General features: G+C 39.6%; 2 protein-coding genes across 3 annotated transcripts; one reads left to right on the top strand and one right to left on the bottom strand.

Moving 5' to 3' along the window:
• Window positions 1–38,935: 38,935 nt before the first annotated feature.
• LRRC8C (leucine rich repeat containing 8 VRAC subunit C) lies at window positions 38,936–115,165 on the bottom strand. 2 transcript variants are annotated; one of them, XM_088791311.1, is made up of 4 exons: window positions 115,027–115,161; window positions 105,969–106,092; window positions 72,267–72,408; window positions 38,936–45,489 (listed from the first exon to the last, which is right to left on the bottom strand). In XM_088791311.1, exons 3-4 carry the CDS (start codon window positions 72,402–72,404, stop codon window positions 43,216–43,218), a joined length of 2,412 nt encoding a protein of 803 aa, XP_088647437.1. In that variant the 5' UTR covers window positions 72,405–72,408; window positions 105,969–106,092; window positions 115,027–115,161; the 3' UTR covers window positions 38,936–43,215. The 2 variants fall into 2 exon arrangements, with proteins under 2 accessions (XP_088647437.1, XP_019608841.1); XM_019753282.3 differs by lacking the exon at window positions 105,969–106,092 and having other exon boundaries at window positions 115,027–115,165.
• LOC141572321 (uncharacterized) lies at window positions 115,138–120,012 on the top strand. The gene is made up of 2 exons (XM_074337060.2): window positions 115,138–115,685; window positions 116,154–120,012. Exons 1-2 carry the CDS (start codon window positions 115,138–115,140, stop codon window positions 116,254–116,256), a joined length of 651 nt encoding a protein of 216 aa, XP_074193161.2. The 3' UTR covers window positions 116,257–120,012.
• The last annotated feature ends 7,525 nt before the right edge of the window (window positions 120,013–127,537 follow it).

Raw genomic sequence — 127,537 nt, 5'->3', positions numbered from 1 at the left:
TATGATTGGCTTAGTCATGCTTCATGTTTCTGGGCTGGGCATATGGCTTCCCTGAATAAAAATATGGACTCTAACAGAGAGGAAGAAAAGGGAAATGGCTATTGGGAGGCAACTAATGACATATACACAACTGGAATGTTTGGGTTGAACATCAATAAAAATATCCTTTACTTATTAATTGTTAAACTAACATGAATTGAGAACATATGCGAATATAAACTATAATTTTATTTTTTATTGGGGAAGAGGAACAAGACTTTTATTGGGGAACAGTGTGTACTTCCAGGATTTTTTTCAAGCCAAGTTGTTGTCCTTTCAATCTTAGTTGTGGAGGGTGCAGCTCAGCTCCAGGTCCAGTTGCCCGTTGCTGGTTGCAGGGGGTGCAGCCCACCATCCCTGCGGGAGTCGAACCGGCAACCTTGTCATTGTGAGGATGCACTCCAACCAACTGAGTCATCCAGGAGCTCAGCGGCAGCTCAGCTCAAGGTGCCATGTTCAATCTTAGTTGCAGGGGCTGCAGCCCACCATCCCTTGAGGGTATCAAACCGGCAACTTTGTGGTTGAGAGCCCATACTCCAACCAACTGAGCCATCTGGCCACCTGGGAGCTGAGCGGCAGCTCCTTGACTTCATTCTAATTGCAGAGGGTGCAGTTTGCTGGCCCATGTGGGAATCGAACCGGCAGCCCCATTGCCTGAAGCTCACGCTCTAACCAACTGAGCCACCGGTCTGCTCCTAAACTATCATTTATTAAGCCAATACTCTGTGCCAGGAACTTGTGCTAGATGTTAGATACCATACATAATCTGTAAGTCTAGCCCTGTAAAATAGATATTATCATTATTTTCAGAGAGATTAGTTTACCTCTCCATTAGGGAAATAAGTAGTTCTACTCTGACTTCTATTAGAGTCTTTGCCGTTCTTGAACTTCAAATCAATTAAATCATCTAGAATGTTCTCTTTTGTTTCTGACTTCTCATGCTCAATATTAGGTCTGTGATTCATTTGTGTTGTTAAGGGGGTGAGTAATTCTTTTTTTTTTATTGCTGTGTATTATTCCACTGTGTGAAAATATCACAATTTGTTTATCCATTGTACCATAGATTGATATTTGGGTTGTTTTCAGTTTGGAGATATTATGAATAAAACTGCTATTAACATTCTTATATGTGTCTTTTGATGGATAGCATTCCTTTGTTGGGTTTACATGCAGGAGTAGAAGAGGGTACTTTTAGCTTTAATAGTTACTTTCTAAAATATTTCCAAAGTGGTTGTACCAAGGTATACTCCCATCAGCAATCTATCAGAGATCCATCTGCCAACGTTTGGTTTTGTTATATAGAAAATGGTTAAGAGCTTACCAAAAGGTAGAATTGGGAAGGACAAAGGGGATTATTAATGCTGGGGGAAAGTGAAACAGGTTGAAATTTTAAGCCTGTAGTCAGGATAGGCTTTTTTTTTTTTTCTTTTTGAGAAGGTGACATTCAAGCAAAGTCATGAAGAAGGTTCGGGACTGAGCAATGCAGGCATATGAGGAAAGTGTTCCAGGCAGATGGAAGAGCAAGTGCAAAGGCTGATAATGGTGTGTTCAAGTCAAAGTAACAGGTCAGTGTGGAAGATGTAGAGTGAGTGAGGGGGAAAGCAATAATGATAACTTGAGAGAGGCAAGTTGTAATGCAGTGTCTCAGGTCCCGCTCCCTGCACCAGAACGCAGGATATGATGAGGCCAAAAAGGAACAACAACAGAGCCATGAATAGAGGTTTCATGCCACTATATTCTCGATGGCAGCTGGTCGAGACGTAAAAGCAAACATCTGCCAGTACGCCAACGAGGGGTCTTCCTGTACTAGTCTCGCTGGCGGCCCGGAAGTAAACATCCGCCAGTTCACTACATGGTGACATGTTCCCAAGCAAACACTCAAGCAGTCCATCAAATCAGGGATGGAAGGCAATTCCCCATAGCCCACATTTATTCGCCAGGGCTGTGCGTTGGCCTCACAATGTGTGCCTTCCCCACAGGGCAAGGGCTCCAAGTCCTCCCTAACCTGGGGGTGAGGGACGACCTTGACCTCACCTGCATCCTCCACCAAGGACTCAGCAAGCATTTCCTCCTGGGACCACAAGTCCCCCACCGGGCTGCCCCAGCTAGCACTTCCCAGCCCAAACGGCCGCAATGACCTTCGCTCCCTCCAGCCTATGCTGGTTGGCGAACTGTCCACATCTTCCCACCCCTCCACGGGGGTCCAACTCCTGAGAACAGTGGCCAACAAGCACCACACACTGTGTGGGGGCCACATGTCCTCCTGCCCAGAGTCAAACATCATTCCTACCTGGCTGGAATCTTGCTTGCCGTACCAGGTGTCCGAGTGGGTGGTGGCCCCAGTGTAAGCTGTCCACAACTCTAGGAGTCCACGGCAGCAGCAGACCACCAAAAGGAAGGCGATGCCTTCTATGGCCAAGAGAGTGGTGTGCCATCTGGAGGCTTGAGTCTCCCAGGCAGACTGCGCCTCCCATTCCCGGTGCCGCTCCTCATGGGCCTCCCGAAGCACTACAGTCTTGTGTAATGCAGGGTCTCAGCTCCTGCTCCCCGCACCAGAACGCAGGATATGATGAGGCCAAAAAGGAACAACAAAGGAACCATGGATAGGGGTTTCATGCCACTATATTCTCAATGGCGGCTTGTCGAGACACAAAAGCAAACATCTGCCAGTACCCCAACGAGGGGTCTTCCTGCACCCCAGTCTCACTGACGGCCCGGTGAGACACAGGAAATAGGATCCACACGATCTGCAATCCGCCATCTGTGCTTGCTAACCCCACTTGTTAGCCACAATCCACTATCTGCTTCTCTGCCAACCAACCAACCCCACTACCGTAGCCACGGCAGTTATATTAGTGGCTAATGGCTAACCAGTAACAGCTGATGGCCACCCAGCCACAGCAGATGGCCATCTGATTACAGCTGATGGCCATCTAATAACCAAGCCAGCACCTTTCCATGTGAGGCCGAGGAGCCTGGAAACTGCTCTCTGGGACTCTGTCCGCACACGAGTAGAGCCAGAGCATGTAGGGTCTTTTAGGACATGGGAGGACTGGCTTTTACTGAGTGAAATGGGGAGCCACAGCAAGGCTTTGAGCAGGTGAGTGACATAATTCAACTTACATTTTAAAGAGGTCATTCTGGTTGCTGGGTGGAGAATAAATGGTAGGGTGGGAGCAAGAAGACCAGCTAATAAACTATTGCTGAAGGTGACGGTTGCTTGGACCAGGGTGGTGACAGTGGACATGCTGAGTCTGGTTAGATTCTGGATAGATTTTGAAGGTACAGTCATCACTATTATTGACATCACCAGCTTTATTATAGGCAATGCTATGGTAATAATAAGAGTTACCGTTTTTGACCTCCTACTATAAAGCTCGAAGATATGAAGCAACCTCCCAAAGACACACATTATATAAAGGGTAGACCAGGGCTTCAATCTTAGCTCTAGCAGATTTCAAAGCTGGTGCTCTTAAAACTGCTCTATCCCCAGGTTCTGGTTTCCTTTTGACCCAGCCCAGTTCCTTGCACATAATAGGCAATCAATATCTTTATTTTGAACTAATGATACCACTTACTTGTTCCTGAACTTGCTGAGATTAAAGTATGTGTTTGCTTCTGAGATTTAAAAAAATATTATTTTATTTTTATATTTACTTTTTGGTATATAGTTCTGTGAGTTTTAACACACGCATAGATTTGTGTGACCACTACCACAATCAGGATATAAAATATTTCCACTACTCCCCACCCCCAAGAAAAATCTCCTGTTGTACCTTTGTAGTCAAACTCTTCCCCAAACCCCAAATCCTGGCAACAACTGATCTGTTCTTCATCAATGGGGGACCTCGGAAGATTCTTAAATAGAGAACACAGAAGATAACAATGCACGTCTGGAAGACGGATTTGCTACAGAAGTTGGAGGCTGAGAATCCAGGAAACAGACTATTGCAGCACAACTAAGGATGGGGTGATAAGGCCAGAGCTAGGGCAGGGGCAACAGAGAAAACTATTGAGAAGAGAAATTGATAGCACCCGGTGGCTAGAAAGATTTGGGGGTGATGGAGGGAAGAATTAGGCTCTAAAGATTTTCTTATTGTGGTTTCCTTTCTGTGTCATCTCACAGGGCTGACTGGCCACTGCAGAGTCCCTGAGCCCTCAAAGCCTGTTATCACATCAGCCATGGCCACTAGAGGGCTTCCCCACCTCTCCTGGAACCCAGACTGCTTCACACCTAGTGAGGGCAGCACTACCGTTTAAAATCCAAGTCAGGCTAGTGCCTGGAACCTTCATGGGAGCTTGGGTTTAGAACAATTGATCTTCATTGATGCAGAACCTTGGAAGGTCTCCCACTTGATTGACAACAGCTGGAAACAGGACCTAAGATGTAACAACAAATTACAGAGTACAGACATGGGTGCCCAGGCGGCCTGGGGAACAAGAATGCTGGAGGAGAAACAGCTGCCTGCAAAACATCAGTAGCAGCTGTGAGCTGGTTCTGGTCCCAGGGCACGGAGGTTGCAGAGATTGCAGACATCATTTCCCAGCTTGCAGTGGGTCACTCAGTTGGGCCAGAAATTGTTTGTTTCTCCTCAATCCCAGGTTTGAAATGGAAAGTAGATGCACCTACTCAGCTGAACCTCACCTTGTCCTCTGGCCAGAGCAAGTGTGTGTGTGTGCATGTGTGTAAATGTGTGTATGTGTGTGTATGCATATAAGTAGTGTGTGTACATGGATGTGTGCATGTGTGTGTACATGTATGAATGCATATGTGTATGAGCATGAGTGTGTATATGAGTAGTGTATGAGTGTGCAAATATGTGAGTGTGTATGGGGAGTGCATGTGTGTACACACGTGGGTGCATATGTGTGAGTATGTGTACATGTATGTATGCTTGTGAGACTGTGGCACGTATGAGTAGGCTTCCATATGTCTGTGTGTGCCTGCTCTGTAGGGGGAATGTTAATGTTTGTTGCTTGGCCTTGACCCAAAAGAGAAACAAATAATGAGATGAACGGAAGTGAACTGGAGTCTCTGTTTCTACGCTAATTAGCCCCCATCAGTTTTGACAGAGAGAAGATACAATTGACACAAATGAGCAAAGGATGAAAATCCCAGGGACCTGGGCTGTGCACAGCTGATGGGAAGCCACTCAGTAGTGCCCTTGGGTAGGAAAAGCCATCTCAGTAACCCAGGTGCCTGGATCAGGTACGTGGCTCATTCCTGCCCTTGGACAAAAACCCGTGCATCATTGCATCTGGCCAGCATCTCGTTTGGGCTGGTCTTGTCTTACTAAAGGCCACTTCACTTTTTGATGGGCTGACGGTTACCTACCTCACCCTCCCTGGGGCAGTTTTCTTGTTCTATTTGTTAGGCTGGCCCCCGTCCACATTTCTCAGACGTGTGGTCACAGCCCTCTTTCTCAGCAGCTGCTCAGACGGACCTGGCTTGGAACTGTGTCTGTGCTTAGTCATGTTGCTCTGTCCTTAGGCTCTCCTTTTGCTACCTGTGAATAGTTGGAAGTAGAATGGTGAAGGCAGCAGCACAGACTATTTGGTGGCTTGGTGAGAGGGAGCTGCTCCTTAATGTCTAGACCTGCACATGTATTGCTGTGTGAACCAGTGGGAAAAGTGGTGGGAGAAAGTGATATTAGAGACACCTCAGGCAGGCCTTCCCCCATCAGCAATAGCTGGGGTCCCTGTCTCTGGGTTCCTCACAGGCCCAACTCACATGGGCTCCAAAGACACGGGTTCAGTTGAGGGAACGAGTGTCCCCAAAATTGCAAAGTCTATGCCCTGCCCTCAGAGAACAGGGTCATTTGTGGCCTCTCACAATTCTCTGTGACCACTTCCCGGGGCACTATGCCCTTCAAACAGCATGGCTCTGAGAACTCTATAAACTTCTACATACACAGCAAGTTCTTCTTATGCTTGTATACTTGACTGTGTGTGTGTGTGTGTGTGTGTGTGTGTGTGTGTGTGTGTATGGGTGGGGGGGTTCTTCATCATTTCACTCACAGCCTATAAGTCTAAAGAGCAGAAATTTCTTAGGAAATGATGTTCAAACACTTGTGGTTTGTTGATAGTCTTTAAATATTCCCTGTTCTTGTTTGTCCCTTCAGGATACTAGTGGCCCAGTCCCAGTTTTCTTTCTACTGTGGCTCTTCCTTTATAGTTGGCTACACTAAAGAGCAGTGGGAGTTCTCAGACCTTAGTAAAAAGAACAAAAGAAGTCTCTTGAGGACTTGTTTTAAATGCAGATTTCTCAGGTCCCACTCAGATCTACAGAATCAGAATGGTAGTGAAGCACAGGAATTTGCAATTACCGAGCCCTCTGCTGCCCTCCTCTATCCCTCCCACCCCAAGATCCCAAGTCGTGTGGTCCACAGAACATGTAATATAAAACATGGTGCTGAAGGATCCTTGGGTCCTTTTTTTTTTTTTTTTTTTTCAGTTAGGTTTTGAGAGTTCTTATATATTTTAGACTCAGGCCTTTGTTGGATCTGTGATTTGTGAATATTTTCTCCCAGTCTGTAATTTGTCTTTTTATCATTTTTACAAGGTTTTTTTATAGAGCAAAAGTTTCAGTTTTGATGAGGTCCAATTTACAGTTTTTTCCTTTTATGTATCATGCTTTTGGTATCAAGTCTAAGAACTCGGCTTAGTCTTAGGTCACAGATATTTTCCTATGTCCTTTTCTAGAATTTTATAGTTTTATGTTTACATGTAGCCCACGAGCCATTTAGAGTTAATTTTTTTTTCCAGTAAAATCTTTACTTTATTTTTGACACCTCAAATGAATCACATAAAAGGAAACTATGGGCACTTTTTAAAATCCAATTACTACTACTACTAATAATAATAATAACAATAACATAACCTCATCTTGTGTTATTTTTTAAAGATATGTATTAAAAATATAGTTAACATACAGTATTATATTAGTTTCAGGGGTACACCATAGTTATTTAACATACCTAAAGAAGTGATCACCATGATAAGTCCAACAACCATGTGACACTGTACTATGCTGTCACAGTATTATTGACTATATTCCCTATGCTGTACATTACATCTCCATGACTCACTTGTTTTATACCTGGAAATTTGAACCTCTTATTCCCCTTCCCCTTTGCCCCTCCTTTAAATTTATTAATTACAGTTGACATTCAATATTATTTTATATTAATTTCAGGTGTACGTACAGTGGTGAGATATTTATATAATTTAAGAAGTGATTCCCCTGACTAGTCTAGTATCCACCTGGCACTATAAATAGTTATTATCATATCATTGACTATATTCCCTATACTTTACATTCCCAAGACTATTTTGTAACTACCAATTTGTACTTCTTAATCACTTCACCTTTTTCACCGTGGCTCCCAACCCTCCCCTCTATTACTTCAACAAATCTAGTACCTATCTGACACCATACATAGTTATTACAATATTATTGACTATATTCCTTATACTATACCTTACATCCCCATAACTACTTTGTAAAAACCAATTTGTACTTCTTAATCCTTTCCTCTTTTTTCACCCACACCCCCAAGCCTGGGGCGGGCTGGACTCTGATAATTTTCCAAGAAAGAGTGAAAAGTGGGAGGGGCTGGCTGCTCCTGGAGAAAGTGCCTCTGGTGGTGTGCAGGTTGGGTGGGGTGGGGTCCCAGTGAGTGAGCAGTGTGGAGCAGCAGGGCTCAGCAGGCCAATCAGAATCAGGTATGGCCGGAGGGGATGGGTTCAATACAGGAAAGATGGCACCTGCCTGCTGGATGCACAGAAGATGGATCCCTCTCCAGGAAAATGCTGACTGTCTTTCAGTCCTCCCCTCAGAAGACACACACCTCAGTCTGCCTCCCTTATATGTCTCTAGGCCCATTGAGTCACTGTCTCTCCACTGGAGCCCAAGGTTAGTGCCTGTGAGTGAGGGAGTCTGTGCAAAGGCATTTCTAGAGGACGTTTGGGTTTGGCCCACCCAAATGTTTGGAACCTCCACTGTTTTTCACAGCCAGATGTTGTGGGGGCTCCTCTTCTCAGCATCAGTACTCTGAGCTGGGGAGGCTGGTGTGGGGGTCCGGGGCCCTTTACTCCTCCAGGGGGAACCAAGGAGGCTGAAATATCCCTCCTGATTCTCGACTGCCACACACAGGTGTGGGGCCCATTATGCATCTCCACCCCTTCTACCAGTCTGGACATGGCTTCTTCTTTATAGTTTTAGTTATAGGACTTCTATTCAGCTAGACTTCAGATGGTTCTCCAGGTTGATTGACCTATAATTTAGTTGTAATTTTAATGTGCTCATGGAAGAAAGCAGGCACAGTGTTTATCTATTCCACCATCCTGGATATCTCTAGAGTTAATTTTTATATTAGGTGTGAGGTTTAGGACCAATTATTGCAGCACCATTGAAAAGCTATTTCTCCTCCATTGGATTGCTTTTACTCCATTGTCAAAAATTAATTGGGCATATTTGTGTGGCATATTTAATTGGGCATATTTGCAGTTATATATTATGCTTTAATATTGGGAAGAGTCATTCTTCCCAATTATGGTTTTTCAAAATTGTTTTGGCTCTCCTAGAGCCTTTCCTTTTCCACACAAATTTTTCAATAAGTTTGTCTAGGTCATCAAAGAAAGTTGCTGAGGTATTTTTCTTAAATAGAAATTACATTAATATGGATAAGTTTTAAGAAAAGGCTATTTTTTTTCTTTCCTTGCAGCAGAATTTTTTTTGGAGAAAGGTTTAATCAAAGCAGCTCTAAAGTTTAGCTTGTTAAAGGTTTCCCACCTGGGATATATTTTTACTTCCAGCCAAAACAACCTCTTTTCTGGTTACATGGAAGAAACTCTATGTAGAAAATTTGGGCAGCTGTAGTTGGTGCAAGATTTGCTAAAAAAAACTTTGTTCCATCACAGAATCCTGGAATCTATCAGACTCAGTGCTTTAAATTGGCTCCTTTAGGACCCATTGTACCTTTTGGGATCTATACTCTATTTTTAGGAAAATAAAATAGAAGTGTTTTAAGAGAAATACGTTGAACTTGTTGAGCCTGTGAGCACCAAATATTTCCTGCAGTAAAATTGATTCTCATTTCAACTTTGCAGAGAAGGAAGATTTAATGAACTTGGGGGGGACTATTGAAAATACGCCTCTCACCAGCACATCAGGAGTCATTCTGAGGGCGGGGGAAGAAGTGGTGGTGGTGAAAAAAGGATGGTTTAGTGGAAGGCCTTTAAATTCCTCACTGCTCTTCAGTCTCCTTTTGCATTTATTTCATTTTTCAAATCAGTTCAGAAACCAGCTCTCAACATGAAAGCCTCCTGTGTTTTACTCCTTTTCTTCAGTGTCACCACTTCCTCCTACTCACGTCCTTTAGTTCTCCAATCTGCTGTCTTGTTTTAACTCAGTGACCTGGATATTTGGCATGTTAACCTTCATTTCAGTTAACACCAGATGAAGTGAACTTGGTTTCACTTCTGTCCTCATCCAAAGTTGGCCCTCAACTAGTTAAAAAAAATCTCTGAATTCATTCTTGGCCAGTCTAAGCTGTCTGTGCCCCTTTAGTGATCCGATTTATACTGGCTTTTGTGATGGGCATCATATCCTCATAGCTGTACACATTGTTAAAGAAGCATTTGATAAGAGGGCCTACTTACCTGGAGTTTGCCTTCAGTACATGAAAATCCTGACGACTGATGACAGTTTTGTGTATACCCAGATGCTTTATAATTTATTTAACTCTGAATTTTATAGAGAATCAGAAGATTTGTTGAGAGGGACTAACCCCACATGTGGAATGAGAATTGTATCCAGTTAACTAAACAGTTAATTGTATCAATTAACATTTAAAAGTTGTATCTACACAATAAGCTTCAAGTAGCGTTCTGTGTGTTGTTGCTTTAAATGCCTCCGTATTAAGGAATTAGTGACACCCTTAGTCACATCTGGCTAAAGAAATGACATTACCCAAGCTCAAAGAAGACCTCTTCCACAACTTCTCCCCTCATTATTTTTATTCTGTACTGCTTACCCACTCTCTCATACGTCTTCTGCCATGTCACATTGAAATGGTTGCTTCTAGATGAAAACTGTAGCTGATGTGGTCATCAAATCCATGTCCCCCAAGAGCTCGCTCCTGAGAGGCAAATCCAGGGCCTGAGGGTTGGAACCTAAGGACAATGAGGATGGAGAGTTGCTGGTTGCTGAGCTAACCTAGCAGCAATATAGTCTCGTCTTAGACCATGAGAACACCCAGTTAGGTGTCTTGCTTAGAGATTACAGAAGCTTTTAGGGCAGGACTCAGGGCTGTAGAAACAATTAACACCCACAGGATTAAGGCATCCACTGTCTGTTCTTCCCTAAATTCACTCCCATCACCAAAGCAAACATCAGCCATACCCCTTCTCCCCCAATAAAACAGCTCCTCTTAGCCACCCCCACCTCCTCCACCCTCTCCCCCTACTTGCTAGAGGAAGAAGGGATCTCCTGTGGTGTGCACAGAGAGTGCTAAGTTGCCCAGGTACACTATTCTGTCCTTCTTTGTCCCAAGCTCCTCCTCTTAGTTGCAGAGAGTTCTCAGTTCACAGGGGGCTTGCTGTTTTCACTGTTTGTTCCTTGCAGAAACTGGCCCAGCTGCTATTTGGAGGATGGTACCTCCCACTGAGATTTGCATAGATCCTGTCCCTATAGGCTGCTGGGATGAGAGTGGTTTACAAATCCCTGGCTGCTTTGTAGGAAGGGAGAAACTTCTAAGACTGAGTATAACCTAAAACAGGTTTTCCTCTGAAATCACCGACACTTCCTGCATTGCAGTAACAAACATCCTCCTACCTGATGCCGGATATGGGTTTGGCTGTTTAACACCTTCAGGCTCACTCACTTGGGAGGTGGAGCTGGCAGAGTGAGAGTGGGGGGTACTACCTTTTTATGTAGGCTCCAAGTACAGAACACTTCGTACAAATCCCTTCCTGCTCCTATAATCTTGGCAGTACAGAGCCACCACTGTTCCTCTTTGCTGAGCCCTGCCTGAGCTCAGCACCTCTTTTGCCCTCACTAATTTCCCTCTTCCTTTCAAAATCCAGCTGCCTGTTGAGGCTTCTCTTCCTGCATTTAGAGCCATCGAATCAGCTGGCAATTTACTTTCAATCAGTGCCAGATTCATATCTCCTCTTTCCTCTTTACCATTTGTTTTGTGCTGAGTAATAGTCCTTTAAATATGAAGGTATAACCCAGCAGTTCAAGAGAGCATTTGTTCAAAGGTAAGACTTACATCGCAGGCAAGTCCAAATGCCTGGGACCCAGGGAGAGTCTTTTGTGCTCAGTCTTATGCCTAGTGTCAAGTTCTTCAGTTGTCAGTGTGAAATCTAGATTTCTAGAAGCTCTTTGTCATTTAAGTCCAGCCAGGAATTAATTTCCCTGCCAACTGCCTATAAGGGCAATCCAGAATGTTAGGGGTGGGGAAAGGGGGGTGCAGGGCTGCACCAGGGGGTTCTGTCCTTAAGACCTGAGCTACACCAGTTTGGAGAGACTGCCTGATAATGTTTGAAAAACTGTAGGCCAGTAACAAGATCATGTTTGTGGTTTGTGAGGCTGGCTGAGTTGAGCAGAAGTGAAATCGGGGAGATGAAAAGCGAACAGGTGAAGGTAAAAAGTGAGAGACTGAAGGAGGGGCAGATGCGCTGAGGGTCATTTGTGGCTCATCCATCCAGACTTTCCCCTCGTGCCCAGCCGGGACTGCTTTGCTGGACAGGGGATGTGTTCTTAAATATGACTAATGTTAGTAATCTGTTGGCCTTTCCTCTATTCTGAGAAAGACTCTCCTGGTGGGATGGGGGCGGGGCTGGGGAACCGTGGACTGTCAGCATTGCCCTGCTCCATGACAAAAATTATCGATGGCTGCTTTTACACTAGAAAAGCAGAGTTGAATAGTTGTAACCGAAACCATGTGGTCCACAAAGCCTAAAATATCACCTTTCCTGAAACCATTTGCCAGCCCCTAGTCTAGTAGAAATGGTTGATCTCATTTAAGATAGATGGGTGATTTTGTTCCCTATCATCTCATCTGTATGTGGCTTCTTTTCCTCTTTACCAATTTTGATCTGCCTTTACAATTTAACATGTATTCTTTGTAATAAAAAATTCAGAACAAAAGAGACGCCTGCTGCCTACTGTCATTTGCCGACATATATCTTCTGTCCTCATGTAGTATCTCTTCCACATTTGTTTTCTTTATAATAAAGATCATTTATTAGAAACAAAAATTAATAGTTTTTTAGTTCATTAACACTTTCTTTTCTTTTCCAGTTTTATTGAGATGTAATTGACATATAACATTGAATTGGCTTTAGGCATACAACACAATGGTTTGAGATTTTATATATATATATATATATATATATATATATATATATATATATATCCACAATAAGTTTAGTTAATATCCATCACCTCTTCCACATGTGTTCTTTTATTGCCTTTAAAATTTTTATGAGATGCATTGCACTCTCAGCTTCCTTTCGTAGGTTATATTCTTTCTTGAATATAACAGTTCTTTATGATTCTCTAAGATAATAACTCACCAAATGGCTCTCTTTGCAGTCATAATAATTCCTTTCTTCAGGATCACTTCCACTTGTTATCAGAATTTTGTTTTTGAAAGTTACTTATCTCTCATGATTGGATCATTCAATTATGCCAGTGAGCTTTCCATTTTTTCCAGAAATTTCCGTTATCTTAAGAGTTTTGAGAGCATGTCAGAAGCAGTTGAGATGTCCTTCCTCAACAATTTTGGACTCTCAGATGAGAATCTACTCCACTTCCACCCCCAGTTTGCTCATGTGGGCAAACCATGTCTTTGGCTTCTTTGGCCCTTTGAGCTAACCAAGATTCAATGCTGTTTGAACACTGGGAGTTCTTACAGGGAGGAAAATATGTCCACAGTTGCGCTGACCCCATATTGATTCAATTCCAGTGGAAAATAGCAGAAGGCTAGGACCCTGGCCCACAGATGTCCTGTATAATGGCTCCTTTCTTTCACGGTGATTTTACAAACAAACAAACAAACAAATCTGATCATGTGATTGCATCACTCCACCAATGTTCTCCAACCGTATTTATAATAATATCCAAATTCCATATTGTGGCTCAAATGGTCTGATTCCTGCCCCTCTCTCCAACCTCATCTCATATACTTATGCTAATATTTACTTCTTGAAGGCAGAAAACTTTTCCTGTGTCAGGCTGCATCTGTCATGTTAAGAACAGTACTTGGCATATACTTTAATAATTATTCATTGAATAAACGACTCCAGACTTGACTTCCAAAGAATACTAAATTCATACAATGGAACCTGTCATCACTAAATTCTTAAGAATAATCCCCTTTTAGAAATTCCACCCCCATATCCCCATCATGCTTTGGGGATGAAAAGCATTAGTTTGATTAATAAGACGATAGCTGAAGAAGTGAAGAACAATGTCATGTCCAGTTCAAACTCCTTGAGGGAATTTGGTTGGGAGAATGGAATTACCCAAGTTGGACTCTACCCAGCACACTAAGCTTAAGTTATTGGGTAAGAGTACATTAGAAAAGTGAATTTTGGCAGCTGACAAAATATTCTCTTTATGTGGAAGTAAGTGGCCTTGGATTTAGTTTCTTTTATAGGCTGGCTTACTTTGGCAGGGGCAGAAGATGATACTTTGAAGGAGCCAGAATTTTGGAACGACAGCAGCAGTACCAGGAAACCTGTGGGTGATTGTAGAGCATCCATTTCTCAGCATCCATTAGAGTAGGCATGTGATGGACCAAATCTGCTTTTTGTTTTGCCAGTGTTTAGTCTCTTCATTTGGAGACTCACCCAGGACTGTAGCTGACTGTATTCCAAGATTCATGGCTTTGGCACCTGAATCAGATACTTATGGACCAAAAAAAAAATAAAATTATTCTTCTTTCTCTTTTTTACCTCCCCCATTTAACTGTCCCAAATCATTAGTGAATGAGTCAAATGTTTAATATTTTTTTCCACAGAGACTGACGTTGGAAACGCCAATACAGCCCATCATGCTGTTTCTCAACTAGTTCATCGTGACATTCTGGGATTTTGAAAAGACATTGTTTTCGTGTCAAGTCGTCCTAGGGTAGCTCATACCCCTTTGTTCCTTTTTTACAAGATAGATAAAGGACAGGATGATAACACAGCAGGATGAAAGGGATAGAGTAGCTGGATGAAGGATGCTTGCATGAACATTGGGAGTGAAGGGTGCAGATGGAGCTGAGGGTAAATGACAGGGAGTGATAAAAGGCCTCAATGTCTGAATAGCCCCAAATCCTAGCACATCTCTAGAACTGGAAAAGAATTAAAGTACTAGAGGCCTTCTTTTAATGCATTTACATTCTCTGCTAATATGGTCATAAATAATAACCTTTGTTTGCCAATCATGGTGTGATTTGGAGGAGACCACCCAAAATTACCTCCCCTTACCAGCCTGGTCTGGTGCCTACAAGCTCTCTTCACATCCTTTCTTTGCATAAAATCCTCATTGCTCCAAGACCTTGAGAAAATGCTGGTATTTCTCCTGGGAGTGGTGGGAGAGGCGGGCAGGCAGAAGCCACTATGAAAGCTCTGGAAAGGCACGAATGGCAATAAAAGACAACTCTTTGTGGGAGCCAGTGAAGTGAGCCAGTAAAGCAGTGGCAACACATGTGAGTTACACAATGGCTATTGCTTCACTTCTCCCTTTCAGATCTCACACAAGAATATCTTATGGCAATTTTAAAGGAAATGAACAGGGAAGGGAATTCTGGGAAATGCAGTTTGGTCTCGCCAAGTTGACACATATCAAGCTACCATTCTAGGTCAGCTGATTCCTGTGGCCTTTCGACACCACACTGCCCTTCTCTAAATGGCATTTTAAGTTACTTGTTCAACCTTTAAACTCATGAAAGGCATTCTTCTGTGTTTGACTTGATTTAAGTATTGATACCACAGACCACCAGCAGGGCTGGCTAGTGTCTAGGAGGCAACGTGGAGGAGAAAGACTAGGAGGCTAGCATCTTCTAGAGGAGATCCAACAATAGATTAAATTTGAGCCGCAAAGGGAAAGGGTCTCATCCTTGGGGTGTATATAATAGGGGTCAGACATTTTGTTTTTCATGTACTCCTAGACCTCCAAAACCTCCTTCGCACGTAGCCAGCCTCAAGGTACAGTTATGCAGTTTCTGTCCTGCACAAAGATGTCCAACCAAGAGGGACGGATGAGAATGTGCTGACATATAGTTCTGCTTCTCTTACCATGCTCAGAGGTGCTTCAGTCTTGAGGAAAGAAAACTATGCCATTTAGGAAGTCTGTTTTTATGTTCCTGTATGCTCATGAATTCTCTTCTCTCACCCCTTTCTCTCCTCGCTGGAACTTGATCATTCTTCCCTTTTAAAAGTTTGCAGCATGGAGTAATACAAATCATAACAGTTAACACGCATTGCATACTTGGCATGTGTCAGCCATTGTGCTGAGCCCTTTCCATGGGTTATTTATCCAATAATATTTACTTAGGACTGATTATATATTAGGAAATGTTCCATGTGCTGGGGATATAGGATAAAGCAGACAAAAATCTCTGTCTTCGTGGAATTTATATTCCAAAGGGAGAGAAAGAGAATTTTATATGTACAATATATGATGTAGAGAGGATGATAAATCCATTGTAGAAATATAAAATGAGGAAGGGTGCCAGGAAGTACTGGTGAGGGTTGAGAGGGGGAGGGTGTGGCTATTTTTAAATAGGGTGGATTACACTGGTAACTGAGCCAAAGGATGTATCTGTAAGACAGATAAGATTGTTATCATCATTTCACAGATGAAGAAACTGAGGCTTAGACTATAAAAACTTTTTCTCAAAATAGATCTCTTAGCTATTCATATGCTAGCGTCTGTCTCTCCCAGAAATACTTGCTGTAACTTTCTTCCTAGCTGCAATGTTCAAAGCACTTGTACACAGTAATTAATTGTAACACCAAGGGATACACCAAAGGTGTGAGGAAAAGGGAAGATGACACTGCTCGTAGCTCATACACTCAGTTGGTTTGCTTACCTGATCTCCATCTTGCGCTAGAACAAGCCTCCTCAAGATGCTAAGCAGGGTTTTGTGGTTGTAGAACAGACTTAACAAAAAGAGAGAGAAGAAAATACTTAGTCAATTTTGAAAAATAGACTTTATCTTTAGAGCAGTTTTAGGTTCACAGGAAAACTGAGCAGAAAGTACAGAGTTCCCACATACCTTCTGCTCCACACATGCACAACCTCCCCAACTATTGACATTTGGTTAGACTTTTTATTTACAAGGTTAACTTCTCCATCCTGCTCCTTTCTCGTGAATTAAATATGGACTGCAGATGCAAATAATATTGCTCATGGATGCTGAGTTCCCCACGCACACCTGAGCTGGCCCACCTGTCAGGGGCTTGCCATTTTCCTTTTTATAAATGGAGGACCCAGTGCCTGCAGAGGAGGTCAGAAGGACATTTGGGAAACACAGACAGACAGATGGTCAGGTTCCTGAGTGCTTGCAGGGTCATGAGCTGCTGCAGGTCTGAGGCCATCCCTGCCTAGCAGCCCTGTCAACTAAAGCAACCTTCTGTCCACCAAGGTTATAAATACTTCTCTAGGAATTTCTCAGCCCTGGATTTCCCATTTTGCTTTTTAGTTTCTCATCCTGAGTTGGCTCATCTTGCCCTCCAGTCTTGCCTAAAAATTCCTTATTTAACATTGAACCTTCAATAAATTCTCATTTGCCATGGTGTGCTGAGTCACAGTTTGTCACTCCTCACTGACTCTGAGCTGCCTTTTAAGCTGGAGGGCTTGCCCTGTGGCTAAGAGGAAGCAGTGTCCAGCCAGACACCCACACCCTACGGGCAGAGCCTCTTCTGAGAAGCAGCCTGGGTGGAAGTGTGTCATTGGCTGGGGGTGAGGCACTGCGGGATGGGCAGTGACATCAAGCACAATCTTGCCAGGTTTGAGGGGAGTTCATGCTTGATCTTGACTGTCGAAGGAAAAGGAAATGAAGTCATTGATGAGCTTTCTTTACTTGAGATTCAGGGGCTGAGGTTACACCTGGGTTTGTCTTATTTGGGAGAAGAAAGAGTGAGAGCATGCTGTTTCTCTCATTTTATATCCAGGAATGAGAGGGTATAACGTACTAGCATCTGCCTTTTTGAAGAGGCTGGGGAGGTTAGGAAGCCCATCTGCCTCCAAACAAAGGTTTGCCTTCCTCCCCACAAAGCTTGCTCTGGGAAGGAGCCTAAGGGAGCAGCCCCTCCCAAGGCAGCACGGATGCGTGGCGAATTTTGCTTCCTGCTCAGGACACCCAGGGCCACACTATGACTTTCATGGGCTGTGGTTGTTTTTTTCCTTTATGGGTACCTGTCACGCAGGGTGTCATGTGGGGTCTCAGCTCCTGCTCCCCACATAAGAACGCAGGACATGGTGAGGCCAAAAAGGAACACCCACGGAGCCATAGGTAGGGGAGTCATACCACTGTAGTTTCACTGGAGGCTGGGTGGGAGACACAGGACGCAGGAGCTACAGTATCCACAACCTGTCGTCCACTTCGTTCTGCCAACCAATCTCACTTGCTAACTGCAACCCGCTCTTGCTAGCTCAGCCTCCACCCGCTTATTGGTCCCCATTTTCTGCTAGTGTAGCCACGGCAGTTATATTAGTGGCCAATGGCTTACTGGTTACAGCTGACGGCCAACTAGCCACAGCTGATGGCCATCCAATGACAGTTGATGGCCATTTACTACCCAAATGAGCACCTCTCCATGTGAGGGCGAGAGACTGGAAACTGCACTCCTGGCTCTGTCCCCATAGTCCCTTTCTCCATAAAATAAATAAGTAAATAAAAAGTATATTTTATGACTGTGTTGATAATAAAGATGAATATAATCCAGGCTGGAATCATTATTATGTAAGCATTATTACATTCATTTTTCTTCTGATTTTAAAAGACTGGACTCACCAGCGCAGCCGCGGCAGTTATATCAGGGGCTAATTGGCTAACTGGTAACAGCTGATGGTCAATTAGCCACAGTAGATGGCGGCCATCTACTACCTGAGTCAGCACCTTTCCACGTGAGGCCGAGAGCCTGGACACTGCTCTCTGGGATGCTGTCCCCACAGTGGGCCTCTAAAACTATCATGAACCTTAGGCCCTCCATGCCTAGTGGATAAACTGGACCTGAGTTCAGGGCTCTCCTCACTTTCAGGATGGACCTGGGCCAAGGGGAGAGCACAGAGGACACCCCAGCTCCCCTAACCCCCTCTGCCTGACTGAGAAGCTCTAGCAGGGACTGGGCTAAGAGAACCGCACAGAATGGCTGCCTGCCTTCTTGTACAGACAGAGGGCATGCTGCAGAAGCAGGATGGTCACTCAGGCGGCAGGCTCACCTAAAAGGACTTATTTCACATGACGTGCCCTTAGGCTAAGTCATTCAAGCAGGAGCAGACACTAGTCATTTCCCCAGGCAAAGGCAGAGAAAGCACTCTGTGAAAACTCAATGTCACAGGTAATCAACCAGTGTCCAAAAAACAATAGAAGTTGGGAGTGATCATGTAAATTATTCATATTCATTCATTCATTCAACAAATATTTACTGAACATCGACTCTGGTCAGCACTAGGCCTTGGGGGATACAGACACATTCTGGCTTTCATGGAATTTACATAAATATTATATACTATACATTTGAATTCTCCAAGGTATCTGTTTATAGCCATTGATAAGTTAGGACAAGGGGAAGGGGGGAAAACAATTAATCTGTTAGAAGTCTTGTCACCTCTTACCTGCCAGCAGCCTGCCCTGGTTACGTCACTTGATCCTCTTAACCATCCTATGAAGCGTGAATCACTATTTCTCTTTTATAGATGAGGAAATGGAGGCTCACAGAGGTTAAGAAATATGTCCGTCATCACACACTTCCCAAGTGTGGGCTGGAAAGCAGTTCTCACTCATTCCAAAGCCTGTGACCTTTCCACCTCCCTACTCTGTCTCACTAGTTATGATTTATGTGAAACAGATATTTGATTGACAAATAGTAATCCTAGGCTGTCTTTACCATGCAAAGCTAACTGTATCCCCGTTTTGAAAAGGTGAGGGTAAATTAGCTCGGAATAAACCGAGTTAGGAAGGATCAGAAAAGAGCCTATATTAGGAATGTATGGAGGGCAGAACCTTCTTAGTCTACGTGGGGTGGTGGTGTGTAAAAGTGTGGAGTTGAGGTCCCAGATGCCTGGGGAAGACCACCATAGTCAGGTAGGGAAAGGAGGGGTTGCCTAAGTTTGGGGAGATGTGTGTTTTCATTTAATGAACGAAACTCTAAAGTAAGGTATCTGTTAAGGTATGCCCAGACCTTTGGTGAAGATATGTGCAGTGGTGATTCTGAGCAGCAAGTCTCATGTGTGATTGCCTCACCCAGACCCAGACAGCAACTGGGCACAGGGGCTGGGAGAGCATTAGGAGTCTGCTGGGCAGGACAGTTCCACAAACAGAAGTCAAGTTTCAAGGAGCAAACCTAGCTGGGGTCAAACTCCTGGGATGTCCGGACAGAAATGTTAGGTGAGCTGAGTCTCCTTCAGGCAGGCACCAGGATCTGAACATACACAGGTCAGAAGCAGGCGGTTAGCTGTCGGGACCCGATGCAGCAATGAATGCCAGTCCTGCAGCACTAACACTTTGCTCTTGACTTGTTTTTGCCACATGCTAAGGTGTGTGTGTGTGTGTGTGTGTGTGTGTGTGTGTGCACGCATGCGTACATCAGCTGGGTTCCAAGCAGTCATAGGAGCCAGGAATCTAGCAGCTTCTGGATGAACCCTGCTGCCCCCAGAGGCAGGGTTAGACTTACGGTGTTGACCTCTCAGAAATGTGAAATTGCTCATTCATTTTCCACTGCCTCTGACATAGCAGCATCTACTGATCGCAAATAGTTAAAATGTACTAAAAAGAAATATAAGTAGTTATGATTCTTCACAGGCCTCCTAATACTGTCTTTGTTTTTCCTTATATGTATACTGAGACTCACATATAACCCAGTCCTGCCCCACACAGGCTTGTCACACAATAGTAACTTGAACAGAATAATCTGCTGCCATCATCTATCTATCTGTCCAACGACTAACCTGTTTCCACTTCTAAGCCCAAACCCCATTATCCATCCAAGGCACTTTAGAAATGAAAAATTATTTTTTCTTCTTTCCCCTCTAACTATCTGTGCAAACCAGGAGGAGAAGGAGGGGATGTCATTGTTAATTAATAAAGCTTCCAAGTGCCGAAACAGAAATCATTACTGCCACCAAACACAATTGGAAGTGAAATATATGAGCAGAATTGCCTAGACCAGTCCTCAGCGAATCCCAGAAGAGCATCAAGGGAGATTCCAGAGCAGCGAAATCCTCCTGCTGCGATTCTAAGGTAGGCGAAGTGACTAATGGGAGAAGGAATGTCTGTGAGCCTCCACGCCACCCAGAGAAGGAGCAACGCCATGAGATACTGGGACTCTCATTCCCCAGGGGAAATACCAGAGAGAGAATGATACAGTGGTTCCCCGCCTCCCACCACCAGGTCTCTCTTTTCATGGTTTCAGTTACCTCTGGTCAACCTCAGTCTGAAAACATCAAATGGGAATTCCTGAAATAAACAGTTCATAAGTTTTAAATTGCAGATGCTGTTCTCAGCATGATGAAATTTTGCGCTGTCCTGCTTCATCTGGCCTGGGACGTGAATCACCCCTTTGTCCAGTGTTTCCAGGCCATATATGCTGCCTGTCATTAGTCACTTAGTAGCTGTCTCAGTCATCACATAGTTATGAGAGAGAGAGAGAGAGAGAGAGAGAGAGAGAGAGAGAGAGAGAGAGACTATATTCACTAACTTTTATTATTGTCTATTGTTATAATTGTTCTATTTTACTATTAGTTATTGTTGTTAATCTGTTACTGTATCTAATTTATAAATTAAACTTTATTATACTTACGGGTATGTATAGGAAAAAACATAGTATATATAGGGTTTGATACTATCTGTGGTTTGAGGCATCCAGTGGGGTCGTGAAATGTCTCCTCCACAGATAAGAGGGGACTACTGTACCGGACATTTGACCAGACTACACAGAGATGTACCAGACCCCTGGAAGCCAGATCCCTGAGGCTGACATGGGAGTCTTTGGATGGGGTACAGTTGTCCCAGGCTGTATAGTCACTCTCTATTCCTCCGTCCTTCCCTCTCTTCATTCCTTGTATCCTCCATTCCTCCCTTCCATCTTCATAGTAAATAGCATATAGAGAACATAATTTAATGTTTTAGTTAATAATGAAATTATTAGTTAATAATGAAATTATTATAAGTAAAACAAATCTGGAATTTTAGAGTCACCATTAGAAATTATTTTCATTAGAAAAAAATGACATACATTGGTATAGAAGTTTGCAGACTTGTCTGAACTGGTAAAGAAAAGCCCTGATAAATATCTTGAAAGTTGATTATGAGCAATTCTCAATTTAGAGTCACTTTCTTGAGATTTCCCATTTTCTCCTAAAAATCAAAGGCAGAAGAATTACTGATTAGCTGAAGTTTCTGGTTGTTTGGTTTCTGGTTGAAGCTTTCCTTGCATTCTCCTCTCTTCTTTTCCAGATACATCTGGGTTAAAATATTAGGAAGAATCTAACAGATTCTTTCTAATAGAAAATTCTTCCTAGAAAATTTAGATAGAACCTAACAGATTCTTCCTAAAAGAATCTAACAGATTCTTCCTAATAGGAAACTCCTTCTATTTATATAAACCATCCACATATCTGGCTGCCAGATCCTCTTCATATACATAATTATCTCTGGCTGAAAGCATTTTATCTTGATTAATTAAAGCACTTCTGCTGCTACCAACAGCAGGGAAGAGTTTCTGGAAAGGACTCCAAAGTCACTTAGCCTCTTTAAAAGCTCTACTGTCCACAGGTCTAGACTAGCAAATGCCTGCCACCACTTTAATTATTTTATCTAGTGTAGCAGAAGTGTGGCATTTACATACTGCCAATTATTTCTGTTACAGTTGAACACTACCAACATAATTAACAAGCTCAACTTAAAAAAAAATGCTTTTCTACTTTAAATGTCATAGATTTTCATTGTAAAAAATTATAAAATACAGAGAAACATGAAGGAGAAAACAAAGATCACCCATAATCACACTACTAAATGATAAACACCATGAACATTTTGGTGAATATTCCTTAAGTGTTTTTCTATTACTACATTAAAAAATATATATTCAACTCAAATCTTACATTCTAATAAAGATTTGATTTTTTTCCACTAAAAAATAAATCACACACATTTCCCCCATGCAGTTAAGTATTTATATACAACATGATAGTTAATATCTGTGTAGTGTTCAGTTGTGCAGATGTATCATAATTTATTTAATAAATCTACTAGGAACCACTGTTAGGTTGTTGTCATTTGAAGGGGTTGAGAACAGGTCTCCCCAAGATGTGCTACTCTGAAGGCAACTGAGACCCTGCAGGCTCAAGAGAAACTCTGCTGCCCCCCTCCCCTCTACCATCCTTAACTGCATAGAAGAATTTAAATTAGGGCCTTGCCCATAATAAGAGTTATTACCTGAGATAAATTTTATGACTTATCTATATGATAGGGCAAACATCTAATTACTGAATATCTGCTCTTCTTACCCTCCTTCCCTCTGAAACCCCAACATGCCTTGTCCCATACCTTAGCTCAGGATGTCATATATACCTCATTTTACCTGTCTGTCTCTCATGTATGTGAGTTTCTGACTCTCTCATGTATATGTGGTCTCTGACTTGCTCATGTATGTGGGATTCCTGTACCTACATATTTAATTAAATTGGGTTATTTTTGTCTTGTTAATCTGCCTCATGTCAATTTAATTGTTGGACCAGCTAAAAGAACCTAATTACTCCCTTATGGCAAATTTCCAGAAATGGAATAGCTGTCTGATAGGGTTTAAACATTTTCAAGTCTTTTGCTAAAATACTGCCAAACTGGCCTCCAGAAAGGATATACCAATTTGTTCTCCTACAGTCACTTAAGAGAGTGAAGGTTTATCTATATCCTTAACAATATACAGGCTTCAAAGTAAAACTTTACTAATTTAGTTGTTAAAAAACGGGACTATCAGGTTCATTTGAAACTTCTTTAAATACTAGTGAGGTTGAACACCATTTTATTTGTCTAATTGGCCACTTGTATGTGGGCCCTAGGGAATGGACTATTAATGCTATCTACTCAATTTCCTACTGTGATGCTATCTTTTACTTATTGATTTGTATTGATTAGTAGTTAACTAACTGGTCATTTCCACTGCCAGATCATTTCCAAAGGTGAATTTTATGGCAATATTTGTTATATGTACTGCCTTTTTGTCACCTTCTCTAAGAAGGTCATGGAAAGTGAACACATGTTGCGTGTTAAAAACTGGCCAAATTACTTTGCTTTCAAATCTACAAGCAATGTGTCTTCTAAGTTTACTCATGTAATTAATCTGTTTGAAATTTTGCAGTGGCTCCTTTGCACCTTTAGAATGAAAGTGAAACTTATTAGGAAAAAAACAATGCAAATGATCTAGTAGTGGATGGTGTCTAGAGCTGTGCCGTTCAATATAGTAGCCACAGTAGAGCTTATATTTTCTTATCACACACACACAAAATAATAATAAGTAAAGAGGGCAGGAGCAAACTTTTGGAGGTGATGGAGATGTTTATGGCATAGATTGTGGTGATTATTTCACAGGTAATATATTTACCTCTAAACTCATCAAGTTGTATACATCAGTTATGTACAGCTTTATGCATGTGAATCATACCTCAGTAAAGTGGTTTTAAAAGTATACTAGCCATTAACCACATGAGGCTATGTCAAGTTAAATTATAAAATTTAAATTAAATTAAAATTTCGGTTCCTCATTTGTTCAATAGCTGCATGTAGCTGTGGCTACTGTTTTGGAGAGTACAGATACAGAGCTTTTTTCATCATTGCAGATAGCGCTGGACAGCACCGCTCAACAGATGTAACTTTTTCCAGTCCCTGGATCTGCTTCCTGCTACATCTCCTCTGCTTAGAATGACTTTCTCCTTTTCTTTGGCTAATTTCCACACATAATACAACATACAGCTTAAACCTCACTTACTCTGGGGAATGTGTATATATAATTACATATATATTATGTATATATAATTATATATAAAATATATATATTTGTTTCTTGTAAAAGTGAGATCACACTGTACTTAGTTTCAATTTTTTCAATTAACACATCATGAATAAGTTTATGTGTCAATAAATTTGTCAGTAGCATTTTTAATGTCTGTCTAGTATTTCATTCTAAAAACGTATCATTTACAAAAAATTATTTTGTTTTTTTGGAAGCTAGGATTGTTTCCATCTTTATTTTTTTAATTATTATTCCACTTGTTAATAGTGCTGTGATGGCTGTCCTTTTGACTAAATGTTTTTCAGGATCTGTAGATCTCAATCTGTTCTCTTCCAAGGCAGAAACAAGTAATGACCTTCAGGGGCATTCGAATGTATTAGGACAGGTGGTTATAAACCTGCCCAGGCCAACATAGGACTAATCCAACCACATTAATGGTCCAGAGTGTTATTCTGAGGTAAGGGGGCCACTGTTACTGGATTCCCTAGAACACATCTGAGGCAAAGCTTACTTGCTAATGCTTCTTTGGGAGGTGCAATGGCAGCGTTGAAAAAATGAGAGAAAAGGAAAATCAAGGTAGAGAAGGAGGAAAGTGAATATTCTTTAATGAGTTGTTACAGCTACGTGATAAAACACAGCTGGTTTCTTAGTGACATGGGGCATCTTCTGCAGGGCATATCAAGCCACTGAACCTAGAAATGATCCATAAGAGGAAGGAAATGGCCAGCACCCTTGGGTCTCATTTCTGTCTTTGGTCCAAGCTCACCCCACAGGGCATAAACTTTCACCCCTTCTGGGTTGTATCACCTGGTTCCTCTGGACAAGCCATGTGGGAGCCATCTTCCGCTCACGGGGGCAGTGCTTGCTTTGTGTCTGAAGGTGGTTGGATGAGTGACGGGGTCCCTGGGTGGAGTCAGGGTGAACTCGGGTGAACATGCTCCCACCATGGCAGGCTCACTGGGGTCCTGCCAGAAGCTGAGTCTCACCCGGGGAAGGCAGGGAGTACAAACTACACTAAGAAATGGTACCATGGGGTCGGGGTAGGGGGATGACTGCTAGCTTTCAACCTGTATTTTTCGCAGACGGCCCATTAAAGCCCTTAATTTGGAGAAAAAAGGGATTCTGCAGAACACTAACACTGTCCATAGGAAACTTCAAGTCCCATTCTCCCCAGGAGGTAGAACAAGAATGCAGCATTTATAAGAAAGGAAAAAGGAAATTAAGTTCTGTGGCAGGAAAGCTCCACCTTTCCTCTGGGGACAGAAAAAGAGCAAGAGGTCAGACGGGGACGCTTGGCTGGGCCGAGCCACGTCCTCCTCCGCACCTTTGGTCTCGACCATCAGCCACGTGACTCGGGCAGGCAGCCTGGGCCCGCCCGGGAGCAGGCTTCGGAGAAGATGGGCAGCTCCAAACCGCTAACATCCTCCTCTGCTCTGACACCAATGGCACCACCAAATGAGCGTCCAGCACCACAAGGGTCAGGGGCAGAGGGAGGAGGAAAGTTTTGCCCTCAGAAGGACATTCAGAGTTCAGTTTAACTGAGTGGTTTCCTTTATGACTTTCCAGACTCTGAGCAGGGCAAATTTCCCTCAATCATCTGGACTATTAAAAAAAATAGAAGCAAAGGGAAGGAAAAAAATAGGGTGTGAAAGAGGAGGAGGAGGCAGGGACCAAGGAGAATGACCCTGAGGTCTCCTAATGCCAAGGACTAGTTACAGCAACTCAGTCATGTTTATGAGTCTCATTATGCACGGCCAAGCGTGCTCTGGGCATTGTCAATCTGCCCACACTTCTCTCTGCAGCCTTTGGTTTTCAGAAAGACCAGATGGTCGTTGTTTTCTTTTTACAAGGATTTGAAAACAGAGAGGAAAGTCTCAAGCAGACTCTGTAAGGTTATCCAGACTTTGAATGTACCTGAGGATGGGCTTAAATTCCTTCCGCTTCCCACTACCTGAAGGATAAACTAAAGAGCTCTCTGATGTGGGTGGCACAGACAGGGCACCTGCAAGCTGATCGACCGTGTCTTTCCATCTTGGCTGCCCATTACAGTGGCTCCTGGTCCTTCCCTGCTCCCGAGCCTTCCAAAGACACCATGTTATCTTTCAGGCCTCTGTGCCTACCCCAAACGCTTTTTACCTCCAGTCCTCTCATTTCTGCCTGTGGGTCACCTGCATCCTCTCGGCTCAGCTTCACCTCTTGAAACTTTTCTTATCATCAGGTGAATCTCACCGCATCTTCCTTGTGCTCATGTGTGATGTGAACAGACTTCTAGGTGAGCTCCTGGGACATATTATAGCCATGAAATATTTGGCTCTTTTCCTATTAGATCACGAACTATTTAAACACAGAGAATGTTCATTTTTGATCCTTCAGCACCTAGAACAGTGTCTGGTACCTGGAATGTGCTCAGAAAATGCTGGTTGGTGGAGAAGGCACCTGTGTTTCTAGAGTACTGCATTTATATTCTTGCTGCACCACTTAGCACGCTGCTCAAGGTAACTGCTTACCTATGACTCCCTGGGATGCTCCAGCTCCTTGAGGGCAAAGGTATAGGCTTATTGCATGTAAGACAATGTCTAGCTTATTCTAGGTGTTAAATAAGTGTTGACTTTAAGAAAATATGCAAAATTCTATATTATTTGTTTATTATCCAGAACTCAGTGATCACGATACTGGCAAATTTTTAAAGTAGAGGCATAGAGCTAGGTGTGTTATATACATCACACCACTACTCAACACAACAGTCCTTTAGATGGGAATACACAACCATTTTATAGATAAGAAAACTATGACTCAAGGAGCTAAGTGATTTGCTCCAATACGCACATCAAGTGGCAGAGATGGGATGGATGTAAACTGTGGCTTGAATCCCAAGTCTTGGATCTCATATTACATGGCCTCCTGGATTAAGATGTTATGAGGCAGCAAGAGTTTTGGCTCTAGTCCCTCTGTATATCCAATTACCTGTCAACATTTTAACCAGAAAAAAGGGCACAAGCCATGCTTCCCTAACTCCATCCGGTTTTCATCACAGCCCTCCCTCCCTAAATGCTCCTTGACATAGCTAACCATCACTTGGCTGACTGCCTATGTTATTTCATTGCCTTTTCGTTTTACCTTCTTGCTATAAAACCTTAGCTTATATCATAGAGACCTTGAAAATAGCTATGACTTGTGGCTAAGGATGCAGGTAAACATTTAAGAGTACAGATGGTCTTCACCTTGATAAGAACCAGGACTGGTGATAAACTGTGAGAAGAAATTTGCACTTTAGTCAGCACAGAATTGGGAGTGCTGCCAGCATTAGAATACTTAACATTTTAGTACTTTCTGGGAAGTTGCCAAAATATGTATGTCTTTAAAATAAATAGAGGCCAGAGAGTTTACATTAACTTTTCTAAGGTCATATATCAGGTAAATATATGGTAAGGATTTGAATTCTCTTTGGATTCCAGGGCCTGTGCTGGAAACACAGGTCAGGTCTTAATTGTGTTAGGTTTTGAAAGGCAGGCTAAGGCCTATAGACTGTATTAAGAAGACAGTGGTTGGCATAAAAACAGACACATAGATCAATGGAACAGAATAGAAAGCCCAGAAATATAGGTGTGGACCTATGTGGTCAATTAACGTGTAACAAAGGAACCAAGAATATACAATGGAGTAAAGATAGTCTCTTCAGTAAATGGTACTGAGAAAACTACACATACACATGCAAAAAAAAAAAAAAAAAAGAAAAGAAAAAGATACTGGGTCACTTTCTTACACCATATACAAAAATAAAATCAAAATGAACTAAAGACTTAAATGTAGACCCGAAACCATAAAATTCCTAGAAGAAATCATAGGAAGTAAACTGTCTGACATTGCTCTCAGTAACTTTTTTTATTTTTTTATTTTTTTTATTGGGGAAGGGGAACAGGACTTTATTGGGGAACAATGGTCAAATTGTTGTCCTTTCAATCTTAGTTGTGGGGGGTTCTGTTCAGCTTCAAGTTGTTGTTCTTTCAGTCTTAGTTGTGGAGGGCGCAGCTCAGCTCCAGGTCCAGTTGCCGTTGCTAGTTGCAGGGGGCACAGCCCACCATCCCTTGCGGGAGTCGAACCGGCAACCATGTGGTTGAGAGGACAGGCTCCAACCAACTGAGCCATCCGGGAGCTCAGCGGCAGCTCAGCTCAAGGTGCCGTGTTCAATTTTAGTTGCAGGGGGCGCAGCCCACCATCCCTTGCGGGACTCGAGGAATTGAACTGGCAACCTTGTGGTTGAGAGCCCACTGGCCCATGTGGGAATCGAACCGGCAGCCTTCGGAGTTAGGAGCACGGAGCTCCAACCGACTGAGCCACTGGGCCGGCCCAACTTTTTTTTTTTTTTTTTTTTTTTTTTTTGGCTATGTCCCCTCGGCCAAGAAAAACAAAGAAGGAAAAAAAAAACCCCACAAAAACAAATGGGACTACATCAAACTAAAATGTTTTTGCTCAGCAAAGCAAACCATCAACAAAATGAAAAGACAACCTACTGAATGAGAGAATATATTCACCAATGATACATCTGATGAGGGGTTAATATCCAAAATTTATAAAGAACTCATACAACTCAAAACCAATAAATAAATAAAAATAAACAATCCAATTAAAAAATGGACAGAGGACCTGAATAGACATTTCTCCAAAGAGGAAATACAGATGGCCAATAGACATACAAAAAGGTGCTCAATGTCACTAATCATCAGAGAAATGCAAATTAAAATCACAATGAGATATCACCTCACTCCTGTCAGTTGTCATAAAAAAATCAACAAAAAACAAGTGCTGGCCAGGATGTGGAGAAAAGGGAACCCTCATGCACTATTGGTGGATTGCAATTGAGTATAGCCACTATGGAAAATAGTATGTCCCTCAATCCCTCAAAAAAATTAAAAGTAGAACTACCTTATGACCCAACAATCCTACTGTTGGGTATTTATCTGAAGAAATCCAAAACACTAATTCGAAAAGATACTCGTATATGCATCCCGATGTTCATTTCAGTGCTATTTACAATAGCCAAAATATGGAAGCAACCTAAGTACCCATCAATAGACGATTGGATAAAGAAGAGGTGGTACATATATACAATGGAGTATTACTTAGCGATAAAAACGAATGACAACATGGATGGACTTAGAGGGTATTATGCTAAGTGAAATAAGTCAGATAGAGAAAGACAAATACCCTATAATTTCACTTATATATGGAATCTAAAAATAAACAAACAAAACAACACCACAAAAAAACAAAAACAAAAAACTCCACAAAAAATAAATGAACAAACAAAACAGAAACAACTCATAGATACAGAGAACAAACTGATGGTTGTCAAATGGGAGGGAGGTTGGGGGACAGGGTGAAAAAGGGGAAGAGATTAAAAAGTCAAAATTGGCAGTTACAAAATAGTCATGAGCATGTAAAGTACAGCATAGGGAATATAGTCAATAATATTGTAATAAATATGTATGGTGGCAGGGGGTTACTAGACTTATGGGGGGATCACTACCTAAATTATATGAATGTCTAATCACTATGCTGTACACCTGTATACCTGTAGCTAATATAATGTTGAATATCAACTGTAGTTGAAAAATAAAGAAAAAGTTAAACAAAAAAAGAAGGCAGTGGTAAGGTTTTTGAGCAGAGGGGTAATAAGATCAGAGTTATACTTTGGAGAAGTAATCTCGCAATGGAGAAGAGGAGAGAGGAGGATGGAGGCATGAGAGGTTTGTGGGGAAATCTTTTAGGATAGCAGGCTGTTGCCTTCACAATAGTTATGCTTAGATGAGGTTTCCTCTCAGATATATCTTTTAAGCTTGAGATGACAGGAAAGTAGAAATGTGCAGAAGACAAAAGCAGCGAGAGGCAGAGAAGTGCTAACTAGAGGTAGAGATCTGGAAGTTGCTATAGAAAGGCTGCAGACATAGCCCTGAACGTACATGAGGTCACTAAGGGCTCAGGTAAGGACATAGAGGGACAGAGGGCTGAGGATTAAACTTAGAGATTTGGCATATTCAGAGGGAAGGAAACAGATGGAGAATTTTCAAGAAGACAGGAGCAACAGTCAGAGAGGTGCAGGTCAGAGCAACAGGCTGATTAAACAGTTTAACAGCAGACACTAAAATTCCCCTTGTGAGATGGAAGTGTGCTGAGAAAAACTGGTAAGCTATCAGGGTGAAAGTGGTGAGAGCGAGGAGGTAAAGAGCAGGAGACCAAGAAACAAGAAAGAAAGTAAAACTGCCCCGCACTGGACATGAGGAATTTAAGATTGGGGTTATGGAGCAGAGCAAAGACGGGGGCAAGAATAACTCCGTGAACAGGCTAAAGAGCTTGTACCACATGGGCCTTTAAACTAACTTGCATGGCTCTCGTGAATGCTCTGTCTCTCCAAACCTTCATTAAAGTCTCTAAAATCCATAAAAGCCTGGTGTGAGTGCTGGGGGAAAACAAAGCACAGGGTAGACTTGTCTTTCAGGTATAGATGAAGGGCTGAACACGTGGAATGGTGAGGTGATGAGTGGAAGACATTCTATAGAAACAGAGGTTCAGAACCAGTGAAAACATGAACACACCAGAAACTGTGACAGCTTGGGGAGGGTACTGGACTTCCAAAAGGCTTTGAATGGGGTGTACAGCCAATGTCATGTAAGTTTTAAGAGACATTCAGACTCCAGCTGACCTTTGTGGTACAATCTTAGGATGGAGATGTACTATTAAGTCATTATTCTTTCTGAATGAGCTAACTATGTTGGTGGATTTCATGAGTGAACTTGAGGGAGGGGTGCCCTCAGTGAATTGGTTTGAAGATTTACTAGGCTGGAAGGAGAACACAGATCTTAATGCAGCATTACATAGACTCAGTTCACATGAGCTGTAATAGGGCAGGCTGCCCAGCTGCGAGTCATTCATTTAAATTGTCTGCGGGAGAACATCTCTGGGACTTTCTGGGTCCCTTTGCTTGTGAGTAATTGTTTCCTAGAAAACTTTTTCTAACCCCCAAGTGCTCTTCCTGATCTAGAAGGATGGGACCTATCAATGAAGGCTGAAAAGCAAGCGGTGGGAGGTTTCAGAGACCTATTCTCACTGCCTGTCCTTGAGTTGCTCCGAGGGTTTGTCAGGCTGGGGTGGGGTCATGGGGCTAGAGCCCTGGGCAGACTCCTGAACCTGGATAAGAATGGAAGCTGAGCAGATTGGCTAAGGCACCGCTCAGTTCTTTTTATTTTTCACCACAGACACTGATGCGAGTTTTCCTCTTATTAATTTGTGTAAATCACAGACCAGGGGTGTATGGTGTGTGCATGCATGTATACACATGTGTCTCTGTGCAACTTAGGAAATTTTGGCTGACATTCGAGAAGCATATGATAGTCAGATACAATTTGTGCGAGAACCTAATTTAAACCCTGTCAAAAAGTTGATTTTTAAAATGTGATTCAGTAAAATGAAATGATGGCTTTCTTCCAGTAATTTCATAATAGAAGTTCTGTCAGGCTCTCCCAGCTTGTGCAAAGAAATTAGGAACAAAGAAAAGAGGTGAAGAAAACACTAGCTTCCTCAATTTTCTGGTTTTCTACAACAATCACTGGATATGCTGAAAGCTTATGTGAAATTTATGAGTGTTACTTGGCCTCTGTGGATCCTGTATTTCTTATCTACAATTGCTAGTAAATATTAAAGAGTCAGAGAGAGAGATGCTGTCCAATAGTGGAAGAGATTGGTGTGGATAGTGTGACAGATTGTATTTTTCACAGATGGACACAACATTTCCTGTTCCGCACATTCTTCTTATAATGGAACATTGACACTCCTCCCATTGAAAGATGAGGTCTGTGTCCCCTCTCTCCATCCCCTACATTGGGCAAGATTTATGCTTCAACAAATAGAGTGTGGCAGAAGTGATGTACCTGACTTTCAAGGCTAGCTCATGAAAGGTGATGTAGCATTCTCTCTGTAGGAATAGCTGCTTTGGAGCTGTCGTGCGGGAGACCCTGCTCACTGCGCCATTTTTCAGGTGGGGCGGCCTGCGGGGTCTCTGCTCCCGCTTCCCACACAAGAATGCAGGATATGGTGAGGCCAAAAAGGAACACCTATGGAGCCATAGGTAGGGGAGTCATACCACTATGGTCTCACTGGAGGCTGGGCCCACCGGAGGCACGACCTGCCGTCTGCCTTTCCGCCAACCGACTGACCAACGACTCTCCTCCACTCTCCTCGACTCTGTTCCTCTGCTCTCTTCCGCTCTCCTTGGCTCTCCTTGGCAATCCTTGGCAGTCCTCGGCAGTCCTCGGCTCTCCTCCGTAGCCACAGCAGTTATACCAGCGGCCAATCAGCTAACCGGCCACAGCCGACGGCCAGTCAGCCACAGCCGACGGCCATTCACCACCCGAGCCAGCAGCCTTCCACGTGAGGCTGAGAGCCCGTAAACTACTTTCTGGGGCTCTGTCCCCACAGGAGCCCTAAGTTATCATGTAAGATCTCTGACTATCCTGAAGCTGCCATGCTCTGAGGAAGCCCAGGCTGTATGAAGAGGCCCAGCTGAGGTTCCAGCTGACAACCAGAATCAAGTGCCAGATATGGGAGTGAAGAGGCCTCCAAATGGTTCTAGCTCCCAGCCATTGAGTATTTTCAATGAGGTCCCAGACATTGTGGAGCAGAGATGAAAAGCAGTGTTCAGCCCAAATTTCTCACCCACAGAATCTGGGAGTGTAATAAAATAGTTGTTTCACCCTCCTAAGTTTTGGGGTGTTTTTTCTTTTTTCTTTTTACATGGCACTAGCGATTGGAACAGATATAAGACCAGGAGCCCTATGCAGTCCCCACGTCCTCCTGAGCTACTTTGTTGGAGAATTAGAGTTCTTTGGGACACTATTTCAGAACCTCTGGACTAGTCAATCTTCAAGAGCTCTAAATTCAATGTTTCGAATACATGTGGCATGTAATAGCTTCATCTAGAAAGAGAAGTATGTTGCCCAGTGTTATGGATTGAATTGTGTCCCCCCAAATGATGTTGAAGTCCTAACCCCCAGTACCTGTGAGTGTGACCTTATTTGGAAATAGGTCTTTGAAGATTATCAGGTTAAGATGAGGTCATAAGGTGGGCCCTAATCCAATATGAGTGTATCTTTATAAAAGGGGAAATTTGGATGTAGAGATAGACACATATAGGGAGGAGGCCACACGAACATGAAGACAGAGATCTGGGGTGAGGCATCTGCAAGCCAAGGATCACCAAAGATTGCCAGTAGTTCACCAAAAGGTAGGAGAGAAACCTGGAACAGATTCTCCCTCACAGACCTCAGATGAACCAGCCCTGCTGACACCTTCATCTAGAACTGTGAGATAATACATTTCTGTTTGTTCTCTTTGTAATCCACCCAGTGTGTGGCACTCTGTTATAGCAGCCCTAGGAAAATAATACATCCAGGAACCAGTATGAACAAGGATGATGGCCCTTCACCGTTACAAGGTCCTCAGCTAATAGAGTTAGGCCTCTTGATTGATTCAGCAATATTTTTTCTGAGTCCATGTTGTATAAGTCGCAAAGGGAAGCACTCTAGGGAGATACAAAGATAAATCAGACTTGGTTTCTGCACTCATTGGGCCTCCAACTCCGGAAGGAGAGATATGATAGTTCCTAAAATAACCATAGTACAAGTGGTAAGTGCCCTAAATACAGAGGGAGGTAGAAAGTGTTAGAGAAATTCTAAATAAGTCTTAGACTCTTAAAAAAAAAAAGTCTAAGAATCTTAATATAAGTAGAGCCAAAATTAGATTTGGATGGACAGAACTGAAGAGAGAAGGGGCAGGTATATGAATATCTAATACTCTGTGGGTTCCTGTCGAATCAATTCAAGTAACACAGAGAAAGTATAATTCTTTTATTGCCAGGCCGATTTAAAGCATTATAGAGTCCCATATAAAATGTTGTGTAATATATATATATATATATATATATATATATATATTTTTTTTTTTTTTTCTTTTTCTTTTTTTCTTTTTTACTCCCTGTACATATAAGAAGAAATATACCTAAGGTTTGGATACAGCTTTCAGACATTTTAATGCAAGTTCTTGATCAGACTTATAATTAAAGCACTCAATAATTACTAGCAGTTTCTTTCTTTTTAAAAAAAATTAAAAAAAATATTTTAGCAGTTTTATATTTAGTTAGGGAAAGCTATCTGAAAATAATTGTCTCATTGTTTTGCCTACTTGAGATTTGATTATTTAACATTGTTGGTAGAATTTGAAGGGCAACAAATCAGCTTGAATTTTAGAAAGTGAATCAAACGTCCTTTATCAGGAGGTTCCCTGTTAAGTCTAGGGGTCCAGAATGAGTTTTCCCAGAATGTACCACCCTGGTATGTAGATTATTTCAAGCTGAAAACAATTAAAGACCAACAAACTGAAGAAGAGATTTTTTTCTCTCTCCCTTACCTGCCTAAGAAATTCAGATAGAAAAATCTGCTTTAGGAAGGGAGGCTTAGCATATTCACTTTAGCCATATATGAATTAAATGTGGTAGACAGGTAGAAACCAAGCAAAGTCCGTTTGTTACGTTCCCCTCTGTATCCCATTGTTTCTAGGTGGCCAAGCAAGAACTGACCATGTTTGCACTTTCTCATCTACCTGTGAATTGCCTGCTTTTCCTTTGAAATCTCAAAGCCCTGCCTCCCTGTCCTTAGTCCAGAATGGTATATAAGCTTCAACGGGCCAATAGGTTCTAGGGTCTCATATTCTTATGGGACCCCCTTATGTACACATGTAATAAATTTGGTCATTTCCTTCTGTTAATCTGTCTCATGTTAATTTATTAGTTCAACCAGAAGAACTTAGAAGGGTAGAATAAAAATTATTTATCCAATGCGACATAAGCAAGTAGCACTTCCATTTCCTCTCTCCCCTCAACAAATAAAATCTTATGTAATATAAATCAGGTATTTAATCCCTATGTTATTCTTCCAATTTCCCATTTGACATCAATTCAGTTTCTTTGAGAGGTTATCCGGACTTAACAAAATATTTATGTAGCTAAATGTTTAGACTGAGTAGTTCTGATTGAAGCTGAATCTCTAGTTTTCAATTTCATGAGTGTGAACTCGTTTTAAATCCTTCCTCATAAAGTAAAGGCTGTCAACATCCTGCCTTTGTTTCTGGATGCACAGAACAACTAAATCTGTTAGCATCCTGATATTGTTAAAGCTTAAAATGTGACTACTCAGAAAGTCTGAGTCACACCACCAGAAGCTAGAACCTGGGGAGAGTTAAGAAAAAAATCCTGAATAAGTAGTAAGTCCTGAATAAATGTCAGTGTAGTGCAGGGACTCTGGTCCCACTCTGGGCCGGTGGACACAGAATATGGTGAGGCCAAAAAGGAACAACAACGGAGCCATAGATAGGGGAGTCATATCACTATATTCTCGCTGGCGGCTGGTTGAGACACAAAAGCAAATATCCGCCAGTACCCCAATCAGGGGTCTTCCTGCACCCCAGTCTCATTGGTGGCTGGGTGAGATGCAGGAAGTAGGATCAACACGATATGCAATTCACAATCCGCTTGCTAACCACACTTGCTAACTACAATCCATGCTTGCTAGTGTAGCCATGGCAGTTATATTAGTGGCTAATGGCTAACTGGTTACAGCTGATGACCAACTAGTCACAGCTGATGGCCATCTACTACCCGAGCCAGCACCTTTCTATGTGAGGTCAAGAGCCTGGAAAATGCTCTCTGGGACTCTGTCCCTACAGTAAGAATAAATTTTTCTTTAACATCACTTAGAGATTATTGATGTACATGGCCTTTCAGGTTTTTGTTGAGATTGTGTCATGCGGGGTCTCTGGTCCCACTCCCCACATAAAAGCGCAGGATATGGTGAGGCCAAAAAGGAACACCAACAGAGCCATGGATGGGGGTTCATACCACTATATTCTCCCTGGCGGCTGGTTTGGAGAAACAGGAAGCAGGAGCCACACAGTGCGCGATCTGCCACCTGCTTCTCTGCCAACTAACTAACCAACCAATGTAACCACAGCAGTTATATTAGCGGTTAATGGCAAACTGGTTACAGCTGATGGCCAGCTACTCACAGCTGATGACCATCTGCTACCCGAGCCAGCACCTTTCCATGTGAGGCCGAGAGCCTGGAAACTGCTCTCTGGGACTCTGTCCCCACAGATTGGCTACACCATAAAGTAGTTTTCAGAAAGCAATTTAAATCACTAAGAAATATAACTTATACATACATTACAATAGGCACAAATGAAACTCATTAACTATTTCATAAATTTGTGAGCATTTATTCCTCGTATCTACAATGAATATACCTCCATGTTTTTGCATTTGTTTTTAATTATTGTTGGACCACATCAGCCTGAGATGTTCAAAGCTGTCCAAAAGTTAATTTGAATATTATTTTAACAAAATTACTCCACACAGGGTATGTGAAATTATAATGGAATCCCAAAAATCTTTGCAATTCAAATTGAAGAATGTTATAATTTTTTTCTACACCAAAATTACTGCTGGGAAGTTGACATTTTTTTCCTTAGAACTATGGAGGAGATATAAAATTAAAAACTCACAGATTGCCTCTTTTGTGTCACTTTCCTCAAGATCTGTATTACCTCAGATTACTAACAGGAATTGAACTAAACACTTTTTTAATGATGATGTCTAGAGTAGCTTGATGTGAAATAAAATTAGTTCCCTAAAGGATTAAAGACATAAACTGAAAAGAAAGTCCATCTTCTACTTGTTCCCAAACTTTATAACAGAAGAATCCATGACTCAAAATAATCAGAATGGTCCTTTGTTTAGATAACATCATTGCCTAATGTTGTGTCTTTTATGCAAAATATTCAAACTTTGAAAATACTCCAACACTTACGGTATGCCTGATCATATAAATGTTTACTTGCACCACAATTTGTTCAAATATGTTTAAATATGAAATCTAAAATATAACTAATATTCAAAGATTTACACAAAAATTGCAGCTTATGAACAGCTTTTCACTTTTTTCCTACCTGGGTATTTAGGATGACATTTAAATTGTGGCAGGGCTATGTAAGTACTCCACTGAGTCTACAACTGACTTTAGTGACTTCCTTCTCCGTGTACTTTTCCACCCACACCAAAATGCTTATTTCAGTCCTTGCTAGCCAACAACTGAATCAATAAACAACTGAATCAATTTATTCAATTTCAGTATTTATCTCAATATTCTGCATAAATGAAAGGACTGAAAGATGGAACAGTGAAAGGTGACAGTGGACAGAGTCTTATGTGCAAATTGCACTGAAATCACCAGATTTCTCTAATCTATTGCATTTCTCAGCTTTTGTCTCCAAAATGTCCCCAGGGCTCTCCCTCACTCCCTTCTAAGTTGTTGATACACACATTTGCAGGGCCACTCACCACACTCATAATCCTTCATCTTAATAGGGCTTCAAAGGACTATCAGTTAATTATTAGCAAGATAATTGAGCTGTAAATGACTATCGAAAATTATGTAAAATCACAATTTAGCTTTGAGTTACCAGTGACAATTTTCTTATGCATAAATGATAGGGTAGGTAGAAGACAGAAATGAGCAGGAGAAATTTAGCTCCGGTTAGAAAGCCCCTCGCTACAGCTCCTACCTGGGTCAAGATGCCGGGCAGCTGCCCAGCAGGACTCCAGGCTCACACTTACCTCTAGATCAAAGAGGTAAGTTGTTAAACGTCAGAGAAGGGGGCAGATACATCCTGTTTGTCAGGATCATCAGTCCAATAGGATTCCAGGTTTTTACACACCCTTAAGGGTAGTGTTTACATATCCCCCCCAAATCAAGGGGATGTGTTTACCCAAGCCCCTAAATCCAAGAGGTATGTTTACTCATGCCCCTTAATCAAAGAAATACATTGCTAAGCGCCAGAGGACCAGGCACCTGGGGGGGGGGGGGGGAGGGAGATAAGAGAAGGGGTGGGGGAGGCAGTTCTACCCAAATAAAATCCTTCATACAATATAAAGCGAGGCCGCTTCCCTGTCTTGGGCCAGCCCGTTCCCAAGTAGGTCTCAGAGTACACTCTTTTTTACTAATAAACTTCTGCTGTTCATGCTGCACAAATTTCTGTTTCTTGATTCAAGTCTTTCCTTCAAGACGACAAGAGCCAAGGTGTTTAACATCATTTTCCCGGTAACATAAGTGGCACATGAAGTTTTCTTATAACGGGCTTCCCTAAGCCTGGAGTGTATGTGGTTCAGTAGGGGAGGCCTAGCTGTGCAGAACCATTTTGATTCCTTTAAGTAACCACAATCATTACCACCAAGTATTTACTGAAAGCTGGGCAGGATAGCAATTGTACAATCTGACCTGGCAAATGCAGAGAAATTGCACTCCAGATTACATATTAAGGCACTAATTACCCAAATGAAAACTCCAGGGGCACCTTGGGTAAGATGCAGTACAGTGAATTAAGGAAGGAAATAATTAGTAACAATTGCAGAAACTGGCTAAACACAAAGTGAAAGAATGCATGCGGCTCATTTCCTGCAAAGTACAGGTAGCCTTAGTAACAGAATACGCAAAACTACAACAGAAACGCAAAAGATAAACATGATTCTCTAAATGAATAAGAAAGGGACACACCTCAATTTTAAATTACAAAAATGACTTTATTTAAGTTATTTTCTGTTCCTATGTACTACATAGCCAAATAACATTAAGACATTTGATCATGAATTTGCACGATGACAAATCAACTTTCAAGCATTTTCTTGACAGCCTTAGAGGTTCTGCCAGCATTTGACACAATCTGAACACATATAGACAGTGAGAGAAAACAAGTCGCAGAAGGAAAACTGAGTGAGCACATCAGGCTTTGAGTTTCAAACCCAGTAAAAATATTCATGGAAGAGGCAGAATCAGGTGGGAGAGGGAACAGTATTCAGCAGAAAGCAAACTTATCCCAAATTAAAAACATGCATAGGAACTGTTATTTAATATGGTCAAGAAATTAAGTTGTTCAAAGTTACATAACCTTTTTCAAGGTCTTCTGATTGAAAATAAAATTCTTGAGGTGGGAGGAGACCCTCTTACCTTTCCTCAAAATGAACTTCAGGATGTTACCATTATCAGTGAATAGCTTGGGAAGATGGAGTAAGAGTGGATCCCTAATTTGGAAGGCTGGTATGAAATTGTATTAGAAACATGTCACTGAGGCATAAGGCTGAAAAATCAGTGGCAGGTCTGGTCAAGACTGTCCAAGTTTTCTTATAATGTGTCTTCTGAATAGACAAGAAAAGGTGAGAAAATCTTACAGACCTTTGAGGCATCTTCCTTACTAATAACTACTGTTTTGCTAACTTAAGGTTAGTATGGAACCCTGCCCTGAGTTATTGAGATCCTACCCAAATGTGAATAGCATTCTCACATTGCGGATTGACAGGAGAATGTGAATTCAATCTTTAGGCTCTAAACACAAATTGAAATTATATTGAAAATTTATCTTATCTACTTACTACTAAGTACTGCTGACAGTTTCCTTAAAGATGGATCGATCATGAATGTTCACTGTTTAAATAAATATAGCATTACTATTGATCAGATATTTGGTATGAAATTAGAGTAAAATAAACTATTTAAAACTGGACTTTTCTTAGAGTAGAATTAGGAAATAAATAATAGCAACATTCTTGGGGAAATGGAAACAAGAGATATAAAGATTTTGTTTCCTCTTGATATCAGAAATCCTAAGACAGCATATTGCAAGAACTTGAACTTTCCTCAAGGAAGATTCCAGGTTGTTTTTAAGCCCCTCTCTACAAAAATGGCTTGAGAAACAGATAAGGAGGCACCCCTAAATAAACAAAATACTCACAGCAGGTATATTTTCCATGCCTTTCTGAAAAAGCAGGATGCCTTGTTAGAGAACTCATTACAATAGGTACATGGGACATGTAATAGCCAGAAAAAAGGTGGATGAACAATAAGAAAACTTCATGACTGTAAAAAATAGGCTTCATTGCATCAAGAAATTTTATATTAAAAATGTTGTATTAACAAAACAAAACAAAAACACATAACTAGTTTTCTGAGGTGTGGCCTTCTTAGGTGAGTTCCATTGGGATATATTTATATACTCTGTTTCAATCAGACCATAAGCCAGACTGCTCTACACGTAAGCGTTAAAACTGACCAAAAAGCGTACCCGTTATGGGCTTCAAGCAGCCATAGGAATTATGAGTACATATGGTGTTTCTATGTTTACTTAAGCAGTTTCTCATGAATTGTATAGAGGTTGGAGAAATAGAGCTAGCTGTTCTTTTTTTTTTTTTTTTAGCAAGAGCACTTGTAAAATACAGAAAGGGATTAGGTAAACACCCCTTTTATATGGAGTTGATCTGTTAAAGGACTTTAGAAAAGTCAGCAGTTCATTTACCTGAGTTTCCCATTTAAAGGCTAAATAGTAATTGAACACTTTTTACTTAATAATGTGAGCAAAAATCTATAATATCAAAAAGGGCCCGAGTCAGAAAATTTAGACTCTATCAAGATAAAGTTTGAGAATTCTGAATTTTTATAAAGTCTAATAGAAACATCTATGAATTTTCCTTTTGTGTTAAAACATAAAGTCATCGAACTGTACTGATTTATTGGATATTATCTAGGATATAGGTTAAGGGGCAGCCTGTAAAATCATTAAGAAAGCAAATAAAATTCTTTTGGAATTTTGAGTAAATTGTTACAAGTGATAAAAACTAATTATTAGAGACTTCAGTTATAAACCCATATGAGGTTATGAGTTAACACCAGATAAAGACTTCAGCATAAATATGATTTTTGACCTGAATAGATCCCTTTGGAAGGGTGACATAGAAAATAACTATATATTTTATACAGAAAAATACTGCACCCAGTGTTTTGCCAGTAGTTATCTCAGTTTACCTTTCAACAGGGTATTTTTGTCATGCTCAGCTATGGACAATCTTCTAGGTTTTTTGTTTGGTTGGTTGTTTAAATCCGATAGGGCTATGTTTCCAAATACAACATATTGTTCAAAATCAGGATCCTAACAATATTCTGGAATTGGATATTTTATCCTACAAGAAATATAACCATGTTACTATTTTAACATGTTTCAATTCCAGATCAAATAAATCTGCTATACAAAATCACCATTCCAATACAGAAATAGTGAAGCACTTTGGTCTACGTGATTATATTAAATAAATGAAAAGCCTCTCTTTCCCAAACCCTACACTCCATGATGTACTGTAACACTTAAACCAGAATCGAGGTACATATAGCTGCTCAGCAGTTCCTTTAGGTGTATTCCATATATGACTGAAAGTAGCACTGAGCAACGTCACCAGGATCAAGGAGCCAATTTTAAAAGCAACATTTTGAAACCCCAAATCATCTTCCCACTTTCTCTCATTGTTCAGTCATTTCTTAGATGAGGCTACGGCTTGTAAAACGGTCAATGTAATTTGGTAAATAAAACAAAATTCCATGATCAGTAGCACTGGTCTTAGATTGAGGGCACAAATAGTGTTTCATTTTCCTGTTCCAGACAGTTTAATAGCTAGGGAAAAATTTTGCCCAAGACCCATATTATGTTGAATTTTTAAGTAGAAAGATAAATAAAAGCTTTGCTGACCATCAGGCAAAAATTATTCCTAAGTGACATCCACTTAGCAATTTAGTCACACTTTAAAAAAAAAAAAAGAAAAGGAACAGAACCATTTTACATGAGCTACTAATTTTAAGCCAAAGAGAGCAGATGAGTTTCTGTGCTTGCATCACTAGTAATCACAGCAAGGGCAGACTTGAGGGAAATTGATTAATATATAGTCTACATATGTTTTGTGCAACAGGCAGAATTTGAATAGATTCCACTGCTACACTGCCCGGAGGAACCCGTGGGCCTGACAGGCGTGCATCAGCCCTCTAACGGAGTGCTTTAGTAGTGAAATGTTTTTCCATCTAATGTATCTACCTATTATGATATCAAAGATGATTAAATTACTCAAAACCAGGCTTCTAATTCTATGACTTTTAAATTTAATTACCTATTTTAATTAAAATAAATCGAGCTTCTCTAAGGTTGTTCACCAGTACTAGAGAGCTCTATTGAGATTAAAGGGGGGGAAGCCTCTGTATTTAGTTTTTAAGTATTTTTAAAGGTTCGTAAAAATGGAAATCAATTAAATTATAAACCACCAGTTCAAGCATGTCAACTATGGAAGATTATTGTCTTTATTCACTTACAAAATCCTTGCCTAAGGATAACTTTAACTGTCAGGTATATGAAGTGACATAATTTAGGGTTCTGTTGGAGGTGGGGAAAAATTTAAAATAAATAGTCTGTGACAATGCACTTATGTGAATTTAAATTTCAGAGTTTTCTATAGAATGAAGGGCTTGGCCAAAGGAGAAGGCAGCTGGTATTAAAATAACTGGCACAGATTCCTTGGTATACACACAATGACAACCAAAACAAGGAACTGTACAGGTGTAAACAAGCTAAAAATGACCTTGGCAAAATATCTTTATCTATTAAAAAAACACCAAAAAGCATGCAACTTAAAATTCCCTCCCTTTCGCAAGAATGAACTGAAAAAAAATACTAAAACAACAGAAACAAATCAAAACAAAAACATATGGAACCATCTGTTTCTGTCAGTAGAAAACAATAATAGGTACATTAGGTTCCAGGACAAATAAAACTTTAAAATATTAATATTGAAAAAATACAATTAAATTTTTATTAAAAAATACATACTCCTGACTCAGATTTTTGTGTACATTTTGTTTCGTGTGAAAAGAAAAAAACAAACAAACATAAAGTAGGAAAGGCATTAAGACTACCTAATTATTTATACTGTATTTGGTAGAAGCATGTTTCAGTCAAACTTTAAACAAAAATAAGTTATTCTGTTTTCATTTGCTCCCGGATATCAGAAGGCAGAGTTTCAAACAGAGCATCTTCCACAACCAAACCAGTTCTCTTCAGAGCTCGACAGTCACCCAGTTCGGGAGGGAGGATTTCAAAGTGATTGCCTTTAACATCTAAGTAGGAAAGAAATAGTAAATTTCCAATTTTCGGTGAAAGTATTGACAGGCTGTTTTTCCCAATCTTCAGAGTTTTAAGTTTCTTGCAAAAGTAGAGTTCATCTGGAAGGCTCTCCACTTTGTTACAAGTGATGGAAAAATACTGTAAACTTTGTAGAACTCCGATTTCAGGTGGGATAAATCGAATGTCATTGTAGGATAAGTCCAAGTATCGGATTTTGTTGCATAGGAAGAGGTGGGAAGGCAGCACCTCTATTTTATTGTGACTAAAAGACAGACGCTCCAGGCTGGTGAGTTTCTTTATATGCTCTGGGATATAGGTGATGCTGTTATGCCACAGTTTTAGCACTGTCAACTTTCTCAAGTGCTGGAAGCTAACGATTTCTTCTATAGATTTCAGATTATTTTCCTTGAGGTCCAATTCCTGGAGGCTGAGCAGGCTGAACACAGCATGAGGAATGCGCTCCAGGTCACAGTGGACCAGTTCCAGCTCTGTCAGATTGGTCATCTTCTTTAAATTGTTGAGCATCACCAGCTTGGTGCCATCGTTATGTATGCACATCTTCTGGAGATGGCTGGAAACATCAACCACTGCCTGAGGGATTTTGGAAACGTTGCTTTTGATAGAGAGAATTTTAAGGCTCTTGAGATCCCGCAGAGACTCAAGGGTGACATTTTTTGAAATATCATGACTTAGAGAGCCAACCAGGTAGAGCTCTTCCAGATTCCGGAGTCCGTACATCCAAGGGGGCAGCTCCCTCATATCATCAAACTTGACGCTCAAGACTTTGAGGTTTTCCTTTAGGAAAGAGAGTGCCGCGCTGTGGATTTTAACAGAGCACTGGTGTAGAGAGAGCTCTTGGAGATTGTCTAGCTGTGCAATGGTGGCTGGTATCATTACGTTCTTAATGATCTCAAGTTTTAGAGATTGCAACTCGGTGATTTCAAACACAGTGTCTGGAAGGCCAGAGAGCATGATAAGAGGCAACTCCAGCCGGTTATGGGCATTTGTCTGTAGCTTCTGCCTCAGTTTATCGGGAGTCCACTCATTATTTAAGTTCAGCTGCTTTAATTTGTTTTCACTTACTTCAGACAAGAACACTGCGAATCTCTTGGAATACAGAGGGTCATACTGATCTATCATATGAAGCATAAAAGCAAAGTCATTTTTCACATCCGGAATATCATCAATTCCAGTCTCCTGCCGGACATACTCAAAGGAGTACTCCCTTAGAGAACGGTAGAACAGCCAGTATAAGGTGTAAAGGCACGTCAATCCGTAGATACTTACAAAGCATAGGTAGCAGAAGGAGAGTTTTGAGAACAAGTGCGCCATGGTATGATTGCAAGAAAAGTTTTTATATCCAGTCATGTCCTGAATGTCAACATTACAGTCCACTGTAAACTGGACTTTGGAAACCAGGGCGCTGTTATATGCAATGATGATTAGGAATTTTATAACCTTAAGTACAGTCTGGCGAACATACATAGCATAGAGTATGTCTCCTTCTTCCACATGCAGCCTGAACTTCTTCACCTTCTCAAATAAGGCCTTTGCTTGCTCCCCTTCCTTCTTATCCAGAGCCCCTGCAGTGGATTTATCAACCACAAACTTTTCAGGAATTGACTTTAACGACTGAGAGTTGACCAGGTTGCCTTCTGGGCCAGACTGGACGGTGTTGGACCTGCTCATGTTGTTCTTCCTGTTGTCCTTCTCTTCTGAGTCCTCCCCAGACACTTCCGATAAAGCCCGTGTAGTCCAGGGAGAGTCAAAACACTTCCCCAGGATGGAGATGAAATGTTCTATTTTAGAGCTGGAGCCAGGGAATTTGAACCAAAAGTTGCTGCAGAGCATGAAGATTAGGGTATGGATGAGGACAAGGTAAGGGAAATACTTGGCATACCAGTGGAGGGCACGCTCATAGCACATCTGGTTTATGAAACTGTACTGCTGAAGGTCCAGGTCTGTCTTCAGGCCCTTCATTTCCACAGTGACGGGGTTAGTCGGAGATGGTTTAGGTGGAGGTAGGGGGGTGGTCCCGGCAACTGCTTGAGAGACATTTGAAACGGAAGAGTGGTTCTGAGAAGTCTGAACTCTTTTCGGAAGGCAAATGATCTTGTCTTGCATGACCTGAAACACAGAAATAATATTTTCAAATTATATTATTCAAAGAGCTTTCATAATAGCATTAGTGCAAAGAAAGCAGCAATCACATCCAATAAATGTCCATTTCCTTTGTCTGGAGAATACAAGGTTTAATTCCAGCACCAAGATTTTATTCTTACACCACATGCTGGAAAAATAAAATACATCACTTTGTTATTCCTGTTTAAATTATGACATAAAACAGCAGTTTTGTTAAGACATAAAACAATTCACAACAAAATAAATATTTAAAGAACAGTCATACATTTAAAAAAAATTTCCATTTTTTCTCTCACTGGAGCCTGGGAGAATCAGTCTTTGGTCTGGGAAGTATATCCCTTTATCAGGCTCAGTCTCGAACTGGATAGCTCCCAAGATTATATTAGCTTGACAAGTAAAAGGACTGGAAGGAGGAAATCTGGAAGAAATCCTGTCTTTATCATTTCCCCTTTTCTATCTACCCATATCCTGGACTACATGCACAGATGGATGTGAATGGCTTTAATATAATGGGAATTTACTAGGCTTTTATAAAAACCATTTCTTCAGAGAGAGGTAAAAGAATACAGAAGTGTTCAATAGCAAAATAATTATGTTTAAACTTGCTAGCTTTTTACATAAAATATTATGTTGAGGACTTCTATCTCTCTACCAGTACTTCAATTTGCTGAAAAGAATATTAAGCTGTGAAAATGTCCAGCAGTCTCCTAAGATTGCAATTTGGGTAAGAGAGAATGTATCCTTTTGAAGATTAGTATGAGGCAGAATACACCTTATATCTTCCTGTAGGAATCATCCTCAGGAAGAAGTACATGTAAACGGAACTCTTTGAACAATAAGTAAACAGTTCAGAGGAGGAATAATAACCAAGGGATTGACAGCAATAAGATGTGGAATTAATAATGCAGGGAAAGTCTATTTGTACCTTAAAATATCAAATAGCTGGAAATCCCTAGTGTTTAGTGATTCTACAACTGCAAAATGCTTAGTGCTTTTGTAACAGGAAAGCCCTTTATATTGATTAGAGAAGTAGAAACTGAATCTATTGCAAAGTGGACTGCTACGGCCACGAGCTGGTGACATGGGAGATACAGCTCACCAGACAGAAGTACAAGGTTTGACAATTGAGTGGAGCACCCAACACCCAGTAGAGTGCCTGATACATAAGAGATCACCAGTATCTATTTAATGGGAAAGTAAATGAATCCGGAACTGACACTAGTATTAACAGTTTGGAGTTGAATAGGTCGGGTGTGGACCATACCTCTCTGAGGGATGAAGATAGGGATGGGGATTACAGTGATGACAGCAGCAAATTTCTGTTGTGTTTAACATGCAACTAACCCTATTCTAAAAATGCCATGGGTATTAATTCTTTTAATTGTCACCTTAACCTAATGAGGCAGGCACTCTTATTCCCATTTCACAGATGAGGAGACCAAGACATAGAAATGTTAAGTAACTTGCTAATGTCATCTAGCGCAGCCCACCTGGACCTAGAACCACATTTCTATTTTATTTTACTGAATTTCTAGGATTAAACTAAAAAGATCCCAATCTGACTTCATCCTAAATTACAAATTACCTTATATAAATTATTCCTGTTTTAGGGAAAGAGCTCACTGCTTCCCATATCCTATGCAGATAACAGTGAAAAAATGAGGTCAGGGGAAGAGGCGGAAGCTCCACCCACCACAAGATTGATAAAAGCTCTGTCCTGGAAGATAAAGCAGGGGCAACTACTTCTTATGTCAATCAAAAGAAAGCAGGGAAGAATAATAAATGTGATTACATTCAGAGGGTTCAGCGGCTACAGAGGTGTGAGAATTGAGTAGTGGTTTGCAAACATTTTTATCACTTACCTTTCTCAGGGAAAAAAATGTTGAGCATGCCCACTCAGTTTATATCTGTTTATTCATAATTATGTCCATTAAATACTGTCAATCCCTATGTCAAATACTAGAAAAGTTTAATTCCTTTCCCTTTAAGATAAATATAAAGTTTTAATTTTTATCTCACATCTCAATGGAGCATCCTTCATATATCTTGGGAGTCAATTCTACCATGGAAACTCCAGGAACAGAAAATAGTAGGAGAAGGCCTACATAAACGCCAGACTGTTTTGAAGGAATATAAAAGAGAAACAACCCTGTTTCCCTGAAAATAAGACTTAGCCAGACAATCAGCTCTAATGTGTCTTTTGGAGCAAAAATTAATATAAGACCTGGTATTATATTAATTATATTATATATTATATAAGACCCGGCCTCATAGCAAAATAAGATCTGGTCTTATACTAATTTTTGCTCCAAAACATGCATTAGAGCTGATTGTCCGGCTAGGTTTTATTTTCAGGGAAACACAGAAGAAAGTCATTGTTTGTGTCATGTTCTAGAAGTTTTCCCATTCGTGGTCTCATTAAATGCTTGGACAATCTTTGAAGTAGGCAGAAGGTGGAGGCTTAAGACCAGCGGGGAAAGGAGTGCTTCCCTGAGCACCTTCTCCAAGAGCAACACCTTGGAGCTAATGTGACATTGTTAGTGGTGGGATGAAAATACAGAAGAACCAGCGCGAAAGCAAGATCACTTAGGAGGCAAAAAGGTACCTTATTAAGGTGCTAAATCCCGGCCAAGAAACCAGGCAGGCCCTTTACTGTCCCTCTGCCCAGCCCTCCCAGGCTTGCTCCCAGTGGTGGAAGATGTCTGCATGGCTGGAGCTTGGATAGGTTTTACGTTACACACTGCACCAGGGTGCCCAGCTAAGGGGCACGCATGGGCTGAAGTCCTGCTTGGCTCCCCTTTCTCAGCTGTGTGCCCTTGGGGCTATGGCCACACAGTGGGGATGCCTTTTTATATTCTGCACAAACACCTGATCAGCTAGCATCTGCCATGTAAGGGAGACAGGTCCTATTCTCCCCATTCTATAGAAGAAGAAATGTAACATACCAAAGTTTGGACAATTAAGCTAATACTTGCCCAAGGTCACACAGCTAGAAAATGATAGAGCAGGAATTTAAACCTGTTCTGTTTACAGCCTAGAATTCTTCCACCACTCCACATGGTCTCCTCACTTCACCACTTTTCTGTTAGGATGCTTTCATAGAGAATGGTCCAGCATAGGAGGGTAATACACATACGATCTCCAGAAGTTCCTTTCAGCCTTCTGACGCCATATTTCTCTTTCAAATTTTATGAAGGTATCATTTAAAAAACGTGCCTACTTAAATCCTAGGACGGTAAAGACAGTGATCTATTTTCCAGAAGGTGTTAACTACTCAGAACTGAGCAGAGAGTAGGAAAAAACCCTGAAATTTAGTCGCGAAGAACAAAAGCTGCTCTTGTTGCTGAGAGAACATGTTGTAGGAAGACTCCAGAGAGACGCAGCTCAGAGTAGAATTCCCAAGGAATGTAATGGCAAGTTGTCCGATCCAGGACTATGAAAAAGAATAGGGCAGATCACAGAGTTCAAGAGTAAAGAGGGTGAAGATTTAAACAGTAAAATAGCCACAGGAGCGAGGAAGGAAGTTAACCTCCATGTTTGATAGAAACAGTCTTTTGGAACACTACAAGTTTAAGAAGTGGGAGAAGGATCCCTATTTTGAAAGGTGTAATAAAAGAGAAAACAAAAAAATAAAACAGACGGGCTTCCAGAAAAAAAAAAAGTAAAAGAAAAGTAAAGGGTGTTTTTGTGGTATGTTTATAAATAACAGCAGTTTGTAAGAACTTGCAAGTTTTTGTGTTACCTCTTCTGCTCTTTTGAGAAGTTTGTCTAATTACACCTACACAGCAGGTCCTCATATAACGCCGTTTCATGCAATGTCATTTTGTCACATCATGGATGAGATGTCACTGGACCTTAACTCTGTTTATATCAATTAGCCTCTGGTAAAATTGTTTATTTTACACATCATTTCACGTAAAGTCACAAAACATATAGACGATGTTAAGTGAGCACTTACTGTATCTACCTCACTTCTCTTTACCTTTACCTTTACCCAGTACTTTGAAGATTAGAGTGTAAACCAAGCATTAAAAAAGGGCTCCAGGCTGCTGGTGCAGGACCAGGGAGAGGGCTTGGGGAAGGCACAGGGAGAAAGCCCCCACCCCATCCCATTCTACAGACCACTGGGGCTCAGACCATCCCAGCTCGTATGCACACATCACAATGAGGATTTCCACCATTTTTTCTAGGGGCAACCCTGAGACGGCTTTTGGAGGAAAAAGGCTTGAGACTAGAGCTACATGGTGTGTTTGTATAGGAGGAGGGAGAAAAGGAGGGAAAAGAAATTGGGAAGAGAAAAAAATTTAAAAAGCAAAATGAACAAGGGAATCTGATCCAAAATATACAAAGGTGAGAAAGTTACTATCCTAAAAGGGGCTATGAGAATAATTCTTGGATGAAATCATCTATGTTAAGGAAAATATCTAAGTTAGTTTGGGAATGAGGAGGAGAGGGACACAGAAGAAGGTGAGTCACTGAGAACAAAGGTCACTGAGAACAAAGCCAAGGCAACAAAGATGGTTAAACTGCCTCCTCTATATTGGGAGAAACAGGTTTGGAGGAAGAGGAGGTGAGTCAGAACAGAGAGGGGATAGGATTGAAGGAAATAGGTTAAGCGACGTGGTGGGGGGCTGGAGTATACACTTATAATTTCTATTTTGAGATGTAAATACCTTTCAATCTTCCCCAAACCTTTGGTAAAATCTGCTAAACACACACACACACACACACACACACACACACACACACACACACACACCCCTTTTATGAAGGAATTTTCTAGAAATTACAGCAAAAAGGGGCTAAATTTCATTCTTGGATCAAACCGTACAGACAGGGACAGTTTGCCTGGGACAGTAAACATCTATAATCTAAACTGTTTCCATGGAAGCCGGAAATGGGACCATGAGAACCTAATCCTTCCAGGAGTCTGCCAGAATTTGGGAAGGGCTGTGGCCTGGAATTTGACCCAATGTACCCTAGATCCTAAGAAGCAGCTGACATCTAGGTGACAGAACTGTGTAAAATGCTCCTCTAGTTTTTACAATTAAAGTCCTTGGAGGAGTAAAAATATACATATAAATTTGTTCCATGACTATGCTAATATATCTAGGTAATATTTCTGGAAAAGAAACCAAAGGGTTGCAGGGATTAGAAAATTGGACTCACTAAAATTTGGATTCATGAATTCTCATTTGTCAACTATTTTGAGATAACACAAGAGATGTTTTTGGAAAAAAAGGAACTCAGCTTCCTTAATTCTAAGGTCAATGAAATAACTGAATTTCTTGCTTTTGCTTTCTACAGGGAAATGTTCTCAAGAGAAAATGAAAAATCAAGCTTCCTTAAACTCATCGAAATCATGCTCTGAAATGCTGCTCATATCCAGGAAAAGAAATATTTAAAATTGTAATTATCAAATTTATACCAGCAAAAGATACATTTTTAAGTGAAGTATGTACATATTTTCTCGCATATTGAATTATCTTGAGCAGTCAGTGCAAAATTAGGGCCTTTTAATAGTAACTTTCACGATTTTAAGTCATTAATATTCATGATCTTTGCATGATATATCTTTGATGGTTACTTGATTTTCAGTCATTTGTTAGAATCATAATACCCATTATTACAATGTAAAAATAATATCTACTTAATTTAGGCAGTTTCCAGAAAAGCAATGCGGTATTTGCTTGAATGAGACACCAGAGAGCTGAGGTTAAAGTAAAACAAAACAAGAACAAAACCAAACCACTCAACTTCAGAAAAACTGCTTGAAGTAACAAAGAAAGAATGACACAAGTAAGGGCCAGCTTACCTATTACATGCCAGGGATATAAATGACATGGATGCGGGTGGGGTAGGACATGTAGAACGTAAGTGCTGAGTCTCAGAGGAAGTCAACCATTTTGGAGGATCTACTATCGGTCATCTATTATGTTAGGGATACCAAGATAAGCCCTTCAAGGTCAAGCACGGGAAAAGACAACTACATCGGTAATTAGTGTGACAAATGCTCAAATTCAGACTTGTCTTTCACAGTGAACTTTATAATCAACGTATCTTGAAAGAAAACAAACCTTGGTGGTACTTTTATTGGGATTACACATTTATAAATTAATACGAAGAACTGACATCTTTATGGTGTTGATTCTTCCTCTCCACAATGTTTCTAATTTTGTGTTTTATAGCTTTCCTCACATAGGTGTTGAACATTTATTGTTAAGTTATGCCTAAATATTTTATTTTTTTGCTATCATAAATCTATTTTTCTTAAAAAACACTTTTTAACACAGAAGGTAGAGTCCTCCTTTAATCTTTCCTGATTCCCATGCCATTCCTTAGTAAGTTCTAATGAGTCTGGAGTATCTCTTCCAGATATGTATCTGCACATTTACATAGTATATATGACATATAAACACATGAAACCTTACTATGTGTACTGTTCCTTCACCTTGATATTTTCATTTTCATAGTATGTCTTGGAGACCCTAATATATTGGCACATAGGGATCTACTTCATTCTAAGGACCACAGAATTACACAGTGTGGACGTGCTATAATTTATTAATCACATTCCCATGATGATGTGCATTTAGGCATTTTCTCTATTAAAACCAGTGCCAGTCTCAAAAAGTTACATGCTGTCTGATTTTACATGGCATTCTGTAAAATAGAAGAGAGAACAGATCAGCAGTTGACAGAGGTGCACTGCAAAGGCTCAGGACCAGGGAATTCCTCAGAGTGTTGAGATTCTTCTTTATGATGTGATGATGGTGGTTACAAGAATTTACATATGTCTTAGAACTCAAATATATATCTTGTTTCGATAAAGAGCGCATTCTTGAAGATGGAGGGCTAAATGCTCTCTGATACTAACAGGGCTCCAACAGCTTTTCTCTGGTTTTTCGTATCATGTTTAATCACTTAGGGGTCTGTTTTATGGGTTCAAAAACAAAAGCAAAAACAAATCACCTCTTTCTTTTCACAAATGAATTCAATCCATTACATTATTTTGCCAACTCATATTTAAATATTTATTAATATTTAACTTTATTTCTGTATTTTTAATTTTTATAAATATCTTTCCTTCCCTTTTCCTGCCTCCTATTGTATTGATAATATTTTCCATATTTTTTATTTCCCATCCCACTCAGCTCGTTAGGAAGGTGTAAACTGTATTTCTATAATAGAGGTTATCTATAATTTCTTAAAACATATACACTTTGAGATTTTCAGTATCCCTATGTCCCATGTTTCAAGTACCACTGAACTACCCTATTTTGTTGTTCCCAGAGTTTGTTTTAGCTTTCTTTTGAAACACCCATTTTTTTTGGATAATCTATGTGTGATTGTGTTTATATATTTATTAAATCATGTGCTCAGCAGTTTCTTAGATCCTGTATGTTCTTCCTGGGCTCATTTTCCTTTTGGTTGAAGTATATTCCTTAATTATTCTTTTAATAAGGGTGTGTGGATAGAAAACTCATATACCTGTATGTTTGAACATGTTTATATTGCATTGTCTTGAATAGTAATAGTTTAGTAAGTTATAAAATTCTCTAATTTCCCTTCAGCACTTTATTATTCCATTTGTTTCTGATTACTAGTAGCCTTTCTTTTGCTGCTTTTAGGATGTCTTTAACCTTGGCCATTCTAATTATAATGTGTCTTGGCACGGGCCTGTTTTGGTTCATTTGTTTGGGACCTCTGCTGCTTCCTGGACTTGTATGTCTATTTCCTTCACCAGGCTAGGGAAGTTTTCAGTTTTTATTTCTTCAAATAGGTTCTCAATCCCTTGCTTGCTCTCTTCTCCTCTGATACGCCTATGATGCAAGTATTGCTATTCTTCATGCTGTCCCAGAGATCTCTTATTAATCTGTCCTCAGGTTTTGGATTCTTTTTTATTTTTGCTGTTGCGATTGGGTGATTTTTCCTACCTTGTCTTCCAAATCATTGATTCGATCCTCTGCTTCATCTAATCTGCTGGTGATTCCTTCTAGGGCATTCTTCATTTCAGTTATCCTATTCTTCACTTCTGACTGGTTCTTTTTCATGGTTTCTATGCCCTTTTTTATGCTTGCTATCTCTTTGTTGAAGTTCTCACTAATTTCCTTGAGCACTATTATAACCATTGTTTTGAACTCTGTATATGGTAGGTTGCTTGCCTCCATTTTGTTTTGTTCTGTTTCTGGAGTTTTCTCCTATTCTTTCATTTGAGATGTATTTCTTTGTTTCCTCATTTTGGCTGCCTCTCTGTTTCTGTATATTAGGTAGATCTGCTATGTCTCCCAGTCTTGGTTAGGTGGCCTTATGTAATAGGTGCCGTGGCAGTCTCCCTGGTCACCAGCTTTAGGTGCTCTAGGAGTGTCCCTTGTGTCAGTTGTGTTTGCCCTCCTATTATAGTTGAGCCTTGACTGCTACTGGTATGTCAGTGGATAGGACTGACCCTCTCAGGCTGTTCGGCTGTGGGGTTTGACCATGTCCACAGGTTACAGGATGCTGTGTGGGGGGCTTGCCACAGTGAATGGGATTCACACCAGTGGGCTCTTGTGACTATTGAGACCACCCTTTGAGTATGCCACTTGTGGGGCTAATTGGGTAGTGTTCTGCTGTGGTCTGAAGCCAACCTCCAAGTGTGTTCATTCTGGTGACCAGTACAGGGCCAGGTCACCCACTGTCTGTGACTGGCCAGGGACTATCTGGTAGGAACTACAAAGTGATCCACAGTTGTTTGCTGCCTGTGTTAACCCTGGAGGCATGTGGGAGAGGCCACACTGCAAACTGAGGATGGTTTCCACCAGTACCGGGCCTGGGGTAGCACTACAAAAAGCAGGATACCCTGAGGCCTGCTGCCACCTGCCCTCTCCCTTAAGGTTCAGCCCCTGATAAAGCCTCATGCAGTACATGACTTAGATGAGGAAGCGTCTCAGGCGTCACTAGAGTGGGAAGAATTGTGGTTAACAGGTTAATGTAGACTCTGGTTTTGTGCCAGTGCTGAGCCTGGAGCTACTCAGCAAAAGTTGTAGAGTACACTGAGGCCAGCTGCTGCATGCCTGGGTCCTGCAGACTCTGACAGTTTTTTTCAAGAAAGAGTGCAGGGCAAGCGGGGCTGGCTGCTCTTGGAGAAAATGTCTCAGGTGTTGGGCAAATTGGGTAGGGTGGGGTCTCAGTGAGTCAGCACGGTGGAATAGTAAAGCTCACCAGGCCAATGAGATTCAGATTTGGCCAGAGGGAGCCGGCTCAACAGAGGAAGGTGGCACCTGCCTGCCAGCTGCAAGGGAGAACGACCACACACCAGGAAAATGGCCACCATCCTCCAGCCCTCACCCGGAAGCCACACACCTCAGTCTGCCCCTTGTATGCCTCCGATGTCCCCTGAGTTACTGTCCTTCTGTTGGAGCCCAAGGTCAGTGCCTACAAGTGAGACAGTCTGTAAACAGGCAGTTTAAGAGGATGTTTGTGTTTCCCGCAGCCTTCTGTCCCACCCGGATGGATGGACTCCCCACTGTTTTTCACAGCCAGATATTGTGGAGGCTCCTCTTCCCGGCGCCAGTACCTGGGCTGGGGAGGCTGGTGTGGGGCTGAGGTCTCTTGCTTCTCTGGGGAGAACCTCTGTGGCCGGTTCTCAACTGCGACGTGGAGGTTTGGGGCCTGCCCACTTCTCGTCTCCACCCCTCCTACCAGTCTCAAGGTGACTTCTTTTTATCCTTAGTTATAAACAAAAGCCATACTTCAGATGGTTCTCCAGGTTGACTGTTCTATAATTTAGTTGTATATTTAATGTGTTCACAGGAGGAAACAGGCAGAGTATTTATCTACTCCGCCATCTTGGATTTCTCTTGAGTTTCTTCTTTAGTGGGCAATCTATCTTTCTCTATGGTAGCTTTTAAGATTTTACCTTTAATCCCAGATCTACAGTTTCACTTTATTTTGAATGTATGTGGACTAATCCTGCTCAACATCTGTAGTAAGTATACAACTTCGGAAAATTTTAGAAGAATCTCTTTAAATACTGCTTCAAAACTTGCTCCACCATTTCTTCCACTTTGCTCTGCAGTTCCTATTAAACGTATGTTAGAGCTTTTCATTCAATCTAACATGGGTGTTGAGTGTGTCCTTTCAAATCCCTTTCTGCTGAGCTCTAGGTAAGCTCAGAACTCTTATCTAATTCATTATTTCTCTCTGCAACTGAATGCAGTCTAGTTATTCTACCTGTTGATATTTTTATATTCAATGACTTTTTTATTTCCAAGATTTCTGAATTTTTTATAACCATTCGTTCTTATGTCATAGCTACCTACTTTTTAAATGTCTTTATCTCTTTGACTATTCTACATATATTTATTTTAACTTGTTCATTTCAAAACTTACTTTCATCTCAAGTGAATCATTTCAACTGCCAGTTTTGTTGACAGCTTTTCTTAGCATAATTTTCTTCATGTGTTCTGGGTGTTAGGCTTGTTCTGAGAAGATTTTCCACCATCTCTCACACACTCTTTTGTGGTTTCCAGCACCCAACCTTCAGCCCCCAGTGTACTATTATGTTTTATCACAGTATTCTGATGTTCCACCATAATGTCAGAATCTCACAGATCCAGTCAGGGAGACAGTAGGCAGGTGACTCAGTTCTTCGTTGGGAGGCACCCCAGATGCACAGTTTCCTCTGAGGCAACAGATCTAGTTAAAGGTAATCGCCATTCTTTTCAGCTTCCTTTTGGAAGTGGGGGCCTCTGGCTTCAAACAGTGACCAGGCTCCAGTCTCTTATCTTTCCCAGTGCATTTTTAGTTCGCTTTACTGGCAGGAGCTGAGCTCCGGGCTGCTACTGCCTACTTTTGGATGAAAGCCCAGCAGTTGCTAAGCCTCAATCAGTATTTCATTTGTGCTCTAGAGAAATCTGTATCTTGTTTTTGAGCCCATGTACACATTTTTATCTCTTTTTATACTTTATCTATCATGGCTATATCCGTTGAACAGAGGGAGTATTTTGAAGTGTAACACTTGCTTTACTATCTTTTCCAAGAGAGTGTGGATGTGTGTGTTTTAATATAAAAATTAGTCTCAAGACAAACATTATGAAGAATCAGCATTCCTTGGGTAGTGACCCAAACAAGGTAAACCTGTAATGCCAAATTCCACTCCCCACCAAAAACAAGGGAAGGGAGCTTACACATCTCCCCCTAACAGCGTATGATAATACTTATTTTCCTACAACCTCAGCAATTAAGTCCATTGGTCTTTTTCTATGAACTACAACCCAAAAATTATTTCTCTAGTTTAGACTTTAAAGCATAATTATGACTATATTACCATTGAATGAAGTGAGAAAATTGGCTGTGTATGATAAAACAGCTGATACCATTCCAATACATTAACTTTTGATCCAGTGGTATTCCTTAGAGTGTGGCTTATTCTTCAGACAGTGCTTTCACTTGGGTATGGCAAGTTTGATTAAAACAGGTAGATTGTAGTCATAGAAAGGCATGTAGGCCAATACAAAGGTGATTAACTTTATCCTTTACCTTCTCTCCACCCCACAGATTCAAATACAGCTTGTTCCAAAGTGTTCTATCCTGAAGCTAATAATCCAGATTTGCCCCCAATCTCATAGAACAGAACAAGTTATTTCTGCTGACCTAAGAATGATCAAGCAAGAAATAGATTCCAAAGACGTACTCCCTAGGGTTTGTTCATCAATACTAGGGACAGACTACCCTTTATCACTTAAAACTTACTGATTATCTATTATATGCTAAGCATCATAGGAAAATCAAGGAGGCATAACCAATTGCTCACTGTTCTAAAAGCACTTAGAATCTTGGTGGAGAGACATAAATAGACATGTAAAAGTCAAACAGGAGTGCTAACAAGGCAGTGTTTGCACCATTGAATGGTCTGATAAGTACAATAAGAGCTCGGGCTTGGGGTGAGCAGAGAAGGCTTCATGCAGTAGGAGCAACTTCATTTGGGCCTTGAAGCTACTTGACTTGGACAGTTCATTGGGGAAATGTAAGGTCAGAACCTTGTGGGTTCCAGAGAAAGGAACAAAGGGCTGCATTTTGGAAGAGCAAAGGAAAAGATTAAAAATATGAACTGTCACTCCTCCTCCCTGAGGTAGAACCATGTTTCCTGGGAAAAGAGATACAAAGGAAGGGAATTAACTTTCACATCACTAACTTATCAGTTAATGTACAAACTTAATTAATCATATTCTCCCAGAAGCAACGTGCTGGGAAATAAGGAAAGCACCTAATCTCAAGAGATGTGAGATTTATCCTTGTCAGTGATAGGATTAATTCTGAAAACGCAGATTTTGTTTCAAGGCTAACTGTGTACTGAAAATATTTGAATACAAAAAAAAAAAATAATCACGGTGAGAAAGACCAGGAACTGAAAGGCAGAGAAGATGGTTGCAAAGGGGTGAACATCTAAACGCTTTCATTTTCAGCAAATGTCTTAGTCACGTCTTGCTGTTCTCCAATACTGGTGTATCTGGGGGCAAGCACCACTGGAGCATGCAAATAGACATTCATGACCACAAACACAATATAACCCTCTTCAGCACAAACCAGGTCCTTGTCTCCAGGGGCAACGGAAAAGCATAACTGCAAGGGTGTGGCATCATCATTTCCTGCCTGCTGTGCTCATGGCATCTTCCTTCTTTTTAATGATGTCTGAAACTTAAAGATGGACAGGAAGTAACACACTGTATGGAGGAAGTTTAGACCTAGACAGGAGAGAGAGAGAGAGAGACAGAGAGAGAGAGAGAGAGAGAGAGAGAGAGAGAGAGAGAGAGAGAGAGAGAGAAAATTGGTCTAAAGTAAATTGCCAACTTTGAAAGTATTTATAAATCCAAGGCCTGGGTAAAAGTCTGTTTTTATTGGTTGCTCATTGGTTGCTCATAGCAACAGGAAAAGGAGAAGAAAAAAGAATCATACCCTGGCACCTCTGAGGAATGGAATTGATGGCCAAGGAACTGGCAGGATGAACTGATTAAAACTTGACTTTTTGAAGTTATGAATTCTCCTGGTGGTAAGGTATAACATTAGTACACTTGCTATAGGGTTTGTGTGTACATGATTAAAAACCAGAATCAAGAAAATCTCCTCGAGTTAAGCATCATCAGAAATGTCTATACCTGAGGAGTATTAAATGCCATTATTCTGATAGAGGAATTAAACATTGAAAAACTTACAGCATATTTCCCAAGTTATTATTATACAGAACAAGAATATACACTTAAACAGAACTGGAGCAGTTTTTGAAGTCCCGATTCTCTTTATCTTAGTACCTAAGAAAACATAGTATAATTGTCTATTTTCTTATCATTTTACCTCCCAGACCAGGAAGCTCCTTAAAGATAGGCTCCATCCTTGTTGACATTGCATGGTACAAAGCACGTATGCAGTAAATATGAGATGAATAAATACTGTGCCCCCACCACCCAAAGGAAAACAAACCACAACAATAGCAAGTACATACATTTATAAAATCAGATGCCAGTGAACATCTGGAAATATTTGGCTTCTAGTTACTTTCCTTTAAGATGAAACAATTCATTTCTCACATCCTCCAAATTGCCAAATGATGTCAGCCCAGTGATTCCTAAAGACAGAGCTAAGTGCTGACTCATTTAAGATACACAAAGAGTGCCAGATTTGGGAAGCACTATCCATTTACTCCTAAGTAAGACAGAAACCATCACATTTACATTAGGATCACGTGTAAATTTTGATATCACTGAGTAAAGGCAATTCTACTACCACTGTAATATAGACACAGTAATTTTCCATGGGTAAGGATTATTACACATACTGTGAGTGTTAAGTCTTGTCACCCTTAGTGAGCCTGAGACTTTCTATCAAGGATGCTTTCATTTCCTGTATCTTAGTTGTATCCACATTGTATTTTCTTCCCCTTCTTGAGGAAAACTTCCAGGACACAAAAAGAATTAGAAAAAAAAAGTGAGGAAGTGAATAAGATTCAAACTGTTTTCATTTTGCTTCATGGCACCCTTCCATAAACCAAGTGGACTAGTGAATTATTTGACCTATGGCAACTTAATATTTAAGTGGAAAGCATCTATTTCAAAGTCAAATCCATGTGAGAAAATTTGGTGGATTTATAAAAACTATGAATAAACATTAGGAGTACACAGTTTATGATTCATAAGAGAAACAGTTTGTTACAGTTGTTTGAAAATTTGAAGTATTTATAATAATGCTCTTGAAATAATGAAGGAAAAGCTCTTTTTGAAGCAATCCCCAGAAACTGAACTCTTCTTTCTGTACTCAACTGAGTTATCTCTGGACATCCTGCAGTTCACTGATAGATCTGTGAGCAGGAGTAAGATGAAAGAAATTGAAACAGCCCAAAGAGAAACATAAATCCTCTGGACTATCCACACAAAATGCACACACAGCACAGAGATACAGAATTCTAAACACTGGCATCATCCAAATAAACAAACAAACAAACAAAAAAACTGTAGTAAGTGCGTATTATTAAAAATGATCATTTATTTTAGAAATTTACTATAATAATCAAAAAACAGTTTGCTATAGTACTTAGCAACGAATTATGTCAACTGCCAGGCTGGGGCCCAATCTACGTGAAAAACAGATGGTACCCTTTAAGAGAGAGAATAACTGTACCTTGTGTGACATCATAGAAGGTTTGCAGGTAAGGCAAGAGTCATGGCAATTCTTAGTCATTTAGATGTGCTGGATGGATGGCAGGACAATTAATTTTTTCAGTCATACGCTTTTTGGATATTAAGCTATCTGGAACCCAGAAATACCATTAATTTGGATAAGAAAAGTTCCACACATTCCAGGCAAATAGATCTTTTACCATATAGGGTGAATTTCAGTTACAGATTTTTCCTTTTCTCAGACTCATCTAGATGGACCATCTCTGGGTAGAACTCCACACTCTTTCTTGCTCCTCCTTACTTCTTTCTAGTAGAAAGAGGGCTAGTAGAGATGGTAACATCACAGGAAAAGTATTGAACTTGGTGTTCATAGGGGTTAAGGCTCTGAGTTCAAGTGGTAGGGGCTCTCCCTTGGGATTAGTCCGTTGGACTCTTTTTAGAACTTCTCCTGGGAGTCATCACTTCAAAGGTTTCTTCCTTGAAACTGATGCGATGTGGGTCTGAAGCTCGTTGGAAGTGGATCAAATACTAGGAACACCTGTGAGGAGGACAGCTCAGACAAACTCTCGCTTGGCTTTAGGGAGAATCAATCATCTCCTCCCCTCTTCCCCTTCTCTTTCCTCTCCTCCCTCTGACTCTTCATGCCTGGTTCTCCTTTTCTTGTTCTGGGCAGGTATAGACGCAAGTGCAGGGAAAGAGGATAAGAAGACTTCATGTGCTGTCCCTCCACCCCCTTCTGGCCCAGGTCACACAGGTCTCCAGTGCTTAGCAAATTGCTTCCAAAAAGGAAGATTGGTGACTTATCTGAGGTCTGGCCTAGCTCACCAGGAGATTGACAGTGAGGTTTGGTTTGGGGCCAGAGCTTAGATTTCACTCATTGTTCTTTTACCTGACCTTGTCCTCTGTCTATGCAGGTTCTGCAGAGACAACTGGGAGAAAGAGGCAGACAGCTATGGGAAGGAAGAATTGGGGCATTGGTCCTTCATCTTAGACCTCCTCCTATCTGTTTGCCAGAGATGCAACGAATCACACTTATGACTGTGTTGGAAATGCCCCAAATGAAGACAAGGCATTTGAAGTCTGTATCTATACTTAAAGAGATATTCTGGCACCATTTTTTGGGGACCACTTTTTTTCCACAATAAATCTGTAAAATGGAAATGACGCCTATCTTGCTCATTAAATCAAACTGAGGCTCAGGAAATATCCATGTGTTTTACCTACAATCATATGAGAGAGTCCATATTCTCTCTTTAAGTTTTGGGGAAAGATTTAACTTTTCTCTTTAAATTTATTTGACCTAGCTGAAATTATAAAAATCAACCCAGGTTTTGCATTTCCAGTGTTCATGTGAGATCTCTTACAAAGTAAAATGATGACGTAGTTGATGGCCTGCTTGTTAGACAAAAGATTTGTGGCTGATAGTGCAGAATTTCTACAGATATAAAATTAAGTGACTAATTAATATATTCATGCACAAAAGTAATCCAGAAGGGAAAATTTCTACAACGGTTTCTCGTCATGCATTAAGCATTTTCTGAGTCCAATATCTAACATCTACATTTTAATAGTCAACATCAACATTCTAAAACATAAAGTAACACATCTGAACTTCAGGTTACATGGCCTTAGCTTTAGGTATCAGTGCAAAGAATCTCACACCAGCTTTGAAGGACTAATATACCTAGAGTAGGCAGATGTCAACTCAATTTATAACATTGCCAGTTAGTACAATTTACTTTTTAGGAAAGTGCATGTTTTGAGTTTGCTATTACATGATGAAAAGTCACTATGTACATTTAAAAGCCTTTATTCCTTTATTCTTAGAAAGAGGAAGTGCTGTTACATCCAAAAAGCTGAAAGCCTTTATTTGCTAGAAGCTTCCAAGTGGACATTTATTACATTTTACTTTGCTTCACAAGTCTTACCTTTATAATACACCATAACGTTTTATTTTCAGGAATATAATTTAAACCATTCTATATAGAATATCAAGAAACTTGATTTCCCCAGGTGGACTTAACTGTTTTTCCTCTTTTTTAGCCATTGAAATATCTGGTCATTGCAATATGACACCACACACACACACACAAACACACACACACACACACACTGCAGCAATTAGCTTACGTTTTAGAAGAATATATATGAATGTCTGTCTACAGTTTAAACATCTTCAGGACCAAGAGCCAGTTTGTGTTGTCAGAACAGCAGTGTCTATAACATAGCACACGGAATAAATGGGTACAATGAATGAATGAATGTGTCATTTTTCCTCTCCAACTATTTCTTAAGTTTCTTCGGAACACAGACGGAACTTAAATTACTTTGTATTCCCCATAAGACTTAACACAGTGCTAGGAACCTAGTCAACATTCAATAAATATGCACCGATTTATTTGCAGTTAAACAGAGCACTTCTCCCTATTTTGGATATACACAAACAGAAGCTAGATAGTAATCAGTCAAGAACGCTATAAAAGAGATTTTTATATCGAATGGGAACATAGTCACTCTAAATTCTCTCCCACTTTGGAAATTCTGCCATTTTTGTATTTTTAAAGAATTTTACTAGTGCACGACTACAACCATCATAACTTAGACTAAACCAGTATCATGAAAATATCAACATTATTCAAGAACACTTGAACTTCAATGAATTTTTAAAAATCCCTGAAAGACTAAAGTATATTAGTTAATGAAGATAAGCAAGTCCTCAAAAGTTCATTTGAAAATTCGTTGTTTGGAATGAAGGAACCGTTCTCGCACAAAATAATGTGGAGGTTTTCAGACTCTTAGGTCAGCTCAGAAAATCCAATCCATGGGTACAAGGATACTAGTACTAACACTAACATCAGGTAATAGAACTTAATCACCACCGGTAATGTGGTTCACTTTGGGATGCCGGCAACGTACTTCTCCACACAACATCTGTATAAATGGGCAATCATCTGGATAAGGAAAACCTGGTTTTCACCATAGCATTCAACTAAAATTTCATTAAAAAACAACCACATACGGCCAAAACATAACTAATACTTACTTCTGTAAAATATACTCCATTGGTCTCACTCAAAAAACTGTAACTTGGTCTTACCAAGGTGCCTCAATTTCCATAGTTTCCTACGTTTCTTTGCCGTAACAGCGTGATTTCTTTTTCTACACAAAGTACAGCTATAGTTAATTTTCCGACATAAGAATGCACACCACCATGTTCAAATCAGGATTTGTTGATCTCTTATTAGCACACTATTGCAGTACATTCTCAAAAGACTTTTCTCCCAAGTTTATTGCTCGAACATAAGGCCCTGTCTCATTTCTTTGGCACTGGATTTATGCTAATTATTCTAAGAATGATGACCTAGAGAAGGCCTGTGGTTAATCTCTGATTCTACTAAAGAAAGAGCATATGCTACTGGCGGCTCCTCATACTTTTGCGGGGAGATCTGGTTTTTGTTACCTCCTCATTAATTACTCCACGCAGAGCTTTCCTCCATCGGTTTTACGATGCAGTTTTAAATTGTACGCTCATATAATTATTTTTATTATTAAGACAATGAATTCTTAGAGATGCCTAAGCACGTTAATGCATTCACTCAACACATTTCTTGTGTTAGGTCTAAAACAAGCAGGTGGGTACAAAGATGCATGAGACACAAATCCTGCCTTTAGCAGCTTGACGTCCTGTAAGGGCAATGAGACATGCTCTTACCACTTTCTGCCACTCTGCAGCTAGATAAGCGTCAACAAAGAGGTAAATACTAACTGCTTGGGAAGTTCATAAGGTCCCAGGTTCCAAACACTGTGGGATTAAATTCTTTATCCGACCTCTGACAAGTCAGATTTTCAGCTGGAAGCGTAAATCTACAACACCCGGTATTTGTGCTCAATTTAGGTCAATACTGATGGCTAACCCTATAAAAGTATATCCAGGCAAGAGAAGACTGAAAGGGGCTACTCTCGCCCATGCTCCTTCTGTACCTGCCACACTGGCCTCTTTGTTTCGTTTGTCTGGAATGTTCTTTCTCCAGTATACCTACATACCTCCCTCTCTCAGTTCCTTTAGTTCTGTTCAAATGTCACCTTTCCAGAGAGAACTTCTTTGACCACCTTATTTAAATAAAGTAGGACCTCTGTCATGCTCTCTCCTTACATTGCTTTATTTTTCTCAAACCACTTATATCTGACTTGGATGGTTTTGGTGTGGTTGAGAGAATTCAGATACTGCCAGTGTTCTCAGTGAAACGGGAAAGAGAAGACTTTGAGAGGAACCGAGTGAGGGCAGAAGAGGAAGAGTGAGTGTTTGCCTGGTAAGATTAGAGGACTGGGGAAGACCTCCAAGTTCAGGGCCGTGATTAAAAATACAAGATCATCTCCTCTGTATCATAGCAAACCTACTTAAAAGAGACCTTTAAATACAGGTTTTGGTGATTTGCGTCCCAGGATCAATAACGGAGACTAAATATATGGTGAATCTCATTTTGAATCTTACAGGAAAAGAAGCAAACAAACAAAACAAAAACCCAGTACTCTGTGCTTTGTTATTTGAGGAAGAAGATGTATTACTAAACAATCAATAGGCAACATGAGCATAACAATCCATAACAGTGAGATAAAAGGAAATTCTCCTTATTCGCTGACTGGCATGGGGCGGCACAGACAAGCTAAGAAAAGCATTTAGATTCACGCCCTGTGCTAACGCCAGAGGGTGAGGTGAAAGGCACTCATATATTATTTTTGTGGCCAGGGGTTCACTGCACATTAAATTGTCATGGTGATAGATGACAAGAAGTAAGTTCTAGGGAAGATAAAAAGTATCAGTTTGAATAAACCACCATAACAAGGAAGTCCTAACGAAGGCATATTTTTTTGTTACTAGATGTAACAGGGATTTTGAAATAGTGTTTTTTCCCTTATAGCATCCACCATTATCCCTACAGAGATGAGGAAGGCTGTTCTTTAACATTATTTTCACCATTAATTGACTTTTGTTTTATATTTCCCAAAGATCCAAATAAAATGGTGACAGGTAGGTACATAGAAACTTGATAAAACATAGATGAGGTCTTCATTTTAAGCCTACCATTAGTGCTATCTGCTATGTCATCAGTATTCTTAAACAACAGGCTAATCTAAGTAAGAATTTCTGAGCCTCTATCTATAAATCCACATTTGGCAAAAGAAAAACATCCAGAGAAGTCCAGATAGTATGGGACAGCATGGAAGAGGGAGACAGAAGCAAGAATTCAGGACACATGATCAAAAACGAACTCTGAAATTACCCTGGAGTCTAATATTTGCCATGGAGTTGACACTGATGGTTCTAAATCAGAGAAGCAGAAGTTAACTTCAGTATGTACCAAAAATCAAAGTGGTGATCAACTCCAACCAACAAGCTCAGATGTCCCAACCTCTTCTCAACCGTGACCCTGCTGGCCACTTTGTTCCTCGGGATTAGGTTAAGTTTGCAAGAATTTTTTTGTAGGTGGTTTCAAGCCATTGAAATCACTCTCTTGGCTCCCTCCTCCCCCCCTTCCTTAATTCAGAACGCAGGAAATGTTTTTCCTGCCCAACAGTCACTGAGCAGTCCCTCAGGGCTTCCAGGGGGCTTGTATCTTCCAGTTCCTGTTTCTGGTTTCTAAACTGCTAATTCTATATTTGGTAGCCGCCTGCCTGTGGGCTGTTTTGGATTTGGCCATTATAGGATAACCTGGAGTCACTAAGCAGAGATCTAAAGCAATCTTATTTTTCCAGGAAGCAACATGCTGACCTTTCAGGATTTGGTCTATTTTATTGAGTGTGTTGAGCTTTTGAATAGAGTTGTTTTCATAGCGCAGAGTTGGGTGTTTACACTATTGGTCCTTGAGGGTATATGACTGTACAGGAATAGGATACTACATACACTCTCCTGGTTTACAATGAGTTTATATTTGTTTTTTACGTGGGCTGATGTAATCTAAGGAATGTTCTTTATGCATGCTCTTATTCCGTGAAAGCCTTGAAAATAGCTACTTGCTCAGAAATGAACAATATTTGTCAGAGGAGTCAGATAAGAGCACTAATTCTTTTACATCGGCGCAAGAAAGACTCAACACCCTATTGCTAGATAATAACTTCCACTTTCCCCCCGTATTTTCAAAGCTATGTAGTGTTAAACCTGCATGAACACAATATTTTAGGAGCAAACATAATTATTTGCCATGAAAAGAAGTGACTTACAAAACAGTCTAAAAGCTACTGGATTTTCATTTTTATCACCGATGAGTGATCTTCTCACCCTCTTAGATTTTGCTTTGTTCTGTTTTTGAACCCTAAGAGTTAACTCTTTTTGTGAATAAGACCAGAGAGAATGCATTTTCATTTTATAAAGGGAAATTCAAGGCATGAAAACATATATTAACCATTGTTATATCACCTTGGAAATGGAAAAGGAACTTGAGCTTCACAGAGAACCTTTGTTTATGAAGTTATCAGTAGATTGAGTCAAATTCAGAGGATTATCATAGCACAGTTCAGATAAGAACTTCCATCCTCCCCCTAAGAAACATTACTTTCCTTACATGGATGCTGGGTGGTTTTACTTTCTTTAGTAATGCACATCGTATTTTATTTCCTGTTTCTTTAATGTTTACTATAGGTTGAAAGTTATTCTTTTTTTTATAGCAGGTACGTAGTGAATAATCTTTCAAAAACTTTAACTGCAAATAAGAAAATTCACTCTTTTAACTTTCTATTTTCCCTTTTAGTCACTTTGTGATTAAAGGATTAAGTCCATCCTGTTTTAGAAGCCACCAGATGGCCACACAATTTGTGCAACTGTAATGGTTCATAATATTCCATAGCAGTGTGCAGAGGGCTGAAAGGCATGCTGGAGAAATCAACCTGAGACTTGAACCCTTGTGGCTTCCCTCTTGGATTTCGGACAAGTTACTGAACCTGCTATTCTTCAGAATTCTCATCTGAAAAATGGGGCTAACCTATCTCCACAGGTTAGTTATGGGAGTTAAAGTACATACAGATTCTAGCACAGGTTCCCTTACCAGTGCCACGCAATGGAAATGCTATTATTAGCTTTCTGGATAGGACAATTTTTGTCGTGTGTGGAAATGTCCCACCCATTGCAGGATGCCCCGTAAAATGCCATCTGTGCCAATCAATGAAGGCTTTGTGACATGATCATACTACATTTGTTTACACTGACTTTTCTTCCATTCCTCTTTTAAAAATATGTATTTTGATTTTGTATACTTATTCTTTGAGACTTAGCTCAATTTTTACTGCCTCAAGCCCCGAACTTCCAGTAGCTGAGATGACAACATCATATTTAATGGCCTTGAAGCCTACCACCATTAAGGCGCTTACATACTGAATGGCATTGCCTATGTATTTCTACGGTCTGTAGACTATTCGCAATCTGATGGCAGGGGCTGTACTGTATTTCTCTTTCAGTGGCCAGCACCCCACACAATGCCTGATACGTCAGTGGTGCTCAGAGTCATTTGCTGAATTAATTGGTCCACCCCAGATGAATTCTGAGCCTGGTAGCCTTCAGTTCCTGAAGCAATATTCCTTTGGGGCATCTCACTCTTTTTAGAATCTTGACATCTCAGGCTACTCTTCCTGTACCCAGTCAACTGGCATCCATTTTCTTTTTAAAGGCTGCAGGGAGAAAACAGGTCTCTGTGTGAAGTGACCAGGTTAGGTCACCTATCGGCGAAGCAGGCACGGAACGTGGGAGGAGGTGGTGGTGGTGCTGGGTGGGGTTCTAAGTGGGAAGAGCCAAGAGCTGCTGTACAGCAGAGGCACACGATGCGGCTGTGGTCCTGGAAGATGATTCTGACCAAGGTACAGGAAAAGATCCTTAAATTGTGCTTGAATTCCCTCCTGCATTCACTGAGGACGCATCTCCTAAATGACGTTCATTATAGATATTTCCATAGGTACACACTCTCGTTTTCATTCATTTTGTTCCAAGTTAACTGCGAGTTCTTAAAGATTTTCTGGGAGGTTTCTCTTATCTGCATTTCATCCTGCCATGGAATATGTCAACAAGAAAAACAATTCCTGTGTTTGCGAAGCAGATCCTGCGGTGCTAAGCTGGGTGCTATGGCCCCGTAATAAAGTAGGGCAGATGTACAGCCTTCCTGCTGATCTATAGAGGGTGCCAAAAAAATGTATATACATTTTAAGAGGAAAAAAACTGTATTAAAATTGTAATACTCAACATATACCGATAACAAACGATGAGTACAAGTCATGTGTATACAATTTTTTTGCACCCCCGGTATGTCACCTCCTTCAACAATTTCCCAAAGTGCCCATTCCAAATCTCTGCCCTTCTCCTCAAGGACCCACTCCACTACCTTCCTTGTTGCCACATCCTGCTGCCTCTTTTACCATCACAATTCTGAGGAGACATGTCACTTTCTACTTCACAGAAGCCGTAAGGCATACACTCCCATCTTTCTGTGCCTCTCTCTTCCCTCCTCCCCCAATACAATGCACCTGCAGCCACCATTCTCATGTTGGTGGAAGATGCGTCCTCCATCCAAATCAAGGATAATCCTTCCACATAGATCCATCACCTCCTGCTTCCTGAAGATGACTATCCTTCACTTCCCTGAACTCCTGGGTCTTATATTCAACTGCTTACTTAACATTTCTATTTGGACACGTAACACATATCTCACACTTAACACGCTCAAAAACTTTTCCCAGTTGCTTAGACCTAATGTAAAAAGTCATTCTTGACTTCTCTTTTTCTCTCATACCTCACATTCAATACTTCAACAAATCTTAGTGGTTTTCTACAAACTATATCCAGAGCCACTGCTTCCATCCTAGTCCAAGCCATCTGACTTGCCTGGATATTTGCACTAGCCTTCTAAATAATCCCCCTGCTCTGTCCTTGTTCCTACACTGCACTTTCAGCAGCTAGAGTGGCCTTAAAACCTAAGTCACATAATGACAACCCTCTCCTCAAAGTCCTCCAAACATGTCCCATCTCACTCAGAGCAAAGCCAAACCTTCACAATGGGCTGCAAGGCCCCAGCTCCTGTGGCCTCTCTCGGGACTCCTTCTCCACTCCTGCCCTCACTCACGCTACAGCAGCACACTGGCCTCCTGGCTTTTCCTTCAACATGCCAGGGATGCCCCTGCTTTAGGCCTGTAACATCACCAGGGGTCTTTCTAGGGTCACCTCTACATTCAGACTTACAAGGTTATCATATACCTCAATTGGCAGCAGCATCACTTAGAAAGCCACAGGCCTGGCGTCAGCTTGCCAGCAAGGCAGCCTCAGGCTTTCCCCGGTTGGGGGAGATCGTCACACTGTCTGTGTAGTGTTCTGCGCTACTGCCCAGGAGCTAGTCTCCCCCCAAGACGCTCCTCCCTGGATTGTCTCAGGTGCAAGGAAAAGAGCCACTGTGGGGGAATTCTGCATTTACTGGGCCTGAAAGCCCTATGTGCCAAAGGAGCCAATATCTCTTGTGACTCAGTAGATACCATGTTTCCCCGAAAATAAGACCTAGCCATACAATCAGCTCTAATGTGTCTTTTGGGGCAAAAATTAATATGAGACCTGGTATTATATTATCTATTATATTGTATTACATTATTATATTATATTATATTATATTATATTATATTATATTATACCTGGTCTTATAGTAAAATAAGACTGGATATTTATTATATTAGTTATATATTATTATATTATATTATATTACATTATATTACATTACATTATATTACATTATACCCGGTCTTACATTATAGTAAAATAAGACTGGGTCTTATATTCATTTTTGCTCCAAAAGACGCATTAGAGCTGATGTCTGGCTAGGTCTTATTTTTGGGGAAACGCGGTACATCTTCCATGTGTCAAAGGAAGTAACACATGCTCAGTTAGGAGTGTCACCACAATCACAGAAGCCCCACAGTATGGCTTCCTACTGGGCATTTATCATTCCCCAATCCAAATGCAGTCATTTATACCATAAGCTGTGTTGCCTAGTGACACTGTAACATTCTACCTTTATTAGGTCTCCAGGGAAACAGAGCTAGAAAGTTCAGAAAGTCAAATTCTCCTCCCGAAGGGGAATGGTCCTGTGAATGCTCTATGTGTCCGTTGCTCTTGCTGTTCCCTCTGCCTGGAAGCCTCCTCCCCGGACATCTGCATGGTTTGTTCCTGCTCCTCCTTCAATTCCTTGGTCAAAGTTCCCTTCCCAGTGAGGCCTTCCTAGGCCTCCTCATTCGAGAATTACAACTGCTAACCTCAGCTGCTGGGATCTCCGATCATCCTTGTATGTTTTATTTCTTTTCCATTGGTCTTATTACCTTCTAATATACATAATTTACTAAATTTTCCTTATTTTGCTTGTTTTTCCCATAGGCTACGACATTTATCTATTTTTTTTCCTCCTGCATTGGTAATTCTTGGTACCTAGAACAGTGCCTGGCACACAGTAGGTTCTTCAACCAATATTTGTTTTATTTATGAATGAATTTATGCCCTTTCTTTCAAACTCTAGTTTTTCATTGGCATCGTTTTGGGGGGGTGGGGAATGGGGAAGCGCAAATTTTTTTCATCTGACAAACAAAAGGCATCATGGTGTTAGGGATTGAGAACAGGGAACTGGGGGCCAAATTGTGTGGATTTGAATAAGAGCATTGCCACCCCAGGCACCTCATCTGTAATTAGGGATAATGATAGTACCTCCATCGTAGGTTTACCATGAGAATGAAATGAGTTAAAACATGTGTAACGTGTTCTGAAGAGTGCCTGACACATAGGATGCACTCTGTGTTATTAAAATCAACTTTAAAAAGCCCTTTATTTCTACTCTGTACCACTTCTAGCTATTTCTCTCTCCCAAGCTCCTCTTCCTCTCAGCTGATTTACTTGAAAGTTACATCTACCCCCCAAACTTCTACTTTCACTTCCATTCACTTTTCCCACTGAAACTAAGACTTCTAATGACCTAGTTGCTACTTTTCTCTTCTTAGTCCATGAGTTAGTTGTACTGCCTGCCATCCTTAACCATACCTGCCTTTGATTCCTGAGACCCTCCTTTCTCCTGGTTTCCACTGGTTCTTACAGCGGCCCCTCTTCAGTCTTCTTCAGCAGTGCCCCCTTTTCCCTTTATTACTCTTTAATATTATTCCTAACATCATCTCACTCGCCACACTCTCCTTGGGTGATTCCATTCACAGGCATGGCCTCCACTCTCACACTGATGACACAATGAGAGCCAGCCCTACAGACAGTTTCCCAAAGATGCCATGTTCTTTTTCACGTCCATGACTTAGACATTCTGTCCTCTCACTGGCACCTCTCCCCACCCTCATCTCCCTCTCTCTGACTCACTTCAGTTGGTTCTCCAAATTTTAATACAACCATCCCCTTTTATTATGTTCCCAAGCAAGTGTCCCCCCACCCCCTGCACTCCCTTAGTGCTTTAGAGGGATGCCTTTGTCATAGTATAACCCAACCTTTTCTGATTGCTGGTTTATTTACTTTTCCCCTAGAAATGAACTGCTTATAGACATATATGTCCTCAAAGTATGGTGCCCAGCACATAATAGGTACACAGAAAATCTCTGGATTTAATATATGAATATATAGCATCTATGTAGAATAAATTTTGATTGGGTTACATTTTAATTCCGAACTAAACAATGGGTAAAATAATAATATTTCATCAAAATGTTCTTCCAGAAAATCTTATTAGGGGTTAATTTAAGAGGTAAAGAAAAGAAAGTTCCATTTTGGCAACATAAATGGCACTGTGTATACACATGATATATTTTACTATGAAGCCAACTTTGAAAGATAAGGGACTCCCTTTGATGTTAGTGACATCGAATATTACGTGATTCCAGTCGACTGCTGTTTGTGCTCAGTGAAACCTTCCGAGTACCAAATCCATCTTATTAGGAAAGTTCAGTAAATCAGTGTTTCAGGCTCCCTGCCATGATTATAAACACCATACACAAATAGAGAAGAACAACTAATATTTACTTGGTTAAAAATCGCCCAGCCAACTCTGTTAAGAGGAGTGAATGGCTGTCTTGCTCTGGCTCCCATTCTGACTGGAGTCTAGCACCTACCTGTAAAGTACATCCAAACACGCCGATCATCAGCATGGCCACTGAAAGGTAGTCGGTAAACACATCCCACCATGGCTTCAGCACCCGGAAGGCAGGCTGCTGCTCAGAGAACTGCCGGAATTCTGTCACTGGAATCATGTTTCTGAGAAAGGAGAGGTTACTCGTGAGTTAACTGATCTTCATGCACGACATAGTCAATTGTTAACATCAGTCGAAATGCTGCTTCAACCCACCAGAAACAGTGGTCTGAGTTAGATAGACCAGGAGCTGTCTTGGCACCTCTGTGTATGCACAAGCCACTGACTAAGACAGTTGTAATATGGGACCCTACCTGAAGAACACAAGTGCCTTTACTAACGATTGTCCCATAAGCAGGCTCCATGTGGACCAGAGACAGACCATGGCCAGAGCAGTCTCCGAGTCCGTTATTTCCTAGACTCTTCCCTTCCCCTAAACAGAACATGAGGATGCCAGTAAGAGCAGAGCCCATCCTTTGAGATGTTTTGCTATTAATCCTACCATCTTCGATTATTGCTTTAAACGATTTTTAAGTGTAATCTCAGCATTGGTTTGTGTTAATAATCTACTGAGCTCTATTTGTGAAGCATTTTGTTTGCTCCCTGGGGAAGGCAGATGCCTTTGCCACATGGTTCTTGTCCTGGAAGAGGGAAGATTTCATTGGTGGTGGGGGTAGGGCTAGGGAGGGCTTCATTTTCTTGTCCCCTCTTTTTTGGTCCCTGTACTTTTGACTTCATTTGTTTTTTCTATTTCCTTTACTCTTCATGTTTCACCGTGAATCTCAAACTTCAACTGATCTTCTCCTCTGGGAAATCAGTTGGCCCCCAAACACCTTCTCTACCTAAAGGACAGAAGATAAATGAATAGGGTGCAGCTGGCTCTGGGAAAAGGGAAACGTGTGCCTCCTTTTCTTACTCTGCATTCTCCTCCCTTACTGCTCAGGCCGCTGCCGTCAGGACTCGAGGGTAATCATCCTGCTCCTGTGAGAAGGAACACTGTTTCCTATCTGAGGCAACGAATACGGATGGAAAATGAGCGTTAATAAGAATATTTCTCTCCCTTTTGCCATCTTTGGATCCAATAATCTAGCTCTCCATATTTGTCCTTGTTAGAAAGTCTAACTAAAGGGCAGGGGAAAAGCTACATTTTGTGCTTATTCTCCCAAGCCTTGTTTCCTAGCTCTTCCTTCCCTAACACCAAAGGAAAGGCTGTACAATAAACAGCGCAAATAAAAGCAAAGACAATCCTTTGAATTCACAGGTGGTTATCCGTGGAAACTATTATAATGTTATCATTTTGTCTTGCTGCTTTATCTGACTTTTTCTTAGGCAGTAATTGTCTTTCTTTACACAATATTGAAAATTAAACTGCTTGGCTCTGCTCTCACCTACAGTCATCTGTGCAGTACCTGATATGATTTTCTTATTGTACCAAAACACAACTTTCTTAACGTCATTCTGCTACTACCACTAGGATGCAAGCTTCTTGAAGGTAGAACCTATGTAATGCATACGTGTGTTCTCAAAACATATGTTATAGTCAAGCCACACAAGCTAAATATCTGTATATTCCTAGTGTCAGTAAAATTTCATACTAGTTCAAACTTTGATTTTTCTGACATTTCATGACCTCTTTTCTTCTCAATGAATCATTACAACCTCACTGCCCCAAATGTTTTCTAGTCAGTTGTTCCAGCAGCAGTCACAGGCAGGCACTAACTCATCTTGATTTCTAAGTTAGCTTTTCAGAAGCTATTGTCTTATTCTATTTTGCATCCCCATCACTTACCACGATGCTTGGCAAGCAAGAAGCCCTGAAAAACTGTCTGTTGGATAAATGAATGCGTAATTCAGATGCTCTTTCATGGAGTAATGCTTGTCCAAATCAGAGGTGGGCTGACCCTATTCAGCTGCTGTGAAGTTCAGTACCTGTGCTCTAGTCTATATTCTTTGACAGATTTGTTTGCTGAGTACTTCATGGTAAGTTCCTGGGCAGCTTGGAGGGACCCAGGCTTGTTTTTTGAATTGGAGAATGATTTCAGGAATAAAAGGCACTGCAGTAGAGCAGTGGTTCTCAAACCTTTTGATCTCAGGACTCCTTCGCATTCTAAAATGCAGTAAGGAGGACCTCAGAGAATATTTTTTACATGGGCTATCCCTACCAATATTTACCATATTAGAAATTAAGGACAATAAATTTTTATTGAATTTATTTGGGTAATATTTGTTAGTAAGATTATCTTTAAATATATATATATATATATATATATATATATATATATATATATTCATTTAAAAATAATAAATCCATTACATGTTAACATAAATTATACTACGAAAAATAACAATATTCTCCACAACAAAAAATTAGTGAAAATAATGGCATTGTTTTACATTTCTGCAAATCTCTAACATTTGTCTTAAAAGATAGCTAGATCCTTATATCTGCTTCTGCACTCAACCTGTTACAATATGTTGTTTTGATTGAAATTTATGAATCAAACAGACATGTGATTGCAAAAGGGAGGAATATCTTCACAGCCTTTTCATATAATTGTGGATATTAATTTTTGATAATATATCAAAATGACTTGGTTAGTTGCAACATGGAATCTAAAACTACATCAATGAACTTTTCAAATGCCATGATATTAAAACACATTCGTCTATGTTGCACTTAGAATGGATCTTTTACCCATGCATGATTTTGTAATAACATCATGCTTTGGTCATCTGGAAAATATTGGATCACTGAGTTATGCAGCTCGTCCAAATGTTGACAAATTGTATTTAAAAATCACATTCGTTAATGTTGCCACTACTTTTATCAGAAAAGTTTTTAAGTAATGGGAAGCTGTCAAACTCATGGTGGTGAACACAAGTTTTCCAAAATTCTAATCATCATTTGAAAGTCTGAATTTCATTTCTGGCAGCTAATATTATCAGTTGTTTTTCTTAAAGAGTTAGGCTCACTTCATTCATTTTGAAAAAAATATCTTCCACACACTCAAGTCTGAATAATCAGTTGTTTTATTCAAGTAAAAATGGTGTAATATGATAAAGGAGTCAACTCAACTTTCAACTCAAATAAAGACTTTTGCGTGAGACACCCATTGTACTTTGAAAGTTAGCAGAAGTACTTAATGTGTTCTTCCCCCCATTACACCGTGTAGTAATACAATATGCAGCCAAGGGTTGCGTTATTAAAATAATAATTTTATTGCTTCAATGAGGACATTAGATGAAATTGGCAATTTTTAAAAAAAGTTGTGTGTGCCAATGAAGAATACAAGCTCATCAGTGAAAAAGGCAAAAAACATCTCAGCATTAAAAAACAGTTTTGACCTTATGGACCCCCAGAAAGGCTTAGGTTAAAGCACACTTTGAGAACCACTGAGGGAGAGGCTCAATGTTCCTTTCTTTATCTATGGCTCTCCTTGAGAAAGCAAAACCTGAGCACTCATTATAGGTGAGGTGCCCTAAGAACTTTGCTACGTTGCCTGTACAGGCATCATTCTCTTAGTATGGAAAATAAAGACAAACTAAGACTCTAAGAAACTTAAGTACTACCAGTATCTACTGCTTCCGAATACTGGCACAGCCTAGTTAAGATGGATTAGAAGACTTATTAGAGAAACAGCTGGTCCAAATGACATAGCCTTTTAGTGTCATAACTCAACTCTTAATGCACTTAACCTCTTTTGGGTAAGTGTGTGTGTATGTTTGCATTTGTATGTACATGCTCATATATGTATGTACATATATACTACATATGAATGTATGTAGATAGATGTCTAAGATACACACAGATGTATAATACACACAGACTTTATTGTTTTAACATATTACAAAGCTCAAAACCAATATCTAATACAATATTAATTTTTAGAATTATTTTTGATGCAAAAAGTGTGGAGGGAGGTAAAGGAGGAGTTCATTAAAAAACTCCAAAACTGAAAAGAGGGTGAATGGACCTTTGGCTTTCTTAATTGAAAAAATTTTTAGTATTCTTCTTTCACAAATTTCAGCACCTCTGAAAGTCATGCATTATAGTGACAACTGTACGTAATTTCTCTTTCATTATCATTATAGTTTCCAAGTGATTTGTGACCATTTCAAGAGTTATCATTTTAAGATGAAGGGGCCACTTCTGAACAAACTGCTAGGTTTAAATAGTTTTTTTCCCCTGAAGATCAATCAGCATAATTTCATTTCAATTTAGTTTTTTTTTTTTTTTTTTTAGAAATGGAAATAATTATCTTTATACTTCTTCCAACTCCAATTTTTAACTTGTTATATATGATTTTAGCTTGGTTAATTAAATAATGTCATTGGAAATATGGTATTTCAAATTCAATCATGAGATTCTGGTATCCTAATTAAAAATACATAAAGTTTTACATTACCTCTGCTTCTGTGTTCTTTTGCAGAAATCCATGTGCATTTCCTTTATTAAAAATACTTATTATTAAAAGTCATTTTATTGGCTCCATTAGCCACAAATCTTTACCTCTCAAAGACATCATATTATATAATCCTTTGGTAAAGAATATTGCAAACTTAGTTGCAAACTCAGAGTTTACTTCTTTCATCTATTTACGTCTTCCGGAAACAAACTGTCTTTCATTCCTTCTCAGGAAAATTTTAATATCTTCTTTCCTAGAATTAATTACACAGAGCAGATTCTACTCTATTAACCTATGACACTACAAATATCAAACTTATTACTTTGATTTAAACATGACTGCTAACACAGTTCTTCTATGGCTATCCAGTGGGGACGGCTAACATTTGCTTTGTTTTACTTTTTTTCTGGCATCACCTTTAGACAGTATAATTATATACCATTCAAGGAAACAAGGGTCAATTCCAAAAGATAATAAGTATGACATGGTGATAAGTACGACACCCCTTACAAAGATGAATAAAAAAATTAAATAATTCCTGAGCACGTGAAATATGAGTTCTACAGAAAAGAAACCCACATATATTATTAATTTATGTTGGTAAATCTAAGTCAATTCTCAGCCCTCACCTGATTTGCTCTATCAGCAGCATTGGCGTAATGTAACAATTCTGTACTTGACTTTCAGGATGCCAGAGCCTTTAGGTTTTCTTTCTACTTCCTGGCTGTTCCTTCTTTAACTCCTTTGCTGTTTCTTCCTCTTCTCCCTGATCTGTCTTTGGATTGCCCAGTGCTTAGTCTTTTGTCCTTTCTTTTCCCTAATTCATTCACTCACCTAGTGACTGCATCTAGTCACAATACTTTAATTAGAATGTATACTCAACACAAATTCTTATCAGTATCCACTCGTGGACCCAACTGCCTACTTGACATCTCCATCTGGATATCCACTAGACACATGAAATTTAGTGTGTCCCAAACCAACTCCAGTTCCATTTCCTTATCCCCACCTTCCCCATCCCCAGGAAAGCCCTTCTCCTTTTGCAATTTTCCTAGCTCAGTTGATGGCAACTCCATCTTTTCAGTTGCTTAGGTTTAAAATTTTGGAGTCATGTCTGACTGCTTTGCTTCTTACACCCAAAATCCAATCTGTCAACAAATACTTGTTACGTTCCTTAACGTACTGTCTGTCTTCTACAAGAATGTTACGTTTCATGAAGGCGGGGAATTTTTTTTTCAGTTCTATTTTGCACAGTGATATATTCCAACTACCATGAAAATAATGCTTGGCATATAGCAGACACTCAGGATTTGCTGAATAAATAGTGAAGACGTAGTAATTATAATGAAGAAAGGGGGGAGGTGCAATGGCCTTTAGTTAGAAGTAGGCCTTGTAAAGGCGAAGTGTGTGTCCGAGTAACGGCATGGAGGACAACCCGCAGAGCAGAGCCAGCGCATGAGGGCATCTGGGGCCAGTATGGAGAAAGAGTGCAAAAAAGGAAGAGCCCAGAAATGCCATGATTTATTTATGGCTTCTTTTCAGTTGTACCCAATGGCTCCATAAATCAAAATAAATAAAGTCATCAGGATGTACTCAAAACATCAATTATGAAACAAACTATTTTTCCTCTAGCAGTGCAATGATAGAAATAAAAAAACAGGAGAAAAAGCCAAATTTTCCAATTACATAAAAATGGTATCTTTCTCTTTTGGGAGAGCATGACTCTAGATTGTGTTTTATTGTGTAGCTGGGGTACACATGTCAAACTTTTCTATAAAAATCCACTGAAAGAAGACCGCAATTATATGGTTCTATAGAAATATATTTCATTAAAAGAAAATTATAAATGGGTTATAAAATGTTAGAACCTGAAAGGCACTTCAAAGGCCATCCAGTCCATAACTCTCATTCAAGGAGTGGCAAACTTGAGCCAAGAGAGATTAAGTGACTTGCTCAGAAACACAGCTAATGGTAAGCCATGACTTCTCACCAAATCTTACTCCTCACTCTATTGCTCTTAGTTAATATTATATCATGTTGATTCAATTGTAAAGAATCTAAAATATACTAAGAAATAAACAGTTTAAATAGAATCTCTCCTATATGCAATTTCTCTTTTCATGTTCATATTTGACAATACAAAATTTTTAAAAATAACTATTATTAATCCATTTAAACGATTCTTAAGCTACAGTGCTCTTACAGCCTCATAAATGAGAACTTTAGACTCAGAAGGAATAGTAAGAAGCAAGTTAAACTTGCAATCCAATCAATGGATTCTTCTGTATTATCGCCTTTGATATTTCCATGATATTATATGTTAATTAATGACCCTATCACATTATTTGGAAAATATTCAAATTGAGCCTAGCATGTTTTTCTAAGGGTGATGGTGATGGGGAGCAAAAATAACTCCTACCTAGCAGTTCTCATTCTCTCTTAATCAAGGAAGATATTAAACCTCTTTCTCATTACACTTTTCACATATTTAAAGACAAATCCCTTTAATCACTCAAGGGCTTTGCTTTACATGATAGTTTCCACAGTTATGTTTATTGTAGTTATAAGCTTTTGAATCCACTAAAAATTTGTTATACAGTATGGTCAGTAGCTGATTTTTCTCTTTCATAGCACAGATTACTTTCATTTATTCAGGCACTTGCTAAAAATAATTATGAGACTGTAAGATATGTCAGGTACTGTGCTAGATCCTGGGGGAATGGAAGTGAACAGACAAGGTACCTGCCCTCACCCATGTGTACTCTCATGGGAGAACATGCATTACAGAAATTCCGATAAAAGCATGAATTATAACTGATCCTCTCTGTACACGTGATTATCGTTTCCTGTTTAAATGGTGCTTTTAAAGAGGTTGTTGTTTTTCACTGAGAACAGGGTTTATATCTTGTTTATTTCTGCATCTTCTAGAAAATGGCACCATGCTTTAGAAGAGACCCTCAATAAATATTTGCTAAATTGAATTAGGTCTAAATATACACACATACTCACACACAGATACACACACACAATGAAGCATTTTGTAGTAAAGCCCAAACTCTTCTACTATGTTGTTATCCTCTGTTATAAAGTTTGACGCTGCAATAAATAACAGTGACCATTACCACATAGCTTCACATTGTAAATAACGATTATTCAAAGAACATCCACTGCTGAAGAGAATGCTTGTGAAGAGGAAAAGAGTCAGGAATAATTTATAACTTCAAAGTTAAAGATCACTGAAATTTTAATGCACAATGTTCTGTCACCAGTTATAGAGAGGATGTGTTGATCAGTGACATCTTAGGTCTCAGCTTGTACCCAATGGCTAAATTTTGTGACTCCTTGTCAGAATTACCTTGTTCAGAAACAAGTGACATAAAACAGACCCAAATATAAAAGTCCTGTTTACAATATAATGGTTTAAAATACTGCACTTATAAATCTTGGTGAGAGCTTGGTGAGATTTTATTTCTTTGGGATTTTTGTCAAAGAGTTTCAGCTATATCTGTATGACACCAATAATTATTTAATGCTTATTCTGCACATTTTCAGTCAATTTAACTTCAGAAATATTTTCTGAAATGAGGCCAAATTGTGACTGAATAGTCTTTTCAAAACTGACCAGAAAAGATTATCACCAAATGTTACTCATTCCCTCCCTTGTCTCTATTGTTCTGAATATACCTAAAGTCTGGCTGACAAATAATGGCTTCAGCTCTCTGCATCCCACTGGATTTCTTGGTCTCCTCTTCATTCCATGTTGTTTCCATCTCCTTTAAGCCAGGTACAATCTTCCAGGAGGTAGGGTATACTCTTACCACCCTCCCACTAAAGGATCCTAAATCCTTGAAAAGACTGTATGTTTTCCCTCAAATTCTCGATATCATTCAAATGTAATTTAGACAAGATTTCAGTTCTTAACAGTCTCAACGTCCAAAAACTAAGTCTAGGATTCAATTAAGGAAATCTGTAATGACTGTTTTTGAAGACTATCTATCTCTTCCTCCAATGGACACAAAGCAATTGAGGATTATCTCCAATCCAGTTTTCTTCCTTGAGCAAAGAAAGCCCAATAGTTCTAAGCAGCAGACATGCCGATAACATACATTGAGGGTCAGAAAAATCCAGACAAAACTAGTGCAAAAAGTCTACAAGTGCAGGAAGGCTCCTTTCTTCTGGATGATGGGATCCATGGAGAGGAAAGTGGAGAAGACAGGAAAATTCCTGTCCTCTAGAAAATTCATACTAATGTTTCTTGTTTTTTTTTCACCTTCTGGAGTTTAGAGTAGTCTGAAAAGGCAGGTGTCACCTTCTACTTCATATTGTTAGCTCTAGGGCCTAAAATACTCAATAGTTTGTTGAGTTAAATTTCTAATAATTCTATGGAGGGACACTTGCCTTTTATGTTCCAACAGGAAGTTTGGTGTTTTTTACAAAAACCTTTTCAAACATAGATAGACTGGTACTTATAAAAACAGAGAGTCAACCAAAAATGTGACAGGGAAGCTAAAGCAACTTGTTACCCAAACTTTCCCACTAAGCTTTTTATTTTCAATGGGATAAAATTTTAAATTTTCAGCTGTGTTAAACACAACAACTAGGAAACAAAGTAACACTGTTCAGGAAACAAGAGATTAGTGTAGATTAAAAGACAATGGATTTATAGTATGATCTTTTTATTGTCTTTTTAAATTAAATTCTATTAAAAACTTCCCTTTTAAGATCAGGACCATTGAAAGGTTCTTAAGCAGAAAAACTAACTGGTGAATAATTCTCTTTGGGGCTTTTCAAGAAGGTTCTCAAGTAGTCAGCTCTTGGTTTGTTTTTCTTGTTGGATGTGTTCAATAAAATCCATGATGGAAAGAAGAAGTTTGGGCCTTCAAGCCGCCAGGAAAAAAACAAAAAAACCCTCAAATCTGCAGGAGGAAATCAACAACTACCAGACTTTTATTGTCAGAATATTAAAACTGATGTGAATGCACCTGAAAGTTAGAATACTTGGTTTTTGTCCATGCAGCCAATAGATATTTACTGCAAGGCTTTGTGCCTACGAGAAAAATATTTGTTGGGTTCAGCTCTAAACACAACATATGGATTCAATGGCCATTTTTTCCAAGTTAGACATTATATGAGTTCCCTCTTCCAATTCTTATTTCTCACAGCAAAGCTAAATAAAATCTAATGTGAAGATATTTGATACTTCCATTGTCTCAGATTCTAGAAGCTGAGGGGAGGCATAAAAAGGTTTCTTCATAAGAAGGCTCTAGGAAAATATGGTCAAAGGCTACTTGCCTCTCAAACCTAAATTGTGCCAAAAATCTAAATGAAAGACATGCTTGGAAAATATGAATCATTCATTAAAATACACCTGTTTCTGAAGACATGTTATTTGGTTAACAAAAAACAAAACAAAACAGAACAAAAACTTCTCCCTACCTGCAAAGAAAATAGTGAAACTAGGTGATATACGTTTACAAGAGTCAAGTGATATTTGTGGCTCTTGAAAAATCACTACAAAGGAGATACAGGCAATTGTAGCAGGGCCTGTGGTGCTAGTCCTGTAACTGGAATGTACTAATCCTCCTTGGCTTTGCAGATCCTATGTATTCTACAGAGGGCTGGGGCTCTCGCACCACTCGCTCGGGATCTGACTACCTGACTAGGTCAAATCCAGCACTGCAGGCTCTCAGAGCACTGTGGGTCTTCCTTGATGGCCCCTGTCACAGACACCATTTTCCACTTATTTTTGTGATGCTTGGATTAATGTTGGTCTCCATTGTTTTCCCAGTACCTAACAGTCTTTGGCACCTATAGGTGCTCAACATATATTCATCAAATAAATGATTAATTAAAAACAAAGTTACCAGAACAGTGTAAGTGCAAGATCCCAGACTTATTCATTTGACTACTTTGACAGCAAAAAGAAAATAGAGGGGGAAAAAAAATTGAAGTCTATCAGTTAATTTGGAATAAGACCCAAACAGTGCTATCTTTATAGACAAAGTGATAGTATTTTGAAATAGTTTATTTGCAGTTGCTATTATTATGAAGAAAGATGGTGTGGGGCCAGATCAAGTCTTCCTGAGAAAACTATCTCAAAAATATTGAGAGCCCTGCAAAACACATTTTTAAAAAATGGTTGAAAGACCTAGAAAACAAGATATTGAAGACCAGCAGTATATCAACTTGTACGGTGACACCTAGTTACCTAAAGAAGGTTTCAGAAGTGGGTTTATTCATTTCTGGGATAAAAAGGTGGATTGGGGATGCTTGAAAGGAGCAAAACTAATTTAAGAGTTGTTAAATTAGGAGGTTTAAGTATTATCACAAATACTAAAAAAAAAAAATGTGTAGAAAGGTCATAGGAATTTATTTAAAACCTTAGCTTAGTAGGAAAGAGTTAAGGAAGAAACAGAAAAAAAACTTACTTTTAAAAATCAAACATTTCAAAACTGAGAGATCTTTGGAAGTTCTGAAGTAAAGCAGGATTTGGGAAAGAGTGCATGATCTTTTGGGTGGCTCAGGGCCAAGGGAACAGACAAGGTTTATGGAACAACTGTAGGGATTTGTTTGTTTTTATTTGTTCTGTAATCTTTTTTTTTTTTTTTTTTTTTTTAACTTTTATTTATTTTAAGTCTGTTTTTCCAGGACCCATCAGCTCCAAGTCATGTAGTTGTTTCAATCTAGTTGTGGAGGGTGCGGCTCACAGTGGCCCATGAGGGGATTGAACCGGCAACCTTGTAGCTAAGAGAAGCCTGCTCTAACCAACTGAGCTAACTGGCCACCCCCTATTTGTCCTGTAATCTTGATCCTGTGTTTTTGATCCTATTTTCAGATGATCCATGTTAAAAACTTAATAGATCACTGTTTTAGGGACCTGAAGAAAGTTTACACAGACATAAGTTAAAATTGTTTCTGTAAAAACAAAATAAATGTCCAATCAACAAAGAAACAGAAACTGGTTTTCTCCTATTCAATGTCCTTAGATACAAACAGGATCAGTGCTGGGATTCTTTTGGGAAAGAAGTGGGATTTGGGGAAATGAGGTGGAGAAAGCCATAGGACCATGATTTATGCTTGGTCCCTTTTGGAGGCTGAGAGAGGGATACATTATCATTAGAGATCGCTACTCCAGAAGCACAAATTTTCTCAAGGATACATGCAGTATCTCTGAAAAGCTATGTATCTCTAGCATCTACCACAGTACCTAGCAGCTTTACTCATTCTTTCTCCAAGTACTAGAGAAGCTTTTATCTACCAGATATCGAGTTCACTAATGTGGATATACCAATGAGTAAGAGAGACACAACCCGTTTTTATGAACCTTACATTATGGTGGAAAGACAGATAGTAAACAATTACACACAACCGTTTAATTAACACAGTTGTGATAGGTATGACAAAGTGGAAGTTTAGGAGACTGACAGTATACTGAAGTACCTGAGCTACTGGGGGTTTAGGAAGTGATGGCTGCATGGAAATATGAACTATAGGTAGGAATAATTGTCTAAAGTTGGGGGCCAGAACATTCAAGGCAGGGTGGCTTTTTGTCCCCCTTTTAAGATGTATCATTTTGCCCTCTATCACTCATACATTTTTTGTTTTTGTTTATTTTGCATAAGGTTGGACCTCATATTTTCTATCTCTGGAGACACAGGGGTTGGGGAAGTTCCAAGCTGGTCCAAATTCCATGAGGCAAAGAGGGCAACAAGTTACATGTTTTTAGGTGGAAATGGCAAAAAAAGTCACCAAGACGCACCAACAGTCTATTTCTAAGGTATGTGTGAAAATTTCCCCAAAGTAACCTTGTTGCAGAAGCACAGAGATCACAGCAGCTTCCCTTTGTTCCCTGCTGCTAAACTGCCTTCTAAACACTGAACCAACCTCCACTGCACCTCCTGGATTATCCTCCACACCGATGCCTCCACTCTTGTTAATTCAGTGTAAAGATGCCCCAAAGTTCTGGCCAAGTAGCCCATGGTTGGTATAGAATTCACAAAATTCTTGTCATAAGTAGTGAACATTGTTCTAGAATCTCAGTCATCGTCAGTGAGGGGGCTGCTCGGTCATTTCCTGGGACTGAACACAAGTAGCATCCATAAGGGCCCACGGCCATTCTCCGCCCCTGCGTCGGTCCACACGTGTGCCAGCCTGCAGTGCAGTCCCCTCCGAATTCTTGTAGAATGCCTCCTTAGGGACTGACTTCCTAGTTACAGGAAATTCAGTCTTTGGTCAGAGGATAGTCTCCGTTGGTCTGTTTTTAAATTTATTTCTTCGCTCCCTTTGATACATCCTTCTTTCTTCCTCCTTCCCTCCCTCTCTCCATCCGCTGTCCTTCTTTGAACATTTGTTATCTAACTACTATGTGGCAAGTACTGGGGATACAAGATAAATAAAAACGCTATAGTCAAATATGTTGGCAACAGAACTGTAAACAAGGAGACTCAAAATATGTTATCCTTTCTCTTTGCTCCTCAGCTCTCCATACGATTCAAAACCGAAGGGTTTGTGTGAGCCAGACCAGCACTGGGAAAGATGCATGCCAACTAGCCATCTAACCCCGCAGGTAGTTTGCCAAGCGACAGAGGACAGAGATATCAAACCAAGCGTGAGAATGCCTTGTGATGACGTAAATATGAAAACGGAAATAAACAGGTAACTTAACTTTCACAACCTGAACTCAGAAACAGAATAAATGGGGAGAGATTTTTCTGATAAATCCCCTGCTATATACAACACTTGCAACTTGCTATTCAAAATGCAAGAACCAAATAGATATGAATAATAAGAGATACTATTAGAGGCACTATTTATTCAACATTTCCATCCATTATTTCTTTTTTAAATTGGCATATAACACTGTAACAGTTTTAGATATAGAACATGATGATTTGATATGTGTACGTATTCTGAAATGATTACCAGAATAAGTTTAGTTAATATCCATCACCACGTATAGTTACAATTATTTTTTTCTTGTGATGAGAACTTTTAAGATCTGCTCTTTTAGTAACTTTGAAATACACACTAGAGTATTGTTAACTAGTCACCATGGTGTACATTACATTTCTGGGACTTATTTATCTCATAAATGGAAGTTTGTACCTTTTGACCACCATACTCATTTCACACACACAACACACAACACACACACAACACACACACACACATACACACTCCCCTCCAGTAACCACCAATCTGTTCTCTGTATGAGTTCAGTTTTTTTTCAGATTCTACATATAATTGAAATCATATAATATTTGTCTTTCTCTGTTACTTATTTTATTTAGCATAATGCACTCATGTTGCATAAAGTCTATCCATGCAGTTGCATATGGAAGGATTTCCATCTTATTTATGGCTGAGTAATATTAATATACTATGTCACATTAGCTTTATCTAGTCATCCATTGGTGAACACTTAAGTTGCTTCCATATTTTTAGCTATTGTAAATAATGCTACAATGAACATGCGGGGTGCAGGTATCTTTTTGAGTGTTTTCATTGCCTTCAGATAAATACCCAGAAGTGGAAATTCTGGATCATATGGTAGTTCTATTTTTAATTTTTTGAGGAACCTCCATACTGTTTTCCATAGTGGCTGCACCAACACAAATTGCCACCAACAGTGTACAAGGGTTCCTTTTTTCCCACATCCTCGCCAACACTTGCTATTTCTTGTCTTTTTAATAATAACCTTTCCATTAGTGTGAGGTGGTATCTCATTATGGTTTGGATTTGCATTTCCATCATGATTAGTGATGTTTAGCATCTTTCCATGTAGTAGCTGGCCATCTGTATGTCTTCTTTATTGAGATCTGCTGCCCATTTTTTAATCAGATTTTTTTTCTATTTAGTTGTATGAGCTCTTCATATATTTTGGATATTAACCCCTTATTAGATACATGATTCACAAATATTTTCTCTCATTCTGTGGGTTGCCTTTTCATCTTGTTGATGGCTGCCTTTGCTGTACAGCTTTTTAGTTTGATATAGTCCCACTTGTTTATTTTTGCTTTTGTTGACTTTGCTTTGGTATCAAATTCAAAAAATCATTACCAAGACTGATGTCAAGAATCTGACCCCCTACATTTTCTTCTAGGAGTTGTATGGTTTCACGTCTTAAGTTCAAGTCTTTAATACATTTTTTTTTTTCTTTAATACATTTTTAATTGATTTTTGTGTATGGTGTAAGACAGCAATCCAGTTTCATTCATTTGCATATAGTTGTCCAGTTTCCACAACACCATTTATTGAAAAGACAACCCCTTCCCCATTGTATATTCATCCATTATTCTTTCTTTTTAAAAAGCTTTTTAAAATTAAATTTATTGGGGTGACATTTGTTAATACCCTTATATAAGTTTCAGGTGCCAAGTCTATAATACATTATCTGTATATTGCATTGTGTGTTCCCCACCCAAAGTCTAGTCTCCTTACATCACCACATATTTGACCCTCTTTACCTTCTTCTTCCTCCTTTCACCCCCCTCTGGTAACCACCATCTGTTGTCTGTGTCTATGAGTTTGTTTGTTTTGGTTGTTTGTTTGTTTCTTTCTGTTTTATATCTCACATATGAGTGAAATCAGATGGTTCTTGTCCTTTTCTGTCTGACTTATTTCATTTAACATGATAAACTCAAGATTGATCCATGTTGTCACAAATGGCTGAGTAGTATTCATATATATATATATATATATATATATATATATATATATGACATCTTCTTTATCCAATCATCCATCAAAGGACATTTAGGTTGTTTCCATGTCTTGGCCACTGTGGATAATGCTGCAATGAACATAGGGGTACATATATCTTTACAAATAAATATTTTCAAATTTTGGGGATAGATACCTAGAAGAGTAATTGTTAGGTCACATGGTAACTCTCTTCTTAATTTTTTGACATTCAATATTATTTTATATTAATTTCATGTGTATAGCATAGAGGTTATACATTTATATAAGTTATGAAATGATCCTGTGACTAGTTTAGTACCCATCTGGCACTATATATAGTTATTACCATATTATTGACTATCTTCCCTATGTTTTACTTTACATCCCCACAACTATTTTGTAACTACTAATTTGTACTTCTTAATCCCTTCACCTTTTTTACCATCCCCCAACCTCGTCCCATCTATCACCCCAAAAAATCTAGTACCCATCTGACACCAGGCATAGTTATTAGAAAATTACTGACTATATTCTTTATGCTATACCCTACATCCCCATAACTACTTTGTAACAATCAATTTGTACTTCTTAACCTCTTCCCCTTTTTTCACCCAGCCTCCCATCCCGCAACCATCAAACTGTTTTCTGCACCTATGATTTTGTTTCTGTTTTGTTTATTTTGTTCTTCAGATTCCACATATAAGTGAAATTGTATTGCATCTATCTTTCTGTCTGACATACTCCACTCAGCACAATACCTTCCAGGTCCATCCACGCCTCCGCAGATGGCAAGAAAGCATTCCCTTCCATGGCTGAGCAATATTTCATTGTATGTATGTATCACCTCCCCTTTTCCATTCATCCATTGACAGACACCTAGGCTGTTGCCACATCTTGGCCATTGTAAACAATGCTGCAATGAACATATGGATGCACATGTCCTCTCAAAGTAGCATTTTGGGTTTCTTTGGATAAAAACCCAGAAGTGGGATTATTAGGTCCTTCTTTGTCTCTTGTTATAGCCTTTGTTTGGAAGTCTATTTTGGTATAAGTATTGCTACCTCAGCTTTTTTTTTTTCATTTCCACTTTTCATGAAAGATCTTTTTCCATCCCTTTACCTTCAGTCTGTGTGTTTCTTTCAATCTGAAGTGATTCTCTTGTAGGCAGCATATATAAGGATTTTATTTTTGTATGCGTTCAGTCCTATGTCCTTTGATTGGAGCATTTAATCCATTTACATAGAAAGTAATTGTTGATAGATATGTAGCTATTGCTGTTTTATTATTCACAATTTTGATTTTTTTTTCTTTGCATCTTAAAGAAGTCCCTCTAAAATTCCTTGCAATACTGGTTTGGTGATGATGAACTCCTTTAGCTTTTTCTTATCTGGGAAGCTATCTGTCCTTCAATTTTAAATGATAGCCTTACTGGGTAGAGTACCCTTGGTTGTAGGTCGTTGCTTTTCATCATGTTAAATACTTTGTGCCAGTCCCTTCTGGCCTGTAAAGATTCTGTTGAGAAATCATCTGACAATCTTATGGGAGCTCCCTTATAAGTTACTAGTTGCTTTTCTCTTGCTGCTTTTAGGATTCTCTCTTTGTCTTTAACCTTTGCCATTTTAATTATAACGTGTCTTGGTGTTGGCCTGTTTGGGTTCATCTTGTTTGAGACTCTCTGCACTTCCTGGGCTTGTACGTCTATTTCCTTCACCAGGTTAGGAAAGTTTTCAGTCATTATTTCTTTAAATAGGTTCTCGATCCCTTGTTTTCTCTCTTCTCCTTCTGGTACCCCTATGGTATGAATGTTGATAAGCTTGATGTTGTCTCAGAGATCTCTTAAGCAATCCTCATTTTTTTTAATTCTTTTTTCTTTTTGCTGTTCTGATTGGGTGTTTTCTGTTTGTCTTCCAAATTGCTGATTTGATCCTCTGCTTCATCTAGTCTGCTGGTGATTGCTTTTAGTGCATTCTTCATTTCAGTTATTGTATTCTTCACTTCTGATTGGTTCTTTTTCATGGATTCTACGTCCTTTTTTGTGCTTACAGTCTCTTTGTTGAGGTTCTCACTAAGTTCCTTGAGCATCCAAACCATTGTTTTGAACTCTGTATCTGGTAGGTCACTTACCTCCATTTCATTTAGTTCTTTTTCTGGAGTTTTCTCCTGTTCTTTCATTTGGGATGTATTTCTTTGTTTCCTGCCTTTGTGTTTGTTTCTATGTATTAGGTAGATCTGATACATCCTCCAGCCTTGGCCAGGTCGTCTTATGTAGTAGATTCCCTGTGAGGCCCAGTGGCACAGTCTCCCTGGTCACCTGTATGGGTGCTCCAGGAGTGTCCCTTGTGTGGATTGTGTGTACCCTCCTGTTGTAGGAGAGCTTTGATTACTGTTGGCATGTCAGTGGGTGAGATTGACCCTCAAGCTGATTGGCTGTGGGGTTTGGCCAAGTCCACAGCTTAAAGGCTGCTGTGCAGGGGGCTTAACCCACTGATTGGGATTTACCGCAGTGGGCTTGGTGCCTGTTGAGACCTCCCCCACTTTGTGTGTGCCACTTGTGGGGCTAATTGGGAAGTGCTCTGCTGTGGTCTGAGGCCAACCTCCATGTATGTTGGTACTGGGGCCTCTTGGGAGGAGCTCCAGTGCAGGCCCAGGTCACCCCCTGCTTGTGACCAGCCAGGAACTACCTGTTAGGAGCTACAAAGTGATCCATGGTTGTTTCCTGCCTGTGCTAAACCTGGAGGTGTGTGGGAGAGGCCACACTGTGAACTGAGGCTTTCTGCCACCAGTACTGGACCTAGGGTAGGTCTGCAAAAAGCCAGGACACTCCAAGGCCTGACGCCACCTGCTGGCTGCCTGTAAAGCTCAGCTGCTGATAGAGCCTCATGTGTTACGTGAGTTGGATAAGGTGGGATCTCAGGGAGTCACCAGAGTGGAAGGAGTTGTGTTCATCAGGTTAATGTAGATTTTGGTTTGGTGCCAGTGCTGAGCCTGGAGTTAGTCACCCAAAGACTTAGAGCACACCAAAGCCAGTCATGGTCTACCTGGGGCCAGCAGACTCTGATAGTTTTACAAGAAAGAGTGTAATACAGGCGGGGCTGGCTGATCACAGAATCAGTTGGATAGGGCAGGTTCCCTGTGAGTCAGCAGGGTGGAGCAGTAGAGCTCACCAGGCCAATCACATTCAGATTTGGCCGTGGTGGGGGCAGGCTCAACACAGGAAATATGGTGGCTGCCTGCCAGCTGCACGTGAGGATCCCACACAGGGAAAATGGCAACAGCCCTTGCCTGAAGCTACTCACCTCAGTCTGCCCCCTCCGTATGCCTCTGATTCCCCCCTCCGAGTAACTGTCCCCACGCCAGAGCCCTAGGTGAGTGTCTGCAAGTGAATGAGTCTGTACCTGGTTCCCTTAAGAGGACATCTGGGTTTCCTGCTGCTTGCCATCCCATCCAGATGGTCGGAATCCCCACTGTTTTTCACAGCCAGATGATGCAGGGGCTCCTCTTCCCAGCACTAGTAGTCCAGGCTGGGGGGCCTGGTGTTAGGCTAGGGTCCCTTGCTCCTCTGGGGGAATGTCCACAGCCAAGATATCCCTCCTGATTTTCAACTGCCACAGGGAGGTTTCTGGGCAGGCTGTTTTATATCTCTGCCCCTGCTACCAGTCTTGATGTGTCTTTTTTATATCCTTAGGTATAAAACTTCTGTTCAACTAGCCTTCAGATGGTTCTCCAGGTTGATTGTTCTATAATTTACTTGTTATTTTAATGTGTTCACAGAAGGAAGAAGGCAGTGTTTATCTACTCTGCCATTCTGGATCTTTCCCATCCATTATTTCTTAAACTGTTTTTTTTTTTTTTTTTTTCCTGGTGAGAAAGGTCCATAGTGCTTTTCTAATCCTCAGTGGGATTTGTAATCCCCCAAATACTTAACCACTACACCAACAGTACATCAGCTATTATGACTAAAGAAAAGCAGAAAACATCTGTGTAAAGAAAGTAGCTCAGGAATTGAACTAGAAAAAAATCATGAGAACATGATTGAGTCAACATAAGGATATAATAGCATTAAAGGTATCAGCTTCAAAGAGAAAATGAAATTATTTGGGTTGCCCTAGTAACACCAAGATAAAAATGTGGAAGTGAGAATGTGGGATTTGACATTAAGAAAACCTTCTTCAGCACTAAGGTCTCCCACATCATGGAATGAGCTTCCCCATGGCAACAGGCAAAACCATGTAAATGGATTAAAGAAAGAAAATATCCAAGAGAGTGGAAGCATAGTAATAAGGACTAAGCTGAGCTAATAAATATTCTGTACCTTTCTTTTCTTTAATTCACAGAATTAAATTGGGGGGGAGGAGGCGGATGGTGGAAGCAAACCGTCTGCAATAAAATGAGACTTTCTCCAGTGACATGTGATTTTAAATGATTTTAAAAGTTCAGCTTTTATATTATTCTACCCACTCACTTTTTTCCAAATGGTGTAGAACTCCCACCCATTCTAGAGCCCTGGTTCTATTACTAGAAAAGGCAAAAGAAAAAACAAACAAACATAAGAGATTATATTTTTTCATGCCCAATCTCTACTTTTTTGGGAGGCGAGATATGTCCCTAGTAATTAAGGCAAGAACAGACATTCATATTAATACACTACTAGAGTATTAAAGAATTACTCTAGTAGTATAGTGGTTGGGGCCACAGCACTGAGGTGAAAGTGCCTCAGTCTGAATTCTGGCTCTGCCACTTGTGAGCTGGGTGACCTTGAGCAGGTTACCAAGTCCTTCTGTTTCCTCATCATTAAAATGTGGAAAAGGGTAGTATCTTCCTTCAGAGCTGTGAAGTGTATAAGAAGTAACTGTGGCAAACACTACTTGCAGTACTAGGTAGGAAATTAGCACTCAACATATGACAGCTACTATCAACCAAGCCAACAATCAAATTAGATAAGTGTAAAATGGAGTTTACTATCAAGAATAAGAATTCCTTGGTGCTTGTAGCCTTCACTTTTAACTTGAGGTATCACACTAAAATATAATTCTTTATAAAAACAGAAGAAACAAACTTTGAAAGAATCATTTTTTAAATGGGAAAGGAAAGGTATAACAATGAACATTTAATATCATTGTGCCTATTAATTCGCAGTCATTATGTATGTTATTTGTTTGTTTGTTTGTTTGTTTTTTTACTTCCACATTAAACCCATGATGTAGGTATTATCTTGCCTCTACAGTAGAGCAAATGTGCAAAGAGAGATTAAATAATTTCTCCAAGGTTATAAAGCCTATGAATGGCATAGCAAAACTTCCGACTTACGCCTGTCAGATTCCAATGTCTAAGCTCATTGCACTTCATGAGAGAAATTATTTTAGTCTCTAACAACCTCCTTTATGGGAGATTCAGCCTTGTCTTCCATTGGCAAAAACACCTATTTTGGGAGCTAGTAATCTGAGGACTGAATTGAGGGCAAATTTCAGATTTGTATACTCCAGCCTAAAATCTGGCACTGAGAGGAGGAGTCCAGTCTGAGGAAAGATTTTTTTAAAGGTTAGAAAGGACTCTGTTTCTCTCCATTAGGGAATGACTGATATAGGACTTACTCTTCTTTGTAAATAGCTAGTAAAACAGAATTTTACCAGAGCCACAGGAGGTCTTTACGTTATACTCTGTATTATACCTATTTTTTGTTTGATGCTAAGCCCGTGGGTGGAGAATGCAATCCCCAAACTTTACACTGTTCCAATCTCCTTTAGGGGGATATGAATGTGATTTCCAGGAACTCAATACAGTAAAACAGCAGAACCTTCTGTACTGAGAATTTGAATACCGAGAATCTACTGGGAAATGTATAACAAATTAAAATAGAAGGACAGTGACTACTTCCTTTTCATTGTTCTTGTTCAAATTAATTTGGTCAAGACAACTATTAACCACCTCTTGCCTCTAGAAAGTTATTAGAATCTCCCTTCCCTGATGTTTCAACACGATGTTTTGCTTCATTGCAGACATGCCCACAAAGAGGATTAGTTTTTCTTCAAAAAAAAAGAAAGAAAAAATCGTTCAAATGTTCGCTGCTTTTTTAAAATTATGACTCTGCATTTCTGCTTTCCCCACCCAGGTCCCACAATGTTTCCAGAGGCAGGGGATAAAAAATGCTTTAGGTGAAATTTATGTAAAAAATTCCCAAGGGTACCCTAAAGTCTCTGTCCAATCCATGGGGCTACAGCCTTAGTTCTGCCAACTAATTCTTGATGTTAACACACACCCAAACATATGGGACCACTCTGAAGTTGTGGCTCTTTTAGGGGGATCTGACTTACGATGTGATTTCACATCAACCTGAATCCCAGGGCTCATGTTCCCTTAGCTTCAATTTTCTTAATATCTCAAATATGAAGATACTTCTGTTACAGCTCTGCCTTCTATTTTACCTCCATTTCTTCATCCCAGTCTCTAAGTTTCTCCTTTTCTACTTTTCCCCAATATAAGTAACTCATGATCTACCTGATGGGTCAATGTAGGGTTTGAAGAGAGGGAGATGAAACCAAGATTTTTGACTGAAAAACAGAAGGATGGAAGTGCCACTTTATATAAAGGGAGAGGGAAGCTACCGATAGAACAGGTTTGAGGAAGGGGAGATGATTTTGGTTATAGACATGTTAAATCTGAGATGTCTGTTAGACATCCAAGTGGAGAGGCTCCATAAACAGTTGGCTATATTAGGCTAGAAGGAGGAAAAAGATCTGGCCCAGAGATACAAATTTGGGAGTCACCTGGGTATCGGAAGTGGTTACAGCCATCGCACAGGATGAAATCACTTCGGAAGTATATATAGAGAAGAAAACTACCTAAGGACTTACTGCAGCAAGGAGTATTTTCCAATCAGATGTAGAACTGAATCACTCTCTCACTATTCAAAGTTTCTGTGTAAATATCGTAGTATCAGAGACAACTTCTCTGGTCACCCTATTTAAAATATTAATAGTAACTTACCACCACCAGTAACCCACCACCTCAGCATTCCCCTTTTCATTCTCCTAAGTTACTTTTCTCAAAGCATTATCTTTATCAGATGTACTACATATGTGCTAGTATTTTTGTCTGTCTCACATTATAAGGCAAGTTCCATAAGAAACAGGGACTTTGTTTTCTTCAATCCTATCTCCCAGTGCGCTGAACGGTGCCTGGCACACAAAAAGTACTCAATAAATAGTTGCTGAATGAATGGATGAAAAATGAGGTATGCATATTCTGAAATTCTCCCAGTTGTGAAAAATGTATAACAGAAATATTTCTATGAATACCAGAGCTTAGAGTTAGGTGCGCTTAGCTTTGGGGAAGAGAACTACCAGATTTATTTTGCAACACAATGCGTTTTCTCATGATACTTGCATTCTGCTTAGGGGTACAGGGGAAGCAAAGAAAGTATAAAAGACTACCTGAGAGACTTATGTGGTGGTCGAAAAGGAAAAATTTTCTTTTTTTGCTCTCTTTAAGGATTTGGGAGAAGGGAGAAAGGAGTGGAAAAAGAGGTATTCTTGGTCTGATTTATTTTGAACGCCGGGCTCCTTTATAATAATATTAGCAGTATCATGTTCTTTTCTCTTACTCCCATTGCCTGCCTCAGTCACCTTCAAGGGACCTGCCATAGAATAAGGTAAAGACCACAAGAAGGAAAGGACAGGTGTTTACTAAGCAACAGCAATGCAATAGTGATCATTGATGGCTTGGGTCAAGATATTCAATGGCAAATGAGCAGCAATACACAACACAGAAAAATGGGTGAGTGAGGACTGTGAGAAGTGAGGGTGAATCAGAAGTGAAACAAATCAGCAATACTGTCATTCTTAAAACGAAACAAAACAATATGACACTGAATTTGTGGTATTTAAAGGGTCAGAAAGTTAACCATTTGCTATAACTAGCATTATTCAGGCCCCTTACTAAAGTTTGAGTATCTTTTAAAAGGAGGGTGGAAAAATATTAGATAGACACTTATTTAAGAGCAATAAATTCTACCTTCAAAAATATATCCAGATTTAACCATTGCTGACTATCTCTATTGCTTTTACCCTGGCCCATGCCATCATCATCTCTCAACTAGGTGATTGTAATAGCCTCATACATCACTGGGTCTCCCTGCTTCCACCATTGACGCACATAGATTAGTCTCAACTGAGCAGCCAGAATGATCCTATGAAATTATTGGGTTTCTCCTCTGCTCAAAACCATGTAATAACTCTCCATCTCACTCAGAGAAAAAGCCCGACTCTTTATAAAAATCCCACAAGGCCCTATGCAATCTGCATTCCCCCCATCCCCAATACCCACGTTGTAGCCCTCTCCTTTCTGCTCCAGCCACACTGGTTGTCTTGCAGTTCCTTGAACATCTGGTTCACTCCTGCCTCAGGGCTTTGCATGTGCAATACCTGCTGCTGGAATTCTCCTCTTTCTAATACTCTCTTTCCCCAAAATAAGACCTAGCCGGATAATCAGCGCTAAAGCCTCTTTTGGTAAAAATTAATATAAGACTATTATATTATATTATATTATATTATATTATATTATATTATATTATATTATATTATATTATATTATATTATAGTAAAGACTTTGTCTTATAGTAAAATAAGACTGATCTTATATTAATTTTTGCTCCAAAAGATGCATTAGAGCTGATTGTCCGGCTAGATCTTATTTTTGGAGAAACACAGTAGCCGGACAATCAGCTCCAATGCATCTTTTGGAGCAAAAATTAATATGACTGTATATATATTATATTGTATTGTACGTATTGTATTATATTATAAAGACCTGTTCTTATATTATAGTAAAATAAGACCGGGTCTTATATTAATTTTTGCTTCAAAAGACGCATTAGAGCTGATTGTCTGGCTAGGTCTTATTTTCGGGGAAACATGGTATCCACATGATTCAATCCTTGGTCTTCTTTAGGAGTTGCTGAAACTTATCCAGATTCCAACCAATTTTCACTATCTGTCTCACCACCACTCTGGTCCAAGCTTTCACGAGCCCTTGCTTGGATAACATGGTAAAGCCTATGTAATATTATAATCCCACCCCCGGAAACAACACTCCCTTTCCTCCTGCCCTGCTTTATTTTTCTCCATAGCATTTAGCACCTTTGAACATTCTACTTATTTTAGTTACTTATGTATTTCCCTTCTGCCTTCTCCCACTTGAACGTAAGTCCCAGGAAGGCAGGAATTTCTGCTTGATTTGGACACTCTTTTGTCCCCGCTGTCCAGGAGAGTGCCTGGTCCATATTTACCATTCAATAGATATTTATTGAATGAAAGAGTAAAGTAGGAGAAACATAATCTACACAGAAATGTTGAGAGAAGCAAAGGAATATATAAGATAAGTGAAGAGCCTCTAAGTATCTGAAAATACTGACATACCAAACAAAATGCTTCAACGTGATATATAAAAACAGACTTCAAACAACTGCATAAGAAATTAAGGAAGAACCTGTTAAATGACTGAATAGAAGGTTCTAGAACAAAACTTGTGGGTTGGTTTTGTCATGGAGATATGAAAAATAGGACAGTAGATTATGTTTTGAGGGTAAGATTAGCTCTCTTAAGGCCAGTGCTAAATGAGAAAGCACCCTGCCTCTCTGCTCAGAACCTAAGATGAGTATTTCTCCAGGAGTCAACATCATTTACTAAAACAGCAGAAAGTACCATGTGTTTCCAAAGGGAGAACACATGGACTGATATTAAATTACGAAGTGCCAAATGGAAAAACTACTGACAGAATCTGGGCTGAGCCAGTCCCTTGAGATTTATTAGAACATCTTGAAGGAAACGGAACCCAGGGCGAGTAAAATGGTGGCTCTTAACACTGGCTGCACATTGGAATCAGCTGGAAAGCTTTAAAAATACTAATGCTTGGGTCCAGTTAGATCAGAAGGCTTGGGGTGGGACCGAGCATTTGGTTTCTTTTTAAAGATCCCCAGGCGATTCCAATATGCAAGTGAGGTTGAGACCTACGAGGTTGGACCCTTAAATTCGTGGACTCATCCTAGAAAAAGTGCGACATACTCATTACTGAGTATCACTACGGTCACCTTCGAAGTACTCCCCTTGGGAAGCTATGCACCAACACCAGCACCTAGTCCACCCTTCAAAGCAATTTTGGAACTCTTTTTCTGGAACAGCCATCAGAGCTGTCATCGTATTACCCTTGATGTCCTGAATGTCATCAAAATGTCTTCCTTTAATATTCCTTTATCTTCGGGTAAAGAAAGAAGTCATTGGGGACCAGATCAGGTGAGTAGGGAGTGTGTTGCAATAGTTATTTGTTGACTGGCTAAAATCTCCCTCACAGACAGTGCTGTGTGAGCTGGTGTATTGTCGTGATGCAAGAGCCATGAAGTGTTGGCGAAAAGTTCAGGTTTGTCTAACTTTTTCACGCAGCCATTTTCAGCACTTCCAAATAGTAAACTTGGTTAACTGTTTGTCCAGTTGATACAAATTCACAATGAATAATCCCTCTGATATCAAAAAGGGTTAGCAACATCACTGCAACAAGTTCGCAAACTTAATTGTTGGAACTCATATTTCCCTAGAAACATCTTATTTCCTCTGCTTGTGATAAAAAGACAACCTAAGCACCAGATGAGGTCTTAAGGTAAAACCAGAGCTTCATCAGGGCCTACCAAAGTAGAGCTCACCTACTTAAAATGCTTTCAGTACTCCATGAATTTATAGGTTAATAAATACCATGTTTCCCCCAAAATAAAACCTACCTGGGCAATTAGCTCTAATGCGTCTTTTGGAGCAAAAATTAATCTAAGACCCGGTATTATTATATTATATTATATATTATATTACATTACATTAGACCCAGTCTTATATTATATTAAAATAAGACCAGGTCTTATATTAATTTTTGCTCCAAAAGACGCATTAAAGCTGATTGTCCGACTAGGTCTCATTTTCGGGGAAACACGGTATAAGGAATAGGTTAATCACACATTTAGTTTATATGTACCTCAGATCCTACCTCTGCCCAGATCAACACATCAAGACAGACAGGCTCTCTGACGCAGCCTACCCTCCAGTGGGAAGAACATACTGCTAGGCTAACATGTGAAAGGGTCTCAGACTGTAAAGTGCAGTGTTCTATTTTGAAAGCCTGCGGCTGGGGATTTTCATATGCAGTCCAAGATCAACACACTCCTTACCTGCTCTGTTCACTCCTTCACTCCCCTGGGTTATTTATATACCCATCTGTCTCCCCTCCCCCACTCTAAATTCTGTACGGGCAGAGGCTGCATTGCTCATTGTGGCACTACTAGCCTCTGACCTAGCTGTCTGAGCAGTAATGGTTTTACATGACAAAGAGCTCCACAGGTATAGCAATGATTCCCCCTCCAGAACATTTTCTGAAGGTAGAAGATGCTCTGATTATTAGAACTGTCCTGTGTTTCCCCGAAAATAAGACTTAGTCGGACAATCAGCTCTAATGTGTCTTTTGGAGCAAAAATTCAGACAAGACCCGGTCTTATATTTTATTATATATTATATTTATTATATTGTTATATGTATTATATTATAATTGTATTGTATTATATTATATTATATTATATTATAATATAATATTATATTATATTATATTATATTATATTATATTATATTATATTATATTATATTATATTATATTATATTATATTATAGACTCGGTTTTATAGTAAAATAAGACCAGGTCTTATATTAAGTTTTGCTCCAAAAGACGCATTAGAGCTAATTGTCCAGCTAGGTCTTATTTTCGGGGAAACACGGTAGTTCTGGTGGGGTCAGTGTTTCATTTTAGAATAACAGTCTTACCTAGCAAAGATCTCTGTATGGATAAAGGAAAACCCATCTCGATCACAGCACGAGTTAAGGCTTACTATGTACCTGGACGGTGTCAATCGTTTCACATGTATCCTATTATTTAATCCCCCAACATCCCTAGGCTCTAAAACTACTAGCCTACTCTTACAAAAGAAACTGAGACTTCAGAAGGTTCAGTCTCCTGCCTGGGTTACCCAGCAGCAGGTACCGGAGCCTGAACACAATGCAGGTAATCTGCTTTTAGAACCAATTACTCTAAGTCACTAAACCTAGCATTCCATGGACAACAGAAACAACTAGAGACTGAATTCCTTCTTGATTCAATGTAGGAATTAGCAAGAAAGAGTGTTTTCCTTTACAGAATGATTTCTTAAAAACTGGGAGTGATACTCGTTAAAATGTCCTATTAACTTACATTACATCAGAGATAACTTTCTTTTACATTTATATTATATTCAGAGTGGGATATATTCTCAGAGATGTTTTCTTTTAAGTTTCTGTTTGCTTTTCCACTGGCAGTGCCGCCTAACTCTTTGGCTTTAAATCTCTTAGCTCTTTAGTCTCTTGGTCAAGCAGTCAATAAGTTTAAACAGCCTAAAGGGTTAAATCTACTTCATCCAAGAACTAAGGAAGAGTACAGATAGTCCATTTTCCTGTTGGAAAAGTATCCACTTTCAGCACACTGTGCATTCATAATTTTAACAAACATTTTATAGTTTATCACTTGATGAAAGATGATATACCAACTGCTTAGTTTTAGAAAGATGAGGATTTGTTTAATCTTGTTCATAGGAGATTCCAATATAAAAATACTAATGGTGCTTAGGTATAATCTTTCTAAAAATGAGGACATAGCTGTCTATTTTAAAAATATTGTTTCTGCTACCTTCCCCACTTTCATTAAATAAATGCCTTGGATGGAATATGAGATGTTGAGAGATGGGGAATGACTATTTTAAAACGTTATAGAGGTTAAAAATTTTCTAACTCATTTTCAGATTATATTCTAAAAACAAACATATTCTAAAACAGGCTTCATTCCAGGTTTCCAAGCAAACACACCCAAATAGATTAATTAATATATCAGAGTCTTAGACTGTTTTCAAATGCTATACTTATACTGCTTATGATGTCACACAAATCATTTTGATTCAGTTTGAATATGTCAACAGGAAGAGGTCTGGCAAAACATAAAAATTCTAAGCAAACTAATTCTGAGACTCAAGCAATTCCATTACCAGAAATGTTAGTGAAACCAAACAGTGTGGCCAAAGAACATCAAGGAACACCACTGTTTTCAAGATCTGTGGTTTCCTCATATAAGGGACCTATTCTGCTCTTGTTTGCATGTGGCACAAGGGGATTTTTGGAAAACATGGTATATTTTAATTGAAAGAAAAATCTCAATACAGCTGAGTAAATGTAAAGATGCTTTCAGTCATACACTTACATTCCTGAGATCCTCTATAAATACATCGGCTGCTTCACATTAATAGCACACCTTACTGCCTCACCTAAAACATTTTTAGTTCTGAGTATAAAATAGTCTAATGCGATATGGCCCTATGTGCACACCTCCAGCTTGGGTCTAAAATTCTTTTTCACCTCTATTGAAGAATAGGTCCCCAGAAAATTTTGCAGACACAGACCGTCATCATACTAAGCATCTTGCTTTTAACCCACAATGGCCACTGCTTAGTGAGCCCACTGTCACACATAGGTAGGCCACTCATAACGATGGGTTATGTTCTTACTTAGGGCATGGACATGATATTAATTGCATTTTAACACAAAATTCAAGGTTATTTATGCAAGTCTGTTCTCTATGAAGTGATTACAGTTATTTTGTACATTTAGGGTGATATGAACTCTTTAGTCCAAAACAGTATATGCCAACATTAAAACTAATAAAAATACTCCTGGTAATACCTCATATGTATATGTTACCTCACTGAACATCTGCATTCCCAGAATTCTAAGTTTAGTCATAAGTTACCACATAAACCTAAAAAATAAAAATAAAAGCAAGTCACTTCTACTCACCATTTTGTTCAACACAATGCGGGGGTTACAATGCAAATTTTACAGCCAAAAAGACTGAGGTTTGAAATCTAGCGCTGTGCCAACCTATTTAAATTATACACACTTAGAAAAGCACTTGGCAATGAATGATAATTATTAGTTTCACTATTTAATTAAGAAAATATTAGGTAGGTTTCTCTCTTGGGAAACTTCTGGATTCTGAAAAATCCCATTCCCTGTATGTTCCTCTATATTTACTGTTCATGAAAAGTGCCTAAAAGTACCCCTAGTTAAAGCTCTTTGGGGGTCTTCAATAATTTTTTTAAGAGTGCAAAGGCCCTGAGACCAAGAAGTTGGCTAATGGCTTCTCTACACTGCAGCCAGAGTGATCCTTTGAACTCCAAGTGAGATTATGACCCTCATTTGTTCAGAACCCTCTAAAGACTCCTCATCTCACTCAGAATACAGGTGGACAAGACACTCCTTGAGTCTACAAACCCTGTCGTAATAGCTACCCCTGTCCCCTCACTCAGTGCCCTCTGCCATCGCGGCCTTCTTGCGGCTCCTCCCTCATGCTTGGGACATACCTTTATGTTTACTGTTCCCTATGCTTGCATCTCACTTTCCTTACCTATGGACGGCGGCCTGCACTCCTCCAGGTTTTTGCTTTATAAGACTTAGTTTTAATTGTTTCCCTTTCTAGATATTTAAATACTTGCAAATGTTTTCCCAGTTTTCTCCCACATCTTTGCCACATGTATATTTGTTGACCCTACCCCCGCTGCCAGAGAGCAAATCCTCAGGAACAGTGGCTGCTTTGTAAGCTTCTCAAAGGATGGCATATCTGGTGGTGCTTTGCACCCAATATGGTCTTGAATGAAAAACACATGGCTGGGGGTTATCTGGCTAAACCTCCAGGCAATACCAGACTCACCCCATGGCAGAGGGCCCCTTCTATTCTAGTTTTAAAATCTCCCAAAGACCCAGCCTCTATGAAAATTTGTGGAAAGGCTGAAAACTTGATGTCATAAAATTTTTTATTTTAAATCCTTATGCTTCAGGTTAAACTTTTCTCTCTTTTCAGAAGAGATGTACCATCACTCTTCATACTCAGTTGGAGATCCCTTCATACCCCTGGAAGTAATTATTACATTTCTCCTTGTTTCCTTCATCTTAGCAGAAACATTCCAGTTCTTTCCATTTGTTCCCCACAGATTCAGTTTTTCAATGTCCTGACCTTCTTTGTGATGGTCTTCTATCTCTTCCAAGTTTTCCATCTTCCTACGAGTTTACGTAGTTTTAAAATTAAACTGTATGAGTAAGCACAGCATGATAAGATCCCTAGAGCCTGCTTTTCTTTTACTGTGTCCCAGTGTACGCTTTTAAACTATATTAACACAGTGCCTTATGAAAGTTGTCTCAAATCAATTTGTACGATATAACTTGCAACCTTCTCCCAGAACGAAACAAATGTTCCTGATACAACACTTATGTAATTGAGTCTCATGAACTTTAATGACATTAAGAAACTCTGGGAAATTAGTTACCACCCACGCAGCTGACCAGCTGTCAATCAAGAGTTTAGTGGCTTTTAACGAAATATTTTCTTTTGACATGGAATCTAAGGCTTTTCTAACCATTCTCTTTTATTATAAAATGTCCCTACCCTACCAAGAGCAAATCTTTGAATTAGCTTACTAGAGAGCTTTTCTTTTACAGGAAATTCATTATAAAACTTTGATACATGCTAACAACAAAGTTGTCTTTTTATTTTGTTTTGTTTTGTTTAATGCAGGGATCAGTAAACTGTTCTATAAAGGGAGAGATAGTAACTATTTAGGCCTTACCGGTCACAGCTGGTCTATGTTGCATATTCTTTTAAAAATTTCTAAACAACCCTTCAAAAGTGTAAAAACCAATCTCAGCAAGTGGGCCATACAAAACCAGGTTGCAGACCCAAACTGTTGGGCCACAGCTTGCCAGTACCTGTTGTAATGGTGCTTAAAGGTTCAATAGGGAGTTGCTCAACTCAAAAGAAACAGCTATTGGCAGTCTTTGGGTCAAGGAACTTCATGGCATTTGTTATTGAGATCATTTGTGTTTCTCTTCTGAGCCTTGGATTTTTTGCTGTTTTATGGCTATTTGAGCATTGAATGTCAAGGTCTAATGACCATCTAAAACAGGGGTGTCCAAACTTTTTCAACGTTTTTTACCAAGGGTCATATGCGGTAAAATACACAAACAGCCGGGCCACTCACTCGAGGTGAAGTATGTATTGCCTCACCTGGTTTATTTAAGTAAACTAAATATGTTTTTGGAATTTCCTGCGGGCCAATAAAAAATGGATTGTGGGCCGCAGTTGGCCTGCGGGCTGCAGTTTGGACAGCCCTGATCTAAAAGAACTCTCTTTCTGCTGGGCATAAGATGACTTACCATCTAAGTTGAAAGCATGGAGAGAAGTTTGGGCCCTAAGAATTGGTTAAACTTGAGTTTGGAGTTAAAACAGAACTCCCTCCCAGGATGAGATTAGAGAGAAATTTTTTAAATTAAATTTATTGGGGTGACATTAGTTAGTAAAATTATATAGGTTTCAAGTGTGCATTTCTATGATACATCATCTGTATATAGCACGTGTATTCACCACCCAAAGTCAAATCTTCTACCATCGCCATATATTTGACACCCTTTACCATTTTCTACCTCCACCCATCCCCTTACCCTCTGTAACCACTAAACTGTTGTCTGTTTCTATGAGTTAGAGAGGAATTTTGATGACTGAGTGACATAAGGCACCCCCAGAAAGGGAAGTCAAGTGCAGAACCCAAAGTTTCTGTTTCATGTCTTAAGTTTGAGATCTTCCATGGCCAGTGTTTTGTATTTGACACATTCCATGGCTAATGTCCATTATATTACTAAGAAACCACCAAAGTCCTTAATCGGAAAGTTTATGATGCATAAGTATGCATTGTTAAAGAAAAAAAGTAAAACTTGGAAATGAAGCACGGGGAGGGCAAAATGCCCTTTTATTGTAATACTGAAGAATTGTTTAACTGGTCCATTCAAGAAATGACCCACACCAAAAAGAGGAAAATAATGCACAAAAGGGAAGTTTGGAGTAAATGGGGTGGTATCCAGGTCACTAAGGATAAGGAACCAAAAAACATGCAGATAGCTATCTGGTCAGCCGTCAGCAGCCCTTTCTGTATTTCTTAACTAGAACTTTTCATCCAAAGAGATTTAGTGTAGAGCTTTAAGATTACTTTGCAAACTACAGTTAAATTATATAAAATTCAATGTTCCATTGATATTCCTGATGATGATGATGAATCCTTGGGCAAGTTAAACTATTTTGCTAAATTTCATTAAAAAGACAGTTAAATGTCTTAACCCTGAATTTGTACTAGTTTAGGAGATGATGCAAAAATTATACCTCATTGAAGTCAAATGGTAAACACAGAGATACCATATGACCCAGCAATTCCACTACTATAGCTAGATGTCCAAGAGAAATGAAAACATGTCCACAAAACTTGTATACGAATGTCCATAGAAGCATTATTCCTCATTGCCCCAAACTGGAAACAACACAAATGCTCACCAATTGATGAACAGATAATGAAAACATGGTATATCCATACAATGGAATATTATCTGGCAATGAAAACGAATGACACGGTGATACGTGCTATAACATAGAGGGACCTCGGATATGCTAAGGGAAAAAAGCAAGTACAAAAGACCACACACTGTATAATACCAGTTACATGAAATGTCCAGAATAGGCAAATCTACAAAGACAGAATATAGATTAGTGGCTGCCTAGAGCTTTGGAGAAGTTGGAGATATTGTGGGGATTGATAACTAATGGGCACAGGCTTCTTTTTAGGGTGATGAAAATGTTTCAAAATTAGATTATGGTAATGGTCTCACAATTCTGTAGTAAATACACCAAAAACCACTTAATTGTATACTTTAAACAAATCAATGCTATAGTATGTAAATTATATCTAAATAAAGCTATTAAAATGTACTTTAGTTCATGCATGACTAATCTGTTCTCTGATGCAATGCCTATTTAATTCGAAGTTACTAAATTCCTTGTTTTTGTCTCTTATGTCAGACCATTATTTACACTAAAAATTTAAGTCTTTGTTGACATGTTTAACATTGAATTATAACTAGTTATACCTAGACTGTTTTTTAATGGTTGTTATAAATTTCAGGCACTGCTGCAGTAATATGAAACCACGGTATGTCATATTTCTCTGATTAGTTTTTAATATGAAGAGTGATACATTATTAAGTAGGAATGTAAATTGTAATTTAAGATAATTAATTTTAAGACCTGGGACTAGTATTAAAATTAACTATTAATGAATAATCTTCGGCAAAATACTACCATATGAGAACTTTAACCTATGTATTATATATTATACATAAACATAATTGATTCTTCATAACATTCAAATAATAAGATTATAACCATTATCTTACGAAATGCCTTAAAAATTAATTTTATCTTAAAAACTAAAGTTTAACATTCTAAATACCGTCATCTGCCATTGTTGAGCTTATGTGATTTGTGATGAATAACACATATTGAGATAAAATTACTTACTTTTAAAAGTAGCTTAATAGAATAGATACTGGTAACTCAGAAAGAAAAATTATTTTTATGAGGCCTTTACTCAATATGAAGCTGTAAAATTATTTACTTACCATATGTTCTACCCAGATGATAAAAGTTACTTTTTTCCTCATCCAACCCCAATGTGTTCTTTCAGAAGGGGCAAATAGCTTTCTTGCTTCTTTGCTGCTTTTGATATTTCAAAATTATAAATAACTGAAAGCAAAAAGCAGGTTAATAAGAGAGACTCTTGGCCTCTAAAGAAATTGGAATTCTGAGATTTCTTATGTATCTTCTGATTTAGCTGTTACTAGTTAATAAGCCAGCCATCCATATGACCTTCTTTTATTGATGTGCATCTATATTCTTACCTGACATTTGAAAATGTTGCTTTAAGATTATGTTCCAAACTTAACAATAAAAAATAGGAGCAATTTTTTTTTATATTCAAAACATGTTCGATACACACTAGACAGTCTCTAAGTAGCACCAAATGTTCTGCTCCCTCTTCTATAATTCAGGATGTGGCTCTCACAAGTAAGAGGGATGTTAGAAATAATTAGTTTTAATTGATTTGTTCCTAATTCCTTAATTAGATCAACAGTAGGCTGTTCTGTTTACTGCAATGACATTTATGGGGAAAACCGTCAAGTTAAAAAAAAGTTAACATGCAAAATGTTATCAATGTGATTATATTATTAGATACTCTTTTAGGATAAGTAAAATCATCTTCACGTTCCTGTAACAAGGGCTAAGCGAAACACACATCTAAAATTTTTTCGCAAATTTTAAATAGCGGCATGTCAATTAAAGACTAGTGTGGCATGTATTTTTAGTTGTTGCTTTGTAGATTCCTTAGGATGTGTGTGTCATGTACCGTTCCGTCTATTCCGACTTGTGGAGACCCTATAAATGAGTGACGTCCACAGGGTCCTGTCCTCAACAGCCCTGCTCAGCTTCAGTAGACTCAGCCTATGGCTTCTGTTATGAAGTCAATCCATCTCATATTTGGTCTTCCTCTTTTCCTGCTGCCTTTTTCTCCAGCATTATTGTCTTTTCCAAAGAATCTTGCCTTCTCATGATGTGCTCTAAGTAGGACAGCTTCAGTTTTGTCATTTTTGCCTCCAGCAAAGTTTCAGACTTAATTTTCTCTGGGACCCACCTGGTCATCTTTCTGGTGGTCCAGAGCAGAGCTCTCCTCCAGCATCATATTTCAAATGAATCAGTGTTTTTCCTGTCAGCCTCCTTCACTGTCCTTAGGATGTGGAATCATAATTGCTAATCACAAAGTTTGTAAGAAGAGATATTTTTACTTCTTCCTTTCCAGAATTTATGTCTTTATTTATTTATTTTTTTCATCCTTATTGCGCTGGCTAGTCTCCTACATAATGTTGAATGGGGATAAGACTTGTCCATGGAGACCAGCTAAAGAGTCACCCAGTTAACTGTCAACTAACTGTTAGTCACGAGCCTAGTGATGTTGAAACCACTTTTTATCTAGTCTAACAATGATATCTAACCATCCATTATTCTTACAAAATGTCCTAGCAGGAATGAATTTTTGAACTGACCTACCAGAAACCTTTCTTATATGTAAGGGTAAAATAAAACTTGAACATATGTTCGTAAATGATTTGTCCAAAAAGTTTTTTCTAACAGTCTATTCAGTCTACTAGTTATCCCTCACCATCTCCTTAGGAATAATTTTACTTTTGCCCTAATGGTACATCGTTAATTTTTCTCCATCCTGCATTTCACTCATTTATTCATTCAACAAATATTTACTGATCCCTTCTACATACTAAGTATTGTTGTAAATACTAGTGATACAGAAATGAACACAACAAAACAAACAAAAATCTAGTATATTTGTATGCTGGGTTTATTTATTTTTTTCAAGATATACCCCTATACTTTGCTTAAATGAATTTCATTACTTAGTTTTGACTATTTCCTTTATTTTTCATTTCATTTCATTTCATTTTTTTTCTTTTCAACAAAGCTCATTTCCAATCCTTACTTCAACACCATGCTGCTCTATCCACCATGGAGCCGCTTCTAGAAATATTAGGTATGCGTTTTCTATTATGCCTAGAACCTTAAATAAGATGCTTCAACATTCAACTCAGATCCAAACTCTAGACCCACCTCCAGCTGCTAGCTCCGCAACTTTAAACTAATTTCTGGTTGTAGGGATCCACCTAATTGTGCATTAACTAGAAAGTTGCATGTGCAGGATAGTATTTATTAACTTTACTGATAAGAACATTATCCTGGACCTTGCTAATGTCAAGGGAGATAATACAAATTAGCCTGACAGTGTTTTCCTAATGAAGCTATCCTCATAGTTATTTTTTAAAATCCAGGAGTTAATAGCTAAATAATTTTCTATACTATTCTTGCAGAAGTGAGATTTATAACTTTTATCTTTCCCATTTATAAAAAGATATTTGAAATTGTTATTAATTTTCATAAGTTTATAAGATATTTGAGAAAGACTTATTAGTAATTTTTATTGATTTGGCAAGTTCTTTAGATACACAGGGGGAACTCACAAGACCCATGAAAACCCATGAGTTTTCATATACTTAGCTTATTTAGCGACTAGGATTTATTTTGGTGTCCTGACTTTGTATTTTATATACTTGCTCCTAATTTCCAATCACATATAGAAATATTTTCATGGACATATTTAGTGACTCTATTAAGAAGGATAACTTCTGATTACATAATCCAATTTCATTACCAGAATTTAAAATAGTAGAAAGGGAAATGGATACACTCCAAGATGGTAGGTTAGAAACGTTACTATAAAATATATCATTAATATTTATTCCACAACTATTTCTTAAGTAGATATGTCCCATGCATTGTGCAGGGGCTGTGGATACAGAAATGAACAAAAGACAGCCTATACGGTCTCTGCCCTCATGGAAATTTCAGTACAGATCCAAAAATCAAACAAAGAGCAAAGATGCTGAAAAACAAAGATATTTCTGAAAGTTTGAGGATAAAGGAAAGGGAAAAGTATAATATGGTTAAAGTAAAAACTGGAGGAAAAGATGAGTTGTTTTGGGGGAAAGGAACAAGCAAGAGCCAATGTCTAAAGAAGCCAAACTCCTCTAACTCTTAGAGCTCCCAAGATTAGACTTCCGAAGCCCAGGCTATGCTCCCTAGGGAACTGAAGCAGGAACCGAACATGAAAAAGCTAAGAATGACTTAAGAAGCCCCACCCTCCCCAAATATCTACTTATGAGCTGAAATCTCTTCCATAGGGAACATAGTGTTTCATAATTACAAATAAATGGCTTAAAATACAAATGCTCTAATAAGGACAAACAAATTTATACTCATATGTAATTGAGCAGTAGCAAGAATTAATGGCTAATATCAGAGCCTTCCCAGAATAACTGAAGTAAATAAAGGATGTTAAACATTTAAAGTTTGGGGAGGGCTTCACATCCTGGAAACAGAAGAATGCAAGTAGACAACTTTTTGAATTTAATAATTTTGCCAAGGTGCAATTGGGACGACTAGAAGTCTTGTATTTTTTTCATATGTATTTCAGTTTAAGAGCCAATAAGGTATGCTTTTTTTAAAATAAAGGCAAAAAAAGCAATCTAATTCCAGAGAATTTACTTAAGGTATCATATGCATTCATAGAAATTACACACACACACACACACACTATTCTTCATGTCTTTTGTGGCTCCTTTTTGAGTTTCAGACATAATATAGAATCATGCTACGCCATGTCTTCTTAGTAGGGGGGCAATCTTGCCCCGTCAAAAACTAGTTCTTGAGGGCAAGGTAAAAAATATCTTAAATAGTGGTTTGTAGCAGGCCCTAAAGCCACCCTACATAAAAGATATCCAGTATATCTATGGTATTATAATTTACCTAAAAAAGACTTGGGGAGGAGGGGTAATGATGAAAGAAAGGTTGAGAAACATTTCTCTGTGAGCTCTATTATATTCTCTCCAGTGTTTCAAACCCTGGGGGAGTTTTTAGTTTAGCCAAAGGAACTTTCCTCTTTGCTCTACCTTCCCACCCTTCTCCAGTGTGGGAATGGCCTTGGTTCTTCTGACTCCTTAGAAGCGTTCTTTAAAGGACACATAGTTCTGGATTCTTTGACTCAAAATACTTCAGCTGCCTGGGACACTTTCAGCTACTTCCCCAAGCTTTTTTACTTAATATTGATTTTTGAATTTTGCCAATTCTCTCTTTTCTTTTCTGAACTCTATTCATTTTTCTGAACCCATATTACCATTTCTCTACCAACTGCCATTCACAGTTAGAACCACCATAGACTATAAAACCATATTTTAAAAGGACACCCATCCAACACCAGAAAATGATCCTAAAGTCACTCCTAGAAGGTGTGACAGTATGTTATCTTTTTATGTAGATAGCTCGCGTTATTTTTTTTGTTGCATGCCTGATATTGGAAAAGAGTTCAGTCACTCTGTACCATTAATACTTTGGAAATTGTTAGTACATTCCTGCCAAACTATCTACTTGAAGCAAAGCTCTGAGATTACCTCTTGCCCTTCTGTGCCAGTCCTGGGAGCATATGGGAGGACGTTAATGTACTAGGCATTCAAGACCATGCTAGTTTCTCGTGTCCATCTTGATCCCACAGTCTCTGTCGTATGTCTACAGTCCAGGAACGAGCAATACCTAGCAGGCCTCAGTCACACAGTACTACAGTCATGCTTCATTTCTTTTACTTTTTCTTCCACCTCTCATATTGTGGTGAGACTGCTGGGTTTTTCCTCTGTGTTAATTCTCTCAAGAAGGTCACCTCTGGTCGGAGCCCCTGTGCTGTGCCACAACTAGTCCTACTTCCAACCAAAGGGGTTTGAAATCCTTCTTGTTTATTATCTCAACCTTCTCTCTAAGATAGGTATTCCTCTCCTCCGGTAAATCTTGTTCCTAATTAAAGAAATTCACCTGGACTGTTTCACCTGGACTGTTACCCCATCTAAAATGCCAAACTACTCAAACACTGTTGACGTGCTCAATATACCTACTAATGAGGTTATTGTATCACCATGGGAGCAATTTATTAATGAAACATCTCTTTCTTACATGGTACCTAATGGCCAAAGCTTTCTTTAAGAACTATGGCCTTCCAGTAAATATAATGCCAGTGAAATGTGTGGCGAAGGCTGGGACAAACAAGTCCCAAAATAAAGAGGAAGGTGCCACTAACAATCATGTAACAGAGTCAAATAATTGGGTGTCTTCCCTGATTACTGTAAGGTTCTCTCTCAGAATATCTGACAATAGTTTCATTCAGGAAATAGAAACCACTTATGTTTTATAAACAAGGCAAAAATTGTAAAGAAATAGAAAATGTCCCTGTTCTCAAAATCTTCAGTCTTTCATAGTATATTACTTGGGCAAATAACTAAAAAGTGTTTTTGTTTTTTTTAATTTATTTTAAAAAGCATTAGGGGTGCATGTTGTCTGAATTATAAGTGAACAAAGGATTTAAAATGGAAGGTACATGAGCTCAGGAAGGATGCAGCATTTAGGCTGAGCCCTGAAGGAGACACAGAATTTCAGCTGGTACAGGTTTGTGTAAGGGTGAGATGTGAGGAGGGGAGACACTGGGTTTGTCATGGTGCCTTCCCTGAGTGATAAGCAAAGCTGAGAAATCAGTAGAGGTAGAAAACAGGAAATGTTTTTGCCAAAACATACAAATTCCAACCAACTGAAACATGGCTAGTAAAGTTCTAAAAAATGTGCAGAATGGAACAACGGAAAAACTACATAAGGTGAGTACATGTTTATAAGTCAGGACTACAAAAAAGGATGTGATTCAAAAGTTAAAGTTGTTAAAAACTGGATTAGACCTTTGTATAGCCATATAAAGAGTGAATCACTGACAGCACTGGCTAATCACTATGTGCACATAAAATATACAAAAAGTGAAAAAGTGTATAAATTGTAATCAGTGCTGGAATACAAGGGTGTTAATCCCTCCCATTTACTAAGCACCTACTAGGTGACAGGAGCTGCCCTTTGTATGCATTGTTATATGTAATCGGATAATGATCTAGCCAGGTAGGCTTTAGGAACCCCATTACATATGAGGAAACTGGGGCTCAGGGAAATTGAATAATGAGAATTAGTTGGCACTCCTACTGTACAGTAGAGTCAGGATTTGATACCAGCTTTCCTGTTTGGTAGTTACAAAATAGTCATGGGGATGTAACCCCATGCCAATCTAGAATGATTTATATTTTAAGATAAATTAAATGGATTCAAGGATACCTCTATAGTAATGTCACCCTCACTGGTTGCAATATGCTTTCATGAGTGATCCAGGGCTGGAGATACAGCTGCACTCCAGGGTAGAAAGTCTTTGGGAGTGTGATGTATGTAGCCCATGAGGCCATCATCTTCATGTGGATAAGAACAGCTGATGAGCTGAAGTGAAACGTCCATTCGGTTAAGCTTTTAATCAGTCATTTAATAGAGAACAGTGGCAAGAACAGCAGTTTGGGAAACAGATGGCCCTGATTCCAAATTTGAATTCTGCTATACGTATACCAGTTACATGAAAAATGATGGACAGGTGACTTCACCTCCTTGACCTCAGTTTTTTTCATACCGTCATAATGTAAGTTAACAGTAAATGTATGTAGGAAAAAAAGACGGAGCTTTTGATAATGGAGAAGTACATCATTAAGGCTAAAAAGGCTTGGCCTCATTCAGGCGTTAATTTAACTGAATGATCTTGGGCAAGTCACAAACTCTGAGCCTCTTTCTTGTTTTAAAATTTTTGTTGTTGTTGTTCAGTTACAGTTGATGTTCAGTATTATTTTATATTAGTTCAGGTGTACAGCATAGTGGTTAGACATTTATATAATTTATGCGCTGATCCCCCTAATTAGTCCAGTACCCACCTGGCACTATATATAGTTGTTGCAACATTACTGATTATATTCTCTATGCTGTACTTTACATCCCAGTAACTGTTTTGTAACTACCAATTTGTGTATCTCAATCCATTCACCTTTTTCACCCACTGAGGCTCTTTCTTGGTGAAATGTGGATGGCATCATTTACCTTTAGGGTGTGTTGTAAGATTCTGAGATACTGTGTCAGGCACCTAGACTATATTATACTAATGTACCATATTTAAATCATTAATACAATGCTTGACAAAATATGTATAAGTTTCCATCCCATTTCCTTTTAAACTTGGGCTTTATTATAATGTTATTGGTGACTACAACTTAAAAATACTACTACTATAACTTAAAAATACACTACTAAAAATCATAACAATTTGGTAAAAATTGGGTACCTAAGAAGTTAAAAATATTGCTAACTTTGTATTCTTTTTGAAAGATAAACTTTGCATAAGTGTAAAATTATTCATTCTTTTCTCTTACAGTCCCTATATATTTTTTTTGCTAAATTTGTTCCCTTCTAAAAACATATTTCATTAAGTAAAGTGCTCAGTTAATCTCAGAAATAAGACATTAGTACCATTAACAAAGGCTTTGGTAATTCTATTCATAAGAAAATTGTTAAACATGCTATCTGATAGGTCTGTTGGATTAGTGGGCCCTATTTGTGGTCAATATCTATTATCTGAACCATGAAAAATATCCATCCTTGCAAAGCTACTTCCCATCTCCCCCCACCGCCCACCCCGTTAAAAGTAAACAAACAACGTAACCTAGTAAATGAGTTTAATCAAAACAAATCAGGGTTACACACTTGGTCTTCCCTATTTAAACAAGGCACAAAAAAATGCAAACATCACCGATTACAGTTGTATACATCTAATCTGTTATCTATGTCCACATATCCAACACAAGGTTTCTGAATCTGAGCAAATTTGTGAAGTTCAGCTTTCATTTTGGGTTTACACAAGTCATTAAAAAAATAGAATGTATACACCTATAAAGCTGATTGGCCCTGGCGATTTTGCAGTGTTGTTCCCACTTCCTCCTTTCTCATCTAGATGGCCTTTTTAATGACTTATCCATGAAGAAGGCTCAAGTATGCATTAGATAACTACTACATACCTGTCGGGAATTGTGACGGTTGCTTAAGGCTACATTTCCTACATTACTGAGGGCTGGTAAGAAGTGGGTGATTAACATGGGACTGCCATTTCCTGTACCTATTCCTCCCCTATAAGGCTGCGTTAAATGGGGTCGTTCAAATCTCCCTCTGCCCCAACGCCAGCACTCCCACAAAGATTGATTGACTCTCATTTTTTAGTTTTAGGGGCATGGGGGACATGAAAGTGTTTCCTAACTGGTTTGCTGGGAGTTTAAAATGCTTTAAACGAATTTGAAACCAAGTGAATTTGGCCCCAACACTCTGAAATATCGTCCTGGGATGGGGGCTAGGTGTCGGTGTTTTGAAAGAACTAGAATCCGATGTACCCAGGACGGCATGGGGTGGGGGAGGGAAGAATTGGCTGAGGGAGAAAGGAAAGGAATTAGCGTCTACAGAGCACATCCTAAGGCTCCTGAGCTGCTCATGCCATCCCTAACCACCTCCTTGCTGGGAACCAGTTGGAAAGGGAAAGACCGGCGAGCCTGGGTTTGGGTCCAAGGCAGTGGTCCTGGCCTCACACGCCGGCCTAGACACCTGGCTTGTGGGGCCCGCGCAATCCGGCTCGACCCTCTCTTCCCTCGGGTCCTGCAAGGAAGCGGAGACCTTCAAATTCCTCTCCCCAAAGTGCTAACTTCAGGGGCTCGGGGGTAGCAAGGGCAGAGCAGATCAGAAGAGACAGGCCCTGGGGTCTCAGGGATTTTTTTAGGCAGTAAAGAACGACGAACGCCCCCGGCGGTGGCCCCGTTTTCTCCTTGTTCCCCCCTCCCCCAAGTCCGCAGAACCTGCCGCGGCCGCGCTGCGCTTGGCGCCAGGCGGCGGACCCGCGCCCGGACGCTAGTGTGGGTGGGGTAAGGGTTGGCGGGTCCCTGAGCCCTAGCAGCGAATGGCTCCAGGGACCACACACTGGGTAGGCGACTACACTCAGCCCGCCGGAGAGCCGGGAGAAGCCAGGGACGCGAGCGAGGCGGGGCGAGTCCTGGCTCCAGCGCACCTAGCGGACCAAGCCCGCCATCCTCTGTGGGCCACCCCTCTCCATCCCTCCGCGGTCCCCGCCCTTACCTCTGGGCGCGAGGGTGCCGGGTGCGGAGGGTGCTGGGGAGCTCCGAGGTGTCTCTCGGCCGGGATCAGAGGCGGCCAGCGACAGCAGGGTCACCCGCGGAGCCGCTGCTCATGGCTTGTCGCGCCCAGAGCTCTGCGGCCGCGGCCACGGCGGCGCCTTCCTCCCAGTCCTCTTCGCGGGCTCCGAGCCGGGACGCAGCTAACGCCTTGGCCCCGCAGCCTTCCTCCCCTCCGCCTCCCTGGCACGGACGGAGCCGCCTCCAGCGCCGCCCCGCGCGCAGCCGGGCCAGCGGCAGCCAGCGCCGCCCAGCGCCCGGCCCCGGGGTCGCCGCCGCCGCCCGCCAGCCCACCCCGCGATACCAGTCCCGCTGTGACGCAGGCCGCGTGCCCGGGAACTTCCTCCCCTGCAGAGAGCACCCGGCGCCGGGACCAGCGGCGAGGGCTGTCGCCCGCCGCTGGGGACTTTCTTCAGGACGTGAAAAAAAATCCTCCCACTGCTTCCCGACTGGGCCACTCCGGCCGCTGATCCGCCCACCCGGCGGCTCCGCAGTGGGGGATCGACTGGGTCTCGTACCTTCCCTACCATCCCTAACAATGCGCGGAAAACCCGAGGCGTCTCTGCGCGCAGCGTTTGATCCGCTACCGCAGCCTTCTCGCGGGTAAGTTAGGTAGGGGGGAAGCTACCACTAAAAATAGCCCTTGTGGGAATTCCCGGGATGGACTGGGGTTACTGTAGAGATAATCCCGCCTCCTTATTTCCCTACCCCCATAAAAACAGAAGAGTGGGAGGGGTCGTGGGACCCATTGAGGTAGACTCAGAAGGAAGACGGCAAAAGCCAATTTCTCTGGACCTGTAGCCCATCAGCCCTTTGACACACGAGTTTCCTCTCTGGCAGGAACCCCCGTGTTCCCGGACGCTGACAGCCGGGCTCCCTGATCTCTCAGCAGCAGGTTCTCGGGATGCTGAAATTGAATGCGCCGCCTACAATTTCATGCCGTGCAAAAAGGATGTGCATGACGGTGCACATCAAAACCACCTGTTGTTTAAGAGTATGGGGGAGGCGTTCGCCATTATTTATTGATCTGAACCATTCTTTTCTTCTCCCCATCCTCCTACCCAATTTTAGGCTGAAAAAGCAAACTGCCTTCTTGAAAGCTGACAGCTATCTATACGGAAAATCTGCCCGGTGGAAAAAAAGACAACAACAAACGTACAGACAAGGTTACTAAGTAACATAAAGTCTTCTGGGATGCCTTATCAATACCATCTATTCTACGAGCACCAAAAACTAAACTGTTGCTCTAACTTGGCAGTCAGGAAATGACAGATGTTCGTGAATAGAGCAATTAATAGACAACTAATCGTCTTTCACTAGTTGGTTTGTTCTTATACAACAAACCTTAAGAAAGCAGGCACCTCCTAGTACCCCATTTCTATTTTCAAGCTAAATTGAAAATTTGTCCAAAAGTTGTGCTCTTCGGCTTTTAACTGCTTTCCCCTTATTTTCCCCCGCTAGTGGCAAATTCCTACACTTTTCCAATTCCAGTACTGTTGTTGGATTTCCTTCCCAGAAGACAACCTTGAACCCTCTTAGGCCTTAGGGGATGATTATAACACCAGCATTAATCTAGATCAAGACAGTAATCTATGGTGGGGCCTTCCTCCTAGATAGAAGGTGGAAAAATTTGTAGAGTGTTCCTAGGGAAAAGGCAGAAGCTGACTTTAAGAATTTGCTAAAATAATTCGAGTACCTTGCAAGCCAGCAGGTACTATCTGAGGTAGCCTCAGCTCTTAAATATATTTAAACCCTCAATGAGGCAAGTACTAAGGGCACATACCTCCTGTGGAGGGCCTTATTCTGCAAGTGCTTTCTGAGTGCACCTCTATCCTTCTGTACCACTGGCACCTGACCTCAAGCTTAGGCAACCCTGTAATGCTCCCTCACTACCCAGTGTCAAGGAACCCTTCAAGCCTAGACTTTGGACTCAGGCGAACCAGAAATAAATCCCTTCTCTTCCTGTGTAAATGTAAGGAAGTAACTGCTACTTTTTTTCTTCCATCATCAGTCATATAACTATAGTATTATAGGGTACTATGAGAATTAGATAACATGCTTCAAGCAGCAAGAACAATGCCAAGCACTTTATAAGTAGTTAATAAAGGTAGCTGTCATGTACTCTCATGAGTCCTTATAGCCCTGAAATCAAAAGGACTTGGAACAGCAACAATGTTTGGAAACGGGATATAAGCCCCACAAGTTAAGTCTCCTCACTCTCCCCCTCCACTGGCTTAATTACAGTGCTTTTGTCTACTTTGCTTTCTAATAGGGTGAACTGGACAGGTCTACATGCAGTCATGATTCATATACACTACAGTCTGAGAGGCACTAAGTCTGAAAACCACTATGTTATACTGCTTAGTTCACCTCTTTAATTTTTATCTTTTAATTTCATAGCATTTAAACCTTAAGTCTAGTCACCTCACCTCAGTAAACCTAACTCAAATCAACTACCATAGCTTTCAGTAAAACACCGGGAGAATCACCAATTAGCCTACTTCTGTGAATGCTGGACCTTGAGTGTCTCAAAGAAGTATAAGGCTTATTCCCTGACTTCAAGGTATTCACAGAGCATGGGAGAGACCGTGGGTCACAATAAACCATTTCAAACTAAATGTGGTTGAAGTTCAGAGAAAGGAGAGGGCGCTGTGGATTAGGTCAACTGTGTATACAGAGCTACCACCTTGAAATTTCACTTAATACGCAATTCTTTAAGCCAAAGTTTGACATTCTAGATGGGCTTCCAGAGTGAGTTCCCACACTTAGACTCCACAGTGTTACAAGTTAACCATGTACTAGCGGACAATAGGGAGCAGAACTAGATCTTTCCAGGCAATGCAGGGCCCTGGTAAGTGATTTGGAATGATACAGATCTGGGCTCAAATCCGGGGTTCAATACTCAGTAGCTATGTGACTGAGCTTCTTAATCTTTGAACCACCTGTCTATTGGAACATCAATTCCTACTTTTTAAGGTTCTAGTGAGATTTAGAAAAAAGTATCTGCAACTTCTCTAGTGGGTTGTATGCCAATAGTATTTATATTACATTGGTTTGTTGTTAGCTACAAGAAAATGCAAGCTGGGCTATATCATTCCTTGAAGGCATATTTCAAAAGTTGGCTTCTCTGTGAAACTTCTGCAGGCTCCAGGCAATTCTCCATTCCTCGTGCTCCCACAGCATTTACATTTGAACCTCTATTTATACTTACCTTGGTGTGCTGCCATTCATCTCTTTATATCTATATTTTTACTCCATCTTTATTCATCTCTATGCTGACACCTAGCATAGAGTCTGGTATTAAATATGCAAAGAACAAGTTTTAAAGTGTTTCTATTTCTTGTACAGGTTCAGACTTTCAGTGTAACTTGTATTAAATGGAAAACTCTAGAACCTGAACCCTTTAGCTCAAAGAGTACACTAAAATATTATGTACATGTATCTGCTTAAACCTTGAATGTTTCAATACTGGGCTTGTTCTTGAAACAACCTGCTATTCTTGTTTCATTTTGTATTTGATGCCGGTTGATCCTGCCTAGTAATAGTGAAAGTAAAATCTAAATTCTAAACCAAAACCACCAGCATTTTCTGTTTGCCCTGTGCACATCTGCTCCCCAGACCATTTCTGAGCTTTGTGGGAAGGATGCGGAGCTAACAGAAAACATTGTTGTTTTAAGTTTCTGTTGTTCACACTGTTGCAACCATTAGTACTTTATGAATTAAGAGCCACAAGATAAAACACACCTTTAGCAACAGTTTTGAAATCCTTGACTCAATGTCATTAAAAATGGTAGAACAGGGAAAGTTAAACCTCTCCTAGAAAAACGTCCTGTGAGACGGTTGCCCAAGAGGTAATGTGGTAAATGTGGACATGACCCTAAAAGGGCAGTTAAATTTGTGCCAGAGGAGAGGGTGGTGGTGCTAAAAACCTAAAAATAGGATACTGTAAAACTTTGGGTCAAATTCTTCCAAAATCAGCTCTTTATATTTTAAACACCTCAACACACACACACGCACATGGTAGAAGTGGTCAGTCCTATTAACTTGTGAGATATTCTTTGGCTATAATAACGAATAAGCACTTACTAGGTACATCCTATGTACTAAGTAAGTACTAACTTTATATGTGGGGTCTCATTTAATCACCATAGCTATCCACTAGGTAGGCCATGTTGTTTTCTCCTAGTGACAGAGGAAAGAGAGGCATATTCTAATCATGTAACTAGCCAAAGGTCATGTGACCAGTGAGTGGAAGAGTTAGGATTTGGACCCAGGCAAGTCTAATTTTAGAGTTCTCATGCTTAACCCCTACTTAATCACATGGAAAATGTATGTTTATTTTTAAATTGAATCCATCAAGTATATTCGATAAGATTAATGATGTACTTTTTTAGTAGTTTTTGAAATTGCATTCATTTGGCCTTTCCCCAACAGTATACTCAACATCTTAAACATGCCTACGTGAGGTGATTTTACAGCTTACTCTTTAATTGAAAAGCATTTTATGATGGAAAGCAAACTTCTTAATGAAAGAACATAAAGTGTCTGTGGCTCTGAGTTTAGGCAGTATGAACTATAACAGGCAGACAGCCTCATTCTAAGAATTATTGTTTATATGAGCCAGTGATAAATAAGTAACTTTCACATAGTAGATGTGCAGTACACGTTTAAAGTAAAAAATGAGTTTGACATTTTTAGCACTGATTTTTTTTCTACCCAAATATCACTAGTATAACTGCATTACTAAATAAAATTTGCTTGCTACTAAAATTTATATACAGCCATAGATCTAAAAACTTTCATGTATTAACTCATTAATTAAATCTACAAATGACTTAGCTCTAGCCCTGAACTGAATTATTCTAAAGATAATGAAATACCTTTAAGGGCTTTAGAACTTGCTTATTTATTTAAAAAAAAAAAAAAAAAAAAAAAAAAAAATATATATATATATATATATATATATATATATATATATATATATATATATTTTTTTTTTTTTTTTAGGATATATATATATATATCCTAAGAAAAGTAACTCATTTTTCACAGGACTCAAATTTTCAGCCTTTTCTTGACACCAAATTGTAGATAGAATGTACCATAGAACATCTCAGATTCAGTTAAACATTAACTTGCTTCAAATTTCAGTGACATCAGCCCTGACAAAGCACATAATTTCAAGCCTAAGGAATTGCTTTTTTCCTTTGACTAAGAAACTGCTCTCTTTCTTTGGAGCATAAAGATCTATGGCTCAAGAAACCTTATCAGAGCAGTGAAATTGAAGATGATGCTTTTATTTCTTACATAAACATGACTCTCTTTTTGGAGAAGTGTCATGGATGGTGCTTTGCATACTTAGACAATGCTATAACCACGCCCAGACGTGCTCTTCTTAAAGATACTACCAATACTGACACAAGATCCATTTTCGTGAGCCTTTTCGGAATTCACTTATTAATTTCCTAAATTTACTCAAGTTGTTTACCTCTCTGGGAAAAACAACAACAACAAGAAAGCCTGGTTTGCCTTCTGGCTATCAGTGATAGCAATCGTTAAATGGTCACTTTTACAAATATTAGTGACACAAACATGAAGTGGGATTAATGAGACCTGCATTCCAGGCGTGACTCTGCCGTCGACTGACTTTGTGACTTGCAACAAGTGTCTTAATATCTTTGGATCCTTAGTCTCTTTATCTGAAATGAAGGCAATGAAATAGGTGGTTTTTTAGGACTTGTTCAGTGCTAAAACTTTTCACATTGATCTTAAAATGATATATATTTATCTTGCCTAGATTTCAGTCAGTAATGGATATAATGTACCAACATGTAATCAAGGAAGCAGGAAGCTGTGACCTGTGGGAAATCGATCTAGAGCAGGACGGACTAGTCAGGCAACATCTTCCCAAAGCGCCTTCGTCTTCCACCACCCATTGCCAGTGAGACAGCACCTTTCATGTACCAAGGCATTTCCAAGCTGCTTTCTATAGAACTCTATCTACCCTTTGAGTACTCTACGACATAGGGGTCTGTGGTCAAATTCATTTGGGGAATACTATTTCCCTCTTGGAGATTCACAATGCATATTAACAAGCTTAGGGCTCTGAGAAGTCCTGCTGTAAGGATACTTGTTAAGTTTCCTGAACCTAACATTTGTCTAACTTCATTTGATCATGGAACTATTTCCTTTGTCACATCTATTAACATTCCAAGAAGAATAAAATCTCTCAGAATAGAATTCCTGAATTGTTATTCTAGAGTTAAAGACTACAGAACCTTTATAAGACTTTTATTCTTTGGAAAGATGGGCCCTATTAACTCATTTAATGAATGCGTACCAAGAGAAGACCTTTTGGAAGATGTTTTCTGCAGCTATTCTCCTTACAAACATCAGCTGTAATAGAGTGCCTGTCATCTTTAATAGGACAAAGAGCACCCATTCTCACTGGTAATAGTGTAGACCTATTTTTTTTTTTTTCACACTGAAGAATAGTCCCTTGTCTTTACATAGTTTTGTTAGCCTCTGGATTCTTTGACACCCTTTTAGAAATAGTTAAAACTAGTGTAAGGCAAACATACATTCAAAGGGCTGGCATAGGATAGATAGTTTAATGACTGTTGGGGGACATTTCTCCACGTGTCTGTAGTATTTCTGCACGTGTTGTGAGAGGCACTGTACATCTTGCGAGCAAGATGCTTTCTTTCAGACTACATTTTCAAGGATGTTTGTGTAGTGAACAGCCTTGGAAGATGGAATCAATATTTCCCTCTGGAGCAAAGGGCAAGCTTACTTACTGTCCAGTATAATAGTGTTTCTCTCCAGGGAAAAGCACGGGCCTACTTACACACATTAACAAAAGATTCACATTCCCTAAGTTCATGGTTCCTCTCTGTAGCACAACCTACTGTTACTGTGGTAGGGCTCCAGGAACAGACACAAAAATGCCGATACACTGACTAGTGCTATTGCTGTGAGTAATAAACTTTCATTCATCTTTGATTCAGGAGTTTCATGTCTTCTCACAGCATCCAAGAAACTGTGGCAGCTAATTTTTTAGCTTGCCAGGAATAAAGTCTTAGACTTTTCACAGTTTTTGATAATCACTGGCTTTTTTCTCCCTGTGAATTAAACATTAGAAAAACTTTATATCTTGAGGTGTTCTCCCTCCCTAAATCATCCCTGGTCTTATCAATATTCTCTCCTATGAGTGCTTCTCTAGGCCTATTGTAGTATTTATACCCATCCATCCCTGTTTCTGAGGAATATTCAATAGAGGGCTACTAGAAGTGATACAGTCTGATTACAGAATGTCAAAGAAAGCGATCATGACATGAACAATTTCTGTCCAGCATGATAACATTTTATTAAAATGGTTACAAAATATTTTATGTTTTGGCTTGTTTTTTAAAAGGAATTTAAAAATTAATCCTCAATGAAACCAAAGTACCATCTTACAATAAAGAATGAATATGTGTGGGGTGGGGTGGGTGACATACTTCTGAGTAAGTGTACTGATCGCTTCCGAAAGCAATGTAGAAAGAGGAACAGACTAGAGTTCAGATAAGATAAATTGCTTCATGTCACCAAAGGGAGAATCATTTTACCACAAAATGAAAACAACTGTGGTTGTATTTAGGAAACTGCAAAAAATCCAGGTCTTGAATGTCAGCAATATTCTTCAGCTTGTAAAATGCTCCTGAAAACAACTATTTACATCTGATCTGATATAATTTCATATTAACTGTTGATTTCATTGGCTAAACCAAAACTCAAAATTATGCTTTCTGCTATAATGCTATTGATCCATTGCTTTGAAACAAACATTTTCTGATTGAAACATTTTCAGGGACATTAGAATATAATAACAATAATAGGTTTGGGAGCAACCTGGTCTGGGAATTTAAGAGGTAGGCTGATGACTTGTGACAGTGATTTAAATGGCACAATAAGGTAATAACATTTGTTGAATACTTTATTCCAGGCATGGTTTAAATCATTTTACATGTATTGTTTCATTTAACCCATGTAACGACACTACAAAGTAGGTACTATAACTGTCCCCGTTTCACAGATGGGGAGCCTGAGGCACAGATCAGTAATGTGACTTGCTCAAGGTCATGCTGCTAGTAAGTATAATAACAGCCAGAAATGGAGTCCAGGTGCTCTGACTCCAAAGCCTACACTCTTATCACTACTTTTCTGCCTTATGACATCAGAATTTTAAAAACTGCTGGAAAATGTAATTTCCTGCCGGCCCGAGAATGCTTAAGAAAAATAAATGTCGATTTCCTTGCTTCTTTGGAGTTTTATCTCTGTATTATTATCTTCCTAGATACAATGTTTTGTTTTTCATTTCTCTATAAGGAATATATTTCAGGACCATTAGGGGAAATTATGTCTGTTATCAGCCCATGCGGACAGAAACTGGAAATATTGTGTAGCCCATACTGAGTAGGGAGACCCTCCAGTTAAGGACACTCTAATCAAATTTCCACTTTGAAAGGTTCCACATAAGTTGTGATGTATATCAAACTCGTAACAAGATGCGTTTGAAAACTCACTGAATAATCTAAAACAAACACACAATGATGTATCCAGAGAAGGAGGAAAAAGCAACAATATTTTTAATGTTATCAGTTCTTTACTAGGGCAAGCTTTTATTTTTCTTAATCAGGAGTGGTGTTACTACCAGCCCCCAAATCACCCACAACTGCCAATCCTCAGACAGCACATTATGACCTTGTCTAGACTAATAATCACATCACAATGCTCTTTCCTCAAACCAGACTGGCAGCTTATCCCATCCAATCTCCCAAGCAGCATGGAGGTAGGGAATAATGGGGGCTTTTGAGGACTTTAAGGGGAAAGGAATTTTTTTAAATCTTGGCTGTTACTTAGAATGACGGGGAACTCATTTAATATACAGCCTTTGTAGATTGCTGCCCAGTATCTGACACTCCAAAATGATTTCTGAAAACTATTGATAGGAATGTTTCATGTAAAACGCTCTGCGATGTTAGATCTGTTCAGTGTCCTCAAGATGAGTGGTACGGTACAAGTTTCAGACGCAAGAGCAAGGTGCACTGCTATATCCCCTGCCGCCATTTTCATATGAAAAATGAAAGAATGATCGTAGTCTTTGCTGAACTGACTGGCTTTCTTCCTTCCTGTTTCTCAAGTCTAGAGTGACTCTAGAGGTTTGAGAAGCAAGTGTGAATCCATCTCCTGATCTTTGTGAGACCTCAAGTAGCTGCACAGAAATAGTGTTAGTCCTTAACTGAAACGATTTGCGTTTATCTGGATTTTCATTGCATGCTTTTATAACTTATCATAACTGAATGCCTCTGGACCCAATTTTTTTTGGCAAAATTACCTTCCTAAATGTTGCAGTTGTTTACTGAGGGGACATGCTAATCAAATTTGCACATGCCTTTGATGGCTTTTGAACATGTCTTCATACCACCTTCTAATTTCTCTCACTTCCCTTTTCTCATGTCTCCATTCTCCTTCAACTTCCATCAGTCTTTAAATGTCCTATTTAAAAACTATCTCCATAAAGTTTTTCTAAAACTTTCATTTCTGTAAACTCTTATGGCACTTAATCATCTTTTTATCCATAATTGTGAGAATTTGGATAAGTTACTTAACTTCTCAGAGCCTCAGTCTCTTCATAAATAAATAGGGATAATTATAGTACTTACCTTATGGTGTGGTTATAAGGATTAGATAATTTAATACATGTGCCTTAGTACAGCACCTGATACATTGTAAACATGCAATAAATGTTAATTTGTATTAATATTCAACAGCTAATTCCATCTTCTCTTTTTTAACACTTTACATTTTTTTCTTGTTTCCCACATAGTGGGGGTTCAAAAATTATTATTGACTTAATTATTTTAATATAATGTCAAAGAAGGAGTCTTTCCTTCAGGATTTTGTTTAATGATATTAACAAATATGAAGAGTTGCCAGTTTCCAGCTTTCTTAAAAGTTAACATCTTGTAGCTTGATATATAGTAATTTTTTAAAAGTAAACATAACAAGTTCTTATTGCCTGAATAAACAATGTAACTTTTTACTATTTCATTTCTATTTCAATTGAACATATCACCCATAATACATTAAAATAATTATTTCTCCCCACCAAAATTTAAACCTATGAAATTGTTTTTTGAAAAATCCTTATCTAAAATATCATATTGCAGAACTGAAGGATTTCATGTTGCAGATATAAATTATTTACTGTTTTATTTACTATTATGGACAAAAACTTTTTCTGAGAATTTTGAAATATTATTTTTATGGTTCACTAAAATCTGCATGTGGGAAGAAATAGCTAGTTTTAATACATCAATATCACAGGTTCTCTTTTACACAGGATTTACCCAGGGGTACATTCCATGTCCTCCCAGCCCCTTCATGAATTTGTGATCTACAAGGGGAGGGAGGGCCTTGTACTCAAAAGTGAACACATTTCAAAAGGCTGTTTGAAAGGTAATAATTGACAATATGCATTTTAAAACAGGAAAAGTTCTTCCATTTGAAGACAAAGGGAGACAACATTTTTGTTCAGAAGAACCAATGGGAAGATGGCGTGACAATCAGGACAGGGGTCCTAAAGTTTGTTCAAGAGGCAAAATATTAAGATCTTTAATGTTAGTTGAGTTTTTAATGTTTAGAATACAAAGTTCTGTTACTCACAGAGAAGCCACTTTATCAATATTACTTGGATATCTTTAGAAAGCAGTTTAATTCTTCAAGTAGTTTTAACTTCTTGACCCATTGTGTAGTATTCCATGTACTGGAGACAAAATTTAAATGATAAGTTGAAACCTTTGTTCAAAATCTCTCTCAGCTCCTACCTTTCTGTTTCCACTTCTGTTCCCCAACTTTAGCTCTCACCCCGTTGTGGCTATACAGTGCTACTGCCGTCTTCCCACTCTTTCCCTGTCTTAGTTTCATCCAGACCACCCTCCATGCAATTCTCTGTTTTATCTTCCAAAAGGACAACTCTCAGCACATATATTATGAATGGCTGGCCAATAGTTGCTGCTCAATAAATGATGATTTCCATTTGCTTTATGTGACTCTCCACTGCCCGAAGGATAAAGCTTATTAGACTTAAAATTAAAAGCCCAGATGATTCATAAGCAATAATAGGAGACTGGTATAATAATGAAAAATATCTTTGGTCTTTGTCCCTGGTTCCTGGTCAGAGCCCCTACAACCTTTGGAACTTCCTGAGTGATGAGAGATCTTTGTTAAGCTAATGAGGTTACTCTTGTGGGCCTCTAGATAGTGTCAGGATGGGGGCTGGACATCAGAAAGACCAACCACGTGATTAGAGTGTTAGAATTTTGGTTCAGACTGACCTTCCCAGGGAAGGAGGGTTGCGGTGCTGGAGATTGAGTTCAGTCGTGTGGCCGATGATTTCATCAACCATGTCTATGTAATGAAACCCCAATAAAAACTTTGGATACCAAGGCTCAGTGGAGCTTCCTGATTGGTGAACTCATAGGTGTGCCTGGAGGGTAATATGCCTTGAATCCATGGGAAGAGGATGCAGAAGCTCTGCATTCTCTCCCAGGCTTGGCCCTAGGCATCTCATCTGGCTGCTTTTAAGTCATATCCTTCATAATAAAGTGTGAGCGTAAGTATAGCACTTTCTTGACCTCTCTGAGTCATTCTAGTGACTTTATGAAATCTGAGCGAGTCGTGGAAGTTTAGAACTTAAACCCATTTGGGCAGAAGTGTCGGTGGCCTCGGGACCTCCCAAGACTTGAGGCTTGCATCTGCAGTAAGGGCAATCCTGTGGAGCACTTTGCCTTTAACTGTGGAGTTTGCACCAACTCTGAGTAGTCAGTGTCAGAACTGGGTTGGGGTAGAAACAGAACAGAGACAGTTTAAGTAGCTATCACTGGAATCTACAGAAATAGAGGAAGTCACGAGTGCGTGATTTTGTGTATCAGAGCTGTAAAAGACTAATTCACTGTAAGTCTCCTCAGGGCCACAAAATGACAATACTGCTTCCTCTAATTTGGCTTACGTACAACCTGTTAGGATGGCCTCATGCTAAAGAATCATGCCTGTGAGTCATTTGAAGATAAGAAGAGACCAAATATTTTGACTCGCCTAGGACAAGGCATTTGGAATGTGACATTGTGACCGATGATCTTGATTCCAGGAGGTTCTACCCATGGTTTATCTTGGCAGATGATAATACAAGTGTCCTTCTCCACTGAGTTTCTCTGGAAAACATTCCACCTAGGCAAGGCAACCAATCCTGGCTAACGAGTTACAAGTCAATGGGTATGTTATGTGCAAAGATTTGGAATCCTCAGCAGCAGTCCAGAGAAGAATCCAGCTGCTAGTGCTGGTCATACTGGTTATGGGAGTAGGGAGGACTTCGTCTATTTATTATTGCTCACCAAGCGATCTGTTCTCCAGTT

This window comes from Rhinolophus sinicus, chromosome 14 (assembly GCF_057876585.1).
Source record: "Rhinolophus sinicus isolate RSI-liver-muscle chromosome 14, RSI-T2T, whole genome shotgun sequence".
Classification (NCBI taxonomy): Eukaryota; Metazoa; Chordata; class Mammalia; order Chiroptera; family Rhinolophidae; genus Rhinolophus; species Rhinolophus sinicus.
Note: the sequence above shows the minus strand (reverse complement) of the source record. Positions and strands in the feature narration are given on the sequence as shown.

What these genes read in the sequence shown, in the direction of transcription:
- LRRC8C (XM_019753282.3), bottom strand. Translation starts at nt 72,404, where the DNA reads ATGATTCCAGTGACAGAATTCCGGCAGTTCTCTGAGCAGCAGCCTGCC. An exon ending in TGTTTGGATGTACTTTACAG is followed by an intron (nt 45,490 to 72,266) that starts GTAGGTGCTAGA and finishes TCTGTGTTTCAG; the next exon opens with GTCATGCAAGACAAGATCAT.
- LOC141572321 (XM_074337060.2), top strand. Translation starts at nt 115,138, where the DNA reads ATGGCTTGTCGCGCCCAGAGCTCTGCGGCCGCGGCCACGGCGGCGCCT. An exon ending in CTACCGCAGCCTTCTCGCGG is followed by an intron (nt 115,686 to 116,153) that starts GTAAGTTAGGTA and finishes ACCCAATTTTAG; the next exon opens with GCTGAAAAAGCAAACTGCCT.